General features: G+C 40.8%; 2 protein-coding genes and 1 long non-coding RNA gene across 4 annotated transcripts; 1 reads left to right on the top strand and 2 right to left on the bottom strand.

Annotated features, from left to right (window-relative positions):
• Nucleotides 1–63,266: 63,266 nt before the first annotated feature.
• Nucleotides 63,267–67,169, bottom strand: dmrta2 (DMRT-like family A2). The gene is made up of 2 exons (XM_005479008.4): nt 65,367–67,169; nt 63,267–64,989 (listed from the first exon to the last, which is right to left on the bottom strand). The coding sequence occupies exons 1-2, from the start codon at nt 65,824–65,826 to the stop codon at nt 64,103–64,105; spliced, it is 1,347 nt and encodes a 448-aa protein (XP_005479065.1). The 5' UTR covers nt 65,827–67,169; the 3' UTR covers nt 63,267–64,102.
• A 10,537-nt stretch (nt 67,170–77,706) lies between these two features.
• Nucleotides 77,707–138,033, bottom strand: faf1 (Fas (TNFRSF6) associated factor 1). Of its 2 annotated transcripts, none has more exons than XM_019351387.2 (20): nt 137,887–138,033; nt 137,094–137,271; nt 134,729–134,797; nt 132,958–133,004; nt 129,405–129,670; nt 129,192–129,283; nt 128,813–128,904; nt 121,698–121,803; nt 116,009–116,095; nt 107,593–107,688; nt 107,364–107,487; nt 107,189–107,252; nt 107,002–107,083; nt 99,356–99,510; nt 95,195–95,331; nt 95,005–95,093; nt 91,312–91,392; nt 89,530–89,607; nt 86,154–86,369; nt 77,707–78,364 (listed from the first exon to the last, which is right to left on the bottom strand). In XM_019351387.2, exons 2-20 carry the CDS (start codon nt 137,151–137,153, stop codon nt 78,281–78,283), a joined length of 2,025 nt encoding a protein of 674 aa, XP_019206932.1. In that variant the 5' UTR covers nt 137,154–137,271; nt 137,887–138,033; the 3' UTR covers nt 77,707–78,280. The 2 variants fall into 2 exon arrangements, with proteins under 2 accessions (XP_019206932.1, XP_025758794.1); XM_025903009.1 differs by having other exon boundaries at nt 137,882–138,031.
• A 2,801-nt stretch (nt 138,034–140,834) lies between these two features.
• LOC100710294 (uncharacterized) lies at nt 140,835–142,318 on the top strand. Its single transcript, XR_002058218.2, has 2 exons — nt 140,835–141,165; nt 141,257–142,318. It is a non-coding gene; the product is annotated as an uncharacterized LOC100710294 (long non-coding RNA).
• Nucleotides 142,319–142,611: the final 293 nt, after the last annotated feature.

Raw genomic sequence — 142,611 nt, 5'->3', positions numbered from 1 at the left:
AAGTTGGTTTGTAGGTTTATTGGCGTGTGTGAATAACAAGACCAAGTACCAATATCAGGTAAATACCGGCCCAGTATTGCCAATACAGATACAGATATCAATACTTTTCACTTATAAAGGCAGCTTATAGAGGAGAGCAGTGTGTCATGATTTGTGAGATGACTCGGATGACATTTTTCCAAGTGCATGTTTAAGGTGTATTTTTTCATTTTCAAAGAAATAATTAATTTAACACAACTCAGAGGGTTACATACTGAACTTCCACCCACCTCAACAACCTATATATAGGCTGATGATGAGAGGTGAGGTGTACCATCTGGATCATGTGCCTTTTGTTTTTAGTTATTATTAGTAGTAGTGCATCTGAATGAATTCCTCATTTTTGTCTATGGTTATAGTTTGCTCTTCTAGTAAGAAATATTTCACTCTAGGATCTGAGCCAAACTGCTCATATCTTGATATAAAAAAATATTCATAGAGCTTGCATACACTATTTGTGTTTTTGTTCCTAATTGAGCTGCTCCTCCTCAGTATCCCTGCCTCAGGTTCTATGTACAGTATATTATGCACTGCCCATGAGCAAACATACCTGTAGTTCCCTTTTTTCTCTTTCTGACTGTTTCACAAGCGCTGCCTGGATGTTTGATTTTGGCATTAGTAATGGTGTGCACTCCTATGGCAAGCAGAGTGGTGTTATTTGTTGCTACGACGCTGATGGCTGTGATGACGGTGGCGGTGACAGTGAGAGCAGTATTGGCTAGCAGAAGCAGCAGGCACCAGATCCCCTCCTGTTTGTTCAGAGAGACACACAGCAAAGCTTTATTGTGTTCAACCCAAGGCTGCAAACCCCCAGCAAAACCAAAACACTGGCACTGGTTGGAGCACATATTGTTTTCATGCCATTTCCCAAATTCATGCCCGTCTGCCTGAATGTTTGTCTGTGCATCTGTCTTACTGTCAGGCTGTGTGTCTACTCATTTCCCTCTCTGTTGAGTGTCATCGCTCTATGAATATGCATTTTTTTTTTTAGACCTTTTATACATGTGAAACGTTCCTGGTTGGTTTCAGTGTTCTTATTACGGCAGATGTACATACATAAAGACCACACACCTTTTTCGCAGAGCTTCACATGCAAACATGTATGTGTGGGCATTTTAAACGCTGTCCTGAGTATGTGTGTGAGTGTGTGTGTAGGCTTGTGCTAGTCCACATATGTGTGAGTGGGTGATTTCAGCTCTGCGAGCCCAGCACCCAACCATCTGTCACAAAGGGCCCACCACGTTCTGAAGCCAATCATCTCCTTCCAACAGCTTCTAGGATTCTCGCTCTGCTTTCCAACGATGGCCCGGCACGCCAAATACACATTCACACACAAACAATGACAACGTCTGCCACATGCTCCTATCAGCAGGGACACACACACACACACACAAACTTAACAATTACAGAGACGCTTGCCTTGAAAACTGTTAAGACCCTTTCCCTTCGTGGAGAAAATATGACTTTCATCTCAGATCCAAGTAGCTGCTTGTTCAGTAGCTCAGACTGACAATTTCTGACAATTTTTTCAGAGGAGCTAACGGATTACTTAACATGCTAAACTTTATGCTATAATTATCATTCTGAAGTCAGCACTTTGGATTCTAACACACACACACACACACACACACACACACACACACACACACACAGTATATAGTTTTGGCTCACTTGTTCTCCTAGAGGGAACGATGACTGCAAATCAACAGTGTTTTTAGATCATCTTTCTATTCAAATAGAGGTCAGGGCCACCACCATATGTTATGCCTTTCATATTTACTAGATGTAAACCTAACTGAACATCTTTGGACTTGCATCTGGGGTAACACGTTTTTCGTCTTCTTCTCCTTTTGGCTGCTCCCTTTAGGGGTCACCACAATACTCTGCATGTCCTCCCCCACTACATCCATGAATCTTCTCTGTGGTCTTTTTCCTCCTTCCTGGCAGCTCTGTATTCAATGTGTTTTGTCCAGTATATCCACTATCTCTCCTCTGCACATGTCCAAACAATCACAACCTTGGCTCTCTAACTTTGTCTCCAAACTGCATAGCCTGTTGCAAATCACCTCTGGCACTCGTTTCCAGCCTGCCTGCACTTTCATCTTTACCTGTCTTGCGCTCTGTCTGTTGCTTTGCATGGCTGGCTTCAGGTACTTGAAGTTACCCACCTTCACCTACTGCATCTACTGTGCTTTCAATCCTCTTCTCTCCAGAGCATGCCTCCACGTCTCCAGGCTCTGTTCAGAGACTCTGGGACGATCGCAAACAAGGCTCAGAGCCTTAAACCCATCTGTCACTCCTACTGCACACCTCACCGTCCTCATACATGTCCTGCACCACCCTCGCATACTTCTCTGCCACTCCTGCGTTCCTCATGCTGTACCAGATCAGGGTTCCTTCTGGCCTTCTCTATACTCCTCCACCAAAACTGTCAAAGCAAACATCGCATCTGTAGTACTCTTCCTCAGCACGAGGCCATATCATCACCTGAAGCTTCAACGACTCTCTCACATATCTCCATGGTATGACTCGTCAGCTTTATCCCTCTGTAGCTGCTACGGCTCTACACATCATCCTTGTTCTTGAAAATCAGTAGCTACCGTTTGCATTCCACAGGAATCGTGTCATCCTCCAATCTAGTTGCAAAATCAATTGTCCTCTCTTATAGACAACTCCCTGCCTCCACAGGTATGTCATCTGAACCAGTCGCCTTTCCACTTGTCCTCCTCTTCACAGCTTCCCCTTACTTCCTGATCCTTTCCTCCATCCATCCTCCCTCTTTCATTTGCTTCATTTATCAGCTCCTCAAAGTACTCCTGCCATCTTCATGTTAGATAACACTCTACATCACCACAAGAAAAAAATGAAAAACAAAACGAAACAATGAATTAACATTGTTAATTAGTATAGTTAAAGGAACTTTTGAAATCAGTGTCAAGATGCATTAAAGCTGTTCTGGCACCATGCGGTGGCTCAAAACTTTAACAGGACACATTCAGGTTTTTCTTTAACTTGTCACCCATTTGTATTTCTATACCGATTTTATATGATTTCTTCATGACCTGAAGTGAAGGTCATGCTTAAAGAAGTAAAGATATAACGAAAATCAAAGGGTCTCATTTTGTCAGGTAGCTTCAAATTCAATTTGATCATATTTGATTGTTGCTTATTCAAAGTATACTCTTATATTTGTGTCTCTGTTGAAAAGTCTCCTTGAGGTTGTAAGTAATCACTGTGGTATTATTATTATTATTATTATTATTATTATTATTATTATTATTATTATTATTAATATTATACTGTTGAAAAACAGTATTAAAGCACAGCAAAACTTTTTATTTAAATCTAAATGTGCAACATAACAAAATTTTTCAATGAGTTTTATGCCAAATAACAACAACTATTCTTTATTTTACCAAAATATAATCTGAGCCCAACCAACTTGGCCACGTATCCCTTCTGTGGTTATCCTTTAGTTTGTACTAAACAAGCAGAAAATTGGGATAAGGTGCATTTTCCTTGCAGTCATTTGGGCCCACAGCTCTGCTTAAAGGACAAAAACTGTGACTAAACAAAAACAACTGCAGCTGTTACAGCGCTCCATTCTGTAGCGCTTGAGTGCTCACTCAGTAGTTTGAAGAGCATTATCTTCCCTAAGAGATCTGAAAAGTTCAGACTCTTTACAATCTACGTAGGCATAATAAAGCATTTATTCTTCATAAGGAAGTTACAGTATATCATTTATATTACGAAGCCTAAGCAGTGATTCAGTTTTTTTTTTTTTTTTTAACTGTTTAAACACTCACAAAGATTGTTGAAGCGCCATCTATGAAGTTGTTAAAACTTGCATTTCCTGTGAATCCCAAGTCAAAGTGCTCTGCTGTACAGACTTTTTGCAGAGCTGTGAATACAACGCCCTGCTTTGCACATTTCCAGGCTGCTGGGTTCAAGCTCAGGTTTACATGTACTGCTAAACCTTATTGCAATGGATTTGCCATGTGCATAGAACAAACAATATGAATGTATCTGGTGTCTTTTGCAAGAACTGACATCCATAACATTTGTCAGTTTGGTGTTAGGATTTGTAGCTTATCTGGGTTTCCCATCTACAAAAGACATGCTATCAAATATGCGCTTTTGATGGAATCAGATCATGATCATCCTGCAATATTTTGCCCATAAAAATGCATCTAACGGTAAATACAGTTCAGTGAATTCCACATTAATGCGGTTACTTTCTGGGTAATTAACCTAAAATTGCTAGGACAGGATTCTTGCAACAAATTTGCCAAAATATCCAAGACACACTTCTTGAACCCTTCCGCTATTTTTTCAGAACTGTAAACACAAAATGTAATTTTCAAACCGCATCCACAAAATGACGAACTTTTCTGGCTCCTCTCCTCAAAACAGTTTCATTTGCATCAAAACCAAATATGTTTTCCGATCACACACGACTCGTCAAAACAAAAACACTACAGAGGATTCATTACACATTAAAATTAAATAAATAAAAGAGAAAGTGGTCAGGGCATGTACCTCTAAATGAAAATGATGGAAAATACATTTTGCATTTAAAAACAGTACTGAATAATAGTGGATATAAGACTTGCATACACTAAATACACACTAAATAAAAAGCGCACTGGGGGAAATCTTTAAACAAAAGTCCATAACGGCAGAATCTACTCAAAAAACATCCATATATGTTTTATCAAAGGAGCAATATAAACAAACCCAGGAAAACACCAACAAATTCCTGTGGAGCAGAATTAGGCAGATATCCAGTGATAATCAGCATCCAAAAGACAGCGCCCCATTTTTAAATAACCTTAAATCCAGCCCCCAAAACAGCCTCAATTCCAAAACCCTCCAAAACCGAGATGAACCAAGAAAAGAGTCTCCAGCGTCATTTGGTGCTGGGATGGTGATTTTTGTGCCTCCACACAGGAACCTCACAACGACACTGGTTTCCAAACGCCAATCAGGATAAACCAAATTATAACACAAATCAAAGAAACCAAAGCAGACAAGAATCTTATCTTATTCCCTCTCTTCTCATGTATGTAAGCACAGCCAAAAACACACAGTCACACACACCTGCAAATGCTATCTTGGTCTCAGATTATGTGTTAACCAATTACTCAAGAAGATCCTTTTTTCTCCAGCTAAATTTGAGAAATTAAGACAAGAAAGCATTTCCCTACCAAATCCTTTTATTGCCAGCTGTGATCATGTAGCTGACATCATTTGCACAATTTCAGTCTTGTGTGCGTGTGTGTTTGTCATCAAAATGCTTTCCTGGAGTCGCCTATACAGTACTTTTAAATACTTGGGCCATGCCAAAGTATGAATTGGCAGAATATCTCTTAAGTTGCATCACACAGGAAGCGCAGTGATGAGGTGACATAGAAAGTCGGGTGATGACAAAACACCGTCAACGTGAAGCAGAATAAAGTTTTCTCAGTTTTGATGATAGTAGTATGTTGGCAGTCCATTGGCAGCTTTGGGCCTTCTACCTGCAGAGTGTCTCTTGTCAAATGGGGCAAAAGTATGTGGTACAGCCAATCTGTGGGCCACTCTTGCTTGTAGTGGAATATAAGGACCAATCGTCGGCTTCAAAGTAACGAGTGATGAGCAAACAGATCCCAGTGTGGACCCAGTGTTCACATCCTGAATAACTACAAACAGCCAATCGAACAAGAGAAACAAAAAGTCACGGTAACCTGTTTGGCAGGTGAGATACAATTCCTCCTCCCCCAAACTGAGCCTGGTTCAGTCAGAGGCTTCGTCCTGTTAAAAGGGAGTTTTTCCTTTCTACTATCACCAAATGCTTACTCAAAGGGGGTCCTTTGATTGTTGTACACATGCATGATGTACAGTTGCTTATTGAGCTCATTCTGTCGTGAATTGTTTTTTGATGCTTGCAAACTGTCATGCCAACGAAGCACCTCTGGTTTGAACTGAATCGACTGAGGACACAGCGCTTGATTCACAAATTGGGATTTTGTTTGCTAGCAAAAAAACGAATATATTCATTAACAGTTCAATGGGCAACACTAAAACTGAGCTTTAAAACTTCAAACATTTACATAGTTGTGATTTCCTGAGGTTTTTTTTTTCACGACAGTCAATCTCAGTAACAATATCCTTGAGTCTTGCCTCTGAAATGTCACACATATTAGATTTCACTATGATTGCACAGTCTGTGCGTTGTCCTTTGTTATCACGAAACAGGAGATTTCAAACACTGCAAATAACTGGACATACTGTGTGTGAGATAAACAATACTTCAATTTTCATCAGCGTGTGTGCATTGCATTGGAATATTTGCCGTCTGTATATTTGCTCAAATACAACCCTTCTATCGTCAACGTGATCAGTCGGTCATCTGAAGGTATTTTCACCTCGCTCTTTTTCTTGAACTCGTACACCTCCAAATGCTAACTGGCACATTTTGCAGCAGTGCATTGTAAAATGCCGTTGGATGTTGTGGTTGGATGCCCCCACCCCCAGAACAATCTTATTTTGTTTACACAGTCTCTCTGATAGAAATGCAATGTCCCCATTTTATCTTTCAATTATTTAAGCTATGCAGTCCTAATCAGATATTTTTATCTACGCTTATTTCACTTTATTCTAATAAATTGTGAGCGATTCTGTGAATTTATCTGTGAATGATCTGGACTTCTGTAATCATAGATTAGTGGTTTCCCCTACTGGCAGATTTGACAATTAGTGATTATTACTTTTCACTGGGAGAGGTCTAGCTCGTCCACTCCTTTTACAGCAGGTCAATTAGAATCCAACCGAGTAGTGCACTTCACTGATGGAGCACACTAAAATCTTTGACCCTCCTGATTGCAGTGTGTGTCCACTAACAGTATAATGGGCTAAGAGTGCTGAACTACCCATCTACTGTAAGTGCCGGCCATTAAAAGTTAGAGGGACCATATCTAAGTCAATATGATCTATGAGAGACTTAATAGCCACTCAAAACCTAGATTCATTCACAGCACGGCTCGTAGCTAGATGTAGCTGTAATTGATTTTTACAAATTGTAGTGCAGCCAAAATTGTGCAGGATGTAGTGTGGGCATCACTTCACTTTGATAATGTAATCTATCAAATTTGAGTCATTCATCGGTTTTCTACAAAGGCCACAAGCATCTTACAAGACCAGCAAACCACTGCGAACATCTATACATGCTGTAGACGGGTGGAAGCACAAAGTTGACGGTATGCAGGTGTAATTTGTTTTATGTAAAACAACAAAAACACCGAAACAGCTCCTCCGTATTCTTAATTCATACATCTACTTGGCAACAAAGTTCCTTTACGCCCTCAGAGATAGACATGGACTTGCTGCCATTTTCAGAAGTCAGCTCTTCTGTCCGCTCTCAACATGGTCAGATTTCTTAAACGCATTTGCAACGACAAGGCTTCCTCAGCAATCCGCTTGGATAGCGGACCAGCTCAGCTCCTGCCCTCAGAGCTGCGTGCTGCTATATTGAACCGGTATCTGATTCACTGACCTTCTCGCTGCCTCATGCCTTGCTAATGTAATCTAGTGCTGATGCTGGCTCATGTCGCTCTGCCTGCAGCTCCCTCTCTCTCTCTTTTCCCCCTGTTTTCTTCTCACATAAGCCAAACACACACAGCCATACACGCCTGCAAATGCTATCCTGGTCTCAGATTGTGTGTTAAGTGATTAATCAAAAAGATCCTTTTTGCTCTAGAAAGTTTTTTAAATGAAGGCTCCACAAAATCCTTTTATTGCCCGCTGTGATTATGGAGCTGACATCATTTGCACAATATCAGTTGTGTGTGTCATCGTGGCAAAATGTTATCCTGGAGACCATTATATTACCAAAAAGGCAACTTTGGCTCATAAAAAATGAGATTCCATACTAGATGAGTCAGGGCCCAGGTTAACAACATCGGACTGTGCTATTAATGGCTGAGAAAACGGTAGAGGAGAGGTGAAAGGCATGTGAGGAGAAAGAGTTGTAGCCCTACAAGAAAAGTTATCAGTTTTGCAACTGAAGTGAAATTGAAGGCCGACTTCGTCAGTGCTTGTGGGCCAACCTAGTCCAATCCATCCAATCAGATGAAGGTTACTATTTTAAGATGAATGCAAAATTCTCAACTCTTGTCCAAACACAACCCACCGTGTGTGTTTTGCCTACATAAAAATTTCCGCTATTAAGCTTTTTATTTCGCTTCAATGTTCTGGTCAACAAATAAGCCAGATTCTGTGTTCAAAGCACAACAAATAACCAATTCAGCTGCCATCCGAGCTTGACTGAAGTGTATCATCCCACACACAACACTTACACATGTCCTTGTTTCTGTGCTTTGTTTGTTTTGTCTGAACACTGCAGAGTTTTGTCCGTGTTTCAGGAAGACTGTACAAACACACGGAAACGAGCTGCTTTTATTATTTAACACATGTACAATTTTCTTTTCTTTTTCTGTATTTCTTAATGATAAAAGAGCTGCAGCAAGCTGCCCAGTGTTTGAGCGAATCCTGCCCAAAATAAGGCATACCATCTGCTTTATTTTTAAGTGGGTGATCAGCTGGTTTTGAATCCTGTACTCTCTCATTCCTGGTTGATTGTGCTATCTGGAGAATATGTACAACCATTTATACCTGAAGCTACTCTGGGTAGGTCCCAGAAAACGGAGCATCTGCTGCTGCCCAACCACAAAGCACCGAGCCCAGGCTCTTAGCAGCTCTGGCTGGTTTCCCTGGAGAGCCGTCCTCCATGATGGGAAAAGAGTTCGGGATGGAGGAATGAACTGTAGAAAGGAATATCGAGGTTTACGTGGAAAAAACAACATTAAAAGACAACTGTGAAGAGGTGGGGTGGTTGTTTTTGGCCATGTGTAACCATTCTTCTTGCTAGTCATCTGAAAATGGTCTTAAGTGTTCACTTCGCATAACACAGGATGGAAGCACACAGGCGTACACTCATACAGAATATATAGGCGCGCACAGACACCTAAGCAGGTGGAATTTTGCATGCATGGCTGCGCTTCCCTTAGCTGTGGCCACGGTTGCTAGGCTACAAGTGATTCAAGTCTTTGGAGGGGACCTGACATTAGGGAGAGCAAATTGACCACAGGAGGCTTTAATCTGCCGTGAAACAGCAGCTGGAGCGCATACATACACACATGCCAGTAGTATATTTTAACATTTACTCTCCCCAATGATAAACACATTTAAATACAAACTATCACCTTTGTCTCATCCTAACACGAACACAGACACACTAAGTGTGAAAACAGCTATCTTCTGCCAAGCAAAACACAGAGTTTTCCCAGGTGAGATAGAGAAACGTCTCCCAGGACCACAAAAGTTACCTTTAGTGTGTGTGTGTGTGTGTGTGTGTGTGTGTGTGTGTGTGTACCCTTGTTACAAAGCCCTGACACGTTAAATATTTCAGTTTAAAGTCTATCTATGGCTAGTTTGTACTCTAACATCTGTTTTGCCCCAACGAGAAGGTGGTTAGTGATATAAGAGACATCATAAGGAAGAGAGATGATGCCCAAAAAGACCTGAATTCAAATCTATGCAAAACTTCAGCAGCAGCGGCGATCGATGTAGAAGGATACCTCTCAGGGGAAAAATTATTTTAAAAATGTTATTTTTGCTGCAAAGTCAGTGTAAAGGTTTATGTTCAAAATAACTGCCCGAATAACTGTGAGAAGTGTGTCAAGATGCCAGGTGATTTGGTTGTAGAAGGTGATTTTGAATATTTTCCCTAAATCAAACAAGAATGTAAGTGGTTCATAGATTTCCTCAAGTTCAGCACTGTGATCGACATTATGGAGTTTTTTAGGGACAGACGTGGGTTTGAATGAGAAGTGGACTGCTGACACTACCTTGGTTAGCAAGCTGCCTCTGTACACAATATAGTGGCTGTCCAGCACAGATAGTATAAACGATGGGCGTAGCTACTGTGATGTAACCTACTGGTCTCTGAAGTCCTGTGATGGGCATTCTGACCGTCCCCGTTTTGCGTACACTGTTCACTATTATAGTCTGTTCAGAGAGCTATGCTTCCACTACTGTGAATATATTCATAGCACTCTGTAGATCTGTTTACCACACACCGGTACATCTGCATATATGTAGCACATCTGTTTATATTTAGCACATCTGTATATTTGTTCATAGTACATCTATATATATCTGTATAGCAATATAGAACATCTGTATATCTGTACATATGTATACAACAGTACCTCTGTACATTTACTGTAGTTCATCTGTATATTTGGTCTCTCTGTACATAATTCTGTTCATAACTATTCCACCATTTATACTACCCTTATCTGTATATATCAGCATATACGTACATTTGCCTGTAGTACATCTGTATATTTGTTCTTTACTTGATCTGTATATAATTGCTCTTATTGCACTTACTACTCTTGCAATTCTGATTAGATGCAAACTATATTGTGTTACCCTGTATTCATACAGGTGTAATGACAATCAAGTTGACTCCTAATCCTTGATGTTTTGAAACGGGATGTAATGAGCGAATTGGCTAATAATATGAGACAGTCACAGATTGTAAGCCTGTGAATATACCTGGAATAATCTATCTTTCTGAAACAAGTATGACCAACATTTACAAAACAGACTTGATTTTTTTTATTGAACATGTCCCAAAGTGAATGAAAGAGCTCATAAGCTCAGCGGGAACATGTTTTCAGAAGTCAAGTGACTTCTAAGTCACTTGTTTACACTCACCAGCTACTCTCCAAGCAGCAGGGAAACTGTGAAAAGTATGGCACAAACTGGAAACAGGAAACTTCTCCTTCAAAGTAATGTTTGCTACAACACTGAGGGACAGCTTTTAATTTGAAGGTGAACATTTTCTACTTCCAGTTTGTGTCGCTTTTTTTGGCAAATAGTTAGCAACTGTTTGCAGACAAGTCACCGTCTTCCAGGCAAACTACGGGTGACTATGGCAAACTGCTAGCAACCAAAGATGGTTTTCACATCTACAACTCTTAACAACTCTTAAGCAGCCACAGGTATCGCCATCTGGTGGCTATCTGGTGGTAATTGAAAAAAAACATAAAGGCCCTAATGCATTGGGGCCTTTATTGGCTTCATTTGTCAGACCGAGAAACTATAGTTTCCTTCTGTGAGACACACCTGAATTAATTAACATTTTCTGTATAACTTCAGTACCTCAAGAGGTGATTGCCCCCCAGTGTCCAAATATGTATTACACCAAAACAAATGCCAAAACAGAAAAGGAAAGAGTGGCTCATAAATACAATATAAGTGCATTAAACAACCACATTTTAAGATGCGCCAGTTGTCACAAGCACAGTCTAAAAGCTCGATGGCTACCTGCTACAGCCATCTTTGTCAGGATGCATAAACTGAGGTCTCAACACTATTTAAACAGGTGACTTACAAACAAAATTAGCCTCAAATACAAACGCCATTAAATGAGGAAAGCAACTTTTAAAGACTGTGAACATGATTGTTTTGCTCTAAAGTTGTGTAATGTAATCTATGGGATTGATTTGCTGCTGGAGCCAGGCTCAAGGGGCAATTCAAGGAACTGCAGTTTTTAGCACTTGCACACTGACTTGATTTTGTATCTCCAGGGGTTGCTACTTGCTCCCCCAACAATACACATTGTTCTGCAGCCTGTAATACTCCTCTGATGTGTATTCATTTGCCACAGAAAATAGTTTGCAAAACATGTTTAGTTTACTTCTATTTGACTGCTGTTTGCCACAAACCAAGGTGCCAAGTGTCTTAGGAAATTGTTTTTAAAAAAATGGAAATATGTTTAACCTTTTTTTCTTTAAATAAAAAATAAAACAGCTAAACCCACCATAGACTAAAGGCAATTCAGAGTAAAATATGGACCTTTTTATTAGAGAAAAAAACACAATAAAACACCTACACAGTGGCTCTGTGCTCTACTTTGCTTTGCTTTGTTTTAACTCAAATTCCTCATGCTCATGGGTTCTTTTTAAAACAGGTGAAAGTAATTAAAACAGGTGAAATGGCAACAAAGTAACGGGGCTCCATGCTGCCCCTGTTCCAGACACCTAACACTACTATCATAATCTCTTTAAAGTATTCTTGCTCAAACTTTTACATTTTTTGCAATTACGACGTACTGGACCATTTTCCGTATGTCTCCATTATCTGGAAGTCTCTTAAATGAATCTGTAATGCTATCTGATTTAATTGCCAGCGCTCATGATTTTGCTTTATGAGCAATAACCTATTCACCCCAGGGGTATATCAATCCTAATGCATCTATTAAAGTCTCCAGATGACATTATTATGATTAGTCACTTTGTTTTTCCAGGGCTGGGACAGTACAAAATCTGAATATGAATACAGAAATATTGACATTATTATCTACTGTCAACACACATTAATCACTACTAATCTTCACGACTGATATTAAATATATTCATGTGGCCTTTTTGGACGTCCTCACCTTGTTTTTTAGAAACAGATGGTATCAGACGCTGTTAAATAATTATTCCTAGGAGGATGTGGCAGTTGCTTCTTTGATCCAAAACCCCTAATATACATGAACTGGTGTCATTTGGCGCGCATGTCTGGGGATTTGCAATAACGAAATAATTCAACGAGGTAATTCTGCCTTTTTTCGGCTCAGGGTGAGAGACTCCACCTGGAGGAAAGGGACTGTACGATTGCATAAGGTTTCACTCTTGCACTTTAATAACAGCTGTGACTCTGTAAACATGACACATTTATATATATTCACAAGTGCTCTACAACTGTCTGTAGGCATATCCACAGTCTCCACATTGCCCTTTCACCTGACACAAGATAGCTGGACTAACAACCCCACCAAGTGGTCAGGTGTGCCATGTCTATTTTCTAACATCTGCTCATGCCTCATTTATTCTCCCAATAAATCAACAAGTCATACGTATTAGTGATTAATAATGTAGATAAACCTCAGGAAACTTGAAGTAGACAAAAGCACTCTGTTCTCATTTAGCAGGCACTGATGGATGGCTTTGTAAAAACCAGCAAGTCTTAGTATATTAAAACTATTAAAAATGGCATAATATGAGTTGTATTACCCGGATTTATATGAGCGGTATGGACCTACTACTGTTTTGTGTGTCACGCTAATGAATAACATAAGAAAAACTTACATTACACCTGCAAATCCATCATAAAGTTTGCAAATGAGCTTACAAGTATTAGAACTATGATATGAATGACAGAAGCTCCATATTTCCAGTCCTTAGGGAAAGGAAGACTATTTTCCCCATTGTCCCATTTCCATTTTAATCTCTCATATCTTCTCATACACAGAGTAATAGATCTTCTTTTTCCTGGTTTGTGGAATATTTAAGAAAATTTTGCCCACATATGGAGAAGAATATGTCTACATGTCTGCATGAAAACACTTTAAATTGGTGCCATGCATCATCAGACTCTGGACTGCGGAGTGCTTTAAACATGCAAAAGTTAATTATTCAGCAGAGATTGTAGCTTCATATACCAAAGGTTAATCTCAGGTAATACAAAATGGTTGGTGCGACCTGTCCAGTGTATGCACCACCTCTCAAATCTCCGAGCTTCCAGTGACCATGAATTGGATGAGCTGTAAATAAAATGCACAGATGTACAACAACATCTGCAATGCCTTAAAAAGCAGAAATAAAAAAGAATAGCACTTACTGATCACTGCACCTCTCAAAAAAATGACACATTTAAGAAGAAAACTGTAAATCAAAGAAGCAGCAGACAACTTTTACAATATGAAAGTCTCCACTGTTAACTTATCACCGTTGTCTTTGACTGAGATTGAGCACTGCTATAAGTCTATAAGTTTAATACTTAACTTTTGTTTCCTGCACTGTGAGGACCAGCTGACGATATAGTCAAAAGTTGCAGTGTTATGGTTCGGGGTCTTTTACTCAGTGTTTTGTGTTTTTTTTGTATTTTGAGTTCTGTTATTGCTGAATATCTTCAGTCTGTTTCTTAGTTTTCTTTGTATCTTTCTGCTTTGTTTGCTTGGCTATTGTGAGTTTTATTCTCAGTCCTGATTCGGTAATTTGAAATTCCCAGAGATGCTTTTCCTGCCCTTTCAAAACCACGTTTTTGTTCCCAAGTTCAGCTACTTCCTGTTTCATTTTAGTCTTTTGTGTCTGGTGCTTTATATCTAGTTTTATATCTGTGAGATTCAACTGTCTTCCTATTTGCCCCTATCACTGTGTATTTATTTCCTCAGTTTATCTCAGTTCTTTATTGCGTCATCGCTCATTTTTTGTGGTTGTGTGTGTCTCAGCTCTGTATTTCCCTAGTTGTTGAATTCCTTGTTCCTGGACAGCCTTTGTTTTGTGTTTTGTTAGAGTTTAGCATAGAGCTGCCTTTTGAGTTTATTTCCTGTCCCCTGTGTCTTGCATTGGGGCCCAAATCCTGTCTGCCACGTCCTGATGGTAACATGATGGTAACAGGCCACAGTGGGTTTACTACTTAAAAGGGATTTAGCTCAGTGTAGAGTTGTGTCCTCAGTAGTTTGAAAGTAAATGAAAGTTGGGGAAAAAAAAGAGACTGGACTGTCAACCTGCTGAAAAGCTTGCTAGCAGTACCTAACATCTTCTACTTAACACAACCAATGGCTTTAGAAAAAAAAAAATCAGACTAAAAATCTACATTTACAGCTTGAAATGAATTGAATAACAGAGATAGCCTTGATGACCGAATCACGAGTTACAGTATTTGTCTTGACAATGATATAAAATTTAGACTCAATGTAATTTGTACAAAAAAATAAAGTTTAAAATGTGAAATTCATGGAGGTCAACTACGTTTACTCCAGAATATATGTATGAATGTATAATTGTCTTTAGGACTGTGCCGTACCTTAGCACAGAATTGTATGAAGTACATGTAGCTCACTGTTGAATCAATCAATCAATCAAGAAGCAAAACATTTACCATTGAAAAATAGAAAAGGCATTTGCAGTCTAACAAATGGTCGTTGTGGCATTAGCTTCTACTAGTAAAGGAAGTTTTTGCATTTTTTTCTGAAAGCTGGTCACATTTGATCAGAAATACACTTTTTTCCACAAATTTCCCACTGCCATTGTACACACAGGCACTGGTTGGGAGTCGATATTACCATAACACTATAGTCGATCTACAGGTCAATGAAAATGTTCTATAGAGGAAACCACAGTCCACAACTTGAACATAATAAGTTCACTCAACACCTCAAATATAACAAGCTGCCAATCGCAACAACCACCAGGTACAACAATCAAAGGTGATGAGATGGTAAAGTTCATGAAAATACTATCGCATAAAATAGGTACATGTACAGCAGAAAAAAGCAAGGGTTCAAAAGGTCAAACAACAAACACTTCGAACAAGCAACATTACACCGTACAGTTGCAATAATGACACATCTTTAAAGCTTCTTTTCTGACCTTTTGTGAGCAGACAGATCAATCAAGTCAATCAATCAACTCGAAGTCCATCAGCTGTATTTGGTGGGACGTGGTGAACAGCCATGACAAAGCAGAGATTCTTGGTCACAAGGCTCCTTAAGCTGCGTTGTGATGGGCGCTACATACTGGCAAAGCTAATGATGGTAAGTAAACAGAATATTCTCTTGTTAAGGAGACAAGACTGCTGCAGATGATTGGATAAGTCAGCTTGTTGGTCTCACAAATTTCGGTACCTTGTTGTGATGAAAAGTCACTTTCACTCTTTTCTTTCACTTTCCCTCCAAAGTTCTTCAGTACGCCAAGTCCCTCTGTGGTTCCCTGTGCTGCAGCTGTAATGAGCTAATATCTAGTTTACAGTCTTTCTGGTGTACAGACTACCTTTTAATCAACTTCAAACTTTTTCCAGGTGTGAGCAGTGATGATTGCAGTATGGGGTGCTTGTGCATGTCAGCAGAACCCTTAAAGGGCTTTTTTAAAATACCATTTATTGCACAATTTTAAGTATATGATGACCATCAGGGGAAAGCCATAACACAATCCTGTTGGACCATTAGCACACAATAACAAAATTAGCTTACAAAATACAAAAATTATTATTGGCCCCCTGAAAAATGTCAAGGTTTGCTGTGTGGCAGGCAGTGGTTTGACCCAAACGCAGGACTCTGAGACGGAGTATTTAACTTAAAGGCGGCAGCTTTTATTCGCTGGCAAAAGCAAACTAAGAAGCACAATACATGAGCACTAGAAATAAAACAAAAACTCAAACTAGGAAAAATGACCTAAACTGGGAGTACATGACATAGGGACACTTCACACTGAAACATGACTGATTTAGACTAGACATGAGATGTGGGACCAGGACAGGCACAGAGAAAACATGAGAAAACATGCTAAGAAACATATAAAGGGAAGAAGAACTAAGAGAAAAAAAACAACCTTTTTATTGAGCCTTAGCAACAGCTGTGCAATGATGGGCTTTAATTTTGTAACGCCCAAAGCTTGTAAAATCAAGTCAAAGCCGAGTGGTATTTTTCCAATTTCCACAAAAACTTCAACAAGGATTTAAGCTGTCACTTGCATCATGCCAAAAACAAAATCAGTTCAAACTTGAGAAAAAGATTTCCCAAAGATCATAAAGCAGGAGATGGATATGTAAAGTTAGCACAGCCCTGCGCTGCTCATGTTTGCAGAAAGAAGGGAGAAGCATATGATCCAAAGAGCACCGTCCCCACAGTGAAACATGGTGGTGGGAGTATTATGCTTTGGTGCGTCTGGAAGTGGGAATCTCATCAAGGTAGAAGGAATCATAAAGAGTTTTAAAGAAACCTCAAGCAGTGAGCAGCAAAACTGTGTCTGGACTGTTGCTTTGTTTTCCAACATGACAACAGCCCAAAAATATTTGGCGAAGAACTATCTCCAGAAGACCAAAGTGAATGTTTTTGAGTGGCCTGCACAAAGCCCACTGAATCCCACTGTGGGGTAAAATAGAGACCAAGGTCCATGCCACATAACCATCAAATATGTAGAAAATTAAGCGATTAGCCAAAGAAAGATGGGCTGGGATTGCTCAGGAGACGTGTGTGAAACTGCTGCACATCAGGGTGGTGGGGGGAGGGGTAATAATTTTGTCCCTAGTAGTTTTTGGTTTGTGTGAAATCATTTTATTTCTGCATGCAAAGTAAAGTAATGTAAGAATCATAACAAAACTAGGATGTTTGGAAAATTAACAGCACTATTTAACAGGAAATAGTAATAATTATGACCTCATCTGTATCAAAGAACTAGAAGTCTCACAGAAACTCCATATTGAGACATACGTGGAAAAGAGATGCTGTGGGTTATTGACCTTCCTCATGGTGACTTCAGTCCACATCCTCTGGCACATTTTCTTCAGCTGGTTTCTCCATCAGATTGAGACCAGCATTTTCATGACCTTATTACAGGCGGAGAGGAGGAACAGTTTGTGTTTGTTTTGTGACCATATGGCCCCATTAGTAGGGTAACGACCCCGCAGTCCCTCCAGGACACACGCTCATTTCTGAGTGTGTGTGTGTGTGTGTGTGTGTGTGTGTGTGTGTGTAAAATAACCTTGGAGACCCTCCAGGACACTTAACACCGCCCCCAGTGGCCACTTACACAAATGAAGCTTCTCCATGCGCCATTTGGCCTGCGACCACTGCTTGGATTGTGTGAGGCTCACAACACACAAAAATGCACACTCAGTGTGTGTATCACTCACACTGCAAGATCACACAAGATTCATGCTGAGCATGTTGTTGATACGAAAATAAACCTTTTCTACCTTTTCTATGTCTGAGAAAAGTAAAAAAAAAGCTGAGTTATAAAGTGAAATCCTGAAATCTGAAAAAAGACGTGAGGTCGGGTCAACAGGAAACAGAAAGAGAGCTGTGGAGATGTTGGTCTTTGTCAGATGAGTCACTGGAGGTGTTAGCACATAAGCTGGTTGGCCTGTTGCTAACACCTCAAGCTATGATTACTGGTGAGTCAAGCACATTAGGAAACCTTATTTGCCCTTCTCAGATGAGCTTAATTAAAAGCAGACTAACACTGTTTCCTGCATGACTGTGTACTCCAAGAACAACCTCCTATCCAAAACAGGATAAAATTAATATGCTCACTGCTGAAATAATGACAGATTTCAGCAACCTCTGGACACTTTTTGCGGTTAATAAGGCTAAGTCCCTATCGAAATGAATGGGAGGATATTCATACCCATAATTTATGTCTCAGTCCAGAGTGTCAGCATGATCACCCTCTCAGGTTCATTGCACCAGAGCACTTCAGCAATGTTCAAGCCAAATTCACAATATAGATGCAGTAAGACAAACAATAAGTATGCTTAATGACATTTTTCCAACTGTTTGCTTGCCATCGCACAGCTGAAATAGTCCTAAACTTCAATTATGCACAAGAATCAGTGCAACATGACAACTAGCTCATATGCCTCCAGGAAGCTGGATATTGCCGGCTTTATGGTGGGAGATGCAGGTCATCAACCATAGAGGACTTTTTGAGTACCATGTCTCTATCTTTTAATGTCTCTGGTACAGTTGCTACATAAAGAAGCTACTTTCATCTACTCCTTTATTAATATGGGAATAAAGCAGTGGGTGGCTCTGCATGCTTTTATTTGGCGGAGTTTTTTTTTTTTTTTTACACGGGGGTCCCCTTCATGATGTCATTCCCAGTTGGATTTGTGTCTCCTCCTGGGATTAAACTAGGGTTCTTTCACTCCACTACACCATGAAGTCACGTGCAATTGTTACATCTATATACCATTGTATTTTTTAAGTCAGTTATATAATGCAAATTCAGAGTCTAAAATATCCACTTTGGTAATCCCGCTTCCCTATTCAGTCATCTGTCCAGTAGTACCTACATTATACTGCTAAAATTATTCACTCACCCATCCAAATCATCAAATTCACGTATAATGGGTCATTCTCAGGAGCTCAAGGAATTCCAGCAGTGGATGCTCCTGTGCATAGTGCACACAGGTTGCCAAGTTTATACAAGATCAGTTCCCGCAAACTTCATGTGGCCTTCAGATTAGCTCAAGACCAGATGCGTAGAGAGCTTCATGGAATGGGTTTCCATGGCCAAGCAGCTCCATCCAAGACTTACATCAACAAGCCCAATGCAAAGAGTCAGATGTAGTGGTGTAAAACACGCCATCCCTGGACTTCAGAGCAGTAGACATGCATTCTCTGAAGTGACAAATCACTGTTCTCTGTCTGGCAATCTGATGGACGAGTCTGGGTTTGGCAGTTGCCAGGAGAACTGTAGTTGTCTGACTCAATTCAATTCAATTCAATTTTATAAAACCAAATCACAACAAAAGTTGCCTCAAAGCACTTTATATTGTAAGGTAAAGAGCCTACAGTAATACAGGGAAAACGGAGAAAACCCCAGCAATCAGATATCAGATGACCCCTTATGAGCAAGCGCTTTGGTGACAGTGGGAAGGAAAAACTCCCTTTTAACAGGAAGAAACTCCAGCAGAACCAGACTACGGGATGGGTGGCCATCTTCGGTGACAGGTTCTGGGTGAGGGAGAAAGACAGGACAAAGACAAGCTGTGGAAGAGAGCCAGAGATTAATAATAACTAATGATTAAATGCAGGGTCGTGTAAAGTTTGGTGGAGGGGGAATTATGGTGCAGGGTTGTTTTTTAGAAGTTAGATCCTTAATGCTTCAGTAAACCAAGATATTTTGGACAATTTCATGCTCCCAGCTTTGTGGAAACAGTTTGGGGACGACCCCTTCCTGTTCCAACATGACTGCCCACCAGTGCACAAACAAAGGTCCGTAAAAACATGGATGAGTGAGTGTGGTGTCGAAGAACTTGACTGGCATCCACTGAGTATGACCTCAACCTGATAGTCTCATTTCTAATTAATCCCAAAGGTGTTCTGAGTCAGACCTTCTCATCCAACATCAATGTCTGACCTCACAAATGCGCTTTTGGAAGAATGATTCCCAAAAATTCCAATGAACACATTCCTAAACCTTGTGGAAAGCCTTCCCAGAAGAGCTGAAGCTGTAAAGGGTGGGCCAACATCATATTAAAACACTATGGACTAAGAAAGGTTCGTGTGTGTGAAGGTAAACGAGCAAATAGTTTTGGCAGTATAGTGTACGTCGGTCTGATCCAAGGTCCACTCTTATCCCACTTTTCTTGCTTCTTTATTTCTTTCTTATTTCTGATTCTAATTCAGGCTTGTGCATGAACTTTGAATGAGGTTAAATGCTCAATTATTATCAAAAACATGAACTTAGACCATTCGTATGCCGAGGACAACAGTCTACACTGTTATAGCAGACTACTATATTCGTAGCTCCTACATATGCAACACAGCCTCTGGCACTACCGAACATAATTTTTCCTGAGCAGTCAACTATCCAGCTGCTGAGTGAAGGAGTAATTATGAGTCATATTTGAGTGTAGGAGAGAAGGAGATAGTTAGCTCCAGCAGCAAAAGCCAACATAAAGAGGCACAGAAAAGAGCAATTCTTACTGAAATACGAGGGGAAAAAATACCACCCCTACTGTCTGATTGACAAACACTCCCACAGGCAGGCACTACAGCAACAACATAATGATATTCAGTTATTACCACGAATGTCACAAAATTAAATTAACGATGAATTTGTGAGTTATCGCTTTGAAGAAAGCCTTTTAGAAAAGCTGTTTGACAGACCAACATGCAGATAGATGTCTGTGATTCCATGACAGCTGTCATCGACAGCAAGGCCTTTGTTGTTGTTGTTGTCTTAATATCTCAGGGGTGCAAACTAATACTTCACACAGCAATTCACATGTTTGCTTACTTCATTTTTTCCCCTTCCAGTAAAATTCAGCATTAAATGTAAATTCTTCCCTTCACTGCTTTGGAGGTAAATAGTTGACCAGCTGGTCTTCGTTTTTGATGTTCATTTCCTCTTTCATATCAGCCTCTTTCTCTCTCTTTCTCTCTCCATCAAACCCTTCTGGGTACCAATTAAGGCTCAGAGCTGCTGCAGTGTGTGCGCATAGGTGTTTGTGTGTGTGTGTGTGTGTGTGTGTGTGTCTCGCTGCGTGTGTGATAACGCCAACTCAGACAACAAGCTATAGGCTACCTGTCAACAGGCACTTCAATGCTCACCATCTGCTCACGCTGCAAAACGGTCTTCATTTACCCACAAACCAACACTACACTCACAAGGAGGGGGAGGAAGGGAGACGTGGGGGTGGGGGGTTTAGTGTTGATTAAAATACGATATAACTGCCTGATGCTACTCGGAGCAGTAGGCTTTTTTTTTTTTAAAGCCTACAAGCATTATATCACCATATTTGCATTTCTGTGAGCGTGTGAGATGGTGGTGAGAACTGTATTGTGTACAATTATGTTGTGTTTGTGGGTGTTGTGTAAATGTGTTCAGCCACACTACTGAATAGCTTATTCTACTTAGCAATGTTCGGTAATGACAAACTAGTTATAGTAGATTATATAAGATTACTGCTATTAAAGAGTTAACCTTCAAGCAAGAAACGTAATTTTTTTAGACTAGATTCAGTTTAAGGCCAAGACGCATGTCGCATTCTGGACAGGTCGCCAGTCTAGTGCAGGGCTAACAGTCTTGTTATACTCTCTGCTCATGTTCACCTCAATGCTACAAAACTGATCATAGTATCACAGTGCAGTTGTGTAACGCTAAGCATTATGCAAAAGCAACCCAACACTTCAGCAAGCTGCAAAGCGTGCTCTATTGTGTTGAAACCAGTCACCAAGTTTATATTCCAGGTTTTCCCTGAAACCCATCTTGGGTTTCTGGGGAACTTGGTGACTGGTTTCAGCTTTGCAGCTTCTGAAAACTGAATGCAGAGAGACCCACAAACAAGCAGCAACATTTACTGATGATTATTGATCATTTCAGTTTTTAAATCAGCACCATGGACAACAACCACAGTCAGAGATCAGGTTGGTGGACACATTTATTTAAGCTCAAGCTACAAACTCACACTATCTTCTTCAACCAGGCTACCACAAGCCCAAAACAGATTTAGCTTTGCTGAAGTAACATAAAGGCAACTGTAATGTTTGTAAGCATGGAACAGTAGAGAGAAGCCACCTAACCACAGGTACCCAACAATTGTTTCCGGTGGATTAACTACTAGATATTAGTGTATGAGTCTATATTTTCAATATAGTGGTAACAATGTTCCAGTCCTTTAAAAAACACAAACTACTCACCCATCAGAAAAATCTTTCTGTGTGCTCAAAGTCGTCGACATCACTACTGAACTCCAAACTCCTGGTGGTACACTCATCCTGCTCTCGTCTGTCCTTCCTCCTCTTTTTCAGTCTAAAAAGTTATGTTTCTTTGACTTGATAAACGTTGACAGAACGATGACTTAAAACACTTTTACTTTATCGTACTGCTGTAAATATAGCAGTATAACAATATATCTAAAATATAGAAGAGACCTTTGTAATAGTTATTTTACATGGGCCACTAGGCTTTTCCTTGGCTGCTCCATCGGTCTTTACACCTTTAAGGTTGGTTTCTAGACTTCAAAATACAGACTTAACCTCATATTCTGGTGGTCTACCTGTCATGAAGTGGAGAGACACTGAAAATGATGCATCGGAGATTTTAAATTGTGGTTGTTGTTTTTTTTGCACCAACACAAAGTGAGAGTATGGATCATTTGAACTACAAAGTCAACCTTTAAAGTTACTTGTAACTAGAATGCACTCAGACTACTTACAGTTACTCTGTAATTTGTTACATCCAGTACTAATGTTTTTGAGTATTGTCTTGGCCCATTGTTTGCTTTTAAATCAACCAGTTTTAAATGTAAATGTATTCTTTTGTGTGTCAGTTCAGTCTACAAAAAGTTTGAAGAAGTGCGAAGCACAAATTAAAAATTGTAGTTTTCCAGTCGATTAAAATGCTGACAATGCGTGCCCTCTCTCCCCCATTCTGTCTTTCGCTCTCCCGCACTCAGGCTGACCACCCCTCTCGCTCGCTTTCTGTATAATGTCATGCAGACATACATTGCCCCCAGCCTTCAGGCCGTGGGGATTGCATACAGGCTATATTTATAGAGGGGGCGATCTGTTCAAACATATGTTCCCCTTAACAAAGTCATCAATGTCAAACCTTGCTCTCCCGGGCTCCACTAATGCTACATTTAGCTTTGCATGCATAACATTAAAGGCAGCTGGACAGAAAGTCTTGGAGTTGGAGTGAAAGCTAATAAGCTACGCTGTTGACCTTCCAGGGGCCCAATAATTACTTCAATAACAGGCGAAGTACACGTTGGAGACTATGTGCTTTGTGTTAATGTGGTGAACGCCGACATAATGTAGCCCACAGACTGAAACAGCTATTAAACAGGACAAAATATTTATACCCTGCATAAATAACCTTCAGTACAGTGAAGTTTAACAAGGTAAATAATTGGTAAATCAGCTATATAATTTCAAATGGAGAACAAGCAAAGAGAACAGCAGCGTGTTAGATCTGGGTCTTGAATGGAAGGAAGGTGTGTTTATTTTAGATGAGAATAACAAACAATGAAACAATGGATCCCGATGATTCATAGCTATTGATCAGTAAAGTAAAGTAGTATATGAAGTGTATTGATGGACTTACTGGTTTTAAAAAAGAAAGCTGTTAGTCAAGGTAGGGGGAAAAGCCTTGACTGCTCTGAGAGAGGAAAACTCGTGAGATGAAGACTTTCCTCAAGACAGAGAAGTTTGCAAAAACTTGAAAACTTCTGTAAGTCTTTAAAAGGTGCTGGTAAATTCAGCAGAAGGGGTAGATGTCTGAAAAGAGATGGACATTCTCTACTTAGGGTGATAACTGACAGAAAAAATCCTGCTTCTGTCCTGAAAACACCTGCACTAGTTCGAATAAGACAGTTAGGAGGCAAGAGAAGTGGGAGGCTCCATTTTATATATATATATATATATATATATATATATATATATATATATATATATATATATATATATATATATATATATATATGTTTAACCATGTGGATCTCACCATATAAAGTGAATGATTCAGTGGGAGAGACTTGCAAGAGAGCAAAACATTAGGTACAGGAGGTGTTGAGACAAAGACTGGGTGTTTCCTAATGAAACACCTGAAGGTGCCTTCTGTTTTTTTAGGTGTTTTATTGGACAACACCAGGAAGCCTTGCATGCAGAGCGGAAACATGACCCTGTCGGAACAATTAGGACAATCATCAGCTGAGAATAATATAGAGATGCTGCAAAGTTCAGTTTAAAGATAACGTCTAGATGTTAGTATGTGTCCCATCTCTAATCCATCTCATGCGTTTACTAGACCCACACAAAATTACCTCCATAACAGCAGAATGCATCCAGGACATTAATTAAATTCAAAGTAACTTCATGATTTTGAAAATTTCTTCTTGAAAGTTTTGTTCACTTTTTGATAACATATTTTTTTGTATTAACTTCATCTGTCAGAGATGAAGTTTATGCAGAGAATCTACAGTCAGATGCAGTTCCTACCTATTTCCCCCACTAATAGCACTTTAACTCTCTTTTAGATTTTTTTTCTTTTACTTCAAGCACTTAAGTGAAACTATTTACATTTTCCCACAGGACGACTCTGTTAAAGAGCTGATGCTTTCATTCTGTCTATCCATCTTTCCTATTCGCCCATCGCTCCATTTTCCCTCCATTGATACAGCTCCCCTGGATGTCTTATGAAAAAGAATGAGGTAAATAATTGCTGCACACTTTGCAGTGAATGCCTGCTGCTTCTGCTGCAGAGTGCAGCTGTGGAGACAACACAGGCTGATACTTTCTGCTCTTTAAGTACCAACCACTAAAGAGAAAAAAAACAACAAAAAAACGTTTATTTTGCATGATTTTTTTTTTTCTAATCCTTCTCTAAGGCCTTGCAGACCTAATATAAAACCCCCAGGTTTCAGAGCTTTGTATATCAACATGAAATCCACTACCTCTAGGTCTTGCTCAAAGTTATGTATTAGCATCCAAACCCTTTTTCGTTCCAAGGATTCAATCTCACACTATTTCTTTGGTGCCTTGGCTCAGCTATGGAGGCGAGATCACACTGTGCAGGGACCACTTTGTGCCTTGCATGCCCCGTGGCAGCACCATGCATTATGTACGCATTTCTCTGTGGACAGTGTGCTCAAAAATGCCCCCTGCCTGCCCTTGTTATTGGAAACCCTCTCACGATGAATAATGACAGACATCAGGGTGCCAAATGTCCCGTGCAGGACACCGTAGGCATTTCTCGGCTAACAGGAGGGAAACAACATCTGTTTGGCTGCTGAATGCAACGCTGATTCATCAGTCTCACAAACACACCTTGTCTTAAAGTCGCAGTCAGCTGTTTCAGAAATGCACTCGGGAGTGAGTTTAAAACGATGTCAATCATACGGCAACAGCACTCACACTAATGGCTAAACCAATCAAGTCAAACGATGGAAAAGGTATGTTAGGAAATGGAAAGGAGAAAAGATTTTGTAGTTCTCACACAGCTGAACTGATGACGTTACCTTTACCGTGATTTGCCTTTACTGCTATTGAAGGACTGCTCTGAAGGACATTCAATTCAGGCTCTAAGTTCTCCCACGAGGGGGAAAAAATTGCAGACATTTCATTTTAGTGTCTCAACACTCATCAAACTTAAACGTGCTCCAAGTTAACACTGATGCAGTGTGTGGAAGTAGAGAGGGTGAATGTGACCCATACTAGTGGATTGCAAGAGACACAGGGGGCTATTAATGGCTCATCTTGAGTATTAGAATAGGCCTCCTTAGTCTGTAACCTCCTGACGCCCCTTCGTTTTGTTTACTCCACCATCTGACAGGTCAGTTCATATCACACGTGTTAGGAAGCGCGTCTAAGTCTGCATGTTTAACAGACTGTGTGCCCTGACTTCTCCTCAGTGGAAGTCGTTTTCACAAGCCTCAGTCTGAATGAAGGCATTTAATACAAGTCAAAAGTGCAAGAGGATTGCATTTCGTATTCCTGAATAAATCTGCAGGGGAAGGATTGTGGAGGGAGGAACTGACATGTGAATGGAGAGGAGAAAATGTATGCCTTGAGGAAGTAGACAGGAGAGAGAGAGAGAGCGAGATGGATGAATTGAGGGAGTATGAGGGTGCAAATAAGCATAAGTCATTTGAAGTAGTTTTCCCTGTTTCAAAGGAACAATCTCTTCCATCTGACAGGTAATGATAGCACTGCTTTCAGCATACTTCCCTCTCACCTGGGACACTATTGCTCTCCATTTGTTTCTTGTGTCTAACCAGACCTGACTACAAATGGATCCAACGAAGCTTTTGTGCGAGGTCAAACGACAATGTGCTGAATAGGTGAGGGGAAGGGGAACTTTTCAAGTTACCTCACTGACAAATCCTGAAACCAGAAAGGAAACTGTTCTCAAATTTTAAATGAAATTTAAGGAAAATGAAGTCTTCCACAATTCTCTTACTTGCAGCTGGTATATTTGTTTATAAGATTTCAGCCTGCTCAGCTCAGCTCAGTCATGGTAAAAAGAAAGTAAACCTTCTTTCACTTTGAAGGTTTTACATATTGTGGACAGTACAAAAAAAGAATAAAAAGATAAACAATGATAAAATAATACTGGTACAGAAACAGCAGAGACAGAACTTCAGGGAGGAGCTGACTATGAAAGGCGAGGGAGGTAGCCTGGTGTAGAAATGATTCACTTCCTCTGTCACTGCTATGATGCCAAGCCTGATATCATCATTTTATCATCTTTGAATTCGTGAGCTGTGAACTGGATCCATTTCATGTCATGTGCGTCTCTGGGACTCACTTTAAAAGTGAAATGAAACAACCCTTGGGATCTGGCTGGCAACAAGTCACAAGGTGCCAAGTCTGAACATTATACTTTATCAGTGGGCAACAGTGCACAGAGTGCAGTATCCGGCCTAAAAACTCTGCAGTTATTTAGCTACAGCAATAGCAGGTTGAGCTATCTCAACCAGCAAATCTAGCTTTCTATGTTTGCAGCTTTATTTCTTAGGAGTGTTCCTGTGAAAGGCTACTGCCACCTCTCTCTTGTTCATCAAGCCCAACCGACACTGACTAAGAGAAAACGGTCTTCATCAAATTGGAAATCTTGTATAACTTGCCTTTTTCCTTGTCTCTCTTTTTGTTTCACTCTCTTTCAGTCAGAAAGCCACGATGCTCTGTCTCTTCTGTCTCCCTCCATCTCTGTAAACGTCCGTCTCTCCCCCCACCTCAGGCCAAGATGCCTTTATCCAGGGAGCAGGCTGTTTATGAGCACCCCCACTGGAAACCCACTGATAAATGTCACTGTCTGCAGTGAAATTAAACATTTAGCGGGAGTCCTTGGAAAGGGCTTAGGGAGAAGAGTAAAGTAGCATATCCTCAGGTTTTCTGCCTTTTCTTTTTCTCGTTTTTAATTAAGACGGGGCTAAACAGAACATCAGCGTCCACCAGCGCTGGCTTGCATTTCCTCGTCCTCCTCCTGAGTTTTATCACGTTCAAGGAGAGGCAAGGAAGAGACCGGCTGGAGATTTACTGAGAGCCAACTGCTTCCTACTTCTGAACAAAAACCCATTAACGATGCCATGTTAGTTATTTCAGTTTTTGTCCTTTTTTTGCATTCATCTCAGAAATAACTTTTCTGGAGTGTCTCTCACCAATGGCCTTCTTTCATTTACTGCATTTGCATCACAAAGAGTAAAACCCATTTTCATAGGCTGCTCCTTTTCTGTTGTCTACTGATCTGAGTGTTAGACTAATGGTCTAGGAATGCTTCCCTTGCTTTAAGCTGCATATGCATCCCAGCATCCACACCAGGCGTTTAATGGCTCCGACTGTGTCTGACTTTTATGGTCGCGAATTTTAAAGAGGCCCTTTTCTAGAATTACTGCACATTGAGGTGTGGCAGAGAAGCAGGATGAGAGCTCTCAGGCGTTTTAGGGGGCAGGTGTTTTATGCTCTGTGTGTGCATGTGGGAGCTCACAAGTTTGTTGAAGGCTGCGTATGTGTGTCTGCCTGTTTATGTGCATCTGTGTGTGTCTCGCGTGGTCCGCTGAAGGTCTGACAGAGGTAATCACTCAGCGAGATGGAGGGACGAAGCGGCTTTAAACGCCAACTCTGTTTTAGGCTTCGCTGCATAACCAAATAACGCTCTGTGTGTCGCAGAGGCTAATAAGGCGTATTCCTTTTCCGAGCAGCTCAAGGGGAAAATAGCCTTCCTGCTTTGAAAAAAAAAAAAAAAAAGACTTTTACGAGATACAGACTTTTTTTCTTCTAAGCTGACAAATAAATTGCATGCAATTTTAATGGTTTTTCTTCCTTTCCATGCTGTTGGGAGTGGAAATGACACATTTCGCTGCCCCTGCAATGTCTTCATATGGGTATTTATCAGCCCCAGTGACTCCTGGCTGTGTTAATAATCCCACAGCACTGGTGTAATGGATTCAGCCAAACCCCTGCTTTATCCCAGGTATCCTCCTTTTCTCCCACTAAATCCACAGATTATTACAGAAAATACTTTTTCTCTCTTATACTTGTTCTGTCAAATTAGCTCTTTTAGCATCCTGGCCCTTTGGAGGAATTACAGGACTTATTTGGTTTTTGCTGAACGCAGGATAATCACTGGTTCAACTGTGGGGTTTTAGGCTGGCGGTTTTAAAAAATGAAGCTCAGTCTATGTCCTTTCTTTTCTTTTGCTGTCTATGTCACAGAGAGCAAAGTCGACCATTTTGACCAAAGGCTACTAGAGATTCTGCTAAATTATGCATCCAGTTAAATTTAATACAGCTTTATTTTTAGCATGTGCATTTTAATAAATTGTTTATTGAAGAAAAGCCGTGTTATATGTATTGGAGTATGATGTTGTTTATGATGATGATGATGATGATGATTACTATTTTTTTACATTATTTACAAATTTTCATATAAACATATCTGTATTCTGTTGTACTGTGTACTTTTATACAAGAATTAAATCATATTTACACTGATTGATTATTTTATTGACTTTATTCATCTCTACATTACTTAAATATGATAGTTTATCTGCCTTTTACCTGTCTAAATATATTTCCATTCACTTTCACATAAACCTGCTTGTGTTTTTGCTGCTTTTTGTCTTTTCCTCCTCTATCCATCCATCAAGACATTAATTTATCTCCGTATTGCAGTTTCTGATGACGAGCATCGAGCACAATGCCTTGCTCAGGCGGACAAGGTCTATGGATGTGTGATGGAGTGCTCCAGTCTGCAACATGGCAGCGACGTTAACAAATTGATTTTCTGACAGATTAAAAAAGATTAAACCAGCCATAAAAACAAGCAGGAAAGTGCTTAATGGACCATATGTGCACAATAAGCTTTCATATGTATTCTTTTCCCGTTTCTCCTCGGGCCATCCATCTTATTTAGACTGACAGGTCACAGGCCATGCTAACGTGACTGTCATGACAGCTGGACTGTGTCCTTCATGTTATTTTGTAAAAGAAAAGTTTTCTAATATGTGCCCAAACCACCAAGAAAAATATTTTCCACGCTTTTTACTGCATCTTGTTCACTCGTGTTCAACTTTAAACAAATCAATCCAACAAAACATCACAACACTGCTGGGACTACCAGGTTAGCCATTCAGGTGGGCAGGCTAGCGGTAAATGAAATTTTAGGATTAAATCGTCAAACTAAGCTGACTCCACTGAGTCACTGAGAAAATCAGAAGCTTTTAGGCTACGTTCACACTGCAGGTGTTAATGCTCAATTCTGATTTTTTGATCAAATCTGATTTTTTTGTCTGCTTGTTCACACTACAAATAAAATGTGACAGCAAACGTGCTCTAGTGTGAACGATCAAAGCGGCCCGCATGCGCGAAAGAAGACGTCACACACAGCGCGCTCTGTTTAGACCCAGAGCAAACAGTATTGTTTGACTGATGGCCCTTAATATAAAGAGTTCGGACTTTACGTTTCCCAATTTTTGCTTTAAGTTATTTTGTTATTTACATAATAATGTAAATAATCTAATAATGGTCCTTATTGCTGTTTTAGAGGAGCGGTGCTTCAAAGGATAGTTGCAGATTTCTGTCAGAATTTGCAGATTATACAGTACAAATTAAATGTTCACGTTGTCTTCCCAACAGTTTCACTGACATCTACACTGGATGGCCAGGAAGTGTTCGCGATGTGTTCTCGTGCGCTGATAATTGGCGTCTGTCCTGTGTCAGTGACGTAAAAGACGGATTTAATGCGACATGACCGTTCAAACAGCAGTCGCTTTCTAAAACATTGGATATGTATCGGATTCAGTACCACATACGAAAGTGACCCAGATCGGATTTGAAAATATCAGATTTGTGCCGTTCACACTGTCATACCATGATCGGATATGGGTCGCATAGGGTCAAAAGAATCGGATTTGATGCGCTTTCGCCTGCAGTGTGAACGTAGCCTTGGAGGTGATTACAGGTTACTGATTACATTCCTAGTTCTATCCACTGGTTAAATCTGATGTCATTAGCCAATTCTGGGTCCAAACACTCTTTAGTTCCCAAAATCAAACAACAGAGGATCCACTGATGGCTAAAACATATCTAAATACTTTAAGAGCAAATAAAATGATCAGAGTGGTTTTTCTGAAAAGTTAAACATCCAGGCACCCATGAAAAGAGGCTTTACAATGTTTAGCAGAGTTAGAGGTTAGCATGAGATTAGCTCACTAATTTCCATCTAAAGGTTCTGACTAAAACACTAAAACATACAGCTCAACAAAAAGACGGAAAACTAAACAGCAGTGACATTTTGAGAGTCAGTGAAGTTGAACTAGCTGACATGTAATGATGTCCAACCTGCAGGCTAGCTACAAAGCTATGGTTAGGCTAATATAAACGCTTTAGCACAGGGAAGATTAAAGATGGTGTTTAATGTTTCCTCAATAAAAGTTCATGTTGAGGGTTCCTGATGGACAGAATGAGAATTAACACTGATAATTTTCAGGGGCTTGTTTCTGTTACTTAAAACAAAACGTAGATATTCAAAAATGTCTTGTACAACTTCACCTTCTTCCAAGGTGGATGGACAAAGACAAAGATCTGGTGGCGTAAAGACTCCAGCTACTACTTTATAAGCTGACCAGTGGCAGTGATGGGAATAACGGCATTACAAGTAACGGCGTTACTTTTTTCAGTAACGAGTAATCTAACTAATTACAATTTCTATCATTACAACGCCATTACCGTTACTAACAAGAAAATGCAGTGCGGTCGCGTTACTATTTTTTTTTCAACAAACAGACGGTTGAAGCTGTGTTCAGCTTACAGCTTACATTATATCAGTTGCACGGAAGTAGCTGTAAGTAATCTGGGCGCTACAGCTTTAAGCAGCTGCGCGCGCTCCCGCGGATGGCAATCACTTTCTGGCCAACGATCAATTTTTTGGCACAACACCTGGAGCTAAGGGATCAAAACAATCGCATGAGTGCTGCTGTTTGACTGAGGAAGAATAAAGTAGTCGTGTTAAGCCAATCACATGACCACTTCAAGATGACAAAGCAACAAGGTGATATATACCAGTTTTTAAATCGTGTTAGGCCACGTAAAACCAGAGTCATGATAAACAATATATATGCGGTGTTTTTCCTGAATAGTTTCGCCACGTTTGCTGTCTAAGGACAGCGCTAGCAAGCACTCTCTGTTTATGACCAAAAAATAAAAAAACAAAACAAAAAGCAGCCTGTTCCTGTTGGTGGAAAAATGTACCATGTCGACTGATCAAAAAATGATATGGCAACATGACATTTGGTTGTTTAGGAAGAGGGTGAAGTTTTAGGAGTGACGGCGAGAGAGAGAGAGAGAGAGAGAGAGAGAGAGAAAGAAAGACAGCAGAAAAAGAGAGAGAGCGAGTTTTGAGATGTGAGAGATTTGTGACGTTTAGCGTGTTTGGAGTGTGTAGTTAATGTGTTGTCTTGTGTAGTTAGTGTGTAGTGTTGTGGATAGTTTGGTGTTGTGTGTCAGAACAATGAGGTGACTGATGTCTGCAGGTATCAGGCTGTGATGTTCTCCTTTATAGTGGACAGAAATTATTTTTTTGGAGTGGCACAAATAATTTGTGTGGCATCTTATTGAATACCCCGCCTCTCGCCCTATGACAGCTGGGATAGGCTCCAGCGCCCCCCGCGACCCTGAAAAGGATAAGCGGAAGCGAATGGATGGATGGACAGTAAAAAGTATACAGTAAAGAAAAATACTTTTTCTAGTATATATTAATATAATATAATTTTATGTTTTTTGTCTGATTTTAAATCAGTTGTGTTAGTACAGTATGCCAAAATGAAAACATAACTGTAAATTAAGAGACATGTGAGGTTGTGCTGAAAAGAACGATACCAAATAAGGGAAAGTAAATAGTTTTTAAAGGTGAAATGTAGAGGTCAAATCAATAGTGAAAAATGGTCAATTATACCCTTGACCCCAAAAGGGTTAAACATTTTTTTTTAAAGTAACGCAATAGTTACTTTTCAAGTAATTAATTACTTTTAGAATCTTGTAACTCAGTTACTAACTCAGTTACTTTTTTGCAGAAGTAACTAGTAACTATAATTAATTACTTTTTCAAAGTAACTTGCCCAACACTGACCAATGGGTTTTGGCTTGTGGCCTTTATCAGGGTAATTACAAAATATTAGCTTGTTTAGACAGAAAGCTAAACTGGCCAGTCAGCATTTAAGGGGGTGTTACTGGCTGACTGGTTGAACCAGAGCCCAAACAGGCTCTGGACTGGATGGGAAATCACCCCACATATCCAAATGTAGCTCATTCTCAAAAGTGCACAGAAAAATGAAAATCAAGTTAAAGTTATATGTATGTGTATATATATACATATATATATATATATATACACATACATACATACATACATACATACATACACACACACACAGCTTGGAAACAGGCCTGATCAATTAACAAGCAGATACTAAAGTAAAATTACCAACTTGAACCTAAAAACTCCGATTGCAGAAGCTACATTTGATGTCACACAAACTGTCTCAAGCAATAGGTGGTTAACAAAGAGAAACATTGACCGGTGCATCCTGCATTCATCCTTGTGTGTAGATTCCTACTGTAGGTTTTTGCAGAAGTGGGATGTTGTTATACAGAAAAGAAAATATTTTTTTTCAACCTTTATATTTCTGACAAGAAACAGCAATGTATATCATCATAGGATTAATTATGGCTAATTCCATGAATGATCATGTAAATATGAAGAGCACTCAGGGAGAACCACTGCCCCATTTTGATCTAAGAAAAGTAACAGAAGTAGAAGAGGAGTATAAGGAAAAAACCCTGAATTGTAGATTGGAGAAATTTATCATTATTTTTATAGACTGGATCGCTAAAATCTTTAATTGCAACTTATAAAATGACACTTTTAGCAACTGAGATGTCACTTCCTGTTTAACAAAAAGATTTCCAGTGTGTGTGGAGTTCTTTTCTTTAAAGAGGGAGAGCCTTTGGTTTAACAGAAGCTTCAGTTGACATTTTAAAGCTCTGATTGTGTAGAAAAGGAGAGGAGATCAGAAGACTGTAAAGCTGTAACGTTAAAATGTGGGAACAGAGAGAACAGTTGTCGTTTTTAAGTCCAGACTGGATGGTGAGTGAAAGAAGGGATAATCTGAGGATATTTTAGGTCAGGAAAAGCACCAAAGCTGACATGTATGGCTAATAACATAAAAACACAGCATGCAACTTGAAAAAATCAAACTCAAATCAACTCATATTCTTTTGATGAGGTGCAATAAAGAAGCTAAAGGCATGGCTGGGTTCAATTTCTGTCAGCGGTGGCTAACGTTTGGCTCACGCTCGGACTGTGACCTGTGTCTGAGGATGTAATTAACCAGTAGTTAACCAGGCCGAGAGTCAGAATCCCTCATGATTGAGTTCACATCAAGTTTACATAAGTCAGGGGGAATCTGAAGTTCAGGCTGAATATGTTCACATTCAGGGTCAGAGGAAATACGACAGAACAACATATCAGTTTTAAACGAACGTCTTTAAATTTCATTGCTTTCACTGGAAAGACAGGCTGTGGATTATACGACAGCTTTTCTGTTGAATAGAAAGTTTTAATATTCTCTCTTCACGGTCTAATATGATTTGTGCTTAAGACAAACACTGCAACAACATAGAAGAAACATAAGCAGAGTTTGTAGCACAATGTCCTGACATCGAAGACAGATTGGCTTCTATGCTCATTTTGGGAACAGTTGCAGAAATATTTTTGGTAATTGACCTTTACCCCCAAAAAACATGCATGAGTATAGAATAATTTAATATCCTAAAGTTACGAAACTGGCATCTTAATATAAATGTGTCACAGTTACGAAACAGTAAGCCTCCAATTGCTTTCTATGTATGAAAGACCACTTTTGGAGACCTACAAGATGAGATGGAATTACGTCCATGTAGTCAAAGAGAAAATGAAAAGAAGTTTTAAACTTTCCATGTTGTGTATGCAGCATCTGTGTCACCATAACACGAATCACAACTTAAGTTAAAATCTTGTGTTAGTGACAAATAATGGACAAATATGTGTAATCCAAAATATGGACATTGTTGTCTTTACTTGAAATTACCCCTGATAATTGTCTTAAGTTATCTTAACTCATCCCAACCGGTCGCAGCAGATGGCCCCGCCCCTCCCTGAGGCTGGTTCTGCTGGAGGTTTCTTCCTGTTAAAAGGGAGTTTTTCCTTCCCACTGTCGCCAAAGTGCTTGCTCATAGGGGGTCATATGATTGTTGGGTTTTTCTCTGTATGTATTATTGTAGGGTCTACCTTACAATATAAAGTGCCTTGAGGCGACTGTTGTGATTTATAAAATCCAGGATAAATCCAGGAATAGGAGGAGAATCAGGATCCTAGAAATTTAAAAAAAGCTTCAGAAACAGTGTGACAAAGCAATCTGAGGAAAGGAAAGATTTTGGAGCGACTGCAAACAGGAGTTTAAGCAAAAAGAGCGGCTCAAGAATGTGTTCAGTATGAAAACACTGTGGACAAACTTTCTTGAAACAGCGTTAAAGGGACTTTGAGGTACTTTTCTTTGTTTGATAAGTGCGTGCTACCCAATTTGCAGCAACATACACCTAAACATACACCAGGACAATGAGTGGAGAAAGGAGAGGAGGGTATGACCAGGCTTGAAATTTTCCAAAAAACATACTGTGACAAGGATGCAAGCAAAGTCTACAGACATAATTTAGTATCATGTGGGATAGAGACATTTCTCTGCTAAATTTTAAAATACTGCTGCGTGATGTGCAAAACTATATCTCAGTGAACAGCGGTTTCACACTAGCTAACCTACAGCCGAAAGATGTTCTGTTCTGGTTAGTGGGAGTGAATGAGCCACTGATTATATCCTATCTGCAATAGGTTGCACAAAGAAAGAAATGGGCATACATTCAGCCATTAAGATTGGTTTAGAGCAGCACTGCTGACCAGATAGGAGGCAAGACACACTAGAAAACCCCAATCTAGCATACATTAAGGCTACAGTCTGGGCCTGCAGCGAGGACATGATTTCCATATGTGTCCTCCCCTTGGAAATTTTGGCTTTTGCCTTTTCTTCTTACCATCATCTTTCGCTTCCTGATACTTTTCCAACATATCTTCCACACACTGGGAGCTTCTTCCTCACGTGAACCCTGCCAGCTGCAGCTGTCCGAGTTACCCAGCTTGGGCCTTGACTCAGTCACTTTTCCACAAACGCCTTTCTGGAATGCTGCAAACGACTATTACATAAAAGCTGAGTGAATTACAGGCAAATCCTTTCTACCCCAACACTGCCAGAGTATTCTGCCAAACTGAAGAAAAAGTGGGGGAGAGAGAGAGTGATGATGTATTTTTGGGCACTAAGAACTGCAGAATGTCAGCATTTAATCCAAACTCAGCTCCCCGTTATTTCCACTCACTTCTCTTCTTTTTCACTCTTCAGACATCACCGCCACCTCCTCACCATTGCCACACCCACAGAAACTCTCTCCACACAACCCCCCACACACTAAAAAGGACGTGAGGAGGCATTATAAACACAATTTCTCGTTCCGCCTTTGCACAAAAATGGAAAACAAACAACTCTGTATGTCTCATCCCTTCCCATGAAGTAAGGATGCTATTAAACATGGCATAAAAGGTGTGTGCTCCTGTGTGCATCTAGTGAAAATCTGGATTCCCAACAGGCACCAAATCTGTGTTTGTGTCTTCAGCTTCTGTGTTTCTCTCAATTTGCCTCCAGTTCTTGGCAAAGAGAGGTTCTGCATTTAAGCATGAAGTTGTGTTTGAGCTAGAATTTTATGAGGACGAAAATATTATTAATATCGTGTGCACTTGCTTACAATTGCTTTCATTAATACAGTGAAAACAAAGCCAAGGTTCTGTGTGTGTGTTTGGTTCACTGTAACACACAAATGCAGCACTGTACATGCAAATACACAAAAATGCACATTCACCATACTGTGTTACATAAACACTCCTTTTATGCTCCTATACAGACAAAAGTGCTTTACAAGAACATGCAAACACACACACACACACACACGCACACACACACACACACATACTATGTCAGTGATCCCACAGCATCTCTGGCAGGAATACAGTATTATCGCAGTGTGTGAGCGCCACACTCTGTCACTCTGCCTCGCTGGCAAGCAGCCTATCATAACGCAGCAGCCCACACGTCCTGGTGTGATGGAATTGAGCCTGTTCCCTTTTTTTTTTTTTTTTGCTAAAAGATCCAGCAGTTGCTGTCAGGAATAGTTGTGTCAGGAATTTTTCTGACAGAGGATGCTAATATTCATAAACACCTTGATGTCTATTGACTCAGATGGATTAAAAGTTATTAGAACATGTGGGCTTTTGTACGTCAAGCTCGATTTTGGCAGGCACACATCAAAACAATGTAATAGGATTTCCTGACAGTGGAATGCAAATTTAAAATCTCCCTTTGAAGTGTTAATTAGTATAGGTAAGTGGAATCCATATCACCTACAGTAAATAATGCTATAGTAGTTATAAACAGGCACGGTCTATCAGTCGTTAGTATTTCGTAGGACGTTCCTGACTGTCGGTGGATTCAGCGTAGATTTTGGATCAGGTCTCTCAAGAAAAAGGTCTTTATATTTAATGGATGGTAATGGATAGTGGAGTACGCCAGCAGTTACAGGTTTGATTCCCACAGGTATCGGTTGTTTGTCAAGTCCTAAGTCTCCTCAAGCAGGTCACTTTGTTCCCACATACTATAAAGCACTCTAGATAATAACATCAGCTGCAGCAGCTTAAATGGAAAACACAGTTGTGTCTCTGATGATTTCATTAATTTCTCAGTGCAAGAGATTAAAATGAATGAAGTTCCTGAACTCCAAAACAGGTGCTTTTTTGTTATGGTAAGTGGTCCCTGAAGGAGACAATGCCATTAGTGACTGATTCTTCTGGGACAAAATACTGTTTACCTTCATTCTAGTTCTGCCTCTAAGACCAGAAAAATAAGGAACATTATTTTTGCCTCTTAAAAGTTATCCCTCCCTGGTGCCTCCGGCTCGGCTGGGCACTCAGTCAAGACAGTTAGCATTGAAGGGCCCAATTCAAATCTCCACCCTTAAAATGAGTCTATGGTTGCTATTTTTGCCCTTTCAGCAAAGTGATGCCATTATAGCTCGTGTACCAGGACTTTGGTGTTGTTTCAGCTGGTTGTACATCTCTGTGCAGGCCTGTCTCTACAGACATCTTTGCAATCTGTGGATTTCCACGTGGCTACAATAGTTAGAAAATACGAGATTTTCTACAGAGAACTCTAAAGAAGGATTTTATTGTGTTGTTGTTTGAATGGCATCAAATTTTTCCATTAAGTTTTTTAATTCCAGCAGTCTTCTTAGCAACACCTGTTATTTAGGAGAAGACCACAGCAAGTCAGCTGTGTATCTAGAGCCAAAATATTAAATGTTATGGCACTATGTTGATGTCACAGTTTTGCATACGCACCTATGTCTTAAAGGACTGCTGCCATAGGGTGAGAGGTAGGTTACGCTCTGGACAAATCTGCAGTTCGTCGCAGGGCAATTAATGAATTTACTAATTTTGTTAAAATGGCATCATTAAGCAAAACATTGTAACACTGAGGCTTGCTGCTTCTTCCCTCCTTGTTTGTTCTTGTCCTTGCCTTTGGATTCCCCCTTGTAAACCTGTGTTTAACGTCACAGTCCTGTGATCTGCATAAGTATGCATGAATAGCTCAAAATGTCTGTGTAAGAGCCCTCGTGCTCTTGACTGTTTAACAATGGGACACAGAGGCTCTCAATGAAATGTGCCTCAAAGTCTGTGAGCCTGTGAGTGTGAAGATTGGGATCAGGCGTAGGTGTGAAGCCACTGAGGAATAATTTTCTTCTCTCTGCAGTCACTAGAGACTCTGCTATTTGCATGGGGCACCTGTGCAGCAGGCACTAAGATCTCCACACTGTACTATGCTGTAACACCATCTGTGAGTGAGAAAAAAAGCAGCTGGAGACATATCTATCCGATGAGGCCTTTGGCTGTTTATAAGCCATAAATTGGTATAGTATGGGAACTAGATTGTATCATGGATATGTAGTTCTGGACCTGGACACCCTAGAGACATTAGTAACAGCAGTGGTTTACATAAGTTAGAGCTAACTCCTTTTATTCAAAATTTAAATTATTTAGTTACAGTAAAAAACTAAATAGGGAGAACGTAAATTGCACTCCTACTAAGGTTGTTTTTATTATCTGCATCCTCTATTACTCCATCTGTAAATAGGTGCTGCATTTTCATCAGCACAAAAACTGATAATAGTGACAGCAAAAACGGTAAGACAGCATTTTGAATCTGATGAACATCAAGACAGCACAGGCTACTTATTTCACAGAACATCAGTTTAAAGGCTGATCTGGCTCTGTGTGAATCACGTGTAAATTTTGATTTGTATTCGATCTTTTAATAACAGCTGCTTTTGTCAAAGTGTGCTACAAAAGCAGGTGTTCATGTGGAATCTATATATGAAAGACATCTGTGTAAACCACATATTTGAGTATCAGAGTGCAAGTTTAATCTCTGACTAAAATTAATGTCTTAACCCAACTACAACCAAATGTTTCAGCTGAATCTTGCAGATTGTTTCCTTGTAGCTTGCATTCTAAACAACACAGATATTCATATTACAAAAAAGATTTATTGACACAAATTGCATGCACACACGTATATCTTCCCAAACACTTGAGCACACAAATACCAACGCACTCTTTGTCACATGTGCACGCACACACACACACACACACACTCTCTCTCACACCAGGCGTTCGGCAGTCATGCCTTTCTGTAGGATTCTCCTCTGGGTGCTGTGTCCAAGGTGAGTGCGCTGGCTGGCAGCTCCTGAGGAGTTGGTAGGAAGAGATAGCTGAGCGAAGCTATTAAAATACGGGCAGGAATTTCCCTTATCTCTCCCACCGAGGCAGCTCGCTCCGCTTTGTGCTATTATGGAGATAAAATGCACAGAGGCTTGGAATGAGGGAGGAAGGAGGGAAGACGAGGAGGGGAGGGCGAGGTTGGGGAGGGAAGGCGTAAGAACGTCAGATTTATGGAGCTAGGGAAGCTTAAGGTTATTAAATCGAAAGATTACTCGACTGCGAAATTGTTGAAGTTTTTACGAGAAGTTGAGGGATTTAGGCCTGTATTAAACGGCAAAGCATTAGGAGGCCAGCAATATACATTATTCACAATTTATTTTTACCCCCTTTCTTCTATTCCATTCACCCTCTTCGTTATTCCCCCAGTCTTTCTTCTCCGTCCTTTCATCAACCTCACAGACAATATCGAGGTCCTCCTAAACTCTCATTCAGAGGAGCATCTGCACCTCCCATTTCACCCCTCTCCCCTTCATAGTATCAGCATGTAGACAGGCAAAAAAAAAAAAGAGGGAAAAGAGCAGGAGTCAAAGAAACGGTGATAAAAAGAAAAAGGGAGACAACAGATGCCCTGACTGAGAGAACAGACTTGTCATCTCCTGTGTTGCTATTGACACAGTGTGAGCCAATTCATCTTTCTATCAAGGACATTCATCGCTGTCAAATTTTAAGAGACAAGTTGGGGGGAAATGTGGCAATAAGAGCAGCAGTGCCATATTTAACACTAACATTTGCATAATATAACCTGAAATTTGTGAAAACACACATGCTTGTCAACATTAAGTAGTCTCTCATGCATTGTGTAGCGTCATAGACTACACATCTAAGCTACACATATCTACATAATAGATATGTGTAGCTTCTGGGTCTGAAAATTTAACCATTCTGAGGCAAAAGTGCCTTTTTTAATTCTTTCTAAGAGACAGCATGGGCCAACTCTTCTAGCTGCAAAAAGAAGTCAGATTGCATAGATGTCTATAAAAAAAATAGCACTTGCCTCTCTTAATGACCAATATCAGTGACTACTTTTCAAGTCCTATTGAATGCAATATAATGTTCAATTTGCAAATAATAGACCCCATTGAAGTTTAGAAGATGAATAAAACACATTTATGGCAGACCATTCAAAAGTCTCAAGGAAAGCAAGCACTGCTTGTCCAGTGAAATCAAAAGACAGACATCCATTAAAACCAGTAAAAGCGACCTCTCTCTTAAGCTTCTGTCTTTTCCAGTTTGTAGTCATCTTTTAAATGACTGCTACCGTACTGCATCTCTGGAAACAGGTTTAACTCTGCTCGATTCAATTTCCACTTAAATTTATACAGGACCAGCATTTTGAGAGCATATCCATGTCCCATTAACACTGGCGTAAGTTTAACCAACTTTTTCTGCTTGTTTGCACATTGTTCACAAGCCTCTGGTCTTTGATGGGAGACTGGTCGGAGACCAGCATGCTATGAAAGCATTTGTTGGCTCTGTTTTCACTTCTTTGAGATCAGTTACCATGTGTGAGCTGTGTAGAAAAAGAGAGATAACATTGGCAAGTAAGAAAGATTCTGTGAATTATCATTTTACGGACAGAATTTATTTTACTAAGCACCATGGGAAGAAATTTTTCATTTCATTAGCAAAGAAGGCCAGAATCATTGACGGTCAGTTCCCACCATGTCTGGTATAATAAAATAAGCAAACTGAACAGATGTAGTTTCCAACAGCACTTTCACATTAGCACAAACATATTTTTGTTAAATGCAAGTATAAACGCTAAGCAGCCAACATGCCAACGCATTTTTCAATAATATTTTTAATCCCTCTGTTGACAGTTAGCCATGTCACATGGTGCTTTCAATTCAATTTTTATTATTTTACCCCATCAGCCTTGGAGTTGTCGCCAAGCGGTGTCAGATCTGCCCCTCACTTGTCTCATGCAATTTCAAAACAGCAAACTAGCAAATGTGAAAACAGCCAGGCAAGCCCAAATAATAGAACCAATAGGACGTTGCTATTATATTCATCTTTTAGATACAGTGTGCAACATGTATGTAAATTGCTCTCATGCCAATGTAAGCATTATCTTTGGCGCAGATAAGTAGCAACAATTTACCAATAACAAGAAAGGTTATGTACTACTCAAATATTCATTAAAGACTACAAAAAGGGACCCTTGGTCTTAGAAATATGTTTTTACGCCTATTTTTACAACGTAATACATCTTAATACATCCAGCCGTGTTTGTTGTTTACTGTTGACGCTAACAAATGATGGTACGGTCAGAAATGTTAACCCGAGTCCTTGGTTCACGAAAACAAAATCACTTTAACTGAAGGCATATTTTTTTCGAGATGATGAAATATGGGGTGAGCTTTTTTTTTTAAATGGAAGCTCTCAGTTTTGCATCAAAGCTCAGCACTTGTTGAGAATTTATTTGTGAATCTCTATTCCTCATGGCGCGCCCTGGTACGCCTGTTTGTGAGAAACTGTCCCCGGCCTCCACCCCTTAGATTTTTTCAAAAAGAGAAAAAGCACTTTTCTTTTTCAGACAGGCAGTTACAGGAACATGTTATTGATATATAACACATCACACAATAATAGACATCAAACACAAGGTGAGAAATTTGTCTCTCCTCTAGCTTGATGTGCACACACACGAACCCAAAACACAACCTTACAAACTCCGCTATCCAACCAGTGTGAGGACTTTATAGGGATGTGTCACTTTGGATGCACAACAGCAGTCTTACACACTCACACACACGTACACACATCCCCAAAGCAGAGCTTCACACATACAAATCTGCACCCGTAGTGCTTCTGCATTGTCTCTCATGATTGGCTTTGTTTCAGATGTTTACTGTGCCTCTCTCGCTCTCTCTCTCCGCTTGTCTCATTCAGGTCAGGCTCGTTGTCTCTCAGTAAACAGAAAAAGTCGATTCTCAAGAAAGGACATCAGGAAAGGAAGCGTGAATAAAACATTTCTTTCACAACAAAACTCTTTTGAGAGCATGCACATAGACATACTCACATATTCATATTGAGTGAGTGTGGCGGAAGAGTATCCATCCTCACGGTGTCTGTCCACATATTCCCGAATTTCCTTCCATGAACATTATGCAGTTTATATATTTATTCAACACAATTTTAGTTCATTTTAAATGGAAGATGGTGGAGAGATTTCTTTAGTGATTAACTGATGGTTTTGCATATGTGTGTGTGTTTCTGTTGATGCTCATAAGCTGCTAAACACGCAGCTGGCCATGCTCTTTGATACACAAGAAGGCCTTGAGGGTATTTTACACTCCTTTTATGCTTCTTTTCTTCAGTGCACTGTCTCCTCCCCTCTTCTTCTCTCCACCTAATTTGCACAATTTCCATAGATCCTTTATTGACTTGGGGAGAATTTATGCGCCCCCAGCTGTGATCTAAGGGATGGCTGGTCAGCTTATATGTATTTGTCTGCATTCATGAGTGTGTTAGTACATGTCATCAGATGTAGATCCAGTATACTAGTGAACCTACTTTTACTGAAATTCACATAGGAGAGTGCGTTTGCACATCCCCGCTCATTTTCTGCACTCATTTGCTTGTGTGGCGAGACTGATTACATTTTCACCAAATACTTGTGAGACGGCAGCATAATGCGGCTTAATATGACCAGCTCCGTCTTGTCGTTTATGGAGGACTCCCCCACTGTTTGTTGACACTTGGAAAGAGAGCCAGCCATCTCCCGCTTCACTAGATAATTCTCCTCTGTGGTGTAGCAGAGAGAAACTTCATTAACCCCACTGCCACACAGTCAGTCCTGGAGATGTGCATGTGTAATGTGGCTGAAAGCAGCCTTTTAACGCTGTAAACACTAACTTGCTAAACGTCAGGATGTATTACACACTTCAGCTAAATTATCAAAAGCTGGTCTACCAGCTTGTGTTTCGTGGACTGTGGAGAAGTCTAAATATTGTGTAATAAATATTATATGAATGCAGATTTGTAGTTTCAGCAACAATGCACTCACATTACATGGTCCCAGGAAGCACTTGTATATTTAATTTATGTTGATGTAACACTTTACAACCGTGCCAGCGCTGAGACCCTGCATCAAGAACGAGAGTGAAAGTTAAGACTATATGCATTACTGTTATCATCTTGTAAACCTGGGACTTGCTTTGTCTTGTCAGTTCAATTTAGCTTTAAAATCTGTTTTTAACCAGCTTAAAGTGATTCTTTGGCCACCTGGGGGCAGCACAGCAGAAATAAGCCCTGAATACAAATAACAACAAGCAGCTTTTGTAAGTTGAAAGAGTGAGCTTGTAAGTGGGGGATCAGACAAACACTGAACGACATTATAATACTATACTATATACTATATAATACACTATACTATTATCATTATTTTAGAGCCACGTTTATGGCTATTATGTGAAGTCAAGTAATCACTCTTGCTTTAGGCCCTTCAGATTTAATTGTTTTACTTTGAAAAAGTCTTGCCCCATCCCTCATTTCTATATATTTTCCTCCCAGTAATGTATTTTCAAAGTATTCTTGAGCAATATTTAGGGTTAGGGGCAGGCTTCCTGAATGTCTTTCAGAGTTTTTCTTTGGATGTTGGCTTCTTTATTTAATTCACTATCAGTCCAGTCCTTGTACATGACCATTTTCAGAGGGTTGTTTTTGTCTGTTTTGTTTTATGTTGCTTGTTGAACCACCGACCTATGAGTCATTCAAACATAAAAAGCATAAAGATGGCACCCAACTCAAGGGATGAGTCAGTGTTGTGTCTACTCATAACAGACAGCCATTTTTAAGTTGCATCTTTAGGCACTTTGTTAGTAGCAGCCTGTCACAGAAGCACATGATTTGTTCCCATTACTTTAGTTGAATCTATGAAAAATGCACAAAATACTATTTTTGCACTAACAAGGTGATTCCAGGGGAGCTATTAGCCAAAAACTTGGCATCTTTCAGTAGCTGAAAGCAGACAGGCAAGCAGGCAGGCTTAAATTTAAAGTACATCCTTTAACGGTGAATAGCAAGCAGGCTGAAATACAAAAATCCAGAGAAACACTAATCCAACCGGCAGGAAAAATACAGGGTAAAACAACAGATATCATCACAAGGTCAAAGGAAGGACGGAAGCTTTATATGCAAAAAGGGCTAATTACAAGAAGTAGACACAGCTGGGGAAAAACAGACAGCTGCAAATAATCAAGGTAATGCAACAAGGGGAAGTAAATCTAAATATAAGACAACGGTAACTACCAAAGTAAAACAAAAAGTGAGAACCATAATTAAACAGGGAAATAAAGGCACATGAAATATCTTAATATCGGGGAATAGACAGAGAAAGATAAGATGGGAAACACTGAGGGAATCAAATAAACTAACATAAACAGCAACTAGAGCTAAACACTCAAGACAGAAAATGCTAGAAATAACATGAAGATGAAAAGATACACAATAGGCAAACTAGTAATCCAACCGAAAATTTTTCATTTAATTTAAAGTCCAGATTTAAAGTCCAAAAAGGTCCAGGACCATGACGTGTGGTGTCCAGTGTGTCCCTAAAATTCTGAGAACGCTGAACAAGTGGAGCACAAAAAAAGATCTGGCAGGTCTAAAAAAAAAAAAAAGTGGTCTACACTAGATGAAGAAAATTGTCTTTAAGTAAAGAGAAAAACTTCAACAAAGACCAGACACAAGACCTAAGAAATGCATCTGTCCCTTTATGTCTGTGAAGGTTCTCAGTCATCCAGGTCATCGTAGTCAAAGGAGTTTGCAAAGAAAAGCGTCTGGACTTCTTTAAGTTGCTTGAAGACGTTTCACCTCTCATCCGAGAAGCTTCTTCAGTTCTAAGGTCAAATGGCCGAGAGTCCCAGATTTAAACCCAGTGGGAGTATCCCCCCAAGGAGGGACAAAGGACCCCCTGGTGATCCTCTAATCACATGTGCCCAGGTGTGAAAGCGGGTGTGGGACCTAATCAGCCAGGGTTTCGGGTGAGCCCATTGTGAAACCTGGCCCCACCTTGTCATGCGAATTCCAGAGGTCAGATGGCCCAGGATGTGAGTGGGCATTAAGGCGTCTGGGGAGGGAACTCAAAACTGGATTATAGATGGCAGACAGTTGGTGTCGTAAACCACCGCCTCTGTTCAAAGATGGTCGCTCACAGTGGACATAGATGGCCTCTTTCACTCCTCTTTCAAACCATCTGTCCTCTCTGTCCAAAATGTGAACATTGGCATCCTCGAAAGAGTGACCTTTATCCTTAAGATGCAGATGGACTGCTGAGTCTTGTCCTGTGGAGGTGGCTCTTCTATGTTGTGCCATGCGCTTGTGAAGTGGCTGTTTGGTCTCTCCAATGTAGAGGTCTGGGCATTCCTCGCTGCACTGTATAGCATACACCACGTTGTTAAGTCTGTGTTTTGGAGTTTTGTCTTTCGGGTGAACCAGTTTGTGTCTGAGTGTGTTGCTGGGTCTGAAGTACACTGGGATGTTGTGCTTGGAGAAAACTCTCCTGAGTTTCTCTGATACACCGGCTACATAGGGGATGACAACGTTGTTGCGTCTGTCTTTCTTATCCTCCCTCGCTGGTGTCTGATCTTCTTTTCTGTGCCTCTTTGCTGACTTTATGAACGCCCAGTTCGGATAACCGCATGTTTTCAGTGCTTCCTTTACATGTGTGTGTTCCTTCTTTTTCCCTTCAGGCATGGAGGGAACATGTTCTGCCCGGTGGTGTAGGGTCCTAATTACTCCAAGTTTGTGTTCCAGAGGGTGATGGGAGTCAAAGAGGAGGTACTGGTCCGTGTGTGTGGGCTTCCGGTAAACTTCGATGTTGAGGTTGCCATTCTCTTCAATGTGCACAGCGCAGTCCAGGAAAGGCAAACAGTTATCCTTTGTGTCTTCCCTGGTGAACTTGATGTTTTTATCCACGGCGTTAATGTGCGCAGTGAAGGATTCCACTTCTTGTGTCTTGATTTTGACCCAGGTGTCATCTACATATCTGTCCCTTTAGTGCAGAGGTGGCCTCAAGGGCCTGTGTCCTGCAGGATTTAGATCTCACCCTGGGTCAACACACGTGAATCAAATGATTAGTTCATTACCAGGCCTCTGGAAAACTTCAAAACATGTTGATGAAGTAATTTAGCCATTTAAATATGCAGTGTTGGATCAAGGACACATGACAGGTTTTACGGAATGATGAATCCAAATCATCAGAGTTTACAGAAGAGTTTAGGAGAGAGATACAACAAGAAGTGTCTACAGCCATCTGTAAAACACCGTGGTAGCTCTGTCATGGTTTGAGACTGCATTTCAGCCAGTGGTGTTCGATAGAGGTCTTGTCAAAATTGATGGAACTATGAACAATCATTTTTCAGCATGACAATCAGAATCAGAATACTTTATTAATCCCGAAGGAAATTATAGAAATGATCCCAAACACACTGCCAATGCCGCAAAAGCATACCTGGCTAGAAAAACATGCAATGAAACACTATCAGTCATGGATCGGCCTCCCCAGAACCCAGACCTCAACATTACTGAAGCAGCGTGGGATCATCTTGACAGAGAACAGAACAAAAGGCAGCCAACATCCAAAGTAGAGCTTTGAATGTCCTTCAAGAAGCCTGGAGAACTATTCCTGAAGACTACTAAAGGAAATGACAAGCTTCCCTTAGAGAGTTCAGGCTGTGTTGAAGAATAAAGGTGGACACAGAAGTGGACTTGCAAGCCTGTTAGAATTGTAGTGACTCATTTTTGTACATGGACTGTGCTTCAGTGTGTGTTCGGACATGTTTCTGTAAATCACTGAACCCATTTTCTTTTTTTCTGGCAAAATATAAAGAAATATAAAGAAGTTGGCTTCTGGCTTCTGTATGTTATTGTATTTTTGTAAAAGTGCAATAGTTTAGGCATTGCTAAATTTAAATAAATGCAAATCATGCAATGTAGGTATTTGTCTCTTGTGTTGTGTATTATTTATATTACATAAAAAGCTAAATTCTTCATGCTTTTTCCATAATTACATTTCAACCTTTTCCAGCTACATTTAGTTGTTTGGTCCACTCTGAATAGCAAAACATCAAATAAAACACCACTGAGGACTCTCTGTATTTTTATATTGCACAAACTTTGGATTGTAGCACCTAAGAAATGCTTCCAGCGTACACTGTGTAGGTGATTGGTTATCAAAACCCCTTATACAAAAATAGACATGCACAGACAAACACAGCTGTTAATTTAGCAATATTGCTTCAGGCTGTAAGAGGCTAAATAAAGCCTTCAGGGACAAACTCAGCCATCCTGCATCCATCCTGTCCATCCTCCCACTCCCTGAAGCCTGCAAGGATGCTTCCTCACGGGATATTACTCCCACTCTGCCTAGGGGCTGGAGCACATATGGAAGTGATGTGGAATGTCAAGCGCGAAGGAGTTAAAAGGGAGAAGAAAGGAATACAGTAAAATTTATTGTCTATATTTAGAAAACTGGCTACGTGAGCACTTCAGTGATTACAGAAGTGATTTTTTTCCCTCGTTTTAAGTTAAGTAATGACTTTGTGAGGACACACAGTCAGGAATGGCCATCAGTGATGGCACCCAGTGTAAACTCTGAGCTGGGCAGCTGCCTGCATATCGTTTATTTCCTCCAGTATCTGCCTCCAGCACACTCACGCGTACCAGCCAACAGGCTCCTTCTGTTCCTTTATCACACACACTGATATTCACACATAGGAGTGCAAAGGGAATAAATGAGCACGCACGCACACACATAAATGCACACAGAGAAGATGAAAGGTACAGCGACTGAGAGAAAAAATAAGAAAGAGAGACAGTGGAGATTGCAGCTTAACCTCTTGGCTCTGCTGTAAAGCAGCACTCACTCTCAGGAGCCTTGCTGATAGCCATCTGTCTGGCAAGGAGAGACAGCTTCACCTTCCCAGCACATCAGCACGCTCACAAATGCTCAACCCATAAACACAAAGGCAGGTATCCACACAAACACTGATGATAAGTACACAATGTAAAAATTATATTTCCAGTGTTACTTTGGTGCCGTCATATTTTTATCTTAGTGAAATGAAAGCTTAGATAATTCCTTATCGTTAGAATGAATCCAGTGACCCTTAAAAATGAAAACAGCATGCCGACAAGTTTCCGCATAAAGTTATTTTTCTTCATTCATACAAAGTTTGCTTTTCAGATATGCAGCGTGCGCACAAATAGCAATGATTAGCATCTATTTAAAGTGAGAGTGGGACATTCATTGACAAAAAAAAGAGCTATAAACCTATAAATCCTGAAAAGAACCAAAACCCTTTAGAGTCGGGCTACAAATCTGGAGCTTAGTCAATAGCTCCCTCTCAAGGTTGATAGCTGAGCCAAAGAAAATCTTTTCTGCACCCACATCTTTACCCTGCTCCCCCCTCCTCTCCACTTCCTCTTCCTCTCTCCAGCGGTGCTTCAGCTATACTCTTAAAACATAAATTCTTTGAAATACTCTCACTTTTCCACCTCTGCCTAAACTCCACTGCTCCCACCCCGCACCTCCGTGTCCTCTCCACCCCTCGATCCATCTCTGTCCCCCTGATCAATAATCAATCTGCAGCAGGCAAGGCCAGGGGCCCTGCGCCATCTGTCTCCATCGGCAAACCTGGGGGAGAGTGTGAGAGGAAAGTGTGAGAGAGATCGAGAAAGAGGGAGGAGATAGAGTTCAATCCATCTTCATCTACCTCCATCCACGGTCAGGTCCACTCTACCGGTATAGATCATAATTTGGAGAGGTGTAATTGCTGGTCAGAGACTGGGGGTGAACGCTAAAGGGGGCAGGAGGGGAGAAGGAAAGGGGGTGTCAATAATGTTTCAACAGTCAAGTCCTCCCCTCTGCCCCACCTCTCCACTCTCCTGCCTGACCCAGTTTCCTTCTTTTTCTCCTCTTCATCTCTTCCTGTCTGTCTTTTCTTACTTCTCCTGCTATCTTCACTTTTCTCACTTCTACTTACAGAGAACCACAGACCCCAGCACCATAATTAATCACTCTTCTGGTCCACGTTTGTGTGTCTACGTGAGTGTGCATTTCTTTGTGGTTTGCACGCCTGAAGTTTGTTTTTCCACGCTAATCCTGTAGAAGAGGCACCGACGACGCCTACTCTCAGTGTTTCTGCTGCACTTGACATGCATATGAGTGTTAATGTGTCACGGGAACATCGCAGTGCTCTGATAATGATATACCATGGAGCACCTGCTGTGGAAAAATGATTCTCATGTCACAGTAAGCTGGCCCAAATAAAAACAATTTGAAACCACCATACTTGAGAAACTCAAAACATGTCCGAGGAGCGCAGAAGAAGTGTATCTGCTGCAATGTGCTAGAAGCAAACGGTTTGATCCTGTGCTAATTAAGAAAACAGATCCATATATTTGACTTATTTTTTTCCAAACAACTTACCTCATTTGTGAACAATGTGAAGCAGATTCTCACACACTGACAAGACTCTAAATCAAGGATGTTGAACTAATTTTACATCCTAGCCCATTTTGGGTTAAAAAAAATGAAACTGACATTTCTGTCAGTGAAAAGAAGTTTAACTACACATTCAATCCCTGAGATGATTAAATATAAAAAACTTGTGCAATTTTAACAATATTCATCAGTTTTTAAACATGACAAAGAAAATGCTGCTGTAGCAAATGAAATAAATGTAAACAATTACAGAAAAAGGTTTTGTTAGCTCATTCCCCAGACTGTGCTGTAATTACAAAACAGAAAGTTTCTGTTCATTTACTGTTACATAATTACTTTGGTATAGCATGAATTGTCTTGGGGGAGGTCTTTATCAGCAGGAAAAAAGCTGTAAATGATTAAAATACATTTAAAAGTCCCAAACTTATGTCCTTTATATTTTCCAGTGGGCTGGATTGGAGACTTTGCAGGGCTAATTCTGGCCCTTGGGCCTAATGTTTGACAGCATCTCTGTGCTGCTGCATGACATCCTAAGATGTTGCCAATAAGCATTTTCATTTGCTGTGTTCACTGTGTTATTTTAGCATGTTAATGTGCTGAGAGCCGCTAATTAGCTCCAAACACAAAGTTGCACACAGCTAAAGCTAACTGGATTTCATTGTGCTGAATGAAAAGTGAAGAGATCACCAAGTCACTGCACTGCAGCAGTGCTGGAACAAAGAGGTGGCCAGACATCACCGCAGACAAAAGCTTCCACGCCACAGATCCACGGGTGAAAGCTGGCTGATCTTAGTGGAACTGATTAATGCAAACCCTAGGGAAGTCTTCAATGTTGGTGTGATCCATTTGTGCAGATGTAAACATGGATCACACACTTCAGTATGAACCAAAACACTTTAGAGGAGGTGGTCTCAGTCCACTTCCAAATAAACTTGTGAGAATGTGATCTGACCTCAGTCTAACCCAGTTTAAAGGCCTTCGCATAGCTATGGTTTGCATTCTGGGATGCAGCAGAGTACCACAGATGTGTAAAGTACGATAACTGTTGCAAGACAAAGAGCACGGTGCATTGTTTTATCGATATTTAGTCAGGTGACTACATTTATCAGCTCCTTCCTGTATTTACTTTTGCTGCTCCGACCCCAGACACATCTGACCGATACGATGACTGAACGTTTTCTTGTGATTTTCAAATTCTGGCATTTTCAAAGCTTTCTATAAATACTGCTCAAAACAGCCATGACTGTTAATCGAGGTTTTGGTGCATTTCATCCCAATCTCAACAGGTGACTTTCCTTTTGCTTCTAGGTCTGACTGATAGTGTCAGAAAAGCACTTCAGTCCAAAACAAATGAAAATTAAATATTTTTGAATAAAAATCTTTAGATTTGACAAATTTGGACATTGTTACTCGATTTCCACATCCATCCATCTATTCTATTCGTCTTTATTTCCATGAGCATAACTGGCTACATTCATTTTCACTTCTTTCCACTGTAGATGAAACATTTTTGGTTAGTTTATCTTAAACAAACGAAAACATTTAAGGAAGTTGAGAATGTCTCAAAAATGCACGTATCATATGGTACACTTGGCATTTTGTGCAGTGCTGGTCTGTGCCTGTTTCACAGAATCACATTACTCCACAAAACCTCGCTTTCCCCGTCTCTACATTTTTGTTAAACTGGAAAAATAAACCACAAAAAAAAAGCTGCAAGTTTACAAACTCATCAGCTGATTCGGACCACAGTAAATGAAAACGCAAAAAAGAGATGAGCACAAAGGTGAACCACATAAAGAAAAAGATAGAAAAACAAAAGCAAAGGTGTGTCAGTGCTGGAGAAAAAGAGGAACTATGGTTACTTTTTTTAAAAAATACTACATAAGTACGTACTTAAGTAGATAAAATTACATCCCAGCGCCACCTTAAAGTTGCAGTAATATGGTGTTTGTCATTCTGAAAAGAGCTGCTCTACATATTGAGTATATTTTGATGCTCTTAGGCTAAATAGAATTATTTGTCTATTGTTACTTTTCAGTATTTAATACAAAAAACAGTGTTTAAACTTTTGTGCAGTATTGACAGAGGGCCGAACATGAGCCTTCTTTTTGCACTGTATTCATTTCTGATCAAATATTACGACTTCCTCCGCCTTCCTTTCATCCTTATTATTGGTCCCCGCCCCCATGCCATCTGGATGAGAAATAAAATCCTGGAAATGCCCTTGCACTAACAGTACTGATAACCTATCAAATGTCCCATCTACAGTCATTACTCCAGTAGGAAAGGATGTGCTAATATTAGGCTCTGTGAGTCATCAGCGGAGAGTGAGTAAGGGCGTTTGTGTCACATTTTAGTCCTTCATACTATTAGTTAAATAAACAAACACAGGGACTATTTAAGAGTGTGCGCACACACAAATGTTGTACATAGATGTAAAAGTGCACGTGCTAAATTTAGAGACTGAGTGACAGAAGTAGGTCTGTGTGAAAACAGCTCTTCCCCGTCTGGCTCTCCTCCTGGTGAGTTCTCCTCCTCAGCATCTTCTTCCTCACAATCAAGAACATTTTCACTCCTCTAACTCTCTCTCTGTGTTCATTCTTACAGTGTTTTCCGCTTCCTGCACTAAGTGAGAATCATCAAATGAAGATTAAAGATGCTTCTGTTTTCACTAACAAGCTCACATGACTCCCACAAACACACACAAGTACATGCACAAAGGCATCAGGAACACAAGCACGTGAGCACACACACACACACACACACACACACACACACACACACACGCTGAAGTGCACATGCAAAAAATATCTAGTATGAGCACACACACACACACACACACACACGGCCCCTCGGGAAACCTTACACAATTATGGCTAGAATGGGATTCATTCTCAGCCTTCAACAACTCATTAACTGCATTTTGCAAATCGTACGTTTCAGCAGAAAGCATTGATGAGGAACAGCGAGAATGGGAGCTTTGGGAGAGGCAGACATCGTTTTAGCGTGTGTTCAGAATTTATTAACATATCACATATGATACGCTGCATGTATATTCCATATGGGGGCATGGGGTGGAATGACAAGAGCGTATTTTCTTAGTTACAGCAGCCACGTTGGGAGACCTATAGGTCAAAGTTTTTTGCACACATTCGTTTTCAATCTGCATATACAGCGATGTAGATACGCTGCTAATTGTCATACAGCACACATACATTTTTACAAATATTTTTTAAAGTATACACCATCCTTCAACTGAGTACATATCTGCAGTGCAAGTTTCTTCATCTTCTAGTGTTTCCTTCTGGAGTTGTGTTAGCTACTCTTTAGCAACTTTAGCATTTTACTTGAATCCTTGAATCTCGCCTAATTATGTTCCTCCTTCTATTTTCTTACCACGTGAATTTCCTCTTCCTCACTTCAGCTCGTGCTATCGGCAGCCTGTGGTGACTGTGAGGCCTGGTTACCAGTTGTTGCTGGTCCTACTGTTCACACATTTTGCTGCATCTATTATTGGTGTCTTTATTGTTTTCTCTCAGCTTTCCAGCTTCACCTTCTCGCTACTTTGAGAGCTCACAGCAAAGGTAGAGGAGGGGCCGGTCACATTGAGAGATTTGATTGGACAATCCAGTGTGAGTAATAAAAATGAACCAATGGGCTGCTGTCAGTGCTTGTACGGCTGGTGCGAAGTGGCCCTTCAGGCCGGTCTATTGGCCCAAAAGTGTGTTGACCCACCGGGAAAATCCCGGGTATGTCAGATTACCAGTCTGGCCCTGGTGGTGACCCCCTTCCTAAACTTCCTAGACCTGATTTTAGGATTAGGGCAGTGGTTCCCAAACTTTTTTTGCTGGGCCCCCTTTGTTTTACAAGAAAAATGTTCGCCCCCCCCCCGCACAAATACATCCTCCAACCACACCCACCCATATTTTGCTACATTGCGGATTATTTCACACCTCAAACATTTAGTAAACAATTAAGCAAATACAAGTAATCTGCAATAAATTACAGGTAGCAATGAAATAAACTACTAACTCTTTCACGCTGCGTCCGCACCTACACAGGTATTTTTGAAAACGCAGCTGTTTCGTCAACACGTAAACGCGTTTCGAATCACCCAAAACGGAGATTTTTTTAAAACTCCTTTTTTGCGTTTACGTGTGGACGAGGATTACAGAGTTCATCACGCAACGTCAAAGGTATGTGCCTCTTTTCACGTCACGCTATGCGCCACGTTATTGTTTACGTGAGATGAATTGCAGAATGGCGGATAGAGACAAAATACTGTTACTGTTAATCTGACTATCTGCAGTTTTTACACGCTTACATACACACACGCAGTTACTGTCCCTCCATTTAGAAAGGCAGAGGCGTCACGGTGTGATTATTTTACGTGTAGTTGTTTTTTTTCCTGTGTAATAATATTCAACATTGTTATCAATACATTTTTCAAAAAATGCCTCTCTGTGCAAAATGGGTTCAAAAACATAAACAGCTGTGGGATACTGTTTGGCCGTGATTTGAACCGGGGGAACAAATCGTGGCAGGATCAGCCTGATATTATTTTTATCCCGCTGTAACTTTACTGTATGAAGAGCAAAATGTCAGGAGTAGTTAGTCATTACAACAAGTGTTTGTGAACTAAAAATCAAGAATGTGGGATCCCGTTTGTCCTTGATTTGAAGAGCCCAGCGCTGCTCCCGACAAAGGGAAAAGCAGTTATGCAGGGGAGACCTACCTCGGCACTTGTGCAGATGAAGCCAAAGGGAAGATATGTTTCACCATATTTTCTAGTCTTTGGCTTGGAATGAAGTTGGTTTGGAAACATATTCAGCTATGCTTCTTCTCCTGCTTTGTGTTTGTGTGGGCGCCCCGTGCTAGCACTGTCCAAGCGTTTTGGGTTTTTTTCCCTTTTCATACCGCGCCCCCCCCCTGCAATGGCTCTGCGCCCCCCCTAGGGGGCGGGCCCCACACTTTGGGAAGCTCTGGATTAGGGTAAGTGGCACATAGGCATGTCAGGGGGTGGGATCATTGGATTAGAGTATAAGTAAGAACAACAGGAATGTAACCGAGTAAATTTACTAAATTACTTATCTCAAGTATAAGTTTAACGTACTTCTAATTAATTTAAGTATTTCTATGTTAAGCTGCTTTCTTCTTTTACACCATTATATTTTGAATGCAAGTATTCTACTTTGTACACTTTATTTTAAAGCTTTAATTCCTAATTATTTTGCAGATTAACTGCATTATTATTGCTCAAACTACCCAGCAATATATAAGCACTTAAAATCACCAACAGCTGGATGTACACACATCAACAGATTAAAATTATGATCTAGTAGTATGTATATAGTACTGTATACAATCTGAAAAGTGCTGTTCTACATAATGGACACATTTACTTTAGGTGCTTTTGCACTAATAAACTACTTAGTAGGATTGTAACTTTTCCTTAAGTAAAAAGTGTAAATTTACACATATACCCACACACACAGCCAAGCTTTGTTCTTGGTCCCCCACATAACACCCAATTTAAAATATCCTGGAACTGTCCCTGAGGTGGGGAGGTTGGGTTAAATTACCAGTAACATGAATGTAAGTCAGTGTATATCCCTCAGAAATAGTTTTTCTGGATAAAGTTTGTGAAGGTTCTTGTCTGAAAGCTTTGCAGAAATGAACCCAAATGCAGGACACACAAACTCTGAGAATAGAGTTTGCAGAAATTTTAATCGAAAGTGGAAGAAGAGGCTGGACAGCAATAGGGGTAGAATTTAAAAAGGACCAGACAGTTGTGTGGCAGGTTGGCAGTGGGCAGAAAAGTTGTAGTGAAGAGAAGTTGAGTGTGGCAGCTGACTGGCAGGCAAGAAAGAAAAAGGTAGTCAAGAAATTTACTTCTCAAGGAGTAATGTTCTTAAATCGATTAAAGTAATATTCATACCACTATAGTGATCTAAACAACCCAGCAATAACTGAATGGAAGGCCGGGATTGATAATCAGCAGTGTTGATGAGAAGATGAGAAGCAGATGTGCCAATGGTGAACAGCTCAAGAGCAGAAAGGTGGTGATCTGTGCAGCCACACCCACAGGTGACACAAACAGAGAAATAAGGGGAAGGGGAGGAAAACACAGGAATTCTACCATAAGCCGTGATAGCTTGACAGGAAACAAACTGCATTTCCTGTAGACTTTTATACACGTACAACATGCGAGCAGAAATCACGAAGAACCCAGTGCACACAAACACACTGTTACATTCCAGCACTCCTTATCTGCCCCAGCAGTGTTGACTGACACTCTCCACTTGAGGAGATTAAGTGTGCTCACGCTGTGTCGGCACAGCTTGACGTCCATTTATCCTTAAAACTCATACGAAGCGTCTCAGTGAGCTCCCTGCCAGCGACGTGCACACATCATCCAGCACGCTCCTCAATTTCCTCGTACACACCGACTACTTTATTATCACTGCTGTCATTGGAGGAAACAGTTTAAAGGGTCATCTGTGAGCTAAGTTGATTTTGGGACCAGTGGGACTGTGAAACTGGGGGGAAAAAAACCCTGATGTAGATTTTTAGAAAATGAGAATTCTTTTATGTGCTCTTAAGAACAATTTTAGATATGTGCGTTTCAACCAGCATCAGTTTTCTGAGGCTTAATTGCCACATAGAGAGACGAAGCCGGCAGCGTTTGTAGTTAAAACAGCAGCAGATTTAACCAACACACTAATAATACACACAAGCCAGCTGGGTATTTGCAGTGTACAGATAACTTTCAGGCAGCAGCTGATGGTCTCTCTAAAAGCCTGTTAACCTTATTGTAATATAATTTCTTCTCCTTTTTCTTTTAAACCATTTTACAGTCTGAAGGGGTAATTAGAGAAAGTTCTGTTATTAACAGGAGGTGCTCTAATGGAGCAAACTTACTATCCTGCTGGACATGGTCAGCAAGCTGATATGCTCTGTTGATACTAAGACATCTAAAGTGTTCATATAAGGCAGGATCCATGCTTTCATATAGTTTTGGGGTTTTTTTACCAAATTCTGACACTACCGTCTGAATTACAAATGATCTTCTTATGGCCTCTGACAGTGGACTCATCTCTGTGCTTGTCCTGCTAGACCTTAGTGCTGCATTTGATACTGTTGATCATAATATCCTATTAGAGCGATTAGAACATGCTGTAGGTATTACAGGTACTGCGCTGCAGTGGTTTGTATCATATCTATCTAATAGACTCCAATTTGTTCAAGTAAATGGAGAGTCCTCTTCACACACTAAGGTCAATTATGGAGTTCCACAGGGTTCAGTGCTAGGACCAATTCTGTTTACATTATACATGCTTCCCCTAGGCAGCATCATTAGAAGACATAGCATAAATTTTCACTGCTATGCAGATGACATGCAGCTCTATCTATCCATGAAGCCAGGTAACACACACCAATTAGTTAAACTGCAGGAATGTCTTAAAGACATAAAGACCTGGATGGCCGCTAACTTTCTGCTTCTTAATTCAGATAAAACTGAGGTTATTGTACTCGTCCCTGAAAATCTTAGAAATATGGTATCTAACCAGATTCTTACTCTGGATGGCATTACCTTGGCCTCCAGTAACACTGTGAGGAACCTTGGAGTCATTTTTGACCAGGATATGTCCTTTAATGCACATATTAAACAAATATGTAAGACTGCTTTCTTCCATTTGCGCAACATCTCTAAAATTAGAAATATCCTGTCTCAGAGTGATGCTGAAAAACTAGTTCATGCATTTATTACTTCCAGGCTGGACTACTGTAATTCTTTATTATCAGGATGTCCTAAAAACTGGCTGAAAAGCCTTCAGCTAATCCAAAATGCTGCAGCAAGAGTCCTGACAGGGACTAGAAAGAGAGAGCATATTTCTCCTGTATTGCCTTCCCTTCATTGGCTTCCTGTTAAATCCAGAATTGAATTCAAAATCCTGCTCCTCACATACAAGGTCTTAAATAATCAGGCCCCATCTTATCTTAATGACCTTGTAGTACCATATCACCCTATTAGAGCACTTCGCTCTCGCTCTGCAGGCCTACTTGTTGTTCCTAGAGTATTTAAAAGTAGAATGGGAGGGAGAGCCTTCAGTTTTCAGGCCCATCTTATGTGGAACCAGCTTCCAGTTTGGATTCGGGAGACAGACACTATCTCTACTTTCAAGATTAGGCTTAAAACTTTCCTTTTTGCTAAAGCATATAGTTAGGGCTGGACCAGGTGACCCTGAATCCTCCCTTAGTTATGCTGCAATAGACGTAGGCTGCCGTGGATTCCCATGATGCATTGAGTTTTTCCTTTCCAGCCACCTTTCTCACTCACTATGTGTTAATAGACGTCTCTGCATCGAATCATATCTGTTATTAATTTCTGTCTCTCTTCCACAGCATGTCTTTCATCCTGTTTTCCTTCTTCACCCCAACCGGTCGCAGCAGATGGCCCCGCCCCTCCCTGAGCCTGGTTCTGCCGGAGGTTTCTTCCTGTTAAAAGGGAGTTTTTCCTTCCCACTGTCGCCAAAGTGCTTGCTCATAGGGGGTCATATGATATGATTGTTGGGGTTTTCTCTGTATTTATTATTGTGCGATCTATTGTACAATATAAAGCGCCTTGAGGCGACTTTTGTTGTGATTTGGCGCTATATAAATAAAATTGAATTGAATTGAATTGAATTGAATGTTGCAACAGAAATCAAGACTCTTCAGACCAGGCAATGTTTTTCCAATCTTCTGTAGCCCCAATTTCCTGTTGTTAGCTAACAGGAGCACCACTGATGTGTTCTTGTGCTGCTGTAGCCCATCTGCTTCAAGGTTCGACATGTTGAGCGTTTAGAGATCCTCTTCTGCTTTGCTTGGTTGTTGGAGTTCCTGTCGCCTTCCCATCAGTTTAGAGCAGTGTAGCCATTCTCCTCTGACCTCTGGCAGCAACAAGGCATTTTCATCCAGTGAACTGTCGATTACTGGATACTGCCTCTTTTTCAGACCTTTCAGAGACGGCTGTGCGGGAAAGTCCCAGTAGATCAGCCTTTTCTGAAGCACTCAGACCAGCTTGCCTGGGACCAACAACCATGCCACATTCATGGATGGATGGATCTTTCTTCCCCATTACGATGCTTGGTTCGAACTTCAGCAGGTCATCTTGTCCATTTATGTATGCCTAAATGCACTAAGTTGTTCCCACTGAGTTGGCTGATCACTCCTTTGTTTCAACAAGCATGCACCTAATAAAGTTGGCAGTGAGTGTATACACAGTAAAGTTGTAGCATTTTGCAGCTGCACAGTTAGTATGAATATGTGCATGGTGCGATGCATCCCCTTGACCTGACTGATCCCACGTGCTTTTTAGTGTTTCATGAATAGGTCACTTCCCATATGTATCCATAGAAGATTTACCAGCTACAATGCAATGAATAATGCACAAGCTAGTGGTTTGGTTATCAAGCAGCTGATATGAACCAAGGGCATTAATCTCCAGGTTTTTGCTCAAAATCCACATTTTCAGTCTCGTGCTGTGGAAAGTAAGTAAGTAATCCACTTGATTTATGCTGATTGCAGATGCTCTTGTCATTTAAAGAATTGCTAACTTCTGCCTGAAACCACCAAGTGAAATGATAACAACAGCACTCTGCAGATAGCCAGTAAAACTGGAGTGCTGCATCAGGCAGTGACACATTAGATTTGTGCCACCAGCTTTATGCCTGAAAATTTGGTCATATGTGTTGTTTATCCACAATTGAGGCACCTAATATTGAAGGCGTGGAACTAGTCCCCACAGCCAGTGTACTACTAAAGCATCACTTTATCTTACTGCCAGTAGGTGGGCCTGTGGTTCACTTGCCCCAAATGACTTGTCACTTTTTGATGTAAGGAAGCTTTATTAAGAAAGAGTCAAAGGGGGCAAAATGTAATGGCAGAGAGAAGAGTCTGTGTGGGAGGGGCGATTGGTGTTAGGTTGTTGATTGGCGCTCCCTGGGGCGCAGTGATGAAGGAAACATCTAAAGGAGAAATGGGAAAAAGGTTTCTTGAATCAATATCATCTAAGAGAGGTTTGCATACAAAGTGGGGCCCAAGATGGCAGAGATCCTAATAAAAGCTAATGCAGTCTTTTATAAAGAAAAACTAAGTTAAGACTGAGTGCTGAACATTCCACAATTAGTTTGCACAAAATCAAAGCTTTTACTTATTTTATCAGCGGCAGCTTGTGACTCAGCATTATTAGCGAACAGGCAAAAGACGTAAAACGCATCCTGGAGCCCAACTTTATTTCTTATTTAGTTTATTTATTTCCCCATTTTGCTGCGGGTTTACTGAGCTGTAGGAGTCGAGCCACTAAATTCAGAACTGAATGTGCGCAATTGTTTTTGTCTTTGTGTTGGTTTGTTTTCCTGTTATCTATTTGTTATTCTGACAGTAAACCAAACAGTGTCTCAGAAAATGAAAATGGGTTTTATGTATGGAGTAATAACCTAAATGGATTTCCCTCTCTCGCTCTCTCTGTCTGTCTCTTTCTCTGCACCGCTCTGGGAGCCTGTGGCTATTTATCTGCCTGTGTCTAATTATTCATTAGTGAACACAGAACAAAGCACAGAAAATATAGTTGTGCGCTCAGTGTAGCAAACCAGCTTTCTCTACAAACTGATGCTCCCGCTTTCTGTTTTTCATCCTTCTCCAACTTCTCGGTGTCCATTTGAGCTGAATTTTCACACGCTGTGGCCGTGCATCTAAAAACTGCAGCAAATCTCCATGTTGCAGATGGAGAACAGATGCAGTGCTCTGTAATAAAATCAACCATGAACTATCACTCAGTATGACCAACCTACTACTGTTTTCTGCTGTGAATAATATTTGTACCACTTTGGCACTTTTTATAACTCGCAAAATAAGCTACAAAAAGTCTTATATTCAGATTTTGCAGAGGAATTAAAATGTTTTTACTCAATGCATTGCACAAATGGGCAGCAGAGGACGCTGTAGCGTTCCAAGAAAGAGAAGAAAATCAAAGCCACTTGTGTTACATATGAACATACACGTGCGCAAATACACATGTCAGCATTTGTTTAAGTCAGAAAAGAAGAAAAAAAAGCATGAAAAGAGCACTGGAAAATAAAATCGTCTCTTTAATATTCTAGATCAGGGGTAGGCAACTCCAGGTGTCGAGGCCTTCGAGGCCTGGAGTTGCCTACCCCTGTTCTAGATTTTGATGCAACATCCCATTAAAGCGGGGGCAGGGGAACTCCAGGCCTCAAGGGCCGGTGCCCTGCAGGTTTTAGATGTGTCCTTGATCCAACACAGCTGATTTAAATGGCTAAATTATCTCCTCAGCATGTCATGAAGTTCTCCAGAGACCTGGTAATGAACTAATCATTTGATTCAGGTGTGTTGACCCAGGGTGATATCTAAAACCTGGAGTTCCCCACCCCTGCATTAAAGCATGCAGGTGTAGGACTGCGAAATATTGGACTTTATAGACTGCCTGTCAGGAGCAGTCTGTTATAGCAGCACTGCAGAAGCTATTTGTTAGACAATCCTGTCATCTAGTGGTGCCATCTGTGTTATACACACCAGCTTTGATGTGAAATGATTTAAGTGCTCATCCACCATTCAAAAGCCTTGACAGCACAACGGCTTGTTTGATGGTGAGGTTTTATTGATCTGTTTGAAACTATTACAACTCTATTTGATGTCTTCAAACTCTTGGAATAAAAACAAGCTTTTACTTGTTTTCATCTTTGGGAATTTCTTCCACATTCGCTTCCCTGCTGTCTGAAATGACTTTAACTGGTCCTGTTGTCTGAGGTGATTACACCCGAAACATCGCATCACTCACACAATGTGTAACACATGACAGAAGCGCCCGATTTTAAGTGTCTCCAACATCTCACAAAAATAATGTTAATGCAGGCTGAGAACAACTTCCAGTTTAGCATTTTTACTGTTCCCAGAACCAGTCCTCACCTTCCGTCTCACCTGCAGTACTGTCAGACACACGATGGGATCTTACCAGTGCTCAGCCAATGAGCATCACACATTTCACCGGCTCTGGTCTGCAACAAAAGTTGGGGGGGGGCTTGCTACTAACACAGGGTGACCGGTAGATGGCGCCATTGCTCTTTGGAAATTCTTCTTCGGCAGTGAAATCCCTGAATGAGTGAAGTAATTGTCCATTGAGGCACGATCCATTCCAACCACAGACAAACGAAGGCCCGCCGCTCTACATGATAACGTTATTTTAAAAGCTGGAGGAAGGATTTAGAATTGATACGTGCACTGCTAAAAAATAAATAAATAAATAAAATAAAAATGGTTATTATTATTATTTATTTTTCATTATAACCATGAATGAGAGGATCATCATGAGAGGATTTGGATATTAAATTATGCAAAGCCATGCTGTTTAAAAAAAAAAATTAAAATAAGAGTAAAGAAAGCATTACTTGTTCGATAAAAGTTTAATTTGTTTCACCTTCTTCTCTAGTTACAGTCATAAACTTTACACTTTTTTCTTCTTGTGTGCGATTTCACGGCGGTTGTGACGTTACGCAGTCATGCAACTGTTTCACCGACAGAGTTAATCTGCACAGTCACCTTAACAAATGTAGTTTGGAAAATGTAACTGTCACTATTTTATACAACACGCTGATTTAATGAAGGGAACGTTACTGTAAACCAACTATAGGAACCTTCGGGTGTCCACCAGCTGAATCTGACCTGCTGGCGCGTTACAGAAGCGTATAATCTCATACCAGTAAAAATAATACTTTTTGTTTTCCTGTACAGCTACTTATTGATCAAAGCTTCACTCTATATGTACTTGAAACTATGCTGGTGGCTGTAGTAATATCGGGCAAACTATATAAGAGCGAGAAAAAAAACACATCTGTGTCTGACCCTGAGTGAACCAGAGGAGTCAAAAACCCAAAGGAGTTAGTTTATTAAATGTTTTTATTATAGCGGGAATATTGGCTATTTGTTTCAAGTCAGATATGTGCGTGTTGGGAGCCAGACTGGCACTGACTGGATTATAAATATAAAATATTCTGTCTGCTTTGTAAGATTCTGTAGAAAATTTCCTTTTTTTCGTGTTAAAAAAAGAAGAAGAATGTACTTTTGTATTTGTCATTTTTAATCCTGCTATCTATCCAGATGAAATGCCTTGGATTTGCTGTAAATTGATAGCATTCTGTGTCCTTTCCATATCAGAATATCTGGGGTGACCTTTGCAGAATAAATAGATTTTACGCAAGAAAGGTTTATCAGTGAAAGCATCATTAATAAGTGTGATGTTCCACTTGTTTAAAATAACATTTATTTTTTTCCAGCGTTTTGATACATTGTGACAGCACAGCGTGTAACATCTGAGGAGGAACTAACTGAATCCAACACTTTGTCACAAAATATTTGCGCTGACTAATGGATAAATGAAAAGTCAAATATAGGCATAGTGATTTCATATTACCAAATGCAATATATAATACAGGCAGTTGGACATAAACTAAAAACAAAATAAAATAAAAAGGTGAGATAACTGAAATAATACATAAGAAAAAGAAACACGAATGGCATTTACACGTTATAGATCAACTTTTACAGCAGGAAACGGGGTTAACAAGTAAACTACGTGTTTTCATAACTTATTTTACTCGTGCGTGTGTGTGCGCGTGTGTGGTAAAATTTGATAGGCTCTAAAAAGTCCGAACTCTTTTGATAAATAATTTCTTCGTACTTCGTACTTTTGCTTTTGTGTGTCAGTTTAGTTTTTACTCTTCCAGCCTGATCGGGATTCATTTCATTCTGCAGTCTATAAATACATTCGGTTTTACGTCATTTTACTGATGGCGTAGTAAAGTTCAAACATGGGGGTTGCCATTCAAACTTTTGTGGTCTAACATATAAAATTATTTTTGAGAGTTACACATAAGTGGTTTAGTTTCTTTCTTTTTTTTAATCCCTCTCAGATCATTTGACTACAAGCCAGATAATCCTATTATGTACAGCAGCCTGTAGCCAGAACACATCACACATTTTCAACACTTGTGGCTACAAATACAATGGAATGTGTCTCTATGATCAGTCCACCGGCTTCACTGTTTCTCCGGCGTGTTGTTGACCAAAGGCCCATACAGGCCGCTGGCATAGCCTTGCTCCTTATGCAGCATTGTCCTGTCTCTTATCAGGTCGCTAAATGCATAGTCCATTGGAGGTCTGAAGCCCAAAGTGGGCATGAGCCCGGTGGTGGAGTAAGGTGTCATGAAAGCCAGTCCCCGGCTGTGCGCAGAGTAGGCCAGCCGCAGCGGGTTCAGTCCCAAATGTGTGCCCAGCGGGTAGGTGCTGGGGTCTGCGCCAAAGTGCGGTGCGTTTGGCTGCAGAGGAGAAAACGCAGAGCGGTTGCTCAGCGTCATAGCCCCGGGGAGCATGGGCCTCGTCGGCGCTGTTGTGGTTGCGGATGCCGCTGGAGGCTGCTGCGCATTTTGGAGCATCCTCTCTGCCGTCCACGTCTCGTCTGGCCCGGCCTTGTTGGGGCCCTGAGCGCCGCTATTGTTGAGGATCTGCTCGATGGCCTGCACCACATCTTTGCCACAGCCCTGCAGGACGAGCTCCAGGACGCTTCGCTTGTGGCTGGGAAACACTCGGGTGAGGATGTCGATGGCGTTCATGTGCCGAGAGGCCGCAGAGGAAGGGGAAGGCTCCTGGTCGTCTTTGTCGGTCTCAGAACCCGAATCCGAGCCGATGGAGCTGACAGACCCTGGAGTTTCTTCTCCGTCTTTCAAAGGCTTGGATACCGGTGAGCTGATGAAAGACTCGCTATCCCCGTTCTCCGAACCAGAGCCTCCGTGCCGGCCGTCCGGGGACGAGATGCCGGGGGCTGAGTCACCTTCGGTGGAAGCCGGTTTCCCCGCAGATGGTTGAGGTGTGGCGGAACCGGAGAGCTGGTTCTTAGGAAACAGCTCATACTTCTGGATGCTTGAATCTGCTGGCAGAACCAGAGTGTGTAAGACTGAATGAAAGCATAAAACAGAAGGCCATCAAAAGCGCATCAGCACAGAATCATAATCAGTACAACAATCACATCAATAAAGAGACAGTAAAGCGACAGACATAACAGTATTCAAACAGCAGATTTAACACGTGAGCTCAAATATCAGAATTTAATCTGTAAAGGTTAAACAAACGACACCATCAGCATTTATGCTGTGACAGCTGATTAGGCTCAGAGTTTCGGGTTAAACGATTCTGCGTTTAACAGAGTAGCAGTTAGATGACAGAAAAAGCCTTTTAGTTTAACACACTGATTTGCTACCTTCTCATGTGCTTCTTTAACATTACAGCCAAGCTTGCTCCGCTCACCTGAGTTGCTTTCGCTGCTGACGGAACCAAACACCTCGTAGTTCGGCCGGGGTGGGATGATGCCGTTGGCGGCGGCGATAGCGAGTCCCTCCGCCGTGCCGTAGAGCAGCTGCAGCTCCCGGGCTTCGTTCTCCTCCTGCGCCTGCTGCCGCCTGAGCGCCACCTGAGCCGCCATCACCCGCTGCCTCTCCGCGATCAAGGTGCACTTGGCGCACATGCAGTCCTTCCAGCGGCAGTAGCGCTTGTGGCCCTTCAGCGCGGACACCACGCCGTGGTTCCTGCAGCGGGCGCACTTCGGAGTGCGCGGGTACTTGTCTGCGGCCCGCAGGAGGAGCGGGGGCCCTCGCAGCAGGTTGCCAGCCATGGACACTGGAATGGAGGCTGCTGCGGCCGCTGCCGCCGCTCCGGGGTGGACTTGTGAGGCGGAGGAGGCTGTGGGGAGCTCCGGTCTCAGATCCATGCCCGCGTTCCTCACCAGCGAAACTAACGTTTTAACGAGAAATCGGCGACGTGTGAACGATCTGCTTTAGTTAAACCGACGTTGGACTGATCACATCTGCCCGGCGGTTCTTAGCACCTCCGGGCAACAGGTGAAGTCGCCGATTTCTGCTGTCAGACAGAAACAGGAGGGGAAAGAAAATAACAATTTAGGATCGAAAGTCTGGTGGAAACTGTCCAAGTGTTCTCTGCCGAAGAAGCAAAAATCTGACTTTACAGTCAACTTTAAATCCGACAAGAGTCTGAGCAGAGAGGAGCGATCATTCCTCCCCGACAGAAAGTTCAAACTGTCCAGGAGGAGCTGAGGTTGTTACTCGCCGCAGCCTGAGACACTAACTTCCTCCAGAGATTGTCAGTGGATACAGATCCCTCTCTCCTCTCTCTATTGTTGCTCCTACGTTTTCATTAGACAAATTTGACAACAATGTGGCGTCTGTCATTGGCCAAAGGGGGAAGGAGCAATCTGATTGGCTTGCCTCTTTTTTCAACTGTGTCCACCTGAGTTCTTTTTTCCAAATATCAAGTGTTAAGAATCTGAAGGGAGTTCCCGGAAAGCTCAAATCGATGCAGTGTATTACCCCAAAAACAGAATTTCATAGATTTAAAACAATAGCCCGTGTTTTTTTCCATTTATTGTGGTAAACCAGACTTCCGGTGCGATGCCAAGCAGGACCATTAGACATGTAATGAAAAAAAAAAAAACCTTAAATGAAGGAAATTTTCAAACGTTCCAGGACGTTTCTATATATATCTCGATTTTAAAAACTAGTTTAACTTGGCGACATGATTGTTAGGATATGAAATCGCTATTTCTGCATCTACATCCAATCACAGAATATTTTTAAGACTTAAAATGACTCAAAATAAAAGATGATGCGTGACTGTAATCTCATCAGTAAAGGTAAGTATCATTTATTTCATTGGTTCAAAAAGAGGCAAGATTTTTCTCTGTCGACACACAATACATATTTTTTCGTAATATATTTGCTACAGAAAGTGGAAGAAGCTGTGGATACTGCTGAATGTCGCGGGAAAACCAGAGCGTCCACATTAATGTCAACGCTAAGCTTTAAATATTTGTTTCGCACATGATCCGTTTAAAAGAAAAATAGTACAGAAAATGAGCCACTTTTTGTTTCATCCATATACTGCGGACTGCATGAATATGTTGTTCTCTGCTTGGTGTTTTAAACACGCGAGTTAGACCAGTTTAGTCTGAATTTCGTTTTTTGTCTTTTTTTTCTCCTCATTTGAAGCTTGAAACGGTAACATAAATTATTAATGACGACTTTGGTTCTATATTTGGTGTTTCTCTTTTAGTTGTTGAAATAATGATAATAATAATAATAATAATAATGATAATTTTTAAATAATGTTTCCTTTTTTTTTAGGTTCCACAATTTCGTTTGCTCTGATTTTGTTCACCTCATATATAATTTTTTTTTTCGTTTATTTCAGCACTTTTAAAAAAATTGCATTTTTTTTTTTAAATAGTTGTTTATTTATTGTAAAAGCGTTTTGATTAGAAAATTAAAAAAGTAAGTAAACGCTGGGTAAAAATTTTAACATTGGTTTATCATTTATTTATTTTCTAGCTCGGCGAGTTTTAAAAATAAAATACTACCTGAACGGATATAATAATAACAATAATAATAATAATGATAATAATAATAATAATAATAATGATGATGACAGTAGTATTGATAACGCTTGATGACAGAAGAGCTGCTTTCCGTTTTAATTCTTTGCTCTGCTCCTTCTGTGAATCGGGGAAAAATAAAATAAAATAAAAACTGGATTAACAAATTGCTTCCGCCCTCCTCTGTTGTCCTCCATAAAATAAGCGCTCTCCTTTGGGTTCTGCTTTGTCCTCCAGTCACCCTCCATTACCTGAAAAGCGATAACGCTCTAATGCTTCCTGAGATTTAAGAAGTCCGCCGCGCACAGAGCTACAAAAAGGGCATCGCGCGCAAGCCACCTGCTCCCTCACCTGTTCACTGATGATTCGTGCAGCTACTGGAACTCGGATTTTTTGAAAGTTATAGCTCTGATGGTTTAGTTCTGCTTTTTTTCTCTTTTCTTTCATCAACAATTGCTTGCACCTTAGAGGCTGACAACAGTCTTTGTGATCCACAACAACATCTTTAGCTGGAAGAAATGGTTGCTCGGTGTGCAGCAGCGAGAGTGTGCAGCCCTGCCTCTCTCTCCCCTCCCAGGCTCATTGTTTACTTTCTGAATCACTGTAAGCAAATGCCATCTGTTTCCCTCGCTGCTGTCATCTGCACCTTAATTACCTAGCCAACAGGCTAATAGAGACGATATTAAAACTACATCTTTTTGACATTCAAAGTAATTATCTGCATGGGCGACGATCTTCCTCGGATAAAAACTGCCCGTCCTGCACGCAAGTGATAGTTGCACACAGCAGAACGGGCCTGATGCTCACAGGAGAGATTACGGGCCTACAGCCTCACCTCAGGATGGCTGATTTAAAACTGCGCATTCAGACTACAGTCAGGCAAACAGGAAGGTTTCCCCATCAGCTTCTCTTATTACGCGCAATTTTCACTCTTAATAACCGTAGAAATGAAGTGACAATTACTTGGACTTGACACGTGTTTGTTGAGCTATATTTATCCACGAAGAGCTCATAAGGCTTCTCTGCTGTTTTAATATAATCGCAAGACTTTTAATTACGTCATCGCCGCCTCTGGTTGAAGTTACCGCTTATTTCTTGTCCACGTCAAGTTTGGTTTAAGTTCATTTGTGGAAAAATATGTATTATGATTAGGGGATTAGCTTCACCGGTATTCCTCCTGGTCCAATTAAAAATGCCCCCCCGCGCAATTAAAAGTGACTGTGGGCACTTTAGAAAAAAAAAATCCGACATTCTTTTAACCACTTCATTAGGCCTGTGCATCAAAAACTATGCGATGCTTTCATTTCTTTCAGGAAGGCTACAGACGAATGGGTTTTTAACACCCTTTTAAGATCACAACAAAGGCCATGCTTGACCCAACATATGTAGCAGCATGTTTCCGCTGCCCCTGCACCCCGGTGCGGCTTTCTAGCGGCCTCTCCCACTGCCGCTGCCCGCCTGCAGCCCGGCTGGGCCCGGATCCCCTCCCGCGCTCTCCCGCTGCAGCAGCCGGCTCTGTCACACAGAGGCAGAGGTTAGAGTAGCAGTTAGACAAGGGCCCGCGGAGAAAAGAAACGCACTGGGTTTTTCTTTTTCTTCTTTCAGCTGAAGTATTTACACGCTTGACGGGCACACCGAGGAGGACTCCGGGTTTATAGACAAGAGGTTGTTAACCTGCCACTTCACACCAGTTCTGCTGAGCTGGGGAAATGGATCGGTCTAAATGCATTCCCTTAAAGGCAAAGTCAGGGGAGCAGTGAAGATTAGAGAGCCACAGAACACAATGCTGTGGGAGTTTATAACCGCTGTGCGCTCTTACGCACACACGCACACCAGGCAAATTCATTATATGAAGCATGAACAGCCTCGATAATGATTATTTCAAGGCCAAATATTTGCACAAATACACTTTATTTGGCTCTATGTGTGTGATATCTATAGTTTTCTACATAAGAAGAAAATGCCTTTACAAGATAACTAAAATTAGCCATATCTGTAGTAGTTATGATGCCATAAAAGCGGACTCTGGCTGTATTCATGATTTAGAAAGGCTCTGCGCTCACACAGAGAAGTACCAATGATTCCTTCTTGTAAGCAGCGTTTTATTTATGTTTTCGGCTGGTTAAAATGTGGGCTTCATTTGCCAAAAACCAACCTGCAGTAAAGCAGTGCTGCAGAATAAATAGCGCACTGTGAAAAGGAAACAAACAAAGCGACTAAAGTGACACCGGTTACTCGCCAAGCCCTGCAAAAGTCAAACATATAGGCTAAATTTACGCAGGCCTGGCTGAGTGAGGCCAGACGGTGAAGAGGCACTTGAGCTAAAGAGGCAGACAGAGGTCTGTCAAGCATCACTCTTCACCCGCTAGAATAACACTTATTTGTAAATGGGGGATAACCCTGCCATGGCGTATGAATATTTCAAAGATTTGAAGGGTCCCTCTCTGCCAAAGCTGTTGGCCAGCGCTCAGGCAATCTCTCGCTCTCTCTCTCTCTCTGTCTCTCTCACACACACACACACACACACACACACACACACACACACACACACACACACACACACACAAAATACGTTTTTCTGCCCCCGAGGTAGGTTGGCAGGGATTATCTTTGTTTAATGAATGGGCTACAAGTATTCATCAACACGGCGAGATTATTGGGCTCTCTCGCTCTGCATTTTGCACAGCCTATAGTCGCATATAACTCCAGCGTGTGTGTGTGTGTGTGTGTGTGTGTGTGTGTGTGTGTGTGTGTGCGTGTGAGCGAGAGAAAAAAAGGACAGAGACAGACCTACACACTGCAGCCAATTAAAACGCACTCTCCCCTGCTCTATCCCTCCACATCTGCCTCCTTTTCTCCACCAACGAATGGCGCAGAAAAGAAGGAAGCTCATGAATAGGCGCTCATTGAGATCACAGATGGAGTATGGCTTTCTTTTTGCTAGAAATTTGAGAAACACCATTGTCCCCAATCAAAACTCAATGTGTTCGCCTACAATGGTGTCGGCTTTGAGCTCCGCCGCTTCAATTGGCCTTGTTTTTGAAACTTGAAGTGTTCAGCACAAAGACTTGGCCCTCCTAGATGTCACCGTCGCTTCGCTTCAGTGTGTGAGAGTGTGTGTCTATGTGCGCCCAGAAGAGAGAGAGAGAGAAAACACAATTAATATGAAGCTGTAATTACTCCCCTTCACGCCACTGCACCCATTCAGGACCCCACTGGTCCATTTATTGCTTTATCCCATGTGGCTGATAATCCGAATACCACAGGTTTTTATAAGGCCTCTGTGGTGTTTTAAGGAGACAGATCTGGAGGTATGAGCGAGGGATGCAGTCCTCACTAAGAAAACTGAGCGACAAGAGCGCACAGCAGTGACTGAGGGATAGTTGACGCACATTTAATTATTCAATTAATATTTAAAATAAATCTATTAGCGCAATGGTCTGTAGGTATGTGCGGGAATTCAGTGCCATTAGAAAAACAGATCTTCACCAATTAATTACGAGATACTTTATTAACAATTTATATAAAACTGCATCTGTATTCACAAGATTTCTACTTGAATATTTTCACATTCAGGCGTAAAAATATGTAACTGTTCATTTTTTAAAAATCTAATGAGAAGGATATGTTGGTATATTTAGTTATTTTTGTTTTTGGATGATAAAAATTTTTGTTAAAGGACGTCCTGTTTTTTATTAGCGGCTGTACATTTAAACACGTTTAATTAGAGAGCGCCCCCTGCTACCGTCAGCTCTGCGGTGGATGCGACTGCTAAGAAAAGAATAATATTTAAAATATTTAGAAATAAAACGGTATTAAAGAATAAAAATATAATTTTTGAGATTTTGTAATGACTTCATTCAACATCCGAGCAATATAACGAAGTTACCAACGCTACTGAAAATAGAAAAAAAGGCTACAATTCTGCATTGCGATAAGGGATTACTCCCTTTGGCACTGAGTATAAAGAATGCTGCCTGATTGCTGTAAATGTGAGATAAATCGAGTCATTCTTGCTTTCCTCACAGCGGCAGCTGTATATATAATTTTCCAAGGCCCGTCGACACTCTTCATAACAGGCTATAAATTAATTTTCATTATCCTAAATGAAGATTCATTTTTGCCCTGTTATGCAAGAAAATGAAACCACTTACTGATCCATGTGGGATTGTTTCGGGGCCTGTACATGCGCATAAAAATGTGACATGTGGAGTGGAAAAAGATTAGTAAAAATTTTAAAAAAATGCAGGATGGATGAGTGCTGGAGAACAGTCATACTAAATCCTTAAATAATAAATAAAAACTCCTTATAGACAGCATGGGGATTTAACTGCCTGCCAACCCAGAAAACCTTAAATTATTTTAATGAAGGCTCGCTTCTCTTATTTCAAGATGTTAACCCAATAAAACTGAATAATCTTTATTGACTTAGACAGAGCTTGTGTCAAACTAACAAGGTGGCATCTGCTGCGGTTTTGCTCACACTAACACCCGTTCAGTGGGCCGTGTATTAGAATAAGAAGAAACACGGAGAAGACATATTTAAATCAATGTAAGTATACTCTTCTTCTTTTCTATATCAGATTATCTGGAATTTAACTTGGCATAGAGGGGAAAAAACAGCTCTCTGAATTGAATCATACAAGCTGAAACCCTGAAGAGGGATCTGTGCCCACACATTCATTTTTGTTTTTGAGAATTTAGAGCACTTTAAAGCCTCATGTTTTTACATTAGATTGGTTACATTTATTTAAGTTTTTGTTTAATCAAGATAAAAACTACAGTCTTTACATGTCCATTGTGTCATTTTCAAACAGAGCTGCAAACAGAGGGAGACGGCGAGGGAGAGATGACCCTCCTTTTGTGCCCACCCAACAGTTTAAGCTGCATAGATTCTGTTTCTTTGGGCAGGGCCCGCGACTCTGAGAAAGTAAACTCGGAGTGACCTTCCAGGTTAGGCCAGTCTGGGATATGGGCAAAGATCCTGTGATTCAAGGAGCTGCCATGCTCTGAGATCTCATTGGGTCCTACTTCAAAAGGAGGGAGGAGGGATCACTTGTGTCAGGAATTTTGTTCCCTCGCCAGTGGGCTGCATTCTTGACCCCAAAGGAGCTGGTTAAACATCATGGACGCTTTCCTCTTTTGTGGTCAGAGAATCAAGACAGAAACCTGATGTTGCCACCACTGATTTTGTGGCGGCGTAGGACGGCAGCGTAAGCTCATTACCACACAGACACTTTCTTGTCCCGCTGGTGTCAGATTTAAGGGGTGTTGCACAGACACTGATTAAGACATCCAGCCAAAGTTTGCCTGAAATGTAGCCCCCAAAACCCAGTGAGCTGTGTTTCAGGGCAACAACATACAATTACTTTGATTACTGATTATTTTAACCAAAAAATTGTTGCCTGTAATGCTTAAAAAAAGAGAGAAAAAGAATGAAAATGAACAACTTCAACATGATCTGAGACCTAAAGATGTTCAATTTTCTGTCATGTGATAAAGATCAGATTGGAGAAGCTGAACCAAAGGAACGTCTGACATTTCAAGAGACCCAAAATACATAAAAATTAAAATATTTCAAAGTTTTATATTTTGTGCAGCAGCTACAAATTTCTGTACATTGAGGCTGGTCAAATGTGACCCGTGTCTACTGAGCTGGATCTCCCAGCGTAGGTCGAATAAAGGAAAATTGTAGTTTTAGGGAATTTCAAAAAAGTGAAACTGCACCTGTCATGTCTGTCACCACTGTCCCATAAAAAAAAATACAGTTAAAGTGAAACCTTGACAATGTCATGAGAACTGTTCGTGTTCCCACAGAGAAAAGCACCTGCTGATCTTTGAAGGATCATTGGGAAATCACCAAAAGGTAAAATAGGAAGGAACAGAGGTCCTACAGAGGTCAGAGGATGCTTTATGAGATGGTGCTGTGATACAGACATTAGATCTGAAATACAGCAGCACAGTAGTGGAGTCATTACCACTGTCAACTTGCAAAAAGAAGGTTCCTGGTTTAAATCCCAGCTGGGGCCTTTCTGCGTGGAGTTTGAGCCACTCCCAAGTACCTGTAGGTTTTCTCCAGGTACTCCAGCTTCCTCTTACATGCACATCAGGTTAATTGGTGATTCTAAATTGGCTGTGGATGTGAGGTCGATAAAGTGCTTGAAGTGCACAGAACCAAGGGCTGTTTGAATGTGTAATTAAAAATACGAGTAAGCAGCGAGACTAAATAAGTGCTGCGTAAATGTGAGTACATTAGATTCCCATCTGTTGGTGCTCGTGCTTTGAAAATTACGCAACAAAAATGAATTAGACTGCATTTAATCTGAGCTAACTCAGTTTAAAACAGAGATATAAAGAGCGGGGGGGTCATAAGATTATAAAAGCACCTGAGCTGGTATATCATAGAGTGCAGGAAACACCCCAATCATCACCACACATACAGGGTTTCTCATCACTGCTTTGAACGCACAGTTTGCAGTTAGAAGGTTTTGTGCTCTTAGTGTTTACCATTATTAAAATGAATGGCTGTAATGCTAAAACATGGTTAAATAATAAATCCCAACAGTTTCAGAATATTCTTATCATTTTCACTTACACTCCGCCAGCTCTCAAAAACATTAATTAACGATTATTCGTCCTTTTAATGTTAGATGGAAAGTTTCTTCTTCCTTTGGCTGCTTCATTTAGACGTCGCCACAGCAGGACATTTGCCTCCATCTTCCTCTTCTGTCACGCCAACTCTCTGCATTGAAAGTTGAAATGTCTTTGTGGTGTTCCTCTTTCCTCCTGCCTGGCAGTATATCCACTACATCTGCACATGTCCACACATTTCAGTCTTGTCTCTCTAACTTTGTCTCCAAAACACTCAACCTGAGCTGTCCCTGTGATCGACTTATTTCTAATACTGCCCCTCCTGGTCACTACCAGTGAAGGCCTTTTAGCATCTTCAGCTTTGCCTCCTGTCTTTTTGATTACTGACAGATCTCTAGTTGAAAGTTTGTTGTAGACACTAATTATGAAGGAATTCTTGGCATTGGTCTAACGGACACGAACCATACTGTGAAGGCATGGAATAGGAACAGTATGTAAGGGTAAAACACGAGGTGCAGCACCTGTGGAAAAATTACAGAACTTGAGAAAAACAGTCATAAAAACTTGTCCTTCTGTTAGAAATGGCCAGTCAACAGAGGCCTAATTAATTTTTTTTAGACTAATTCAACTGATGACAAACCCTTTCATACAGCTGTCTCTCCCCAGACAGTTAAACCTGGTGATTTTTGCCCGTTAAGTTAAGACAAGTTTGGTCAGGTACCAGAGAGAAATATCATTAGGCCTCACTGGCATTTCCGACCCTCACACCGTCATTAGCCACAGCGGTACAAACGAACATGCTTGTGCACATGACGTTCAAAAAGCTGCACGATAGAAACTGTAATCTCACAGTCGAGAGGAGCTGCACTATGTGCGCCCCTCTCTGAGGAAGAGGCTCTCTGACAGACGAGCAGAGGTGCACCTGCCTCTTTCATAAACACGTTCAGCTTCACGGTCACTGAGCTCCTCGCCCCGCCCTGAACTCACCCTCGCCCCAAGCTGCACGTGTCGGCACAGCCAGCGCACTCAACTCTTATCTCGGTACAGCCAAATCTGAGTAATACAAATGTCAGCCATAGACATTTAACTTCTGCCCTTAGAGCTTCAGCAAAGTTCAGCATTTTTCTTGAACTGAACCGAGCTCCTCACGTTTAAACGGAAACATTTGAGCTACAACACATCGTGACAAGATTTGGGTATGAATGGAAGCCAACCAGGATGGTCCGGACCAATCATATGAAGCTTTAAACACATGTTTAGGCAGGATGCAGCCAGAGGTTGTTGAGTTCATGGATACGGAGAAGGAAAACCAAATATATAATTACTACTTCTCTCTCAACTAGTATACCCCAAAGCTGCAAATACAGTAAATGCCAACATTACTGACACAGCCACAAGAGTCAGCGCCACAACTTTGGCTCAACAAGTTTGCCTTGAAATGGATTCTGCTATTAGCTCTTCCACAACTAATAGCAGCTATTTACTTTAAATACAGATGCGTCTGTTGTGTCTTTTTCCCCAGTGTTGGATGACAAATATTACACTTCTCTGGCATGCAGAAAGAAACAGCAAAGTCAGGAGGATTTGCCCTGCAGCGCATCTTTCCCAATCCCGCTTTCAAGCTGCCTTCAGCGAGGAGCTCCTGTCGGGTCAAACCTTTGGAAGTGCGGCTCGCTGAGCGCATTAGGTCGACTCATTCCTCGCGTGAGAAACAAGACAGCCACAGAGAGGCTAACAAACACACACAGGATGCTTGTGTGATATATTCACTGTGCGTAACACTCCAGTAGTCCAGATTTACTGAAGCAAAAAAAAGATGACTATTAATTGTTGCTGGTGACACATATTACTTTGAGACATATATTACTCAACAACAAACAGCACAAGATTTAAAGACAGCACCCATAGTGGTAACTGTGTCATTCACTGAAGAGAATAAAGTTGAAGCCTGCAGAAGTAAGACTACCTCCAAATAGCTTAAACAGACGTTGCTTCCTCCACTTATTTATAATAGTTTAATCTAATCCAGCACATGAAGTTGGTTTAAACTACTCTGGGTCTGCAGTGCAACCCCACAGAGAGTTCCTCTAAAAGTAGTTCAAATCAGCATGTTTAACTTTGACTGATGTAACATGTTATAACTTTAGGATAATTTTAATATTCTTATTGTAATAACTACTCTTTGAAAAGAAATATTAAATTTCAGTGAAGTCCATCTTCTTCTGCTCATCCATTTGAGGGTCTTGGGGACTGCTGGAGCCTCTCCCAGCTGGTCTAGGGTACACCTCGGACAGGTCCCTGGTCTTTCAGAGGAATACATTCTCTTATGATCCAAAGACATAAAAATATATAATCGTTACTCCAAGGTCACCATTTGGATGAAATGGTGCCAGTAATTCTGAACACTAATGCACACTCCAAAAATAGTCAAAGTCAGACAAAAGGTCCTATAATTGTCTGAAAGAGAAAGAAAAACAAACTGTGCTACTGAGATCAGAGTTCACACTTCAAATAAGCATCAATCAAAAGACTAACTGTAGAGGAAATGCAGGTACAGCTTCCTAAAGCACATCACGGGGGTTATTTAAATAATATGAACAGGCGGTGTTTGGTGGGAACATGAAATGTGTTTCCCATCAGTGTCCACTGTTAAGTACAAAACAAAAGTCCGTAATATAATTAGTGAAACTGCAATTTAAACAGCAATCCTTTTGCCAAGTCTGCTTTAGTCCTGTCTTATTACATATGTGTGAATATAATCCAAGTCTGAGTGCTTATTCACGAGGGAGCAGCATTTTGCCTGAAGTAGTTTGTTTATGGCATTTATGACTCTGATGGGGTTCTTAAACTTTGCCTTTAGTTGACAGAGGAGCCCCGCTACAGATGGAGGGCTAAGCCCGTGTGATCTCTCCTCGCTGAAGGCAGAAAATTAGTCGCAGTTTGGCTGATTTCACCAGGTCGTGTAAGAGTGAGAATAATAAGAGAAGTAAAAGGCCTACGAGTGAGTGTGCAAATCTAAACTTTGGTATCTGCAAGAAATGAAGATGCACAATCAGAGAAGGGCTGGAATCCCGTTCAGACACAGATACACACACACTTAGTAAAAGCATAGAAATGCTCCACATTTTTCCTTGGCTTTGTTTTGGTATTACCCCAGAGTTGTGCCACGAATTGAAGAAAATCAGATCTCCAGTTTCTACAATATCCTCTCACATGACGAAAGAAGACGTGTGTATGCGTGTGATAAGGTTCAACAGATTTTCGCCTGAGACAAATTGATGTTCATATTCATATATTTTATATAATGTATATCAAACTAAAACTAATACAGCATCAAACTTAAAAAGGATTCAAAGGAGGAAAAAAAACAAACTAAAAACTGAGCAATCTATTGGCTTTTGGAGCAGTGGATGTGGAAACCAGGAAGAACGGAGACTGACGGGGCCGGCGTGTCGCATCCCAACCCCACCTGGACAGCAGACGGAGGTGTGCAGCTCTAGAAGGGCGGTTTGGGGAAAAGGTTCAGTGGGTAAACACAAATGGAGATGAGACGGCCCGGGCTTCGCGGAGCTACGCCTCTTCTTGAAGTTTATTTAATTACATTTTTTAGCCTTTTCTATTTTAATTTCAAACACACAAAAAACATGTCTTAAAAAAAGCAGCCTCGGTGTCTTCAATGAGGAAACGGGAAACAAGTCCTTGTTTTTTTTATTTGTTTTTTTTGTGTGTGACAAAGATTTGTCTACTCAGTCTCTGAATGCTGTTATTTGTACGGTGTTTGTGTTGTGAGAGAAAACAATGACACAGCAGTTTGGGAACGTGAAGTCGAGAAGAGTGTGAGGGGAGTTTGGGGGGAGGATTGTAGAGGTGAATGTTTTGGCTGTGTGCTTGTGGTACTGTCTTTGCTCCTCTGTGCAACACGTGTACATCAGGCATTCATGTACGACGACCAGGCTGAGGGCAGAGAAGCTTACTTCAACTTGTGTGTCACTGGATCTGCATGCCAGTGTGTTTATGTGTGTCTGAGATGGTAGTTTGTGTATGTGTGTGTGTGTGTGTGTGTGTGTGTGTGTGTGTGTGGTGGAGGCCCAGACTGATGTGTGGGGGCCATGCTCGGTGACGAGTGTGCATCCAGCCAGTTCATCAGTCAGTCAGTCGGACCTCTCGGGGATCGGAGGGCCTGTTCTTATTCTTTAGCCTCCAGGAAGAGCGTCTCCTGTGGAAACAACTTGGCCTCTAACAGGGTCGACCCTGGATCCAGCTGGGTGATCTGAGAAGAGACAAGGTGGTGGTGGTGGGGGCGGGGTGGTGGTGGGGGTGGGGGTGGGGCGACAACATTAGACTGAGCAAAAGATTGACATTAAGCCTATGCCAGAAACTTATGACAATCCTAATCACAGCTTCCCCAAAATACAATCCTCAGATTGCTCGATTACTACAATTGGCAGCACAAAACAAAGATGTTAACTTGAAGCCACTTTTTGCTGCAGGAAGCTCTCCTTAATGTGGTTTAACTTGATTTGGAGTTTAACTAGGTGGCTGTTTTGCCCTCACTTGTTTGTTATTTTGCTCCACGGTTTCTGTTTATTGTGCAGAGAGCTTAACCTGAGTGAGGCGGTGTACTCTGGCCTTTTTGGTCATTAGTGAATTTAGTTTAAAGTTACCCCGGGCCCAGTACAGTACTGAAGACTGCAGCACAAACAAGGAGGGCATGATGAGCTCTCGCTTGAGTTGTAGCAGCCAAAAGCGGTGAACCCCCAAATGCTTTTATGAACACCTCTTCAAGTGTTAACAATATGGACGTTCAGGCCATGCATCTCCCAAATGACTCTTGCACTGTGACTGGCAAAGCCACAGAGGTGTCAGAGGAGTATAACACTGTGGACCGTGCAATTGTTTACTATTACTTCTTAAAGACAACATTTCTGAATCATTACTATTAAAGGTTTCTCTCCTAATGTACAATGAGCCAAAATGCCAACAAAATTATCAAATCTGTCAACCCTGTTTTTAATTTTATCAAACTATTTGAAATACCTCCTCAGATTTATCTACACTGGTGTCACCATGGCCTCGGTCATTCACTGAGTCCCTGTGTGACTGTCTCACCATCTATTCCCAAGAGTCAGACTGGAAAACAGTGTGGTTTTAGTGCTAAATTCATTTAGTGTGTGTGTGTTTGCAAGAGAGTGTGTACGTTGTGTATTATTCTAACATCGTGTTTTTAAAAAGTCTAAGCAGTAACCTGAGAATTGAGAGATTTGCTTCCCTAAGAGGACCATTAGGTTTGTTTTCTTAAAAAGGTTCCAATCCAGAACAAACTGATGAAGGTTACAGGACAGGAGTGTGTGTGAGACACAGACCGAGTGCAGTGGGAAGCCAGAGAAGAATTTTATGTGAGTAATTTCTTCTTTAACAGAAACATTTCTCATAATGCAAAAAACATGTATCTGTTCTGAAAACTCCACACGACGCAGTACCACCCACTGCGGAGCTGATCGAGTTAGCCGACATGAAGGAGGTCTGACCTCTGTTTTTAAAAACAGGACAATCCGACTCTCTCCCTCTGACACCCACCACCCCTGCGGGCCTCTTAGCTTATGTGAGCTAATCACTGGCGGGGTTGTGTTACATCGGGCCAATCTAACACCTGGGCTGAATGGGCGAGGCGGTGTGACACTGAGATGTGTCCGAGGCTTATCTGGTGACTGCTGCATCAGCCCCTCTGATTAGAGATCCTATTCTAAACTCACGGTGGGATAATTAGCCAGCTCCCTGTACCTGCTCTAGAAGGTCAGAGGGCAAGCCGAGCACAGTAAAGGTCGGCCTCACAACAAGCAAAGCAACAGATTTAAAACAGACTTTTGTAGGCAATGAAATGTGAACTCTGACCATTAATTGAACCACGGCATCACCTGTGCTCACCTTCTGAGCATATAATTAATGTATTATGAGTCTAATTAAATAAACACATTTTTATATTTTCAATTGGCACGTTCAAATCTTTGTTAGGCGCCAATTCTGCAAAACTAAAAAAAGTATTCGAGGCAATTAAATTAGACAAGGTGGACAAATCCGCATCAGATACTACGTCTCCGATCTCCCATGGGTGTTTGGAAATGTCACACTAGATCTAGAAGGCCTTGGACTCCTGGCCTTTCATCTCCTTATCCTCATTTCAAGGTGTCATTTAGCATCTTGACTTCTCAGCGGGATCCTTCAGAGCCCGGTGCGGGCAGGGAGGGGCTGCCACATCAACTTTATGCCCCTCACCCCGTCGCAGCACAGAGCGAGACGATAGGAAGAGATTATGTGTTTGTTTCCACCCGTGCATTCTCAGCAAGCATATTCCATCCCGACGGTGGGGGAAAACGATCAAAAAGAAGCTGCTGGATTCCTTTTCCCACCTCGGGAGCAGCGCCTCACAAATGGCTGCCATGCTAATGAACCCGACAGGCTGTTATGACACCGCAGCATCAGGTAGGAGTAAATGAGGCTTCGGGGTGGAGCAGGTGCACGTGAAGACGTGCGTCTGTGGGTTACATGCGAGTGTGTGAGTGTGTGTGTCCCGAGCAAAATCGAGAAGAGAGTTTGTGCTCGCGGAGCGCCGGGGGAGAGGCAAGCGGGAGGAGAGCAGCATCTGACTCGGAAAAGGAAAAGTAGGGAAACAAGATGCCACACTGACACAGGAGACGGGCACCATCGGTGATTGTTTACATTGTTATCCAATTAACAGACCATAAGCATGGAGGCATCTGTCAACAAACAAAGCTGTTGTTTTTCCTCTGCTATGCCTAAGCCATATTCTCTTCTTCTGTGCCTACACAGCCATACATACATACATACATACATACATACACTCATTCATACATACACACATACAGTACTTAAGACAGACACAATCTAGTTCCCTTTTTTGCAGTTTGTTTTTAACCTTGAGTCAATATAAATTTTAATCATCCACTTCAGATGAAATCATTCAGGGAAATGAAAGGGAAACTGTCTGCCTAATATAAAATATTATATTATTTTCATCTGACTAAATAGCAATTTAGGGAAAAAAATAACAAACAGAACTAATTAACAACCGGCAAAAAGATTTTCCAGTTGTTAATTAGAAATACTGAAATTAACACAATAAAAAACCTGAAATAAGCCGTTTTTGTGCAGAAGCGAAATCTAAAGAGGAAATATAATAACTGGGGATCCTCGCATTTAAAAACCCAGGATCCGAACAAAAAGACAGATGGTGTTTTTCTGCAATCTTTGCTATTTTATCTCTCATTTCTTATGAAAAATTATATGACGTAAAATGATCGGCTAACATAAACCCATAAACCCCCCCCACCCTCCCTTTTTTGTCCTTATCGAAAAGCAAATCTCAACACAGTTAAAAAAATAATTAGCACTTAATGTGAAGTTTTAAATAAATAGCACAATTGTAAGTCACTTAATTTAAATGAATAAAACAACACTGATAACAGAGGAGGCGACACTAAGCAACGCTCAGCCATGAAAGAAAAGAAAGGGAAAATAAACACAGGCCCTCAAGATGTCCGTTTCCAACATAATCAAACGTGCAGCTGAAATAACGCATTTTTAATGAAGCCATTACAGGCCCTGCTATGTTAATTAAAACCAAATAACTTGTCTGTTTTAAACTAGTGTTGTCAAGTGTTTATTTGGCCAATTACAAAAGCAGTGGGAGATCATTATCTGCTGCCAGGAGCGTTGACAGCACGTAGTGCTGGGGCGTGAACAGAAAAGAACAGACCAGAATACGGCACTTCAAAGGACAAATGCACTGCACAGACTGCGAGGGAGGGGGGGACTGAAGGGGAAGGAAAACGCTGAAAAAAGGGCTATGGGGAAGAAGAAAGTGAGGAAAATTAAAGATATAGAGACGAGCGACAAATCAAAGCAAGAACCAACAGAAAGATTTTGTGTAAGGTGTTGGTTCGCCACCACAAAACCTTCAATTTGCCTTTTCGTTGATTTCCAACGTCTCTGGAAGTCATAACAGGATAACGACGTGTAACATGTCAGTGCAAAATTATGTGCAGGTGTGAGATCCGCTGACTGAAGAGATGACTGCAGTCAACAATGTTTCACTCAGAGCGACTTTGTATGAATTTGAGGTGTCGCTTTCCTGTGACGGGACAAACTATCCGAGCATAGCCGAGTCCCTCGGTGTAGGATTAAGGACTTTAGTTTTTTTCCTTTAATTTTCCACTCGTCTGTTTTTTAAAGGTATATTTTAAGTTATCTAAAGGATTTTTGAAGAAAGGGGGATTTGGGTAAAAACGCAGGGTGGCAGGAGACCAAAAAGTAAAAATACAAAAGATGGAGCAGAAGAGAGGGAGGTGTACAGACAGCAGGCGAAGGAAAGAGGAGGGAACAGAGAGGCAGAGGGAGGGAAAGCTGGAAGGAAGAGTAGGAGGAGAAGGTTAAGGTAAAGAGGGGGCTGAGATCCCTGGGGTAAAGCTCAGCTTTAATACTACTCCCAGCAGAAATGTGTTTTTCTTTTCCACAATAAAATATTTCAAGGTTTCTAGCTTGTTGTATCATTTTTATATTTAAAAATCAATCTCTGAAAGCTAAACCATCATCTCTGAAAAGTCTCATTGAAAGTGCACGATGTGCATCTTATATTTCTAGAACTTTCCAAACATTTTAGGACCTTAAACTAAACTGTCGATGCTTTTAAAATAATGCCAAAACACATAATTTGGTATGATCGCTTTTTTTTTTTTTAAGTACACTTTCCCAGCGCGTCTTAGGGAACTTGCCACATTCCTCCTGCAGCTTTTGGCTGCCTCACTTTCTTCTGTCTCTTCATTTAATCCCAGACTGAGTTGATGAATTTGAGATCAGGACTCTGTGGGGGCCGTTACATCTGTTGCAGCACAGCAAAATGTATCTGAAATCAATCAGACGCCTCTTTCAGTCAAGAGGAACTTATAGAGATTGGACGGATACTCGTCTCCACACTTTATATTTGTACTCAAGGATGAAGCCCCACACAGCACCATGAACCCATGTTGCGTGATATAAAAATGTGTTTTATAAAAAAACACTTTAAAAATAAACTGCTGCTCAACTTCCTGTGAGTCTTCCTACGACTTGTTCAGATAGGAGGACAAGAAAAACAAAACATACCAGTACAACAGATGTAAAACCTATTACAGCGCAGAGCAAAGCTTCTTCTGTGCCATTGTTTATTTTTACTGCATCTCAGGTTTTGTCTAAGAATCATTCAGGCAAATTCGCCGATGGAGCTGGCAGAAGGATTAGCAAAGGTGAAAGAGAGTACAGTATCACAATGGGAAAAGTAATACGCCGCTTTGACAGCGTTTTGGTATCCACGAGCAGCCGGCCAAGAAGAGCCTATTGCAAATTATTATAACGGCAGTCTAAACATATTCGCCGCACGCTGAAGGAAGACCTCGGGCCTTTCAGCAGAGGTTTGTGCTCAACAAGTATCAAAGAAAACGGAGGAAATTCTTGAATGAAAAGCTGAAAACTGAAACACTAAAAGCCCCCCTCCTCTTCCTCAAACTCGCTGACAGTCATAGAAACAGAGAAAGGGTTAGTTCCCTGAGCACGGCTAAGCCTAGTACAAATGATGCCAGTGTAAGGCCTGCTGTAGTGCTGAAGAGATAAGCCACTGATACCAAATGTTGAGGATGAGACTGAGTCCAAAAAGTGGAGACTAATAGACATTTATTGGCTAAGCTACAGGAAGGTGGCAAAAGCATGATTCAGACATATCCGAACGTCCGTGTGATTTAGGATGAAGTTTGCAAAACCCATGTTAGCGCATTTACTAACTCACAACACCGTTCTTGCTCCTGGTTAACACCGTTGCACGCATTTCCCGCTCCCCGCCCGAAACCCCCCCAAAACTAAACACGACATCCAGCTTTGCTTAATTTTCCAAAGATGGACTGAGCAGATCTACTCATTTGTGCTGCAGCTTAATGAGAGGACGTGACATGAAGAAGACTGACGATGAGGGTAATAGCAAAAGAAAGAGTGACACTGCACAAAGCTGCTGAAAACTAAAAAAAAAGGGAGGAGAAAAAAAAAGGTTTCAACAGTTGTGCAGTATTACAAATGCAATAGTGGTCTATCCTCTATCCTCTGATCCTGGCAAAGCAACAGTGAGAGCGTCTGGACGGGATGGAGGCTTTCTATGCTCTCTCTCATTTAATTACAACACAGAGCTGCAGGATTAGACAGGGGCCTGTGTTCACAGCCTCATACTGGCACTACCACTGAGCCACTTCCCTCCTCTCTTCCTCCAAATCTCTCGCCTTTCTGTTTTCTGGAATAATCTCCCATCTTCTTCTTTTTAATATCTTCTCCACTTGTCTTCTCTATCCTTTTCTCTTTCAGACTGTTTCTCTGATTAAATCTTTTCTTTGTTCAAGCTTTTGTCTTCTCTGTTCTCTTTTCCGACTAGTTCTGCAGTCACCATCCTCTTCTCGCTTCTCTCCCCCTCTAATCCTGCCATCCTGTTTTTGCCGGAATTTCATCTGCGATGCAGACACATCTTTATCTCTGTCTCAAACACATGTTTACTCTTGATTATAAAGAGACAACTGTGAATCCTTTAAGTGACAAAGTTGTGAGCGGGGCATGTGTTTGCTTGAAAATATTTGTGCATGTGTTGAAGTGTGCGATCGTGATGAAATGGAGAGTGTGAGCTGCGCGATAATGTGTGTGTTGCTTTGAGGTGTTTGTGCCCTGGCGGTCTCTACAGACTACGATGGCACACTGCCTGGGCAAGCCTACACACACACACACACCTCTATACAATCACCACCCCTCCACATGCACTCCACTCTTGATTAATGGAAATCCCATTTTTGTTTCCAGCAGCAGGGCTAATTAAACTGGTAGTTAAAACAGTGCTCATTAGCTCGCTACCACACAGCGTAGCGACTGAGCCCTCAAATGGCTGGCTGTAGATAGCTGAGTGATGCAGGGTGTCAGCAGAAGAGCCACAGAGAATACTACTCTTAGTGCTGACAACTGTATCCTAACACAGTCAGAGTGTACTGTATTCACAGTGGACTGATACTAATTAATATTCACTGAATAATACGTGTGCGCAGGTGGACGGATAAACAGTCGGCTTAACTTTCCCCGTCACAGGTGCGAGTAAACAAAGGCGCCGATGCAGGGCTACTGCTGCAGCATACAAACAGTAAAACAAATACGAAGCAATAATGGAGGGAAAAAAAAGAAAGAACAAGAAAACAAAATCGCCAAACAGTGACAAGAGATTATCTGAACTATTGTCCCTGCTGCACTTCATACACAGCTGCTGCCTGAGGTTAGGCTGAGGCCTAAATGGAAAAGCCAATTAGGGCTGTGGGTGTCACAAGCAGAGATGCTGATTTGATTCATCTGAAGGATACAAAGTCATTCTTAAAAAAGATAAAGATAAAAATGTGCATCCACAAAGAACAGTTGAATGAAAGACAACTGGATGATTTCAGCTTATTGTATAATATTATACTGCAGTATATTTCTCTACATTTCTCTCTCTCGGTACTTTAAGACATCAGACATAACACTTTGTTGGGTCCACTTGAACAAAATGCAAATGTGAAATGTTAAAGTGACATCAGGGGTTAAATTTGACATGCAAAATATGGCCAAGCCATTAGAATCATAGGCACGGTTTTAAAGATAAAAGACATTTAATGGATGTTTGACCTTATTTGACCTTGAAGAAGAGGTCAGAGCTCTATATTTAGGATCCCGATATATCATTCCCTATTTGCCTGTATGTTGTTGATATAAATACTCGCAATTAAAAAAGAAAAAAACCATAAGAATTCATTCAAAACTTTTGTAGCTAATTACCTGAGGAATACTGTGAAATGGCTAAATCCACAGAGGAACTGTGGCATGTTCTTTAAGATCAAGCAAACTCTTGAAAGAAAAAGCTTTTTTTTCTATTCTGCATCCTCACTTTGCAGTAAAACAGGAGCAGAGAAGCGATTTCGGCTCTGACGTGTCTGTAAGAGAGGAGGCAAACCACTCACGTTTCTTCGAGGGAAGGTCGTGAGGAGCTTGAATTCTTCAAAGGGGTATCCCTTGGAGGCCACAAAGTCGAAGAGAACCTGAAGCTTACAGCTGCCCAGGAAACGCCTTTCCAAAAACTCGCCACTTGGTGTGCGGATTCTCAGCTTGCTGATTTGCTCGCCTGACTCTTCATCGGGCTCTGGAGGCAGGGCCTGCTCCAATGACAAGCGGATTGCCTGAAACAAGAAAAGCCAGCGTTTTTGTTTTTTTCAGTTAAACGCATTAATGAATTTGAAAACACAGATTTGCATACAGGTGTTGGTGAGATGCAGCAGTCAGCCCTGCTGCTGCAAGCGTTTATTTGCCTTCCTTTCATTTAAACAGCAAAGTCAGCGTGATTATTCCAGTGACTTCAGTAAAAATCCGCATCTCGTTCTGTCTGTGTTCACAGTGAACTTAAACCAGAGTATCAACAGTAACGTTGGCAGCGATAAAGATGACGACACGCTTTCCAAGCATATATGAAAGGCAAGCCAAGAAGTTACTCTCAGAGTCTTACTGAAGCACTATTATTTCACATTAATTAAACAATCTTCTTGCCCTAAGAATGTTATTAAATTAGTTGCCCTGTGTCTCACCCTGTTCCCTAAAGCCCGTTGTAGCTCAGAAGGTTGCCAAGTAGCATATCAGTATGCTAAGAGCAGCCAAGTGCTTCATTCTTTCATGCTGCCTTGCTGTTTGCACTGTCATCCTTTAGAAAAAAAACTGTCAAATACCCCTGCAGATAGTGGAAAACCCTCACTAGAAAGAGGAAGATCTTTGAAGATCTTCTTCATGAGAAGCAATCACTTATTTTACAGACGCTAACGGTGTCTGCGCTAAAAGGATGTGGAGAGCTCATGTGGAGTGATGACAACCATTGACCGTCATCTTCCACAGAAAAGCAAATCAAGCCTCCTGAGCTCCAAAGACCATGTTTCAGCTGCTCCCTGGAGCCTTCGTCTCCTTTCTGCTCTTACCCCTCACCCCTCACCTCCTCCTCCCCTGGCTTGTTGTTCCTGTTTGGCCAGCCGGGGAGCATATGCTGTGACAACACGCCCCGGCTTTATTTACACACCATAATGCAATTATATTTCATAAGAGTGTACAACAGTAGCTCATTAGCAGCTTCTGGTGTTGGGTGGGCAGGGTGGAGCGCGTGCTGCTCCGCCATCAGCTCCCTCAGGTACAAGAGCTGAAGCTGACTGAGTTAAAGGGGCCCCTGGGGACAAAGCTAACACATACGCACACACAAATAACAGACAGGAGCGCGTGAGGTGATGGACATACAAATGCAGACAGCTAGTCAACCACAGACACAAGCACAAACGCCCACGCGAGTTAGAGGTAGCGTCCCCAAAGCAACCACGAGGCACACGTCTGGTCGAGCTTCGGGCCCAGGAAGCGCCGCACAAATAATCGGCATCTCTCCGTCCATTTACCTGCCTCTCCAGCTCCGCTCGGCTAACCGCAGAAAGCAAACAGACGATGAGCAGGAGAAATAGGTGCACCTGACAGCCGCACAACTGTATGCTAAGACCCCCTGACGGAGGTAAATAATAATGCCAGTCCACACAGGCGCATGAAACACACATGCCCTCCACCCCCTCCCGCCCCAACCCCCAGTTCACTGGCTCCCATATTCATCTCCCGTTTCTTCGCACAAAGGCATAAAATCACAGAGAAAGCATTCCCACTAGCATTGTTCCCTCTCCGGTGGTGACTGGTGTTTTTGTTGTGCCTGCAGTTTCTACTGTAAACTCAACTGAAAACTGTAAACAAGCACAAACAAACAAACAAAAAATTATTCCAATTAAAACGGCTCACGTGGTAGGCAACACCGCGCCTTCCTCGAGGAGACGGATAACTAAGTTGGCACCAGCACAGCGAGGAGTGATGAAAGAACCAGTTTCCGCCATAGACTGTTTAAATAAAGAGCAGCATGTGTGATGTAAATGCTAAAATCCAAATTACTCATTTCAAACGTGCTCGAGTCCAAACTTCTCTTTTAATTCAACTGAATTATGAGCTGCTGTTGTGGAATAATAGCAAACTTGTTCGGTACGAATTAACTAGTAACTAACTGACACTTTTTTGGCTACCTAGGTTTGCTGTGTAATTAGTTTCCACATGTTTGTCTCCAGTTAGGAGAAGAATTCACAACTAGTAATAGTGATTAAATAAAAGGAAAGCGAATTCCCAGTTTTGTTTGTTTGTTAATTAAGTTTTTTAGTGTATTTGAACCGACATCCATCAGAGCTACTGGTACAGAAAACAGGATCACGTTATGACAAAGTTATCCTTTAACAGTTTGGGAAACTTAAGTTGCCATTGTCTCGGTACACCAGCTGCTGCTGCTTCTCATATTTATGGATATCTAGACAGTAGCACAACACAGCGCGTCAGCACAGGAGACGCCATGGAAACCTTTGAGCTCGAGCAGAGAAAATTAATATAAGTAGGAAACACAACGCCATCCCAGCTATTGTTGTCGAAAATACACAAGCATGTATGCACTGTTTGATTCGTGGACTACAGTGATATAATTAAGAAGGCCAGGTTCAGGGCTCTTTTGTTGTCGTCTGTTTAACTTAAGTGACAAATCATTTGAGCAAGACGGGTCACCCAATACCTCTCGCTGCCCTCGGGCTCTAACCTGCAGAGCAAACAGCAATCAGCGAGGACTACACTGTATTACAATAGACTTTCACGACGCTGGTGCCATCCTCACCGACAATTATTGTTTTCTTGTGTGCGTGACATTGTGTCCGCCGTGCGTGTGTGTGCGCTTGCCCCGTCTTCGCAGACAATAATTGTTTTCCAGAGAATGTGTGTGTTTACTTAGGTGTATGTTTGTGCATAGGTCTGTGTACATGAATTGCCTCTTTTATTCAGTCGGGTTTGAATATGAGGCTGTGTGCTATATCAGCATAAAAAAAGCTAACCAGGACAATAACTGTGTACACTGAAGGTGACATTAATGGGGATCGGCCTTGCTGTAATTAGGATATTTAATTTCTCTGAAATGGCTGTATGCTTGTATACTGACTGGCAGATTCCACCAAAACCACAATTTAATTGAGTTATTACTGAGTAAGCAGAAAAGGGACATAAACAACAGCACAATGGTACAACCCTTCTAAATCATACTACTAGCTAATAGCTAATAGTAGATTTTCATTTGATTATTTTGAAATGTGCTCGAGTCCAAACTTCTCTTTTAATTCAACCGAATTATGAGCTGCTGTTGTGGAAAAATAGCAAACTTGTTCGGTACGAATTAACTAGTAACTAATTGACACTTTTGGCTACCTAGGTTTGCTGTATAATTAGTATAATTATGGCTGTTGTACTCACCTCCTTCTCCTCCTCCTGCTCCTTTCTCATCTGTTCCAAGCGAAACTGTTCGGCCTCTTCTCTCTCTTGGGCTTCTCTCTGAAAAAAGAAAAATCATTCATTGGATTCATTTCTCACACTCTGTTACTTTGCTTTGATAAACTAACTGACTGATCAACAAAAACTTTGTTCTAGACACGCAAGTTGTAGTCTGCACAAGCACAGCATAATTTAAAGTTAAAATGAGTTGCTCTGTACACACACTGGCTTATTATGATCTAACTGAACAACAGTAAGGTGTTTCTTATTATTTACGACACCTCAACTAAACCTAGTAACACAGTAGGAGTAGATTGTACTCTAAACCTGATGTTTGAGGTTCACTTTGATTTTAATACTATGCTTCAAAAACAACACTTAAGAACTGACAGTGATACACAAAGATAATTGGTGGACTTGTGGTCAGAAGTTTACGTACTCTCATCAGGGGCATGAATGGATTTGAATTATCCCTTTTCCAAGCTGGAATGACTGTATGCCATACATCTTTAATGCCTTTCAAAAGCAAGAACTGGGTGCACGTTTGAACATACTGTGGATTATCTCTAATCCACACAGGGTCAAATATATACATACATCCCCACTGATATTTAGTTAAATGTCTCTTAGCAAGTTGAAACTCGACCAGATGCTTTTAATAGCCATCAACAAGATTCTGGCATAATTCTGTCTTCCTGGCAGAACTATAGAGTTCATTTAAATTAGCTGGTTTGTTGGCACAGACCCGGCTTTTAAGCATAGTTCACAAATTTTGAATAGGGCTGAGGTCGGGGCTTTGAGTAGATCCTACCGGAAGCTTAATCGGCCATTTCTAAACAACTGCAGATTCCAGATCACTAGATGAGTTTAAACACCTGTATATAAATGCAAGTTTTTACTTTGTCATGGTCTGGAAGCATCACTAGGATCACTGTCCACAGTTTGCAGCTGCACATATGGACAGCCCAGCTGTATTATGACGCAAACCTTTATGGTCAGACAAGAAAAAGATTGAGCTATTTCGCCACAATAGCAAGAGGTATGTTTGGAAGAGTAAAGCTGAGGCTTAAACCTAAGAACTGTATCAACTATCAAGCATGGTGATGGTAGCATCCTGCTCTGGGGCTGTTTTGCTACCAGTGGTACTGCTACACTGTAAAAAGTGGATGAAACAATGAAGGAAGAGTACTACCTCCAAACTCTTCAACTTCACCTCAAATCAACAGCTGGATGGTTCAAACTGAGGTGCAATTGGGTGTTCCAGTAGGACAATGATCCCTGGTTTTGAAACGGATAAAACAGGCTAACATTAAGCTGCTAGGATGGCTTTCGCAAAGCCCCGATCTCAACCCTATTTAAAATTGGTGGACTAAAAGCTGGGGCTTGGCTGTACCAAGAAAACCAACCAACTTAAATGAACTTCATCAATTCTGCTAAGAAGGGTGGTCAAATATCCATAATTGTGCCAAAAGTTTGTTTATAGTGTCTGGTCAAGGTGTAAGTTAGTGGACATGGTATATATATTTGAGCCTATATATACACACACACATTTTACCCCATGTGGATTAGAGAAAATACAAATTAAATTCAAAGTTGTGCACCCAATACTTGTTTGTGAAATTCACTAAAGATGTTTGCTGTGCCATCATTCCACCCTGGAAGAGGAACAACTCGTAGGAATCATTAAAAGCACAAACCTACATGACATTCACGCCCATGATAAGTGTGTGTCAACCTCTGATCACAATTGCCTTATTCTGATACCTTCTTACGATCAGCCTCTAAAGACAAGCGATAGGCCTCGTCCTGTTCTCTCTTCACCATCTCCCTCGCCTCGCGCTCGTCCTGAGTGGAGAGAGGGGAAGAAAGAAAGTCGGTCCCATTAACTAACAGCATAATAAAGGATACATGAGGACAAAACATCTAAGCAGAAGTGCCGGCTGTGGAAGCTAGCAGCAGAAAACAGCATGTCAAGTGCGGCTACATACAAACACCAGGTATGAAAGAGTAGCAACAGAAGGGAATTCATTCTGACTGGGCTGTCATTTACCAGACCCCGAGCCCCTTTTATGTTTCCTCATCTCAGTTTCACCCTCCCTTTTTCTTTTATTCACGCTGCCTCTCTTCCTGTTTGTACAGAGGGAAAGGGACAGGCGGCCTTTCTCTTTCTACCTGCTGTGGCTACAAAGTGTTTTATAAAGACTGGGACTAAATACAAGTGTCCATTGTGTTAACAGCGCACAGCCATTAGTTTTCTATTTTCTGAAGGCCCACGCTGTGTGTCAGCCCGGATATGGCAAAGTAAGCTTATTGTGATGATCAGAGGGCTACTGTGAAACCAGGCAGCGGCTAAGCAAAATGACAGTGTGTATTGTTGCGCTGAATTGGAAAATGCAAATATACATTTGTGCTTTTGGGCCACATAATAGATGAACTTTGAAAGGAAACTGTAAAAGAATGGCACAGAGGGACAAAAGCATCAAAAGTGGCTACTTTCAATAGATTGCCCCCGAGTCACGCAAACAAGTCGCACAGTAGTTCATGTTTGATATTCATTTTACATTCATTTGACCTGCTGTTGAATGTTTTCAAATGCTTTGAATAACCTAAAGTGAGGAGGCAAGAAGGGAAATGTTTATCTGACATGCTCAAACACCATGTGATTTTCAGGGCCTTAACTTTGGAGGAAAAAAGAAACAGATTTTCCACAACTATATCTTGGCTACTGTTCAAGTTGGCAAGACGTGTGCCGTCTTTTAGTCGCGATGATACACTTGGTGTTCAGAAAAGCAAGCTGTCACATATTTAATGTTTGCTCACAAATAACAACTAGTGAAAGACGCTTTATATGGCGGTTTTTGGGTTGGGTTTTTTTGCAATTTAATTTTGGAACCAAGTGGCTGTGCTCTACTTGACAGAGGGCACATTTTATATCAAATTATTTCCTTTTGGACCACAATATCAGCTTTTATGCGCACTGTCACTTAACAGACAGAGAGCCCTGGCTTAAATCAGATCCTTTCTGTGGACACATCTAGTACACTTAACCATGAAACTCGACTCAAATTTATACTCTTTTTATATACAACTCTTCAACCAAATCAGCACAAACTGCACAATGGTTAGTTTTTGGCTAGTTTTCATATGAAATGCATGCTAAATGACCTGAAAACGACCTTTAAAAAACAACAACCCTGAAATGCTGACAGATGTAGACCACAAAATTGCATCGAGTAGTCATTTGATTACTAACTACTAAGCTAAAACACAGAAAACCATACAAATGACTGGCGAGTCAGTACGGCTGGTAGAAATCACAATGCGGCCTTCCAGCTGCTCCGATTCCAGACAGACACAAAAGTCGCTGTCAAAGAGGAATGTCTGGGTGTCTGTGTTCATGTCTGAGTTTGTCTTTGGAAAGGAGAAAAATGGAAGAAGAAGGACGAGACACAGGGAAAGATTCATATACACCAGCACCCAAAAGCAGGTACCGTGAAAATGAGGTTTGTCAGTGAAAATCTTGAGGTTGATGGTACTAATAATGAATAATTAGTCATATATTACGCTTCGTTTTTATAATGTTTAATTTTGGTAATAGTACTATTCTTTTGACACACACACACACACACACACAGCACCGGCACTAATCCTGTAAAACAAAAAAACCCCGTAGGATCAAACACTTTATGTACAAACTGAATATTTCTTGTTTTAAATCCTATCATCAATGATTATTTGACGACCGACTAAGAGTGACAAATCCACAATGAAGCCAGAGCATTACAGACATTATAACAACACAGAGAGAGAGTAGCTGTCACTCAGCAGGGCGCAGCTCACCTGAGCAAGTCTGACCCTCAGGGTGTGTGTGAAACTCAACTCATTCCTCAGCCACGATTCCCATCACTGAGATGCTATGACTCCCACAATAGCACTGCTCATTGCTAAAGAGGCTGTTTGGTTGACTTAACCTAATGGCTGATCCTAACACAGCTTGACATCTCTCATCTATAGATACAGTAGTCAAAAAAGAGGCACAGTGTAGTCAGGGCTGACAAAAATCCGTGGAAATAAAACATGCAGAAAAGTGGAAAGGGCAGCTACGAAAGATTTCACACAACCAAAACCAAAACCTCTGTGAGATATTAAGAGACTAAACACCAGTGCTGATTAAAATAAAAATAGAAAACCTGCATTGCTACGATTATTCCAAAATACAAATGACTCTAAAGCTTCCCGGAGAAAAACAAGTAAAGTGTTATTGTTTTTTATTAATCTGAACGAGTCAGCTTCAAGTCACACAGGTCAGTTTTCAATTAAAGACTTAGCCATAGTAATATTCACATATCATTTACAACAGTTACCATGGCACTCTCATGGTTTGGGAATGTCTAAACTAAGCTATGACGACCATTAAGTTAAAGGTAATTACAGTGTTTTTCATGTCAAAAGGATTTGAGTGAACATATGAGATGATAGTTAATAAATTAGTTAAGTTTGTTGTAAGTGACTGATGCATTCTCTCATATTGTTAAGATTCGTGAGAAGGACACAAAATGCTAGCTCCACCTTTTCATTTCTATGGAAGGAATGTTTTAATCATGTTTTAATTACATTTTCTGTTTGGGTAAAAGGAGGTCAACAGATATGTTAGCAGTAGCCAGACTCTAGTTGATAACTAAAGGGGTGAAATGGCTGAATGGTTCTTGAGTCATTATAACAAAAGCCATATTTTAACAATGCCTTCTGATGTGCTCTGACATGTTGCAATTATTCGCACAATGTAAAAAGTTGGTTCAGTTACTGGAGCCACTGAGATTAGCCAACTAAAATAAGATTAATGGTAGAAGTTCAATTCAATTTTATTTATACAGCGCCAAATCACAACAACAGTCGCCTCAAGGCGCTGTATATTGTGAGGTAGACCCTACAATAATACATACAGTGAAAAATCCAACAATCATATGAGCCTCTATGAGCAAGCACTTTGGCGGCAGTGGGAAGGAAAAACTCCCTTTTTAAGCTTTTAAGCTTTTCTGCTTATCCCAACCAGAAAAGCACGGCTTTATCTTGAAACAATGTCCTTAATGTCAAAAGTGTGACTCTCACAAAAAACTGTATATTTGAGAATGGGGTTGGTATACTTAGAAGTGCTCCCCAGGCCATAGTACCTCCTTTAAATAGAAATATGAAGTCCTCTATATACAGTGGAAACTATAGATAGTAGCAAACTGGTTAGTTTAGTCAACAGCAGTTTTGCACAACTTTCCTAGCTACTGTTAAACAGCATTACAAGGAAACACAAGCATGTTTCCATTTGAAAGAGCAAATGGTCCATAATGAACCAAGTAGTTATTGAAAGAACAAAGAAATAAAGTATTTTCTCCATCTTTAAGGATCAGAGGCTGACGTTTTTGTTTCCTGCGAACAGACTGTCTGATTCCGCTCAAGCTTTACCTCGTCTTTAATGTCCTCTTGCTGTTGTGCTGTGAAGATCTCCATTGCTCCCATTAACCTCATCATCAGCTCATCCACTGTTGTATTGCCTGAATTAGAAAAGAAAATCAGAGGGCAATAAAAGTGTTTCTGTTTTCATGATAATTACAGAAAACACAGTTAATTGTAGGATGAATAAAATAAGAATTACCTTGAATAACATTTAGAACTTCGTTGGATGTGCGTTTGCCCATGACTATGAGGAGCAGGGGGAACTGGTCTGTCTTGTATGTCCGTATGGTCTGTGTCACCACACTGCCAAAGTGCCTCGTACACATAGTGAGTAGTCTGGAAGACAAAGAAATTTATCTAATTCACTTTTTCCCCCAATTTATTTACTTTACCTGCTTGTTCCTCTTGGTAATAAGCATATATTTAAGCCTGCAATAAAACAATTTTAAAGAGCTATAAAGTATTCACACACATATTTTCACTGGGAGGTGTGTGCTTTTCAGATTGCAGCACAAAAGAGAAATACACACAACTTGTGGCATTAAAGACTTTAAAACCAATTCTGCATTTTCTTATTCCATCAGGGCGACATGCTATCTCAATTGGAACCACAGACGAATTAGTATTCCTCACCAGACACCCAGAATTGATAGGGCAAGAGAGGATTTCTTATTCCATTACAAAGACAGAACTTTTTAAATTAACATTTCAGAGAGGGAAAAGGGTAGCAGGCAGTCGGAGCCCCGCCAAGCTCCCTGTAAATGTCATAATATTAATGAATTGCTATAGACTGAATGCAAATATAGATTAGCTTTTTCTCCTGCCTTTTAATAAGATCTACTTTAATAACTGCCTGGTAAAATAGAGAGGTAATGGAATGGATGGTGGGACAGCAGGTCAGAGGAAGAAGATAGATAGAGCGGATGCTGTCTGAGAGGGGGTGTAACTCATTAAAAGATGAAGCCAAAGCTGAGGGAGCTACTTGCAGACTTTCCAAACGGTGAAATCGAGTACTTCAGTCAATAGGACAATAGCAGTAGTAGTAATAATCATGCCAAAACCAGCTAAAAGTGTGGACGTTTGACTGAAAGATGAATGAAATGAGCTTTGGAATACAATGCAGACAAAAACTTTTTCCAAATGTTGAACTTTGTGTGACCCACACCTTGCAATGAAAAACGTGGGTACCCTAAATCTTAGATCATTTTGTTCTGACATTTGTCCCTGTTCAGACCTCAACCCAGCCACAATATAACAAAAGGTCACAGGGAAACTCTAACCTGTAATGAAAGGCCAGGGAACAATGGACACTAACTTGAAGGGTAACCCAATCTTAAACCTCTAATCAAGCGCAGGCTAACCTGCTTTGGTTTCTAACTCTAAATTAAGGAAGTCAGTTCAGCACAATGATGATCATAATCACAACAACATAAAAACAGCACAATCTCAAAACACAACTTGCATGTACTTTGTAACCACTATCGTTCAGGGTAAGACTGACACTGAAACTAGGAAACAGGAAGAACTATGAAGCACTTATGGAATTACGTAAAGAAGAATCAGTATGGCCACAACACTTAATGTCAGGAGGAAGTCACTCCAGGAAATAAGCTGCACAGTTCGGCCTGTCTCATCTAGCCCTAATATAACATGGTAACCTGCGGCCTTTAAAAACCTTTAGGGGTAACTAAATGCAGAAGAAACACCTGCATGGAATTTGCAACTACCATTAAATGCTTCGGTGGCTAATGTGACTGACAGCTTCTAATTTGTTGCCCATCCCAGCTTATTTTCTCACTGCGGATCCCGACAGCTATAACAGTAAATGTTTTCCTGGACTGTCAGCTTGCACTTCTTCAAATCAAACTGATGCACTAAGATGCGAGTAGACCGGTTAGACCTGGCGTCTGCTCCACTGAGCAGCTGATGAGTCAGGGTAGTACAGTAGCACTGCAGGGAATATTTTTGCCAGCCACCTGTATGTGTGCAGTATGGGAACCGGATGCTCCGGTAGCTCACTGTGTCATACACACTTTGTTTCAGAGTGAACATGGACATGTTTTGATTTGAAAGTGACATTTTATTCTCCCACCAAACGAGTTATGTTTTCAGGGAAGACTATGTCAAGAGAAGAAGTCGAGTGTACAGAACAGGTTCGCACAACGGTCTGTTCCCGCCTTCAGCAGTTAAGACACAATTTACACTTAAAGGCTATTAATAAGATCGCCTGTATTGCTATAGACCTAACGGGTCGTATTAGACTGCCAGGTCTGTATAATGTTTAAAACGCTAAATCTAGCGTCAACAAAAGGTCATCTTAGTGCATATTCTTACACTGTAATGTATTATGAGAATGCGCACACAACACAAATAATCGACTTTCAATGTGTTTATTTACTTACATGTGCAATGACAGTATACTGCCTGGGCGATTTCCCACGATTACACTGGCATCCAATCACCAGCACTGCATTTATGCATAATTAATCATTTAACTGGTAGGCCTGTGAGAATAGATTAAGCTAAGCAACAGGCACATTCCAATATCAGCAGGTTTATCACTCGCTCACAGACACACACAAATGCACGCACACATAATCAGGATACCTTTCTAACAGCTTGTGTGACTGATGCCAATCACCAGTCACTTTAGATCAGCTAAAGAGCGTGAGAATGCCGAGCAGCAGTTGGATGTGTGAGCGAGTTAGTGTGCACATGTGCATGCATGCGTTAGCAGCAAAGCTGCGACTAGCTGTGTGTGATGAAAAGCTCCAGATGTTGCCTCCTTTTTAACGTGCAATAAAAAGGCCCAGCTGGGGCAAAAAGCAAAGGAGGCCAATGGGAGAGAAAGGAGAGCGGAATGAGGAAAGGAGGGAATTTCCTTAAAAGAAATAATGGAGAGGTGAGGTCAGGGTGCGAGTCTTTCAAAAATGACTGCTACTAGAGGGCAGGCTTAACTCTGGAGGTTCAGGGTAGAGTGAGAGAGCTGAGGTAGTTGATTAAATAGAAAGGAAATAAAGAAATATCAGGAAGGAAACAAGTAAAATATGTAGTATAAAGATGAAGGAAAGGATGAAATAAATGAAGTATTCCTTATTTACAATGTGAAACAAAGGTTCAAATTTACCTAAACCTCTCCTCTGTTCAACACTTGAACCTGCAACAGATCTAATGGTCTGTTAAAAATATACATCTCACTCACTGAACCAATGTAATAAACAGGTGTTGTTGTAAAATACCAACACAGGGTGCTAGAGCTAAGCTAGGACTTTCAGGATAAATTGGAGAGATAGAGATGTTTGGACTCCAACGGAGTCCTTCATCTCCCACTGACCCTCTATTCAGACAGTTTGGTCAAGATTGCCCAATCAGGGGCCTCACCGTGCAAACACAACGCCTTTTGTTAGCATGCAACCTCCAAGCTTCAAAAGGAGAATGAGGCTGAAGAGAGAATGAGAAGAAAGAGATACAGAGTACGAGTAATGGAGTGAAAGATGAATGCCAGCAATTACGGATGTGTCAAACCGATTTTTAAACACTGTTCATTTGCCAGATAAGATTCCACCCACACTAGCATTTCTGGATTATTATCTAAACGCTACCCAAAATATGCAGGTTTCACTCTCTAAAGTCCAAGAAAAATACAACAGCAGGATGGGGCAAGGCACGACTGAAAACTAAATTTACTTTCTCTAAGAAAACTATTCAGAACAATAATGTGGGGACAAGATAGTAGCATGCAACAGACTGCTTCCCAACCAGAGGACTCTGACAGCTCACAAAGCCCTCAGCTCATGATCAAGCTTCTCTCCCGCTGAAATACATTCAATATCCTCTTTATTAGATACACCTCAGTATTTATGCAAACAGTCAGCTCCTGCAGACAGTAAGTCACATATAAATAAAACATAAGGATTAAGGATGCAGTCCGGGCTTAAAGGTTCTCTTATTGCATTACTAAACTTTACAGCTGGCTAAAGCAATTCTAAATACAGCATGATTCTGATAGATTACCGGACCTCCAGAGAATTAATTCAGTGTTTAAAACCTTAGTTTTTTTGATCACCGTTTGGCCATCATTCTCACTGACCAAACTGTTTTCTCCCCCAGCTATAGCATCACAGACAGATTTGGCAACCAGAAAACACTGCCAGATTTAGCTTTGCAACAGAATTCACGTGTCGCTGCAGTTTCTACAATTTAAATATTTGATCCGACAACTCAAAGGTCGTAAGATGAGCTTAAAACTTTATTTACACAAATGAATTATGCAAAAATGGACTCATTAAACAATAGGATGTCTTGGAATAAGATACGTCTTCAATCGCATTCCAAGCGTGCTGGTCGACTGACACTGTACCTGGATTTGTTAGCTTCTTTAGTGACATCCCATGCCCATGTGATGAAGTTCTGGCTCAGGTAGGAGACGATAGAGTCAGCGCACATCATTTGGGAGCAGAAGACGTTGCTGAGAACACTGTCATCATTGTGGAGGTAGATAGCCAGCAGCTTTCTCTGTGGAGAGAAACAGTTTGAAAATCAGAGTGGGAGAAGAAGGCATGAGCAAACTGCACCTCTTACTGTGCTAGGACATTTGGTAAGGCAAAGGGTCACTGCAGCTGATCCTTTATTTTTGTCTTCAATCAGTTGTTCAGTGGCTAATAGGTGGAACCAAACACCAAAGTATACAGTTGACTTTGTTGACTAGCTAAAACTTATCACTCCCCAATATAATAAATGTCAGATCTGTGATCGGTGCTGCTCTGTCAGCCATGCACTAGGTGTCTCATTATTGGAGAGACATGTCCATATTACATGAACATAACATGACCACCGGCAGAGAGGACTGGGCGCAGAGCTAGCAGGACTTCTAAAGACCACGGCAGGACCACAACTGGCAAAAAAGCAAATACCACGCAAAATAAAATGGAGAGCGGTGTAAATAAAACTTTGCTTGGAGGCGACAAAGATATGGAGAAAACAAAACAGACAAATCACTCTATTTATTTTACACCAAATGCCAGCAGCCTGTTCAGGTTAGTAGCGGCAGGGCCAGACAATATTGACGAAGCTCCAAATCCAAGGATATTGACACCATCATATAAGCCTGGTAGATTCTCCCTACTGACAATCTAATTAAAAAACAAACACACCCACAAACATAAAAGGTTCCAGGGGACAATGTTGGAAATAATGCTCTTTAAATTACATGTCACTTCTCTTGCTATAAAAGAACAAATAAGAAAAACTCACACTCTCTGCTTAGTTCATTTTTACCCACGGCTGTGAGAGGGGAGTTAAGGGGTCTGTTCCTCGGGAACAGTAATCTAGGCTACGTGCGCCAAAAAGCGAAAAATCTACACAGGGCGTAAAACGTGAGGAGAAGTGAAAGAAGAAGTTGTGCTATACTGTGGCCTGTGTAGAATAGGAATGGGAGAGCACTGCTGTGTTTGCTCAACGATTAGTGCTTTAGAATAATCTCCAGGGCTCCTAGAGAGAAGGAGCTGGGGACTCATTCACTAGGCCGATTCAACAGCCTGAAAAGATTAAACACTCATGCTGAGAAGACAAGCAAATTCAGTCTTGAGAGAGGAATGAGTGTGAGGAGAGGGAGAGTTTTACAACGTGAAAAAAAGCCAACAAATACAACAAAACCCCGATACACACTCGAACGCCGACGTCTCCGACACACACGCACAGATGCGCAAACTTAACTCCGCTGCCCGCGAGTAACGGGACTCATGCTCGCACACATGCATGCTCAATTAGAGCAAGTGTAAAGACTAATCAAAGTGGGCATTTTGGCAAACTGAACTCCTTCATCTTAGTTAAACTGTCCGTACCCCCTCTGTTCCCTCTCCGCTTTCAACTCAGATCTTTTGTATTGCCTGTCTTAGCGGGGAGGAGCAAATCCCTCAGTTCAGCTAAATTACTAGGTCCAACCTGAGCTAGATAGTGACCCCCATAGCCCTTCCTCACACCTGTTCACCTAAAGCTAAGCTTGCTTTGAGGCTGTGAGAGAAACAAAAGAGTTCACACACTGTAGAATAGCGTTGCGCTTCATTTGCTGTTTAATCAGTGCACCTCTTTCTTGGAAGACGGCCCAGCAGAAAGTTTGAAAATATGAAATATTTGTGTCTATAAATATGAAAAAAGCAAAACTTCCCCGTCTTGAATTGAATATGTGTTCTCGTGATGAGGTGGTCCTTTAATTGAGGCACTTTTTAACCATCGTTTTAAAACAAAAACAAAAGTTTTTTTTTATCATAAAACATGCAGGTTTTTTATGTTTCTCTTTTCCTTTTTAATTAATTGCTGCACTTGCCTTTTTTCAGATTAATTTTTTTTAAGGGATGTGGATTATCATGTGTGAATATGAAGAGCAGGGTTTTCGGTTTTATTTGTTCGTTGTTTAAAAAAAAAAGGATTCTTTATTTCAAATTCTTGAGATAAAAGTGCATGTATGCAAAAAGAAAAAAAATAATTTCTGATAAAACACAATGATGTTAATAATAAAACCCATTTACTGAAAAAGTGTGTAAGTGGATCAGGCTCATATCCCACTCCAAGTCTGCCCGTATTATAAATGACTAATTGGTCAGTGCAAAGCACCGCAAGAATGCTGCTTCTTCTATTAACGTAGTACTCTAACTAATTAGAGTATTTATATGTTTACATAAACAGGACTTCCTTAATGTTTTTTTAATAATGAGCAGCATCTCCTACCCTGGGGTGTAAATAATATAATATGTGGTCTGGGCTGACAGATGAACACAATTTATTAATTTACTTGAGTTCTATTAAAGGTGGACTCGTCCTTCATTATGAGGATAAAAAGTGAATTTAATGTGTGATCTGTCGCTTTATTTGCAGACTAATTTATATAGTTTACATGTGGAGATAATGAAGTTGTCAGCTCAGGCGACTGAAACTGTGAGCAACAGGGACCAAGGTGTGTGCAGAGCACTCTGTGATTTACGCACACTGTACAATTATTACTTTCATTTTTAGTCCAGCTTCAATTCACCTGTTCTGCAAAAAGTGTCTGCACAGGGGTTAAAATAAAAAAAAGAAAATGTGCCTTTATGCCCAAACATTTATCCTTTGAGGTTGTTTTTCCCAGTTACACACGAGGCTCCTGAACAGGCCCAACCATAGAGAACATCTGCAGAACGTTATGATGCTACAGTGACATTGATTACATAATCAGTGAAAAGGGAAAACCTTTAAAGGGATCCTTTGTACTGTGCTCTTTACTATATTTTCTTAAATTGTATGTTTTCATATAAACTGAAAAACGTTTAATATAGCCAGTTTACAGTTAGTTATTCATAAAGAGAAACAATCAAAAACAATGTCATCAGTTTCTGTCATGATCAGGTCGTCTCTATGGCTACAAAGGAAAGACCCAAATAGCAGAGTTTCTGCTGTTGAATGAAATAAACCAAGCAAGCTTGCAATATTACAGGCTGTGTCTGATATCACTCCAGATTTAGCTTAGAATTAGCTTCATCATTTTGCCCTTTTTTAAACATGAATGAAGAGATACAACTTACTGCTAAAAATCTCACCCCACACCCATAAACACAAAGTCTTAGTCCACATGAAGCCACAGTCTCTGGTGTTAGGGGCCTTTGCAATCAAGGAGAAGATAACTTGTGCCATGATTCGTCCATGTTACATTATTTTGCCACCATCAGAATTTTAGAGCAATGATAGAAATAAACGTGACACTGCCAATTTCTTTTGTTTGTTTGTTTTTATTTTATTTTAAGCCTCTTTAGGGAAACCGTGTAGTGGAACTGAAGTCGTATACTCGTTAGGGCCCTTTTTCTGTGGATGACATTTTCTTTTTGCAACATCAAGAACAGGCTTAATCACAAATACAGCGTATTGAACAAAGCCAGGAGAGACTAGTTAATGAGATACAGACATGTACAGATGAAAGGAAGGACAGAGAAATCCAGATGGTGATTGTTCTTTAGATGACCGGCTCAGTCTGGAAAAGCAAATACTTCAAAATGAAGAGCTCAAATGACCTACACAGTGGGAAAACTCATTGTGATCGATGAGCAGCCATATAAGAGGCACGCTACACTAAAACTACCAAACGTCACATTTTAGAGTCTTTCCAAACAATTATGAAAGCACTGAAATAATATGAAGTCCGCAACTGAAGTTAAGCAGTTAAAGCCAATACTATAAGAATATGGACAAGTTTGAGCTTGCACACCACATTTAACGTTTAAACGTAATGGCCACACATGCTCAGTCATTAGCCACATATAAGCCTTTTTTGTGTATATTTAACTGCTCTGACACATGAGGGATGGAGCTGTCTTATGGTTATCCAAGCTCCTGATCATCGATGTTTCTGATGGATTAAGAGAATGTAGAATAAATATATCAATATTTAAAAACTTACACTGATGTAGCTCCTAATCTATCGATTTACACGTGACAGTAATCATTTCAGGTGCAGTCAATAACTAATCAAAGCCACTTGTGATCAACATCTCACAAGCTGACAGAGATACATGTACATCTACACGCCATATGCCATTCTGATTGACCGCAGCTTTTTCCTCTTGACTCTGCGAGGCTATTGCTGGGTTTTAAAGCAGATACTTGGCAGCGATAAATCCCTCAACTCCGCTCTTCAGCAAGGCTATGAATTTTGATGTGTCTTTGTGTGTGGCAGACAGGAGAGCAGAGTGGAGAGCGAAAAAGCGTGGGGTTAGAGTGATTAACCAGTGCGTTGATGGGGATTTAGTGAGGATCGTGGTTAGTGATGGGTGGCCTATCTCTCTGTACGCTCTGACTAACCACTGATCCCCAAGAGGGTTCAGCTCAGCTCAGCTCAGCTCAGCAGCCCAAAGCATTTTCATTAAGGATGGATTGAGTCTATCTCAACATTCCCCCAACACACACCTTCAGAAACACTTCATCAAATGTAGTGTTTTGCTTAGTGATTAGCCTCTCCCAGGCTATGAGAGAGTGAGACTGATTCCTCTGTTTAAAAACCCCTTCAGTCAAACCTGCCCTACTCTAATATACCCTTAATGAAGTAGGCTTTTTCTACTACGAGGACACAAATACTAGATTGCTTTTCAAATGGAAGCGAAAGAGCAAGGGATGGGATTGTCAGATAGATGGAAGAGGGGACGGTGTAATTGTGCACATATGCTACTGTGTAATGAAACCGTGAAAAGCAGCTTGTTTTGGCCTGTCATCTCGGATGTTTGTGACAAAACAGGACAAACACAGAACAGATCAAATAGCTTCTGCTTTCGTGCAACATCTTTGCACATATCCAGCTTCTCCAAAGCCATTTTAACCACAGCACAGTTGGCAGGCTAAATCAAGCTCACCCAGAATAAAACAAAATACAGTGGAAATGAATACTATTCTGCCCTCATGCTGTTTAGAGCACAGTGGTACAGTACTGTGTGTGAACACCAGAGAGACATCAGCCATATTGTGCTGGCTTAGGAGAGGAGATCAGCTGGGAAACAGGCAAAATGCCAAGCTTCTCTTTAGATTTTTTTTTCTACATCTCTGTTTATTTCATACTCTCTCCTTCCCTTTCTTTTATCCCCCAAAATCACATTCGCTTATTTCTCTCTTTCTTCCCACACAGCCTTTTTTCGTCCAACTTTCTCTTGTGCTCCACGCTGCTTTTTAAGACCATGTCCTTCATTTTGTGGCCCTGCTATCATCTTTTTCACCCTCCCTCTTTGTGTGCCTGGTGATCTGAACCCCCAGAACATCTTGCTGTGTCCTCACAGTCTAATAAGGCTGTAATCCACACAAGCTGTCCGTTGATACAAGCATCCTTAAAAGGACAAAAGCTGAAAAACAAGGGGGAAAGTGGACAGCTAAAAATAAAGCCTCAGCTGTCGGGGTGAAAATTTGATGATGGTTTTGATAACCTAATATCAGTGTCACTATCAAGCCACATCCACAGTACACACATTACACATAACCATCATCATCATCATCAATGACAATATTTTTTTTTTTTAGAAAGAAATGTAATTTTACAGTTTATGGAAAGGCATAGATTATCGTCATGCCTTCTGCACACACTAATCATTTACTCAGTTACTCTTTGCACACTGTGTACATGCACATGTTTTGTTCATGCTGATATTCCAATCGTTCAGTAAAAGTCTTGAGCCACTCTTCATTTCTTTATACTTTGATAGGAAAATGTGAAATCTGTCCAGCAATATGTGAAAATGTGCAAAAATACAGTATATAATAAAATGCACTCTCCTAATAAATCTTGTTTGGAATGTAATGCTCAACAATAGTTCTACAGGCTTCGCCTTTTGTTCCGTTCTCTGTCAAGATGATCCCACACTGCTTTGATAATTGTTGTGGTCTGGGCTCCGGGGAGGCCAATCCATGATTGATAGTGTTCCACTATGCATTTTTCTTTTTCATCAAGATTTGCTGTTACTGCATTGGCAGTGTGTTTGGGATCGCTGTCATGCTGAAAAATAAAGCCGCTGCCAATCAGACGCTTTCCAGATGGTACTGCATGGTGGACAAGGAACGATCCCTAACACGACTGACTGAAATGCAGCCGCAAACCACGACAGAGCTCCCAGCGTGTTTTACAGATGGCTATAGAGACTAATTGCTTTATCTCCCTCTGACCTCCTCCAGACAGATTAACGATTATTTAAACCAAATTTAAAATTTGGACTCATCCCTATAAGACCTCTTGCCACTGAATATAAATCCAGTTCTTGGCATACGCCAGCCTTTTTTCTCCGTTTCCATTCCTTAAGAATGGCTTTTTAACAGCCACACATCCACCGAGACCATTTCTGATGAGGCTTCAGGGAACACCATATGGATCAACTGAAGGGCCTGATACATCTCTCACATAGATAGTTATTTTCAGGCTTACCGCTTTGTCTTTTGGCCTCCACTTGTCCAGGGCCAAAAGCCCGTTGGGAAACACCTTGTTAGTGTAAAGATACGGTTTATGCTCATCAATTTTTTTGCAACAGGCTGCTAGTAACAAAGTGCTTAAAAGCATAATTTCATATTAGTTATTTGCCAAGTTGTCTGTTATGTGTAGACACATCACTGGTTCATCCCTTAAGTTGGGTGCCTTTTTGTGGTTGAATGGTTTATAGGTCACTGTTGAGTGGTTTAACAAACAAACAAAAAAAACATTTCTCTATAAATGGTCAAGTATAAGGATTGGACCGAAAACGAGCCAATGGCCAAAGAAAAACTGAAGAGACCTTAAGAGAACCTGGAAAACTATTGGTCAAGACCACTTCAAAGAATTATGATGAAGTCTGGCTTCTTGGAAACAAAATATAAAGAGAGGAAATAATTAGAGATGAAAATATTACTAGGTCTCCATTACCTCTATTATAGATGTTTCACTGGCATTAAGCCTAAAACTAAATGATGTATATTTAAAGGTATTTCATGAGATCGCTATAGATATCATTCTACATAAGTGGACTGAATTATGTGTGCAACAGACCAGCAGCACGGCGTCAGTGATCTCTGATTACCCTATGCATCCATCTATACAATGTATAACTTTGTGGTAAACAGTTTTATCTAGCTTTCCCCAACTTAACAATGAACTCTAATCCAAATGTAAAAAATGTAGGCCAGGTGAATAAAGTTCCTGTTTTAAATTTCCCCCAGCCCAGTAACAAAAGAAAAGTTATGAGAAATAAAGTATCTCCCTTGACAGAGAATGAATACTATCCTTCTCTGTTTGTGTTCCTTTGTCATGTTATCTTAAGCAAAGAAAACTCAAACCTGAAAAAAGCGACTCTTCCATGAAGCAGAAATGACATCAGTGATAAAGGACAGGCCATCATTTGTAACATCAGTACCTCGTATCACTTGCACAGCCCAAATTAAAAGGGATAAGAATATGAAGCTTCAAAGAAAAACATAAGTTTTTCAGAGTATATTAAAAATGTTCCTGTGAGACCCAAAAGAGTCCAAAAGGTTACTTACATCTCTGGCTTTGCCATGGAAGGCCTCTTGAGATGCTGCCTCCAAAGACCCAATAAAGAACATTGGATGGGTCTCTCCATATCTACAGGACGCACACACACACACACGACTCTTATTTAAAACATTGTTACTATCCAGTTTTGTCAGGTTTCAAAGCCATTTTAAAATGAGCATAACAACAGCTCACCTCGAAGAAAATTCAGAAGTAAAGTGAATTAAGGCATCAGTTTCATTTTCACTATTCTCTGGCACTGCAAAAGGGACAAAAATAATTATATGGTCAGGCTTTACAAGCTGTATCTGGAGGTTAATACTACAGTGGCTGCTATAACTGAGTTCTACAAGTGGTTCACATTACGTACTCATAGGTGATTTCCTACAGCTCGAGGAGCCCACTCCAAACATCTCTGAATCGTCCACACCAAATTCTGATGCGTCTTCATAATCATCACCCTCACTGTCGCTGATCATATGAACATCCGCACACTGTAAATAAGAAGCATTTCATGAGCACGTCTGATGCTTGAAAGTGGCCCAGGGGATGAAATGCATAACTCAGAAGCGTGCAGTGGCATACGTAGGTCAATTTACCTCTTCTGTGGGTTCCTGGGCATTGGCTGGCGAGGACCTTCGACAAACACTCAGGTGATGGCAGGGATAGCTGATTCCAGAGAGAGCTAGTGTCATCTAAAAAAAAACAAAGGAAACAGGACAAAAGAGTAAAGCCAACAATATAAGAATGACTGCCGACTGTGTGTGTTTACTCAACACAATATAATAATGCCATCAAGTTTAAGTGTGTGATGGTATCTACTGCTTATGACTTGCCTAAAACTGATACCTAAACCAAAACAAGGCAAACTTCACCACTGATTCTGTAGTTGTGCCTTACATTTGTTTGCCTTTTTCCCCAGGTAGCAGTAGCATAACCTGTATCATGACATACTTTGTATTTTCAAACAAAGGCTTGATCATCTCTCTAATGAGGCGTGACCACAATGAGGTTTCTGCACACCTGCAGGATCCATAAGTGCAGTGGTGGTCTATAGTAGAAGGTAACCTGACTAATGAGCTCCCAAATCCAAAACCAGGACTGAAAATGTCAGCATTCAGCAGGGACTCATTACAGCTGGTGTCTCCTGGCTCAGACCCCAAGAGATATCAGCAATAGAGACAAGGCTGTTGCAGAATGAAACTAAAGTTGTCTTGCTTTTAGATCGTAGATCTTCCAATCGGAATATACTGAGACTTAATAATAACACAACATTATATTCAGTGGCACCTGAACTGAAAGCCCACATGCAAATACTGTTCTGGTAGAGAGAACAACAGCACTGAGGCAGGGTAGGTAAGCTTGGTGTGATAAGAGCCAGAGGAGCTGCTCATCCCCTGCAGAGGTCCTCTTATCTGCTCCATTGTCGAGTGCTGAGACACACAAAGAGCAGCTGGACATGGCTGAATCAAGAGACGATTACATGCAACGCCAATTGAGTCTGAAAAGAGCTACATGGGCTGAATGGAGTTTTCCTCTCTGTGTCTCTCCTAAAATAAAAGTACTTCCTCGTGCTGGTGTCAGCTCTCTAGAGCAGGAGAGAGCCTTGTAACCAGTAGACCTTATCACAAACAGGGACTTATAAGTGTATCTCTGTTTGCCTGGCACTGATAAGAACTGTGCCGTCACGTCACTTAATTATCTTTTGACTGTTAGAAAGTAAGTGCGCTGCACACAAAAGAACCAAATATTTATACAAAATTATTTGCACAGTTGTGGACTAGTTGAGTCAGTGTAGGCGCTGCTGGGGTTGAGCAGTATTGCGATACTCATCCTGAGATTAGTTTGAACATTTTAATTGCTTTTTATGCTGCGGTTTTGTATTTTACGTAGACTCCACAGTGTTTCGCCATATAACAAATCAACAAAAGGGCTTTTTTGTTAACATTTACACAAAATAACCAAATTATTTTCTACAACAAAGAACAAGGTAGAAATTATATTGGCATAGATATTGATCAAGAAATCATGAGAAGCTGTGTCCATATTCCCCAAATCTAACACAACTATACTCTTTGTCCCTTTGCAATCACATTTACAACATATACAGAAATAAAACGATAGTATTTATTTACATATTGGGGGGGTTTTTCTCCTAAAAGAGCAAGTGAACTCAGTCTCACTCTTGGGAGCTGAAAAAACATTTATTGCACCATTTCAAATAGTTGACAGAGGATATACTAAAACTGGCTATAATATTGGCGTTTCAAATTCCCACCAGTCGAGCAACGATTGACTGAAGGGATATTTCACCGAGTATCTCCCCTGACAGTATGAGAAAGAATAACATCTTGATGAGTATTCCTCCTCCGTGTTGTCTTAAGCGCAGAAATCTGCTTCAAAAAGCAGTGGCTAGACTCTCAAGCAATATTGAAACAAAACAAACCAAGGATGACATCACCTCTAAAGGGACAAATCCACCGTGGAGCTTTGTTTGCAAGAGCACCTCATATAATACTAACTAAAAAGGCTAAATGTTTTGGGGCAAAAAATATTTGACTGTGCTTTTCTTTGTGAATTTATGTTTTTTCCCCTATGGAGCCAAGAACAGATGAATGTTCCCAGACAAAAGGAAAACCAAACAGCCAAGCGCATACAGACGACAGAAGAGACCGATTGTACTTCTTGCACATTACCAATTAGTAGCAAGTGTACTATTGTCAATAAAAAGCACACAAGTGTCACAGCAAGGACAGCTGATCCAGCCAACCCTAACATAAGGAACACCTACGAAGAACACTTAACTGAATTGCCTCGTCTGTGCTCAAGTAACTCAACTCTAACTTATTTACTTCTTTTATTTTATTAGATCGATCAGTCATTCTAATCAGAAACCAGAACATCACAAAAGAATTTACTGAAAAAGTGGGAAAAAAATTAAGTGATGTAGAAACACAATTTGCTTTTTCAAAACCAGCAACACACTTAATGAAAAGCTACGACCACTGAAGACATTATGGGTGCCAGGTCTGTGAGCTGAATTAACACTGACGTTATTGAGCTAAAGACGCACAGGTTCTGAACTTTAAGGACGTGAAGGAATGGCCCCGTCTCTTCTCTGCCTACGAGTGGCAATCAAACGTGAGAATTTTAACACAGACTGGCGAGCAGATCCCCATAAACCCTTTACCCCCGCCACTCACAATGAGAGGGTTTTGTCTGAGCACCTAATAAGTGTATAAATAAAGTTGATCACTTCCCCTGTCAAAGACAGCCTGGAGGGTTTGGGCTGACATGGATGCAACCAGGGGAGGTGAAAAGGGGGGAAAAGGAGAAAAAAAAGAGAGAGATGAGTGCCTCTCAGTCCTCTTCCTAACATTGACCCGATGGCTTCTCCCGATGTTGAGGTACACAAGTGCAGCTTGACGGCTCAGTGGTGAAACGTGGAAACAAGGTTGAAGCGCCGCAGGGCACAGGGTCTGAGGGGATGAGGTTAACCCCCAAAATGACCCTCTCCCACATCTCCACACAAAAGGAACTGGCTCCTCTTTTTTGGATTCTTTTAATTAACACTTTCATTGAGGCTCTAAGCATTCAGGGCCGATACAGGGGAAGAATTTTCTCTTTCCCTTACACCCCCCCCCCCCCCTCCCCTCCTTTTGCTTTCCCAGTCAACCTTTTTTTTGTCCCTCTACTCTATCCTCCTTTTCCTCCCTTTCTCTCCCTTCATTCTTTCTGTGTTTCATTTTTTTTTCTTTTCCAGTGTAGGCAGTGTTTGGATTAGGTGTCTGGCTGTGAGTATGAGATAATTACCACTGACAGCTGCACTGAAGGCAACCAAAACCTCATCATACCACCTTACTCTACTATGTCATTTTTAGAGCAAGAGAAGAACAGAGAGAGAACGAAGAGATGAGTTTAAAGGGAAAGGAGATAAAAGACTTAAACTCCACCTTTAAGATTTATTAAGATATTTAATAAATGACATTGTTTCCAGGCTGAGATGCAATAGGAAGGTATACAGTGTGACCAAGCTCAGGACAAAAGGATCCAATTCTTCAAATAAAAGATTCAGTGAGATGGGAGCGTAACACCAAGAAATAAAAAGAAAACAGATACAAACAGACTAAGTCAGCACTGAATTTCACCTGAAGGAGGCCAATTTCATGATGGGGGGGGGGTGGCTCTGCCTGACTTTACTGCTGAGCCCTGATGCTATGGAAACCACAAGCTGTCCCCCCGCCCGTCAATAACTGGTTTCATAGGCCCCAATCAGGTAGAGGAAGATTCCAGTAATGCCAGCTGGGAAATGGAAGGAGGTGCTGCCCTACAAGCCACGGCACCTCAGAGGCTCTGTGGCATTAATACATTAGCAAACACCATGAAACACTGCATAAATGTCAGCAATTACTGGCTAGAAGGAAGGGCGGGCGGTGGTGGAGGGGTGCAGAGATGGGGGGGACGTAATAAGGATGTCCCACTGGCTGTCAATCACTCCAACAGGTACGGGAGGAAGGACTGCCAATCAAAGCTGCTCCAATGAGATGAAGCCTGTCCAGAGACTCTCTGTGCTGAAATGCTAAGGGCAAAGTCTTGGAGAACGCAAGGACAGAGGTTCAACCGTTATATTTGCAATAGCAAAGCAAGTTAATGTCCATCATCAGTATTATATTCAGAACAGCTTTGTCAATGCCACACAAGCGAGAAAAAATTTTAAGGCAGTACGACCATAATATTCCCAAATGATGCCAGAGTAAACGTTTTGCTCTACTTGGAGAAAATTATTTTTTATCAAATTTAAACTATAGCAAAGTCCAACATACTTTTTCTCTGAATGAGAACTTTTTCCAGTTCTGTCAAGATGTCTGTGATGCAGTAAACCCAAAGAAAATTCAAACAAATGCTAAAATAAACAGTCACGAAAACCATTTGTTTTGCCCACATGGATCTCTACTACTAGTAAATATTACAAACTGGATTCTAATGAATCTATAAGAACATTGTAATCATGGCACCCAAAACAATGTTCAAGAAACAAACATTTAAATTGCTCATCATGAACAGCTGCACATTTGTCAACCAAATGTGCTCTGGGTAAATGTCACACTGGGGACATTAAATTATTTATGGAATATTAAGAAGCGATACAGAAGACTGGGAAAATGTTTTATATGCTTTGAATAGCAATGTGTTCACATTAGCAGTCGTGTTTGATGGTGAATTTGAATTAGACTTAGGAATAAAATGTACAGCAGTTAAAGCTATCTCTCTCTCTCTCTCTAGATAGATAGATATCTATATATAGATATCTATCTATCTATATCTATCTGCTACTATGTCCCATTTACTACTACATTTAATACTGAATTCCTCTATTCTAGGAACCCATAGCAAGAACAATAACAATAGACTGAATAAACTAATCTGTGATTCATTGCCATGAGACCATTATGCATCCTGATCCAATTTCCGATGACCATCAGGCCTTGAATTTCAATGAAACGTGCTGAGTGAACAATATCAGGGGCTGACACATCACGTAACCACTAGTTTTCTGGAAAGGTGAGAATTTCTTTCTAACAAACCATCTCCTATACTCCAACAATACATGACATAATTACACTAACATTACACCAACTCAAATAACTTTCTCACAGCACAAGAATAACAGAGAAGAAACTGATATTCTGAGTAGTTGAGCAACTAGATGAACTATGATATATATATATATATATATATATATATATATATATATATATATATATATATATATATATATGTGAACAAAAATGTGCTCTAGATGACTATGAAAGCAACTATACAGCTAAAGCAAAGGCAATTTCCCCAACACTGTCACAGTCAGCGTGTGAATTCCTGCTAATCCAATTACATATTTTCTGTATCAGTACTAAATATGTTATACATTTTCTTAAATAATGTATAATTATTTTAGTACTTCAATCAACAGTTTATTTAAATAAAATATAATAAACACACAAAAAAAAGAAGTAAAAAGTACTAATAATATGACCAAGAATTCAAGTGAAAAATATAAGTTTTCAAAGCCAAAGGAAATGTTTTTTCTAAAGACACAGTTCGGTTGGATCAGTATTGCGGTTCGATAGCCCAAGACACAGTGTGCACAACAAGAAAGGCACATTTGCAAATACACAAATGCAAATATGCACACACAAATATATCTGCACAGGTGAACGCATTGGTATCGCACAAGACAGAAGCGTTGAGTAGCAATCGATTCTACCGCAAGCAGGATAGTGCGTGGAGCTAAATGCAATCTTGGGCCTCTGACTGCCATCTTTATTGGCCCAAGCCCCGGGAGATGAGACTGGGCTAATGAGCTAGACACTAACACTGGCTCCCTACCCGACTGCTAGGCCAGCCAAGCCCTTGGCTTTCTCTGTTAATACCTTCAGACGTTTCAATAAGAGGGCTATAGCTAGTGCAGAGGCCATTATTGCACTTCTGTCTCTTCTCTATACTTTTTAATATAGCCTCATCCAAGGAAACACAGACACTGCGGATGTGTGCTAGTCAAAGGCTGACCAGGCCTATGATAATCTATTCGCAATCGCTGGCCGTTATATATACAGCTGAGTGTGACAAGCTGAGGCCCACTGAAAACCAGAATACGGAGAGCAAAAGTGCAAATATAAAAAACACAATTATCAAGTGTTTTTCTTACATATCTTACATATAAACTGAAATTAGTAGGTACAGTTTAGTGGTTTGGAATTGAAAAATGAGTGTGCATGGCTAGATGGTAGTAGTTAGGTCAATAGGGCATGAAATGCACTGATTACACTTTAAAATGTTCAGAGCAAGTCTAAGTATATTCAAATGATTAATTGTTATGGAACATACCATGTGAGGAGTCCTTACTGTGATGATTCCTGCATGTCATTCCCCTCTGCTCTTTCCCTATATTTCACAACTTCTATCAATTTACCCAAGAAAATAATAATCTAATTTTAATAGATGAAAAACAGTGATTCCTTTATTTGTGGTAGGCTGAATATACAGTACACAGAAAAATGTATATTTCCAGTAAGTTGTGAATTATTTGAAAGTTTGCTGGTATAAATTTGAAAACAAATGCATAATTTTCCTCAAAACACTGATATGTTGCTTCTGTACTAGTTTCAATGAGTTTTACAGATTTAATTATTTATAAATTACTGCACTGTGTTTTTATTTACATTTTACAAAATGCCCTCCTTCCTTTTTTTAAAAAACTTTGATTTTGGAAAATATCAGCACTCTTCCTATTAGTGCATAATGTGGCTCCGACTCTGAAAAGTAAATAATTTGGTGGAATAATACAGAACATTTCCACTCAAGACTGAGGTCAGTCATTGCACCACATGTCCACAATGTGCTTTCAGATTTGCAGTAAGATTTGTATTTCCTTTGCAATCCCGGGCTGTTTACTGATCGCATAATTTCAAGTCTCCAAAGATAATGCTAACAATGGAAAATCTGCATCGTAGCCCTATGGTTTGTTTGGTGGTTACTGGATTTACAATTGGCTGCTCTGAGCCGTCATGGAACAAAATACAGCAAACAGTCTTGGGTAGTGTAAAACCGTAACCTTTTATCCTTTTTATGTAGGTTAATGGGTGTGATGTATTTGCTTCCACTGTCAGTGCTAAAAGCTTTACTTTGAGTCAAAAAAACAGTTCAGTCACTGTGTATCCACTTTGAGTAATATGACTAATAGGTAACAAATGTAACAGACTCTTCCCACATAACACTGTACAAAGTAACAACTTTATCCATATGAATCACAAGTATGTATCGCTTTTACAGTTAATTCTTGCACAAGACACATATGATAATGCATGGAAAAAAAAAACAATACAGCAAACCAAACAATTACAAAGACCAAAATTAAAATTGTTAGCTGGAAGAATGTGTGCACAACAGATTCTCAATGTAGGCGTGAAAACATCCCAAACAATTAGCATGGGAACACATATGCTGCCAAAGAAGGGGTGAGGCAAAAGGGGTCAGAGGTTCTTCGAGGTTCTGTATGAGGGCCGCCTCTGATCAGCTTGACTGTGTGTAGGGTGAATGGTTGGGAAGGGCAACCCTGAGACAAGAGAGGTCAGCGGGACCGAATGATGTGAGCTTTAATGTCCACAGACAGAGGACACAGAATGGGAACCATCTTTGACGTCTTAATTACCTTTAACATCTTACTCTCATACTTCTGACAGCTGTTTTGGCGCAGATTAGAGATTGGAACAATTTTCTGTGCCTCGGGTACTCTAGCAAAACCAACGGATAGAAACCGGAAGGGTGTTTATTCTTTTTTTTTCTCAAAAGCACATAGATTTTGAACCATGTGACAGATTTGCAAAAGTGCAGTATGAGTGGATTTCTTGGATAAAAAAAAATATTTAAACATTTTTTTGCTTGCCTAGATTGACCTTAGACCATCACATCCAGTTGGAATCAACAGAAACGCCGGTAAATCATGAATCACATCTAAGCAATGTCTTGCTGTATCAAAATCTAACTTATTTCATGGACCAATGACACCATTTTGAGAAACCACAGACAATTTTAGGGCACTTGGGTAATACATGTGTCAGCTTGCCGTTGCCTAATTTATGACACTGTCATGAAGGACTTGCTCCCAAGATTTAAAATATGTTTTAAGACCAATTTGTGAGACCATGTCTCAAGTAATAGACTCATCTGCTGAAACCCAACTTAGGTTCCAGTCAGTCAAAAATGAGAACACTCTGGATTATTTAACTAAAAAAAACAAAACAAACAAACAAAAACGGCCACTGGGGAGCACTGCAATAAGCAAAAATGTATTTTTCACTATCACTGCTTACATGCATGTCATTGCATACCTTTACTGATTTAAACACCCACAGAAAATGTTCCCTGATGAATAGCTTGGCTGACTTTTGCATTCCTGTGTGTGTGTGTGTGTGTGTGTGTGTGTGTGTGTGTGTGTGTGTGTGTGTGTGTGTCTCTTACAGAATCATCAGACGCTGATGCAGGCCATCCCTCCCACTGCTGATGCCGAACTGGGATGTTGGTCAAGTCTGAAATGTTTCTCTTCACCTGCAAACAGAGGAAATTATTGTATTTTATTATATATTACTGTATGCTTGCAATACACAAAACTCATGTAACATCCGTAATGACAACAGCATGGACTGCCTCTCTGACTCTACACAAAGAGCTTTGATATTTCTCCTTATATTCTAGCCAGCGGGGGGGAAGGTCAGTTTTAGCGTCAATATGATTGAAAAATATTCCTTTAATTGCCTCATTACAGTGCATACAACGCTGTAAATTTTAGGAGCCATCCTCCGCTCTGAAGAACAGAAGAGGCAGAGAATAAAGGGCTTCACAAGTCAAAGGAGAGAGAAGGACAGAAAAGAGACAGCCAGTGTTATCAGCATTCTTCAGATGCCACTGCTAATTCCCAGCGACAACAGCCCCACACTCTGAAATGAACAGTATTTCTCTTCTCCCATTCATGTGCGGACGCTGTATCTGCATCACTTAATAACACTCCTTGCTTTTAAACAGTTAGCAGCCATCAAGCGCCTGTCCCGCCAAGCGTTGCGTTACACCGGCCGCTGGGTTGTTGGTTTAAAGCCCTAACGCCAGCCTGATGTGCGCCAGTCAACCCTGATCAAAGCCTCGTCGGTGTCTGAACGCTGGCGGCCGTGGATTCTAGTGCGTTTGTTCTGCAGGATTCTGCCGTTCAGGCCCGCAGGGCTGAACACTGATGCTGAGAAAACTATCTATTGTGGAGCTAAGATCCCTCCACACACACAGGGCAAATCCTGTCTTTGTAACAAGCACTGAGAAGAGATGGATCCTTGAGCATATTCAGGGCTGCTGGTCATGGAGGTGGAAACTTAAAGAACGCTACAAACACAAACCAAAGCCAATCTCGGGGAAAGCAGGAAAGCCTGTGCAGCACACTGAACTGTAAAGATTATGAAGGCAGACAATGCTCGGCTGCTTGTCTCATAATACTACTTATTACCACACTTTGCGTTTATATGTAGTTTAAAAACTGTCTGGGAGCACAATCACAATGACTCTTGTTATCTTTTATAAAAGAAATGCCAAAATATAAATAAATAAATAAAACAAATTAAGGAACATATTTTTTTCCCAAATATTAAAGTTGAAAATCTTTACTGGCATAAATGAGGTAAAAACAAAACAAAACACAACAACAACAAAAAAACTGTGGAAACACAAATCATCAACCCTCTTGTTGAGCAGAATATTTTTCTTCTATACATTATCAGTCACACTCAGAAATTTTATTTCACTGTGGATGGGCAAAGCACGGCAAAGCAATTCAGAGTACAAACATGGAGGGAGAAGAATAAAAGAACAATAATAAATGAGTGGCACAGTCCATCCTTTGCCTTTCCGTCGTAAATCCCACACCACACGGCTCGGTGCCTATCCTTATGAAGAGAGGCTATGATCAGGACAGCAGGCTGGGGTCAAAGCGGGTGGCCAGTGTTATTACAGAGTGTAATATCTATGTTTGACCAGCCAGACTACAGGGATTTGACTGACCGGCTGGCCGGCCGATGAATAGAGGGGAAAAGGGAGGAAAGGAGAGGCATAAACACTAGTAATGAAGAGACTGCAGTCAGAGGTTAAAGCAGCATCAGAGAAACAACAAACTTACGCCCACCACAGAGAGAGTGAAGGTGAGAGGTGGAGGAGGAGAGTGGAGACAGACAGTGAAAGACACCTGGCAAAGGACAATCTGATCTCACCACAAAAAGAAAAGCAAAAAAACCCACCCACATCTACACAGCAAGCATGTCCACCTGAAACTACACTGTCAAAATCTGAAGGGAGTCACTCAATCTTTTCCTGACATATGAAATATTGTGAGAAATGACTGAAAGAAAACAAATTATTAATAAAATTAAGGACAGATAAGAACCCAAGACTAGCTTGACAGAATGCCTGGCCTTAACCCAGCTAGCTGAATTTCTTGTTGCAGCCCTCGGTTACAGAGCATTGTAACTGAGGGCTGCAATCCAATCACACATGGAGCAATACTGTCTAATGCTGCCCCCTGTCTACCGCAACAGCCATCTGACTGATAAGTGAGACTGAAACAAACTAAAACAATTACGTTTAATAGTTGCCTCTCAGTAACACTTCCATAACAAATTCCTACTTACAAATAATTCAGACTTGTTTGTCTCTAAACAAGGGGCCTACATTTGGAACGTCATTGCATGGGGTATTAAGCAAAACATGGCATCAGTGGTCGAACGATTCAGCGGCTTGTGAAAGGTATTGATCAACCTGACTTCTACACAGAGAAGATAAAATGTAAAGAAAATGCCTTTAAGGGAGCATAAAGGGATTTATATCAAAGTCTAACACAGTGCTGCAAATTGTGTGCGGCTGTTCATGTTGAGATGAGGCAAGGGTGTATGAGCCAGTTATACACAACATTAGCTAAACTGGCAGTGGTGCTGAGCTGCTGGGCAATATGCCTCACGGCAAAATTAATGATCCAATCATTGTAAATGCCAATTGCCTGTAATCCTTGCCTGGAAGCAAATCAAAGAAAAGGAAAGGTTTCCATTAAACAGTCACAAGCTCCCTCTCTCTTTCTTCATCTCCCCTAAGCACCAGATGCCTTTCTTTCATTCCTTTTTCGATCCAACCCTCCTTTTCTCAGCTCTCTAGCCCCTGTCTGCATTCGGTTCCTATATGTCGCCCAGCTGCGGAGCAAGGATGGGGCCCATCCACAAGCCTTGGGGTGGGCGGGGTGGGGGCGTGGGGGGCAGCAGACAAGGGAAATCCCCAGGACAACTGGTCTGGTCACGGACAACTCAGGACCCGGCAGCCATGCCTATTCTACCCTCTACTTCCCTGGCAAACATTTGCTCTCCAGCTTAGCTTAGAAGCTAGCCAGCAACTTACCCCCACAGTATAGTCTGGTAATGCCAATCAGAGTCTACACCGCCTTGAGCTCTAGAGATGGAGAAGAAAGAAAGTGGAAAGGGGACACTGGGAGAGAGATGGAGAATGAAGGAATAGAAAGGGAGGGGTAAGGGCAGTTCCCTGAGAGCCACAAGGCAAAGGCACAGTCTTTGGCAAAGACAAACAAGAAGACAAGACTCCATCCTTATTGATATGCACAAGCAGGGACCATCGGTTAGTCTTCAGTAAAGACAAAAGGGAGAATAGGGAAAGAAAGGTGCTCTGTAGTGGTGTCCATATGTGAGACTGGACACAGTATACCAGAAAAGAGTGTCAGTCAGGCTGAATATGTGTTGTTACCACTTTGTTGCGTCCCAAGATATTTCTGTTGACAGAACAGCATTTCCCTTCTTGCTGGTGTCTTTAATTATTCTTCTTATCGTATATTTTCATCTCTCCCACAGGCAAGCCAAACTAAAGCAACTCCACTCCACAACTACTCTTTCACATTCACTCTGACTCCGAAAACGTTTCTGAGCCAGCCCTTACATGATGTATACACATGATATATTCAGGTTAAAGTTCTGGGTCTCATTTTCCCCGCAGGGGGCCTTGAGATGCCTAAAGACATGCATTTGTAAGGAAAGCACCGCAACATGGAGGCCTGTTTAAGCCCACATGGTCCCTTCTCTATCCCCCGTGGCCTCTTACAGCACCCCCACCAAGCCAACAGTCCTTTGCCTCCTTTCTGTGTCCACAGTTCCCCCCTCCCACACCACAGGGACCCCTCCCCAGTGTTTGTAATCCCAGCAGAAACACTTAAGGTTCACAGTGGGTGCTCATCAAAACCATCTGCCTGAGAAGAGAGTGAGAAAGAAAAAGGGGAGATGATGAAGGAGGAGAAAAAAATGAGAGCGCAAATGGAGACGAGAGAGAAGTCCAGGGAGGCGAGCTGCCTCCAGTTCAGATGCTGGTTATACTAATCTGTTCAATTAGCACCATTACAGGCCCTGCATGCAGCCTGATTATTATTAGTGTAATCTTGAACTGCAACGAGGACCTAGGCCAGAACAGCAGTGGTTGCAGAGAACAAGGAAGAATAAACACCTTTCACTGTTGCTTTTGAGAAAACAGTTGGCCTGGATGTAAAACACAGAAAGCATTCAGCACATCTAAACTGACAAACAACTAGTCAAAGGCATGTAAAGAATCCACAGACATTAAACATCCTGATACACCAAGTTCAAATCGTTCAAATTGAGTTTAAATTACTTAAACTTTCAAGGAGGTACTGCAGGACAGAGTTGGAGTTCTTACTTCTAGCAGCTGGCTAGCAAAACACTGACTAATAAATGTTTCCTGCTCAGGTCTCTCCCTGCAGGAGCAGAGCAGGACAGCACAGGGCAGCTGTGTATGGCTAAATCCACTCTAATATGTTTTCATATTAAACAGAGTTTCTGCACCATTAATAAACAAACTGAAGCAATATCTGTCCATTCCCTTAAAAATGCATTCGACATGTCCACTGACATACACCTGGACAGTCTCTTGTAGGAAGTTGTAGCTTAATAAAATGCACAGTTTAGCTGTAGAACAGCTGAGAGCATAAACACCAGGCTCAGCAACACCTGTAATTTGTTTTCCTCGTTGAATTAACCACTGGTTGCCAAGACCAATGCCTTTGTTTTCTCCCAGAAAAGGGTCATGTGATGGGGTGTGATGACTCACGGAAGGACAGATAGTGACTGATGAGATTCAATCAGTCAGCAGTTGGATGTTGGTGCCTGCATGATCAATTCCGAGTCTTCATTATAACCCGTCCTTACTAAAACTAAATCTTAGCTTAGTAGAGTTTTCAAAATACTTGACTTCAGGGGACCTAAAAGGACACAGTAGTGTGGTCAGATATATGCTTTAGTGGTGACAACACTGGAATGTGACCACATGGTAATTAACACATAATACACCAGCACAAGCATAAATTCCATCAGCCACTTTCATAGGTTATGTCGTATGCTCTCTAAGACTCCCCGTGGCCTGAAGTCTAAATCTGGCCTTGGTGTGAACATGGCCTAAAAGACATTTTTCTATATGCAGGCAAGTTCAGATTTCAACACAAGTAGGACCTAAAAACCGATACAGCAAGACACGCTTACTCGTCTTTGCATTTAAGCAAGCATACACTTACATTCCCATGTTCCTTAACATCTAATCAATTTGCAGCTTTAATCAATGGATAAAGACATGCACTGGACTCACACTGGGTCCTAGCTGAGTAACTATAAATATTTCATAGGCTGCAAAGGCTACTGTTTAGTTTCAGATCGAGTAAGCGAACGCACTGTCTTTTTCCACTGCACCCACATGCCTAGATCAAACAATGTTCAGTCATTTAAATGGCTTTCTAGACTGCTGACACTGCAGCGAGAGAGAGAGAAAGGGAGGAAGACGCAGAGCTGGGGGAGTCCAGAAAAAACGAGGGGGCTGTACCAGAGCGCAGCTGTGAGAGTAATTATGTGCTCTGAAATGTGATCATTTGTGATGAATAATGAATCGATGGCTGAGATAGACTAGCAATGTTTGGCAAATGGAATGAAAGTTGTATTATGAGAAGCCAGAATAAGGCAGAATAATATTATGCGAGTGCATGATGTGGGTGCATTACAGAGACTTTGTGCGTATGTGTGCATAGAAAGTGACACTGTGATATCTAATGTGGTGTGTGTGTCCATACCTCCTGTATAGTTCTGGAGCCGGGAAAGTTGAGGTTGTAGTCCCTCTGAGCCTCACGGTGGCTAATGACCAGCAGGAAGTTTTGGTTTAATGAATCCTGAAGAGCACTAAACGAGAAGAGGGAACATTTTAAACAGTAAGAAATAGGGATAAATGCTATAAAGGAAATTAAAACACAGATTGATGCAGAGAGAAAACACCTAAATGAGGTGACAGAATAATGACACAAGAGAAAGAAGAGGGCAAAGACAAACATACATAATTGCTAACAGTGACTTGAGTTGAGTAAAGGGCAAGCTGAAACTTGTCAACTAGTGGTAGCCTGCCGGCCTGTGGGGAGGTGGGTGCTTCCTCAGGGGGCAAGTCGTTCTCTTTTCTGGTTATGTCTTAACAAGCCTGTCCAGAGCTATGCTCAGCACAGCAGGCTCCAACAGCTATGACCACCTGCACATTAACAGCAGGAAGCCGATCAATCTGCCTTAATGCTAACAAAACTGGAGAAAAGGCCTACAGTACTTTCAGAACTAAAAAATAAATATAAATATAAATAAAAAGCCACATTTTGCTGTGGAATATCCTGAACTAGCTGAACATAGTTAAAAATCTGAAATACCCTAAACCTACTGCAGTTACAGTTACAATAAATGTATCTAGAAACCTGTTAATGTTGCTGTAGGCAGGTCATAAAGTATGTATTGACTGACTATGCTGTAGTTATCTCCATCTGCACTCCCTTCAGCATGAAAATTCTTTCACCGACCTTAAAAGTGGAAAAATAACAATAGTACAAAGCTGAAACTGAATGTGAAAAAGTTTCAGAGTAATTCTGCAAATAAGTCCAGCAGAGATTTACCAAGAACCTTTCATATTAATCTGTGAAAGCGGTATTTACAGACACCTGCTGCTCTAAGATGTTGCCTCTGGACCAACATCCGTAGCTCACTGACTAACTTACAGCAGTGTCAGAGAAGAAGAGGTGGGGGAATCAACTTTTGGAAGCTTAATTTACAATAAGCTGTGAGGTTAAGTAGCGTTTTGAGCAAACGCTGGGTCTGTGAGGCTGAATAGCAATGGGAGGCTTAAAGGCCGAAACAGGCACTTAATCAGGGCTCAGAACCCAAGGAGAGGAGGAAGAGTTGAGAGAAAGAGAGGGATGGGGGAATTAATATGTAGCGCACACATTAATTATGCAATCACACCCTTAATCTGCGCAGATCTGGACGAGCTTATGTTAACAGAAGCTCAAATTTACTGTAATGACAGCATATTTACATTGACTAAAACTACGAAATCAATATGTAAATGTAATGTTTGTTGTAGCTAACTGGAGAAGATTGGAAATGTGTGAAGTGGGAAGGATGGATGCATATGTAATAGGCCCGAGCAGACGGATGAGAGCGATGTGTGTGCATGTGTGTGAGAGAGAGGAGAGATGGAAGGGGTAGGGACATATAAATAAGGATCTAGCTAATATCACGATTATGTTTGGACACAGTCCCGAGCTGCTGCTGGCAGGCGGCTAGACTCCTAAATAGGCAGAGATAGAGGGTAAACTGAGTGGAAGTGTTACTCTGTCCTTCCAAGCAAAGAAGGAACATCTTATCAGTCATTTATGGCAGGCCGATGAGCCATTTGGTGTGTGCGTGGGTGGAGGTTCTGTTCGAGATTTACTTTGAAAAATCTATCACTCATTGTGCTCTATAGTACAAATATAGCTACTTAAAATATCAAATGCATTCAGAGGGGAAACAAACTGCCATTCATGATGAGTCATCTCCTTGTCATTTCCCATCTGTCTAAGGAAGGCCTGCTGGTTCACATATAAACAGAACAACCATGTTTCAAGTCTAACATCCCTTTGTCTGGACCGCTTTCACCACCTGTGTTTTCAAAGCGGCTGTGTTCTCGGGGAAGCAGGCCCTTCAAGCAGTGCAGGGTTGAAATGTGGATGTCGCAGTGTTTGCTTCTGCCTTCAGAGGTCCCTTTCTCACTCAACACACACACACACTCGTTGACATCTAGGTCGGCCTGGAACATCTCCGGAGGCACTTGACATGGCATAAGGGTGCCGTGAGGAAAATGTCATTTAACTTTATGGACAGCAAAAATGGAGCGTTCTGCAGGGGGAGAAGAGCAGGCTAAACAGATTGGTTTCATTCTGAGGTAAGCCCGTCGCCTAAGCTGCGAGTCCCCGCGGCACAGAGCAGACTCTAGACCTTATTAAACTAGCACTGCCAGACACAGAGACGCACACGCACGCACACATGCACACAATGTGACATGTGCCTACAAAACACCAATACCCATACACGCATACGCTGTCCCATAAACATTCACCAAAACTGCTCACTGGTATTTACCAACTACCATAACGCGTGTTTCAGCTGCTGCTTTAAATGCTTGAAAAAACACACCAACCAGCAGAATACATGCCAGCTCATCTTATGCCCCTAACAGGTACAAAGGAGGTTCTGAGGCGCACACAAGGGTCTGCTTACCTCCTCCATATTTTGCATCCACAACAAAGCAGAAAAATATGAAACCATTCAGGTTCTGCTCTATTTTGATCTGCCATTGTTTCCAAAAGGTCATTAGTGTGCTACTCGCGCAATCCTTCCCATCACTGCTTTAGCTGACCAGTTAGCTATCTCCCTGAAGTATCTGTGCGTCTGTGACTGGATAGCTGACACGCGGAGGTGAAGCGTAAGCCGACAGGCAAAGCTCAATAAAACAAGAATACATAAAAAACTCATGAATCGCTTTTTTAATTTCAAACTTCTTTCCAGAGTTCAAATTAAAATAACCTTTCCTCGGCAAACACGTGCCTGCTCAGAGCTGAAGCGGAGAATAAACAATAAAGGAAACAGGCTCCATTGAAATATTCATCAGCCCTTCATCATTTATGCAGGAGATTAGCTCCTCCTTAACACCATCTTGTATTCACATGCGGTCATCAACATGGCCACAGAAAAACTTCAGACCATTACTAACTGCACATCACTTCACTAACTAAATAACTATCTGTATGAATTGCTGCTCAGAGGAATACCTCCCGAAGCCTCGAGATTTATTTCTAATCAAACAAGACAACCAAAAGGAGTTTGCTCAGTGGGATCATAATGACAGTGCAGCACTATTTAATCAGTTGGTTTTGGTGGAGGTCTGTGTACAGCATGAGCCAAGCTCTACAAAGTAATTGCTTTGGATATTACCATTTACGGGAGACTTGAATTTTTACTATAAGCACTGAGAAATTACATTTGGCTGGATAACTGTCTTTTCAGATAAAAAAAAAAAAAAAAATACAAACTAGCAAATATAGTTCGGGAGACAGTGAGAGGTTCATTACTCTCATTCAAAATGTGTGTTTCAAGCCATTTTATTTAGATGGTAGTAGTTTCTTTTTGCTTTTTGTTTGGAAAAAATCATTAGCAGCTAGAAGAAAACTTTCACTAAGAGATGTTTTTTCCTGCTTTCATAACTATACTATTAAGTTAAGTTAAGGTTATTCATATATACCAGTCTTAAAATATTGTCAAGCAACTTTATGTCTCTGCAAGTTATACTCCTGTCATACCTGCTGTGTGTTATACTGGCTTCTCTGAAACCAACAAAAGCTAAAAATGAATATGTCTCAACAAGCAAAACAATCCTGGTAGAAAATGTATCTGAAAAATGTACTTACACTGTTTTTTTCCCCTTTTTGGCTTTGATACTGAATATCAATCATGCAAAATTACAATGTTGAATATATAAACATTTTCAGTGCATGCCATATTGCAGTCTGTAATATGGAACATAGCTACCAACCAAATTAAAAGAAGCTCAAACTTAGATAAGACAGTCTGTATGACCGCTGTTTTCTTCCTAGATGTCAAAAAGATATTACCCGAGTGCCACGAACCACCCATTTTTACACTTTGTGGTCATCCTATTACATGCACCATGTAACCTAAAGAAATTCCATAAAACTGCTCTGCCATAAAGCCGACTTTGTGATACCTAAAATGTTTCTGTTGACACCACAGCGATGGTGTTAAATAAGATGTTTTAGCACTGAGGTTTAGCTGCAGTTATCTTCTGGCTTGTATTATATTCAAAGGTTTTTCAAATATTCTCATAAATGACAAGAACCACTTGTCAGTGCATTATTAGTGCACAACACCACTTTCACTCTAAACTTCAATAACAGACACATACATACACAACAACATTATACACTCCACAAAAGGTTAAACACAATAAAAGTAGATTTTACAGCAGAGCTCTTGTACCGAATTGTGGCAGACTACAAGTGCAACTAATAAAGAGGCAACTCCGTGTGTGGATTTTTGAAGCAAACACTGTTGCCGGATGCCTGTTTGAAAATGGCTTTAGTGTGTGCAACATCCATCCAAGTTGAGACAAACAAATAGATTACTTAGAGGGAAATGAGATACATAGTTTTTTTAATGTTACTAATTAGATATTCTGCTATATTTGGATTAATTATGGTTAATTAGATAGTAATTGCATGCTGGAAGGCTACATTTTATTAGAAACTTGTAGGACAGTAGGTAAAAAACAAATAAAAGTAGATCTTTGTCCTAATGTTAACCCGTAAAGTGCTGCACTCAGTTTTGCTTATTAGAAGCGAAACTGAAATCAGGGCCATGGTTAAAGCTTCTCAAAGGCAGGGATACAATGTAATCAACAGTAAAAAATAATCATTAAGATATATATATATACACTATAAGAATTACACATTTCCTCCCATAGTGAAGTTTCAGATTTTATAAAGACACACACATCATTTTTCATGATTTTCTCATGAAAATCAACCACTTTCTCATTTTCCCTCATACATTGTAATGCTCATTTGATTCATCCTTAATTCCTCTAATTATGTTGCATGAGTAAAATGAGAAGACTGCCACTTTCATCAGTAAATCAAATGTTATAAGATATTTAAAACACAAATAACACAAGAACTGGTCATTTATGGTCATTTAATACCAAATCAGTTCATTCATAAGACATTAATACCTTGAGATGGTATGACACTAATACTTGCACTGAGATCTGTCTGCTACAACAAATCTGCAGACACTTCACATGAACTGTGTGTACTGTGTGTATATGGTGTGACCACAGTTTATTTTTACTACAAGCCAACAGCCTGTTTGGTCTCGCTACAGGGGACTGCTCCCTTCACATTCTGTGATTTGTCACCTATCCGCTCCCAGTATGCCAACACGGTCACCATACGCACGCAGGCACACGTTAATAGACAATTGCATGCGCATATACACAAGAGCCCACCCACTCCTTTCAGCCCCAACTGTCCGCCACTAAAATAGCTGACACAGAATAACGAGCTCCTGACACCCAAAATGATATCGATAACACTTGGCGGAAAGGCAACGGTGCTGCTAAAAAGACACAGCAGTCAGTGTACGAGTGAGAAGATGAGGAGAGGCAGGGAAGAGAGAGAGCAACGGAGGGTCATTAACTGCCAACACCGTATAACTACCACTTAGCCTAACTAGCATGGAAAGCAGCAAACTGCCAAATTACTTCTTCCACACGTATTCTGCTGACATGTGGATGCTTTCTCAGGGGAGAGCTACAGTACAATTTTTGTTTTTTTTTTAATCCACAGCCAAAAAAGAAAAGAAAAAAAAATTGGGGGTCAAGGTATGACACGCCAAAAAAACAAAAAACCCTCTTAATCTTCTAACAAATTGACTAATGCTCATTGCAGATACATGCCCCGTATTAGCCACAGAGCTTTTCTTTTTGATAAAATAAAAAATTTCAACAAACCTAAGATGATTTCATAGAGACACGGGAAACTCGGCTCACAAAATGTTACACTTCAAAATGTCCCAGACTACGTGACAACTTATTAGGATCCACAATTACATAATTATGCACTCAAGAAGACCTTACAGCTGCTTTTTTTATGCAATGTTAAATTGATAAATGCTGATAACGGTACTGGTACTGGATCTGAAAATACACTGCTCAACCATTCATTTCAAAAAGATTCTGAAGAACACATAAAACACTAACCACTGCTGGTAAATTTCCATTAAATAATTTCTTTCCCTTTTTGTTTTTAGCTCACAGACCATGTCTTCAGGGACATTAGCTTCAAAAAAGAAAACCAATTCCGTTATTAATCACAGAAGTGGCAATGTACATCCTCAATCATTCTGCCTGGATGTGTCTTCAAATTACATTGCACACAAAATTACACGGCACAGGGACAATGGCAGACAGCAAATACTCATACAAACAAAGAACTCAAATACTGCAACCATACAAATAGTGCAAGGTAATATTGTAAAGACATATTCCCACAAACAAAAAAATGTGTACCCTTCATATCTATCATTATCCGTCCAATCCCCTCAAAATAAAAAATAAAAATGATCTTTGTCATCCTGTGATAACCAAGTAGAATAAAGCAGATATATTATTTCTTTGGATGATGTTTACCTGATACTGATGAAAGACCAATCACATGCTCAGCTGCCACCTATGATTGTATTACTGCTATGACTTTATCCTGAGCTGCCTGACATTTCAGAGAAAAAGGCTGCTAATGCTGTCACGCATTCACTAAGACAACCCGAGAAACCTCTGGATGAAGAACACCGACTTCACAGGCTTTCCCAGAAAATCTCTATTGTTGCTGCATGTTAATGTGTGATCTTTCAAACAAGGTATAAATAATAGATATGAAGTGAGGCTGTCATATACACAACTTCTGAAGAGAAAGATGCAAAGGAAAACCTTTGGCAAGCAACAATATCATGGCGAAGACGACAAAGAAGGACGACAAAATTATTATTTGCATAACACACAAAGAGTGTGGCACCAGACGTTCCTCTCATCTTCTCAAAATGTCACAAAGGATGTGAAAAGCGAATGTGCACTGCCAGGTCAAATGTCTCCTAATAAAGCTATGAAAGCAGCATTGGCTCCCTCTCCTCTTTATAAGTGGAGATATAGCACCACCTGGTGTTTGAACTGCACTCATGCCACTACCTATAATAATTTATAGTGTATACGCAGCAGAATGACAAGAAAGGATTTATCCCCATAATAAGGATGGGAGTTAGAGAGTACCTGTTTTTGCTGGTGCTGGCAGTAGGGGCAATGTCGGGGGTCAGGACATACAGGCTGTTGTTCTTGGGCAGGTGTAAACTTCTCAGCACCGTCTGAGTACACACATATAAACATACACAACTGTAAAAAGGTTCTGTGAATGAGTTATAGCTGTAGAGACAATATAAATTAGATGGGCTCCTAAATGCAACACCTGTCTGGTAATGTAAAACAATTAACAGAAGGGGCAGACTTGTGTGATATCCCCTGTGCTTCTCATTTTTCTTAGTGCCTTAATGTGTTAATTCAATTCAATACAATCCAGCTTTATTTATACAGCACCAATTCACAACAACAGTCACCTCAAGGTGCTTTATAAAAATTAAAGCTTTTAACTCACACTATCAGACACATCTCCGCTCTTCCACCCTTTCAACTGCATTTTGGACACCGGAACACCAAGCTCTGTTTCAAGGATCTGTTTGATTTCTCCTATGGATTGGATTAGACAAAGAAAGCGGGCACAGAGGAAAATTGACCTTTTGTTTGCAAAAGTCAGTGCGAAAGCGTTAAATATGGACATGGTACATCTGTGCGAGTGTGTGGTGCTCACCAACTGTGTTGCCCTCCTCGAGCACCAGCTCTACAGAGCGTTGCCGGTACTCGACCCTGAAGTTGAGCAGCCGGGGCTGACGCTCTACGATGTGTCGGGAAGAAGGGGTGATTGGGCAAAAAGCTGAAGCTGAGGACGATGGAGGTGAAGAAGACGAAGATGAAGAAGAGGGGGGAGGAACTGCGCTTCCCGCTGCTGCGTCAGCTGCTTCCGAGAGGCTAGGAGGTCCGTACATTGTGGCCTGACTCGCCTCACTGGAAAAGTTACTACAGAAAGACGGTCAGAAAAGAAATTCAAAATAGAACTAAAATGACTTCCTCGTGGTTGTATCCTGCTTCAAATGATTCAAGTTATAGTGCAGCTCCATGTCTGTGTAAACTCATACAGCATATTTACTTTAACAGTTAGGCTGCAAAAGCAGGTATAACCAATTCAATACAAGAGATATATGGTCACAATCTCCCCTCGTGCCCCTCAGTTATGGTGCTGAATAATGACTGAAAAATTGCTTTTGGCAAACATTATGATGGTGCAAAAAAGCTGACCTTTGACTGTTTGGATATTTAATGTCATCAGTTTATCCTATTAGACATTTGTGTGAAACTTTCAGGCATAAGAGGCTTGCGTTATAGTCAAAAACTTGTTTTGTTATGTCATAAAGACCTTGACTTTTGACCACCAAATATTGATCAGGTTATGCTTCAAGTCCAAGTGAATGTTTGCTTCAATGCATCTATGTGACACAGACTGCTACCAGCACAAAGACGATAAATTTGGCAAGTGGTTTTCTCTCCTATCCTCTAAATATCTGTTTACACTATTGTGTGTTTTATCTTTGTTGCCATTTCATACGACACAATTGATAATGTCTTTTCTCATTTGACCAAGTATGTCCCTTGTTTCTTGAAATGCAGGCAGCAAATGTTCTGAAATAGCAAGTGCAAAAGCCATGCTTAAACATTTTATCAGTCTAACAACAGTGGAGAGGTCACTGGCCTGAGCTGTATGTCGTCCGTCATAAAAACCTCCACAACAAACCTGAGCAACAGGAAAAGGACTAGATCCAACCATATGTTAGAATAATCTAACTGCGCCCCTGCTCATCAATTCAGTGAGAAATAAAATTAATCCACCAATAAATGGAAAATTTGCATTTTTTTCCCCTAAAATCAGAATGTCATGTATTGAGTTACAAATACTGCACACCCAAAGACAGCTCCTCACATGTGCGCTGATAAATTAATGACTTTCATTGTTTGTGTTATTAATTAATTTTTTTTGGATAATTTTATGGATATAAACTTGTAACTTAGATGAAAATAAGATAACATTTTACGTGTAATCGATGCAGGAAATCAACTAAAACAAAGGGTTCACATAATGGCTCTTGATGTTTTATAGTGTATATGCAATCAACATCAACCTGTTGTGAAATATACCAACAAAGGAACAGAGATAATACATGTGCCATGAACTACAGAAAAATGCTGGAAAATCCAAGTCAGGACATAGTTGGAAGTTCTCCTTTCTCACCATTTCCAATACTGGAAATACTCGGTTTGACTTAGGCAATACCTGAGTAGAGCACGCAGCAAGGACACAGGACAACCACTCGTTAGCTTTGAATTTACTCTACTCATTAATTGTGCAACTGTCAAAGATCAGATATCACACCTAGACTTTGTACTGAAATGTTGGCAGATTAAATATCATATAATGGCCAATCCAACTGTGACAGGCACATTCGTAAGGCAGTGACTAGAAAAGTTTAGGGCTGCAATGCATGTGTGAAAACTGCAATAAAAAGCATATCATGTTAATAATTGAAGGTGCTAACTGTACATTTGCTCTATAATCAGAGATGGTTTACATTTGAGACAGATGATGCAAAAAAAAAAAAAAAGATTTTGCAACAAATATTAAAGAACAAATATGAGAGATCCTGCCAAGATCATCTTTTTTTTTTATTGCTGAAAGTGTCCAGGGGAAATAAGGCTGATTTCAAGAGCTGTCAAAATGAATAGAACAAAAAGATCCCTATTGAAAAAGCAGTTAAAATATCTCTTATTGTGTTCTGGGCGTAGTTTTATCCTTTACTACAAGTAGATGGCATTCTTCTCCATCTAAACCAAACTACTGAGGCCTTCACCTATGACAGGACTCACGACTTCAACAGATGACGGAGCGGAGTCTCATGAGACTTATATACTCATATTTAATGCTTGTAACAAGCTGCTTATGATTCTTAAATTGCTTAGTTATAAAGACACGATTAAAGACAGAAACGCTGTTTAGACAGCAGTGCTGGAATACCCTTCAACTGGCCCCAGATCAGGTCACGTCATCAGAGTTTGTTTACAGGACAACTCTGGCCTACTCATACCAATGCCAGCCACTGAGTGAATGTGTTGGCTGCTGATCACACTGCCAGCCAGCCTCCGTTCGTGACAGTGTGTGCCTTCAAGAAAGACTGGCAATATTCTCATGGCGCAAGAGCTGAAAACAAACTACAGCACATGCATGTGCACACGTGCGCACAAGTGACTTGCAAAATAAAACGGTTAAGGGGATGCCTCCAGTGGGAGGGTCTAGATTAACTAATTGCATTCATGGCCCAAGAGCTGACAATAGTTCACTCGTGCACATGCATGCATGTGTGCATGTTCACATACACACATGCATTGTGTGCATGTGTATGCATTAGCCCAGGGGTGGGCAATCTCAGTCCACGAGGGCCGCTGTCCCTGCAGGTTTTAGATGTGTCCTCGAACCAACACAGCTGATTTAAATGGTTAAATTAGCTCCTCAACATGTCCTTAAGTTCTCCAGAGGCCTGGTAACAAACTAATCATGTGATTCAGGTGTGTTGACCCAAGGTGAGATCTAAAACCTGCAGGGACACCGGCGCTCGTGGACTGAGATTGCCCACCCCTGCATTAGCTCATGAGTAACAACTAACTGTTGAATGAAAGTGAATGGCACAAACCCTCTTAAAAGAAACCTGTTCTAATCAGAAACTGTGTTCAACTTGATTCTTAGCAGAAAGCTTCCTTGCAGGAAGTTTTTTTATATCAATCCTCGAAGAATCATAGCAGAAGCAATACCCTGCAGCTCAGTAGCCTGTAGGTTATTATTTCCTGGATGTTGCTGCATGTGACTGTTTTTATTGAGCAACACTTCTGTATCCACTATAACCGTGATAAAGTTCACAACGCCTTGTCAACACTGAGATGAGGACTTCAAGTTCCTGCAAATACAGTCAGACTTTGGTTAAGATTTACTTATTTATTTTCTCACGTACGCAGGTGATGTACATCAGTGACACATATTTCTCTGAGAGTTTTTTGTGAATCCCCAAACTCACTTATGTGTTTTCACATCTGCCTGTGATTACGTCTAACCTTTAACTTGGTCATTACGGCTTGACAAAAATACAAAAGTGTTCTGAACTTATGCACAATGTGTGTCACCTTGCAGCATTCCCTTGGAATTAAAAGGTGAGATGGTATCTTTTCTCTTATTTAGAGTAGATTTGTGAGAATGTGGTTATTACCTTTGTAAGATCCCGTTCTCCTGTGGTATGACCCCATTGATGGCTGCCTGTAATAAACGCAGAAGTCAAAATTGTCGTTGTTGTCCTTTTGCTTTCAAACACCAAATAACACCATGACAAAACATGCAACCAACGTAAACTGAACTAATTTCAAAGAGGCTGGCAGATGCAGCATGGATCTCCAAACAGGTTTTGACAATGGCTAAGAGAATTACAATTACTGTAATAAACTACTTTACATATACATATATATATATATATATATATATATATGTGAAAAATTAAATATCTTTCAATAAAATGTACACATGACTGACTTGCAAACTCTTTCAGGCTGACAGGGAGAGTCTGACCTGTGCGTTCTGAAAATTTACAAATTCTTTTATTTAAAAGAAGAAAAAACACCTAAGGAGGGCGAAAGATCAGAACAAAGGGAAATGAAAGGACAAATATAGCCACTGTCTGCTTTGCAGTTTGCTTTTGTCTGAATCGGCAATTGTTTGGATTCCTCTCGAACAGTCACTATTCTACACTGCCAAACAGGCAAAGTAAAGCTGGTAAGCGCTGTTATAACCATATCCACTATTCATTGTTTGTATGAAAAGCAATACTAGAATTTTCTTGCAAAGAAAAGGTATAAGGAACTGTGAAATAATGGCAAAAAGACACCCAGCCCCATCATCAAACATGCTATAGTTGGGCTTCATTGGAGTATACAGTCATTATCTTTAGGTCTTACAACTGTCTCTGTCGTTTATCAAATGCCACACATTACTGGCTGGTGAACTGCCAGAAACTCAGTGGGCGGTTATCACGAGCAAACACAACCTCAGCACTTATAAACATGACTCTTTGTCTCTTAACTGAAGCTTCCACCGGCTTCGGTTTCAACTTAAAGTCACAACTTTGTTTCTCTTTTCTGAGCTATTAATTTGTTTCTGTCACATTTTAAAATGTTACAGTGGGAAGAAGCTCAAATAAATAATAAAATTAATCATTGATAGTTAAGTGTCAGATCCTGGCATTGTGCATGTGACCTCATAGTCACGTAGTCTCGGCTTGCTGGGACACTACAATATAACAGAGCTGGAGTTAGCTTTAGGTGCGTTGATAAGTCAAAAAAAAGAAGACTTCTAAAAGCAACAGTGCATTCTTACTTAACACAAACATGCTCAGGCTATAAAAAGTTTAGAAGCATATTAATGATCCATTTATTTTATCTTTCCTAACACTAAAAACAGCTGCAAATGGGTCACCCTTCCTAAAAAATAAAAATCACGTCTGCTTTTATTACTGTAAATTTAAAAATAAAATAAAATGGACAGTAAGCACACAAGAGCAATGGCAATATTTCACACCACAAACCCCAACTTACTGGCAGATTCAGTACTGAGGTATTGGGGTGAAACTCCACACTCACACTTAGCAAACAAATTTGTTTTTACAAAAACAACACCTACTGCAGAAGAACTGCGAGCCATCAGATTTACAGCTGCAGTGAGTCCAGCCCCCACTGTCTATCTCGCTGCCTGCTTTGAGCTCCTGCCAGCATCTATCTAAATATAGACTGACCTCTTCCAATATGCACTTCATGCTGAGAGGTGCATCATGAATTAATACAAACCTGACGGGATTACATGAGGAAATCATTTGCCCATTACACGGTGTGCGCTACTGGATGTTAGCTGCCCTCTTGAACCTGCCCTGTAGACAGACTAAGTCCGCGTGTCCAAGAGTAAAGCCCAATAGAGCCTGCAGATAATGAACTTACCACTAAATCCCAGTTATTAAGCTCTAACAGAGTGATTGCCTCTGCAATGTTGTCAATTCCAGTGCAAGCCTGTGAGGGGAAAGCAAAACAAAAAATGAATTCAGCAGATTAATGCATCGTATGAGATCAAATTCTAAATGTGAAAAGAACAATAACAGTTACAGTTTAACTACTACTCTATTACCCATAAAAGCAGCATGAAATGGTAACAGTCTTAAGAAGGATTATGGACATTCAGTGATGTCTTGATCAAAACAAGGTTGCCACTTCCTCAGAATCTTAGTACATATTCAGCATGACAACAAACTTGGGCTTTGATGTCAGTACCATTGAAATAAATTAGTATGTGTAGTTTAAATGTAAAACATTAATAAATAAATAAAAACAGACCCAGATAGTAAAACAGTAAAACTTGTACTGAGCATTTTGGTTCTGTTGTGTTCAACTAGTCTTTAAACCAGCATGACATTTCAACCTATTAGACGTGTGTAAGAAATGTCTATTTTCTTTATAATAGGAGCAGTTAATACTTGGAAAAAAATATTTATGCCAACATTAAGCAACATTTTATGCCTATTTAAAACGACCCTCTATAGACTTCATGAAGTTTTTACTTGATGATGAAGAGCTCTTCAAGTATCTACAAAAAAGCAAAGTAACACTGACATGTTCCTGCTGTCTGCTGATACCAGGAAAATTTTGTGTTAACAGGAAGAAATTAATTCAGAACAAAATGTGATGCGGTGTTGAAACCAACAGCCAAGTACTACATATCAAGAATAAAATCCAAAGCAAACTAGTTGTGTGTGTATAAAGTATATTATCATGCTTGCTAGACATAACCTGGACTTTAGCCCAGCCTTTGATACCACTGATCTAGATTCACAAGTCAAAGCCCTGTCTTGGATTAGTTTACTTCATATCTTGCTGATAGAATGCTTTTGGTTTCAGTGGGCAAGATGTTTGGTCAGATCTGCTCTCATCATCCAGCGTCGTACAAGGATCTGGGTTAAGTCCTCTGGTACTTTCATTGTATAGTCTCCCTCTCTTTTAAACCTTGTGAACTGGATCTGGTTGAATAATTTTTTACAGTTAAATGCAGACAAAGACGGCCCATCTAATTATTGCTCCTCAGAGCATTACTGCCAAATCAGACAGCAACTGGGGTCCCTTTTATCCAATCTAAAACCTGACATGCTAAATCATGGGATAATTTGTTTTTCAGTCTTTGACATTTAATGCTCACATTAAGTCTCTGATATGCTGGTGTTTTGTTTTGTTTTGATTTTTTTTCATTTGAGAAATATTACTAAACTCTAGAAGTCAATTGGTGATGCTTGTTTAAGACTTTGTCTCCTCTTGCTTGGATTGCTTTTATTCTCATTCTTTTAAGTCCTTACATTTCACCCCACTTTTAAGGGTTTTGCATTGCCTTCCTATCAGGTTTAGATTTCGGTTTCAAATCTTGGTTCTTACTTTTATGGCCCACTGCACCCCTCAGTTCCTCAGTTTGGGACCTTCTTGTGATTCTGCGTACCCATTTGAAAACAAAAGGGAATTCTGCCTCCACACCTTAGCTCCAAAATATGGAAGAGGTTACCACTGGCAGGGCAGTGTTGTGATTTTGTGTTGTTTTGCTTGGTTAATGTGTGTCAACTTTGCGAATAGTGTGGGCTAGTTTTTATCCATTCACCTTTTTAAAGCACTTTTTGACAGTCCTTTGTCTCGAAAAGCGCTATAAAAATAAAATTCACTTACTTCCCTAACAGTACACTAAAGTAAACTTGCAAACAAAACTACAGTAACAAGCTCTTCACCGGGGAGCATGCGTACAGTTAACTAAACACAAACAGAAGATGACGATTATATGCTGTTCTAGTAAAGACTATCAGATAAACAGGATCATAAATTACTGCCAGTTTGCAAATGTTTATCGCCATTATCCCAATGTTCACGGCAAACTGGGGTTAAAATTTAGTCTTTATGGATGACAGTTTCTGATACGGATTTGAAACGCTGGCAAAACAATGTGTAAACAAGCTGACAGCAGCGGTTAGCCCCGAAAATGCCCTCTCACTAGTAGTTGGATCGTTATCCTTCAAGTATGTAAACGATTCAAAAGATTAGATGACTGGTGTCATCTGTCTGGGTTATCTTTTCTGTTATGTAGTTATTGGTCACACAGATAACAGGCTTCTTCATAATCAGGTAGCAAGCTGTCAGTGTGTTAGCACAGCGTGCTAAACCACAGAAACACCAGCTCAGGTCTGCTGTTTACCACGCCAGTCCGAGGCGTTTCAACAACAACAGGCACATTATTGCCCACCTCGTACAATATGAGGGGCTAAGAAAAAATGACACTCACCTGAAAATCGGCCAGAATCATTTCTCTATCCATGTTGCTATCGCCGCTTTCGGAGGCCATGGCAATGACTGGCTAAAAGCAGTTCTTGTTCCACTGGCTCTCGCTGCTTTCTGTACTCACACAGGGACGCTGAGTGCTGGTAAAACTGTTTGCTTAGGCGTGGCGGCGAGTGAGCGAGCTGTCAAATTGGGAAATGTTGAAGTTTCTTTGATTTTTAACTGCTTCAAATAGACAAAATGCTGTAAAGTAACGTTACAGTGTTCAGCTATCTCATATCATTATTGTCAGCTTTACGGCTGACGTAAACCGGAGATTTTGTCGCAGATCGTCGTAAAAAAAAAAAAAACCTACAGGCGATAAAGGGAGATTAACTTTCCTGTAGCTGCATGAAATCAGCGCTTCTCTTCTTAATGACTGTACCAGTATAAATATGTTTACTATGCACATGTTTGCAGACTGGAGTCATACATATTTAATATTCTATTAGCCAGGGCTTCCACAAGCCTAAGCTTTAGGATTTACACGACATCAGAAATGATATGAGTTTGTCCAAGTGTTATTACAGAGTTGTAAGGTCATTTAGATTTTATAGACCAGTCTTGTAAATGTGACATAGGTGAAGAGTTCACACAGCCAGCCCATGCAGTAGCAGGCTCCTCCTTCAGGTCAGCAACTCCGCCTGCTGTCTGGTTCATGATGCTTTTTGAAACAGATTAAAGCAAGCCACCGATGTGAGGCTCTTTCATGAGCAAACCTTCTCTCTTTAGGATTTCGCCACAGCGGATTACCTCACCCTATCCCTAGCATCCTCTGTCACAGCAGTCCTCCGCATGGCCTCCTTCACTGCATCCATGAATCTTCTACTGCAATCCCAGGTTTCCCTCTTTACCTCCTGCCTGGTACCCTCATACTGTCACCTCCAGCTCCGCCTCCTGTCTTTCTGTTAGTGACACGGTCTCCAAACCAAACATCATAGCAGGTCTTGTGAGACTTCCTTTTCTCTCTTGCTGCTATCCTCGTCTACGCCCACTCCACCCTATCTGCAAGCTCTTCTGCACTAGAGATGTGGGTAGTTTCACAAACAAGTAGAGATCCTAACTTTTATTAAAATAAATATTTTAAATATATTTTCATATCAGTGGTATTTTTTTTTCTCTCTTTCCGCATGCACAGTTTCAAAGGCAAGTTTGGTCATCTATACGAGTAATATATTTCTTGGACACTAGAGGGGACCCATGCATCAATTATCCTACTGAAATAATATGGCCTCTAACACAGTCCTCAGTCCTTGTTGTCCCCGTTGTAGTACGTAACCAGTGGAAAACTTGGTGGCTAACACACAAGACGTTTCTCCAGATGTCTAACAGAAGCATTGTGAGGCATCGAGGGCTTTTAATTTAAAATTAAAATTTAAAAGTTATTATTATTATTATGTAACATTTTATTTTAGGCGTTGTTTAAACCACTCTAGGTCACATTAAACGGAAGACTTTAAAAATACATATAAGAATAACCAAGAAAGTATCCATGACATCAGTAAAAGAAGTAAGAAGAAGCCTTTCTCTGGTCACAAAGAAAAGGAGCATTTATGGTGGCAGAAGCACGACTGAAATTTCACCGGCTAAAAAGAGGCCTGTGGATGAGCCTGGCCAGAAAGTGAGGGAGTGGTTTAAAAACGCTCGGCTGTGTACGTTTTGGATTGGTTAGAGGGTTGTGAAGAGGGCGGATGTGAAATGAAACCCAGTCAATCTCTCGTCTTTTTCTGCTGTCCTCTCTTTCTTATGTTTTCCCCATCTCTCAGTGTTGCACATAAACACATTTATCTCTCTCCCTGAGAAATACAGTAACTGCATTACAGAGACACTTTGTGAGCAAATGCACAGAAACAGTTTGTGTGTTCGGTGATATCTCGAGCTGTTTGAAAGGTGCATTTTAAAAGAAAGTTGCACTCTAAAGTTTTGTAGCGTCCCTCCGACAGAAGACAGAGACGATCGGTATTTTGTTTACCGGCTGTTTATTAAGAACAGTAACAGGCTACTGTGGGCCGTAGGCAACGCCAAAGCAACAGGCGTTGGCTAAGCTTGGCTGTTTCTCAATAATGCATACTTGGTATTTAGAAATCTCCCTGCACTCTTTGATCGATTCTCAGAAGAGTTCCTTGGCCTCATTCCACCACCAGGACAACATCTGGAGAGGCCTTTCTTACAGTTGACACCACATTAGTTAATTATTGTTTTCAAGAAGTAGTTCAACAAATGGGACTGAAATCCTCACAGTATCCAGTGCAATCTGTCCTCCCAGCCATGCTGTAAGGTAATGATCTCAATCTCAGGCAGTAGTTGATAGTGTTTTCCCACGCTTCTTAATCAGCCACTGCAGCAGATAAGGAGAAAGCACGACTTCTCGTGTTCCTTCTTCCTGATGTTGCTGTCATTCAGAACCACTACCTCTATCACTACAGCTGTCTTCTTCTTTTTGTCTACCACTATGTCCCGTTGATCAGGGGCATCTTTACACAGCCTGCACCTGGGGTCTTGCCTGGTGTGATAGACCCCAGCCTCCATGGATCTTGTGCTCAGAGCTTGTTCCTGTACTGCCATGATTAGTGCCTCTGTGCTATCTTTCAGTCCAGCTTTGTCCAGCCACTGATAGGATTTCTGGATGTCAGCCACCTCCTCTATCTGCCGGTGGTACATACCATACAGGGGCCTGTCCTTCCATGATGGTTCCTCCTCCTCCTCTTCCTCTTCTTTCTTGGGTTTCTGCTGCCTGAGGTATTCACTGAGCACGTGGTCTGTTGGGGCCATCTTCCTGATGTATTCGTGGATGTTCGTTGTTTCATCCTGGACTGTGGTGCTGACATTCAATAGTCCTGGCCTCCTTCCTTCAGCTTAGCATACAGCCTCAAGGTGCTGGACTTGGGGTGAAACCCTCCATGCAAGGAGCTTCCTTGTCGGTCAGGTGGGTAGCCAAGTAGGAGGGCCACTGCGGTGAGCACGGAAGCATAGGGCGCGAGCCCAGGTGGAGTCGCCACGGGTGCAGATCTTGGTGGCAGTAGCAAATATTCAAATGAGAACTTTGAAGGCCGAAGTGGAGAAGGGTTCCATGTGAACAGCAGTTGAACATGGGTCAGTCGGTCCTAAGGGATGGGTGAACGCCGTTCACAAGCGCGGGGCGATGTCCTACACGCCCCCGGCCTTATCGAAAGGGAGTCGGGTTCAAATCCCCGAACCTGGAGGTGTGGAGATAGGCGCTGAGAGGTGCCCAGTGTGGTAACGCAAAAAAACCCAGAGAAGCTGGCAGGGGCCCCGGGGAGAGTTCTCTTTTCTTTGTGAAGGGCAGGGCGCTCTGGAATGGGTTTGCCCTGAGATAGGGCCCCGTGCCCTGGAAAGCGTTGTGGTTCCGGCGGCTTCCGGTGAGCTCTCACTGGCCCTTGAAAATCCAGGGGAAGAAGACAAGGAACCAGCCAAGGTGTACCCTCAGTGGCAGGGGAGCAATATGAGAACAGCACCACCAAGGCTGGAGACAGAGCAATACTGGAAGAGCATATGGGAGAAGGATGCAACCCATAACAGCAATGCTCAGTGGCTAGTGGATCTAAGAGCAGACCACAGCAACCTCCCTGAACAGGGTCCTGTTAATTTGGGTTTCACCCAGGACTGTATAGGCGTTGGTTGAATAGCAGTGGTGTTCACCATGGGGTGTCGGTCAGAACACACATGTAACCCAGTTCCTAAAATCTTCTCAAACAAAAGAGAAGAAAAAGTAAAACCTTTAATGTTCATTGTTCTTACTTGTCCCTGTTAATGAAAGTGGAGCTAGATCAATATATTTATTTAAACATAAAAGGGACACAGATTTATATATGATATGCTCTGGTCAAACAAGGGTTAAGTTTTCTCAGAGGGTTGATGAGCTCTGATGAGAGCCTATTATTTTACTCCACTCCTCGCATGTCAGCCAATCAGTGAAGCTCTATGCAGCTCTTGTCCCTCCTTAGTGCCAGCTCCCAAGTTTGCAGTCTCTTGCTTCTACAGCCGAACAGAGCAGGCGGACTAAAACTTTGTTATCGGTAAGCTGGAGAAATTAACATCTAACGAGTTAAAAAATACCATCTAAACTGATATTTTTCACAAAATATGGTTTTGCACTTGTTGTCGTAGAGGGCAGAGCGAAACCGGAAGGTTTACTGAGCTGTGGCTTCACGTAAACGCTGAGCATACACTCGACGGCGGTAAGCTAAATGTGGCTAATCAGACACGTGATGTGTGGAGTGTGGGTACAGTTGTTGGATGTCTCTGAAACGCACTGCTGTTATGTTAGTTAGATCGTTAACTAAGTAATTTAACATGTGAAACGCTGTAAATGGTTAAAGCAGCTAAAAAATAACTTTATGAGAGATAATTGTAAGCAGACTTTATCCTGCTTCCTGTTTAATTTTGATGTCAATCAGTTGTTTTACAATACTCAGTATTGAATACTTGGAGGTAATTTTTAGTGTATTTCCACTTGTACTAGTAGGCCTATGGTACAAGCGGGATTAAGCACGTCTATTTTAATACTCCTATTTGTGGACTGAGTCTTGTGTTTACATGTTATTGAACCTGATTGTTTGCACTTTGTTCAATTTCTGATAAGCATTTGCATATTATTCTATTTCTTAAAAGGGGTAATATACTTATTTATTTGTGATTAGATATATATGTACAGTGAGTTTATTCTGATGAATGTAATTAATGTTTACAATGAAAGTGAATTATATGGTGACTGTAATTCCTGAATGTTTGAAACCTTGTAGATAATCTTTAATGTTACTGCAGGTTACAAGCAAGTATTGAACCTTGATACTGTGAAATTTTGGATATTGATACTTTGAAACTTGATATTTTAATGTTGTACAACATGACTGAACTGATGATGATTGAATTGATGATAGCTGATCTGAATAGTAGTTACTGCACTGTGACACTACTTTAGTTTAATTTGTGAGAGTTATTCCTAAATTGTTCGTGACATATATTTGACCATTGTTTATAGGTCAGGTTTTTATATGGGACGAATCCAAAGACCAGGTCAGTGATTCCAGAACCCAGAGTGTTCCAGTGTTCACTGGATGGCGAGCCAACCCAAGATCCTAGGAGGCGATATACATACACACGCACACTCATTTGCACATTGATGGACTACAATCTTCTACTGTACAAGTAGTACGGTAGGATAGACAATCACACACACTCTTACCATTGGACAGACTCTATTGCAATACACCCGTTTGTCATGGGCCCCACCGGTACCATTTGGACTTAAAAAAGACTAATACTTTTACTTGTGCACAATTTTATTTTATTCTATTTTTTTTTGCTACTTTGGGGGAGAATTTTATACTTGAAGTTTTGTTAAACCTGTTGTAATACTGTGTTGATAACAAAATCCTTTTAAAAGGCTTAAAATCACTAAAGCACTTTTAAGCCACACAACTGTGTTTATCTGGTTTTTCTGCCATTCATGTACCAGAGCT

This window comes from Oreochromis niloticus, linkage group LG23 (assembly GCF_001858045.2).
Source record: "Oreochromis niloticus isolate F11D_XX linkage group LG23, O_niloticus_UMD_NMBU, whole genome shotgun sequence".
NCBI lineage: Eukaryota > Metazoa > Chordata > Actinopteri > Cichliformes > Cichlidae > Oreochromis > Oreochromis niloticus.
Note: the sequence above shows the minus strand (reverse complement) of the source record. Positions and strands in the feature narration are given on the sequence as shown.

Excerpts from the sequence above, each read along its gene's own strand:
- dmrta2 (XM_005479008.4), bottom strand. The coding sequence starts at position 65,826 with ATGGATCTGAGACCGGAGCTCCCCACAGCCTCCTCCGCCTCACAAGTC. Across the intron at positions 64,990-65,366 it reads CAGCAGCGAAAGCAACTCAG|ATTCAAGCATCCAGAAGTAT; the intron begins GTGAGCGGAGCA and ends TTCTGCCAGCAG.
- faf1 (XM_019351387.2), bottom strand. The coding sequence starts at position 137,153 with ATGGCCTCCGAAAGCGGCGATAGCAACATGGATAGAGAAATGATTCTG. Across the intron at positions 128,905-129,191 it reads GCGGAGATGTGTCTGATAGT|ACGGTGCTGAGAAGTTTACA; the intron begins GTGAGTTAAAAG and ends GTGTGTACTCAG. Across the intron at positions 91,393-95,004 it reads AAGAGGACATTAAAGACGAG|GACGAGCGCGAGGCGAGGGA; the intron begins GTAAAGCTTGAG and ends CTCTCCACTCAG.